Source organism: Strigops habroptila, chromosome 13 (assembly GCF_004027225.2).
Source record: "Strigops habroptila isolate Jane chromosome 13, bStrHab1.2.pri, whole genome shotgun sequence".
NCBI lineage: Eukaryota > Metazoa > Chordata > Aves > Psittaciformes > Psittacidae > Strigops > Strigops habroptila.
This window is the reverse complement of record NC_044289.2, coordinates 14,675,139-14,797,541: the sequence shown is the minus strand read 5'-3', so window position 1 is coordinate 14,797,541 and position 122,403 is coordinate 14,675,139. Positions and strand designations below refer to the sequence as shown.

Genomic DNA, 122,403 nt, shown 5'->3' with positions numbered 1-122,403 from the left:
CGGGCACTGTGTCGTCAGCCCCCCGCGTCTCTGCCCGGGGACCACCCGGAATCATCCCCCCGTACCCAGCCCGGTGGCTGCAGCATCATCCTCCTCTATCCTTTCCCGGGGCCACAGGGCATCATCCCCTCAGATCCCCGCCTGTGGATTGCAGCATCATTCCCCCGAATCCAGCCCGGTGGCTGCAGCATCATTCTTCCTTATCCCTTCCCGGAGTCACCAGGCTTCATTCTCCCACATCCCTGCCCAGAGGCCACTGGGATCCCCTCATATCCTTCCCCAGTCGGAGGACAGATCCTGGGGACACCAGGTTTGCGGTGGGCACAGAGCAGAAACCAGCTCCTGCTTGTTCCCTCCTCTGCAAATCTCCCTGTCCTGCAGCTCCCAGCTGGGTGCCAGCAGGGTGGGTGAAGGAGGGTGCTCATCCCTGCATGTGCAACACAGGCAAGAGAGCGGTCAGGGCAATGCTGCTTGTTGCAGTCATCAAATAAAGAAAGAAGCTATTATCCATCACTGAAAGTCCCAGTTGTTCCTCAGTCTCTATCTACACATGGAGCTTTCAAGCCAGAGCAGAAATCTTCCAAGAAGAATATGGTTAAAGATGGGCCTTGGCAGGAAAAGGCTGATGTCGCTTGAAAAATGTGTGTGGATTACACCAAGCTGTTATTACAAATAAGAGCTGCACCGTTTCCAGCCTTTGCTTTCCCTCATTTTTCCAGTAGTAATTGTGCTTCTCCAGGAAAGATTTCAGGTGTCTGAGGGAAGGAATTTGTTCCTTCCTCATCATCTGCAAGCAGATCCAGTGCCAACCTCGCACCCTGATGGTGCAACTCCATCCTGGGTTTTGGTCTGTCTTTGGGTCTTTTAATGTCTGATTGAGGGTTAAACAGGAGTTAAACAGGGAGGGATAGCTCTAAACCCAGAATATAGCTCGGGAAACTCAAACCACTGGTCAGGGGCCCCTTTCCCCACATGTTGGTGGGGTGGGAAGGGGATGAGATGGGGACACCGGCCCCAGCGAGCCCTGGACCTCCAGTTTTCCCCTCCCCAGTGTGTGGGCTTGGGAAAGGAGAGCACCAAAGTCATCATGGGCCCCGTCCCTCCCCTCCACAGCCTCTGGAGAGGGTGCAAGGATGGGATGATTCAGCACATTCGGGGTTTTTGAGAGGAGAAAGGAAGTAATTAAACACCAGCTCTCCTCCCGCTCAGCCCCGCGAGGAGCAGAGGCAGCAGCTCCGCAGCCTTCAGACGGAAGTTATTTGTCTAAGGAGACAAGTGCCTAATTTCTGCCTTGCTTTGCTTGTCTGCACGTTAATGAAAACCACTCGTCAGCAGGAAAAGGGAGCACCCAGCGAGGGGGAGGAACTGCTCCATCCATCCGTGGCCGGGCAGGTGGACATTGGTGGGCTCGGGATGTCCCATCCCATCGGGATGTCACCTTCGTCTCACCACTGAGATGGGGATGCAGATGGGTGTTGGGGAGCCCCATGGGTTGGGGACCACACTTGGCGGGGTTTTCCCAATGAAATTTCCCAATTCCCCATGAATTTTTGTGCAAAGGGTTTGTTAAAGCACTTGGAGGGAGGCAGAATCCAAACCAGGTTCGTGCCTGAAGCCTCCGGCCCAGCACAGGGTGATGGATGGTGCTCAGCTCCACTGGGCAGGGGAATAGTCACTGTTAGGGAAATCTCTCCCTGAAAATAATTGATTTTCACACTGATAATAAAGCACCAAAACTCATCGCTCAGGATGGGGGATGCTTTGGGTGGCACCGAAGCTCCAGCTTATATCCCTGCTGTCTCATCCCTGACCACGCAGGACATCCTGTGCTGGGTCTGCACCATCCCAAGGACAAGGATTTACTGGCAGAGGCCATCTGAGGCTTTGCTCCCTGTTCTCTGTTCCCTGGGACACAGAGGGGAGCTTGAGACTGTGGCAGCTCTTTCATTGGGAGGTTTCTATTGCTATGTTCCTAATTGGATTTTGGCACTTCACGGTTATTTCCAGGCAGGCTGTAATTATTTAAGAGCACACCCTGGCTCACCTCCTTTCTCTCTGCACAGAGATGGGGCTTTTCCATATTGTTTCCTGAAATTAAATTGTGAATTTGCAACTTAATCCAAGGAGAGGACACGCACGATGCCAAGGGCACAGCAAGGCAGTGGGATTCGCATTTCCCAGCTTCGGAATCAGTGCACAGCAAGAAGAAAAGAAGTAAAAGCAATATGTAATATAGATATTTAATATAGATATAGTAATATAGATTTGAAAAAGCTGATTTGTGCTCCTGGATGTTTTATGAGCTGGTCCTGCTGGACCCCAACACATCCATGCAGAGACGCTGAGCACCCTGGAGATGAAGCTGATGTGGGGCAGCCCAGGCACGGATGAGTCTCCTGGGTTGGTGGCAGAGGAGGCTGGTTGGATGCTGTTCTCAGGCTTTTTGTCTCCCAGCTGAAACTTTATGAAATTACCATTAGTTTGGGTGTTTTTTTAAAAGTGTAGCAATTTTTTGGGTCCAAAATCATCCATCTCCATCTGCTCTCCATTAGGTGATTGAAGCTCAAGCAGGTTGGATCTTGCTGTGCTCTCCAGGGATAGAATCAGAGTCACAGACTGGTTTGGGTTGAAGGTTTGGGTTAAAGCTCCTCCAGCTCCAACCCCTGCCACGGGCAGGGACACCTTCCACTAGAGCAGGTTGCTCCAAGCCCCTGTGTCCAACCTGGCCTTGAACACTGCCAGGGATGGGGCAGCCACAGCTTCTCTGGGCACCCTGTGCCAGCGCCTCAGCACCCTCCCAGGGAAGAGCTTCTGCCTCAGAGCTCATCTAAACCACCCCAGCACTGCAGTTACAACGGGCACAAATGAAAACCATCATCTGAGCAATGTTTTCCAGCATCTAGCAGCTAACCAGCATGAGCAAGTTAATAACCGTACCAGGGCCCGTCACATCTCAGCAGCCTCAAGTCCTTGGTTTTCTCCAAGCCCAATTTCAGGGCTCTTCAGCTGTATTCAGCTGCTTACAGAATCCCATTTATTATTTACACGGCAAGGTACGGTCAGGATTGAATCAATTTGCTGTGCTCTGATTGCCACCGTACGCTGGCACGGGATCTGCGGGCTGGTTACTCACATAGGCTGCAAAATCAGGGATTCAGAAGTTAAGGAATACCAGGCTGAAAACTGCCCATGCATCCCATGCTCCGGGTTCTGTGGCTGCCCTGGGTTCCATCTCTCGGGATGCAGGGAGAGCTGGCACTGGCAGGAGGCAGAGGGATGGATTAGCTGGTGTCCCCCCAAGTGTTGCCACCCTGATGCTATGGAGAAGATGAGGTGGTTGCAATGGGCACCCCTTGTTGAAGCAGCCCAGGTCTGGGAAATGGGATGGGGAAAAGTGACACTGGTTTTTAGGAAGGAACCAGGCATGGCAGTGCAGAGCAGACGGGGAGAGCAGAAGTGATAGGAAGTAACAGAATTGGGGAACAACTGGGAACACTGGTGTTTTGAAGGATGCTTAGCAGGCCTTCACCTTCATCATTAGCTTCCCCTTCATCATCACCTTCACCTACCTTCACCTTCATCATCATCTTCACCTTCATCATCACCTTCACATTCACCTTCAACTTTGTCATCACCTTCAGTTTCATCATTACCTTCATCTACCTTCACCTTCACCTTCATCATCATCTTCATCATCACCTTCACCTACCTTCACATTCACCATCATCACCTTCACTTTTGCCTTCACCTTCACTCCTTACCCTGCTCATGGTCGGAGCTTGCAACGCCTTGAGTGGCCAGAATGAGCCAAAATCCCGCAAATTTAAGGATGTTGCTCAGGGGCAATGGAGACCAACAGCAGCAGGGGCTTGGGCAGCTTCACTGACAGCTGATCTGCTCGACGTGGACCAGGACCAGTGTGCTGGTAGGCAGGACCATGGGCACTCTGCCTCACCCAGCTGCCCGGATCACCGGGCACTTCGGGAAACACTGGTCCATCTCCAACAGCTCTTGACTTTAGACATCCCTGGATTAAAAGGCAGCTTTAAGGAATGAGGCTTGGGCCCCCAGGGTTCCCAGTGTCCCCATCATGAGCACGCTGCTGGCCAGCACCCTGCGCCCTGGAGGTTTCTCCCATATGGGGATTATTCCCAGCAAACCTCTATCTTCAGCACCATCTAATTGTCCCCAAGACCTAAAACAGCTTCAGGGGAGACATTCACAGGCCCCTCATTCCCCTCCAGCAGTGGTGGGAGCTCGGGTTGGGGCGCAGAAAGGAGCCTATGCTGCAGACGCATCCTCGGGGCATCGTTGCATGGGACTAATGAACATTTCAGGAAGTATATTTACCTAACGCACGTTGACTTCTCTACGTAGGACATCCTGTCCTCAGAGCATTTCACGGCACGGGGTGATAATCAAGAGAGAACAGGTTCCAAAAGTGTTAATTTAACAGGTGAGCCAACAGGGATTAAACCCAAGCTCCTGGTTTAGTCTTTTCTTGCGCTTCCATGTCTGAAATCCAAGTAATCATCCCATTCTGGAGCACAAAGCAGTGGCACCTCCACCCAGCCAGCACCACTCATGCCATAGGTGCAAATGTGTCCGGGGCTGTGATGTGTCCGGGGAGAATTTGGCCTCTTTACCTCCAAGGGCTCCCATCCTGGTACCCCCGGGTTGCCCCATCCCATGCATGGTGCTGACACTGGCACACGGGAGGGTGATGCTGTTGTGGGGCTGGGTTTCTGCTGCAGGTTTCCAGGCAGGAGGCACTTCCCTGGCAGTGTTCAAGGCCAGGTTGGACACAGGGGCTTGGAGCAACCTGCTCTAGTGGAAGGTGTCCCTGCCCGTGGCAGGGGGTTGGAACTGGATGAGCTTTAAGGTGCCTTCCAGCACAAACCATTCCATTATTCTATGAGTTTTGGAGGCAGGCACCAGTAAATGGTGCTTGGGAACGAGCCCTGACATTGATGCTGCCCCATGGATACACTCTTGTTGTGCTATGTGGTATTTAAAAACATGAATTTCCAGCCTCGGGAGAGCGCTGGGGTTTGTTTTCCCGTTGTCCCGGGAGAAGCCGCCTCCGCTCTCCCTGGGGACACAGAGGAGGCTTTGTGCGATCGAGGGGGTCACAGCAGCCCCGGCCACGGCTCCTCGCTTGGCTCCGGGATGGATCCTGAGCCCAGCTTGTCCTCACGCTCCCGTCTAAGTGCTTATTTTTCACTTTCAAGCCTTTGTGAGCAATTACGCGCGTGTCCGAGCCGACGTGCCCAGCATCCCTGCTGCCTTCCTGCAGGAACCGAGCCTGGGAAGTCCCATCCAGCCTGGCCTTGAGCACTGCCAGGGATGGGGCAGCCACAGCTTCTCTGGGCACCCTGTGCCAGCGCCTCAGCACCCTCCCAGGGAAGAGCTTCTGCCTCAGAGCTCATCTCAGTCTCCCCTCTGGCAGGTTAAAGCCATTCCCCCTCATGCTGTATCACCCAGTGCTCGATAACACAGGATGTGCTGGAGCACGGACGCAGCAGAAAATCACTCTGGGCATTTAGAGGATGCCAGACCTGCAATATCTTTTATTATCCCCACTATAAACCCCACAAGATCTGGTGAGAGCTGACAGGCCCTTCTCCCAGGGTCAAATCCTTCCCTGATGTGGAAATGGTCCCAAGCTCCATGGTTGCATGGATGAGCCTTGCAATGCTGATGATGCTGGATCTCCTGCAATGGGAAGCATTTGCTTCCCTATGGGTCCGGGGTGTCCGGGTATCCCACATCCCTCCCTGGCTGGGGATGCTCCCATGGGCTTTGCCCTCGCTCCTGGCCAGCAGAGCCGGGATGCTGCTGCCTCCCTCCCCCTCCACCACCCGGCTCTTTGGCAAAACTGATTTTATTTATTGTTTCTTTCTTTTTTTTTTTTCTTTCCTCCCTGCAGCAGAACCCAAAAATAGCTGGATGGGAAGCGGCTGGGCTGCCATTCGCATGCAAAATGGGGCTATTTGTCTTCCTGCAGCTGGTTTGCGCTCAGGAACCTGGCAGGGCTGGCAGCGGGCGGCAGGGCTGGGGGCTGCACGGTGGGGACAGCCCCCAAATCATCACCGGGGGCTCTTCACACCCCTCTTGCCCTTGTGCTCTGTGATCCCCTCCTGAGGGCCCCTTTGGTGCAGGGTCACCTGGAGGGATGCTGGGGAGGGATGAGGGTGAGCGGCACCGGGGCTTCACCGAGCTCCAGGCCCTGCCGGGATGTTCCCATCCCTGTTTGTCCCTTTTCCCCCCTGGTCTGGCAGGGGGTGGGTAAATCCAGGTGTCAGCTTCGCTCCCAGCAGAGACACCCACTCCTGGGATGCTCCAGGCTCTCCTCAGCGCCTGCTGGTTCTCTAATAGCAGTGATTGCCATGAATTTGAAATGCGGTGATAGCACAACCTCAGCATTCCATCAGCATCCCCAGCACCTTTATCCCCGTCATATCCATCCCCATCATCCCCACCATCCAAGCATCAACCCCATCATCGTCCACATCCTCTTCATCCCCATCATTCCCATCATCCAGTCATCATCCTCATCACCTTTATCCCCATCATCTCCATCACCATCCTCACCATCTCCCTCATCCCCCCCTCGTCCCCATCCTCTTCATCCTCATCATTCCTATCATCCAGTCATCATCCCCATCACCTTTATCCCCATCACCATCCCCATCACCTTTATCCCCATCATCCCCATCATCATCCCCACCATCTCCATCATCCCCATCATCATCCCCATCCTCTTCATCCCCATCATTCCCATCATCCAGTCATCATCCCCGTTACTTTTATCCCCGTCATCTCATCACCATCCCCTTCATCCCTCTCATCCCTTTCATCCCCATCATCCCACCACCATCCCCATCATCCCACCACCATCCCCATCATCCCACCACCATCCCCATCATCCCACCATCATCCCCATCCCCATCATCCCCACCATCCAATCATCATCCCCATCATCATCCCCAACCTCTTCATCCCCATCATTCCCATCATCCAACCATCATCCCCATCCTCTTCATCCCCGTCATCCCATCCCCATCCCCTTCATCCCTACCATCCCCATCATCACCACCCCGCCCCGGACCTCCGCGACGCGAGGGGGCGCGCTGCTCTCTCCGCTCCTTAGCGAGAGGAAGTGACGCTCTGCTCCCCGGTTAGCCCCGCCTGCTCCCGCCGCCGCTTCCGCCGCCGTCGGTCCCCGGACTCGGACCTGCTCCCGCTCCCGGCCCCGCTCCCTCCTCGCCGCCATGAACAAGAAGAAGAAGCCGTTCCTGGGCATGCCCGCGCCCCTGGGCTACGTCCCGGGGCTGGGCCGCGGGTGAGCTCCGCCGTCCCCCCTCCGGGCCTACCCCGCCGCGGTTCCCCTCACGGCGCCTCCCCACCGGGCCCCGTCCCGTGCCCGGGCCCCGTCCCTGCGCCCTGGGGCCAGGCCGGAGGCGTTCCCGGGGTTGTTGGTGCGGGCCGGTCCGTGTCTGCGGGGCGGGCGGGCGGGCGGGTTCGTGGCCCGGCAGCGGGGGGGGCTCCGGGGCGCTGTAACTGGTGTCCTGCCTGGCTCTGTAGCTGCGTGTGTCCGCGGGGCCCTCTCAAAGCTCGGTGTATCGGGGCGGTTTGTGGGGGGACCGGGGTAGGGGGGACCTGTCCTTTGCTGGGTGCGAGCCCCGCTTGGTCTCCGCTGCTTTATTGTGTGTACATAGGGGTGGTTTGGTTCTGTCTGCCCTGCGAAAGGCACAGAAATACCCCTCTGGCAGGTTAAAGCCATTCCCCCTTGTCCTGTCCCTCCATCCCTTGTCCAAAGCCCCTCTCCAGGTTTCCTGTAGCCCCTTTAGGCACTGGAGCTGCTCTAAGGTCTCCCCTTCAGGAGCCTTCTCTTCTCTCTGCCCCAGCCCAGCTCTCTCAGCCTGGCTCCAGAGCAGAGCTGCTCCATATAGAGCAGTGAGCTGGGTGCTTGCAGTGTCTTTGCAGCCAAAGTCCTCCCTACAAAGAGACAGGGAGACAGGTACTGGCTGATGCCGTTCTTACAGAAGGCTGGGGCTATTGTGTGCTGTAAGAACGAACTTTGGCAGCCTGCCTGTGTGCCACCGGGGCTGAGTGTGCTGAGGAGCTGCTGCTGCTTTCCCAACCCAGAGCCACAGGTTTCACCACCCGCTCGGATATCGGCCCCGCGCGGGATGCCAATGATCCTGTGGATGACCGGCACGCCCCGCCCGGCAAGAGGACTGTGGGGGATCAGATGAAGAAGAACCAAACAGCTGATGATGATGATGAAGACTTGAACGACACCAATTACGATGAGGTAATGAGGTTGTCATCACCTGGAGATGCTTTGCCCTGATGGGAAGAGGATTCCTTTAGCTCTTCCTATGAAACCTGAGGTTTCAAGAGCAGAATTCCCTGTATTTTCCTGGCAGCACTTCCTTTTTTCCCTCTTTATTTTTAACTCAGACCTGGTTATAATGGCATAGTGCGGATTTGTGGTGTGCTGTTGCTCTGCATATTGTGGTTTAATTATCTGTACTAAGCCTTGAGAGTCTTGGGAAGAGATCTAGAAGTTGTAAGTTTAGTAAGGACTAACTTAAATGAGTAAAGTACTTAGTAAAGTACTAACTGAAGTAATTAGTTAAGTACTAGTTTAAGTACTTTGGGGGAGGTATTTTTTTATTCACCACAAAAGAAATCTGAGCTTTTATGCTCTGATATGTATTTGTCTTCATGTGGCCTACGTAGGCTCTTGTGTTTAAATCCCACTTTGGTCGGGTAAATGTTGTGGTGTTCCTTTGGTTTGCTGTCAGTAGTTTACAACAAAAAAGAGGTTAATGGAAGAAAACGGCCTTTCTCTATTGGGATCTGAGTTATTGATTTAATAGAGCAGTTTTGGAAGAAGCAATTCTGAAGCAGGTTTGCTTTTGAGATGATGTGGGAGAAGAACCACCGGGGGTGGGAGAAGCGAGTGCTTTGCTGTGGGGATGTGTCAGTCTGATGCAGTGGTGTTAGAAATAGCCTCCTCCTGCTTTTGCGTTGTGCTGGTGACTGTTGGCTCCAGCAGGAACATAACAGGAGCTTTAAACTGAGGATATGGCTTTTTTTCCCCCTTTTTTTTTTCCTTTCTCTCTTCCCAAATTCACAGTTCAATGGGTACGCTGGGAGCCTGTTCTCAAGTGGTCCCTATGAAAAAGATGACGAGGAAGCAGATGCTATTTATGCAGCTCTGGATAAGAGGATGGATGAACGCAGGAAAGAAAGAAGGTAGGATGAATCACAGCACTGGCACGGGGTGTTCCTGGTTAGTTTGTGGTTCAGGCTTTGCCTCTGCCTCTTCCATTTTCCAGTTCAGGTTTGCTGTTGTCTACGGGGTCTGTTTTCAGATGCACACACAGTTTTTATTTGGTTTAATGCTGAACCTTTGGCCCTGTGGCTCCAAGTTTTAGGAGCTGATGGGTATTTTGCATAACTTGCTGAGAATTGATGCGGTTGAATGGCTTCATCATACCTAAGTTTGTTAAGATGATGGGGGGAGATGCTGAGTGACTGGTTTTGGCACATTCCATACTGCACAGCACACGGGAGATGGTTAGAAAGTCAGGTAATGCAGGTGTCTTGTAAACTGGTGAGTGGTACTGACCTTGTTAAACTCACTGCCTGGTCTGTGGGTAAAAGGAGGTTAAAGACTGAAGTTCTCTTGGTTGGAGACATCTGTTTTTACACTATAATATTGTCTTACTTGATGAAACATCTCTGCCATAATGTTGATAACCTAAGCTTGGATAAAGCGCGTTTTTGAACGCCTTAGGTCTAATCAGACACGTTCATCTGTGAGATCAACACTTTGCTTAAAGACTTGCTGGTTGTGCCTTTGAGCATAACCTCAGTTTTCCTCTTCCTCAGGGAACAACGAGAGAAAGAGGAAATAGAGAAATACCGCATGGAACGACCCAAAATTCAGCAGCAGTTCTCAGACTTGAAAGTAAGGAGAAAAATGTCTCAAGTGTGACTCTTGTCTTTGTGATGTGGGAGAAGTGGATGCGGGTTCTGCATTTCCTTGCTCGGATTTGGAGTGTTAGCAAACAAGTAGTTCCTTATTCGCCACATTAGAGTTATTTCCTCTTGGAAAAGGAAAGTAAATGGATACAAAGCTGGCAGCTGGTGGTGCAGAACCTCTTCCTGGCCTGGAGCTCTCTCAAGCACTGTGATTTCCAGCCAGCTGCAGTTACAGCCACTTAAATTAGTGCTGATTTAAACCCAAGCAGCGATGCAATCTGCGATGCTAAAGCCATATTGTCTGTGCTGACAGCAGCATTCAGAGTGGCACTCAGCTGGTGCACGTGGGTGTTTAAAGCTGCTTTGGAGGGATCTGGGAGAACACTGGGATTCTGCCTGGGGAGCTCTTTATTTGTGGATGCACAAGGGAGTGAAATTCAGGCAAATCTTGATACCAGGCTTTTGGTTTATGCTTTATTGTTGCTTCACATCAGTTCTGGAGCAGGTGCCTTGCTTCTGTCTTTAAGGGACTGATCATTTGTTGGCATTGGAGTAGTAGTTGAGCAGCTCCGGACTTATTCTGTTAAATAAAAGGTATTGTTTAAGCTGTTGGCTAATGATTAGTAATAAACCACTCAGTGCTGCAGGTGCTGAGATTAACCTGAATATTTGCAGCACTGAATTTAATAACAAGATTGCTTTATAATCTCAGCCTGGACTAAACCCAAATTCTAATGAAATGCAGCTAATTCTTTCGTACATTGGGATAGGAAACAATCCGACCTTTGATATTTAAGTCAAAGTTTAAGGGAAAAAGAATCTCTTCAGGAAGCAGAGCAGTTGAAAAGAACAAATTCTGCAGTAACTGAGGATGCCAACTCCTGTTTGAACAGCGGAAGCTGGCAGAGGTCACAGAGGAAGAGTGGCTGAGTATCCCCGAAGTTGGTGATGCCAGGAACAAGCGCCAGAGGAATCCTCGCTACGAGAAGCTGACTCCTGTCCCCGACAGCTTCTTTGCAAAGCATCTGCAGTCAGGGGAGAATCACACTTCTGTGGACCCCCGCCAAACAGTGAGTACGAAAGAAAAGCCGGTGAGGATGGGATCTGTGCTTTATAATTAGAGGTGGGAGCTGAACTGTGGATTCGTGAGGGGGATTTGGAAGTAAAAGATACTTGACCAAAACACGTGGTGTGAGTCTGGCAGAAGAATTGCTGGATGTTAAACTCTCGTGCTTGCTGGAGTCTTTCAGTGCACAGAGAGAACTTGAGGATAGGCAGGGAGAGCCTGGTTCTCGTGGTGAAAGTGGAAGAAAGTGTTTCTTTTCCATTTCTGGGGCTCTAGAATGGTGATAATGAGTTTTGTTGAGCATAACCAATGTCCATATCTGTTAATTTTGCAAAAATGGAACAGAAATACAGTGTGGTTTCAGCTAATGGTTTGCCCAACACTGGAGCAATTGTGTTACAGATTATTTGCATTACAGCCAGCTGAAAATGAAGGAATTTAGCTTGTTGCTGCATGGCCACAGGGGTGATGGAGTTGCAGAAGAAGCTGACTGGCCCTGAACTGGCACCAGATGTCCCTGGGACTTCTTTGTAGATGTTCTCGTTGAAATGTGCTGCTTTTAGATGCTTATGCTCAAAGTTTTCGCTTTCTTGTGACTTATTTCACTGTAATTACTAAACATTACCTCCAGAGTTGCAAAACCTGTATTAGAGATGCTCTGTGGTGCAGGGAAGCTGCTGTTTGAGAGGGACCTGTGGGATTTTGGCACCTCTGTCCTGTAGCCACTGGATCAGCCTGAATTCCTTCCGAAACCTCAGAAGAGATTTGAGGAATGTGTTTCTCTCCCTCTTCTTTTTAGCAATTTGGTGGATTGAATACTCCATATCCAGGGGGCTTGAACACTCCCTACCCAGGAGGAATGACACCAGGCTTAATGACTCCTGGGACAGGTGAATTGGATATGAGGAAGATTGGCCAAGCCAGGAACACCTTGATGGATATGAGGCTAAGCCAGGTAAGGATGTGGGAAGGCAGGATCTGTGCTGCTCTATAAGACCTGGGCTTAAAAAGTCTTTAATTCTCTTGGGTGTAAGAAGAAACACCTCAGTTGCAAAACAATTTTATGCTCCTCTTCCCCTAATCCCATGCCCTCTACTCTAATTCCCAGGAAATTCCAATTTCCTGGGAATTAAGTTTGCCCCTGGAAGTCTTGGTCATTAAGGGAGAACCCTGTTGTGCCAGAGGTGGACTTCAGATGAACAGCACTGAGAGTTTTCCCAGGGGAAACATCTCCTCTATCCTGCATAGGGATGCAGGGCAAAATGCTGAAAAATACTGCTCTTGAATTGTTGATGACTTCTGTTCTTTTTCATTGATTTTCCCATCTAAATCTGGCTTAAACTGAAAAGCTGGGCTTTAGCTGGCAGGACTGCAAGACCCTTTGGTGACTGAAAGCCAAGCTGCTTGTTGCCTGCATTTTCAGTGGTATGAAATTTAAATCATTCAAGTTGTGTATTTTAGAAGTGGAAAAAGCTAATCAGCAAGGCTTTGTGCTTCCCTCCCTCCTTGGTTTTGGGAAGGGGTGAATATCTAGGCTGCTTGTACAGCCTCAGGGTCTTTTCCAGTCTTTAGTGCATGCTGTGAGGGGCTGTGAATGGTCATTTCAGTAGCTCTGCTTTGCCTTTCCCAGGTGTCAGACTCTGTGAGTGGCCAGACTGTAGTGGACCCGAAAGGATATTTGACAGACTTGAATTCCATGATTCCCACCCATGGAGGAGATATCAAGTAAGTTTAAGAAGGATTAACTGATTTATCCTCTTAGTGATGGCTGTGAGCCTGCATAGAAATGGAAATCTGTCTGGGCTGGTGGCTCTCAGCTGGCACTTAGTTTGTACAAGATGCCAGGTGAGTTTGTGAGGGTGATTTCTTTTAACGTGAGGTCTGGTTTAATCCTTCAACCGGGGTATTTAGCATCTCACCTGGATGCATCAACTGTGGGGCTTGTTTTTATTCTATCCCTGGACTAACATGCCAGGGTGATGGCTGTGTGTGACTGTCTGCCAGCCAGGGCAGAACCTGCTTAATTGTACCCCTGTGCTGCTAATTTAGGCTTCATTGCTGACCTCTGGAAACCTCTTTAACCTGGAGTTTGCCACCAGTTTCATAAAGAATTGTCATTAAAGTCCAAGTGATATGTGCAAATGTGGATGCTAATGCTTGACTTGTGCTTAGCAGCTTCCAGCTGCAAGTGCCCAGCTGTAATTCCTAAAAACCTTGCTTAAACACTTAACTCCTTTTCATGTTGATCTCACTGTGTTAATGTCTATTTGTAAGCTTGTTTGGTAGCATGTAATCTGTGTCACCAGTGTGGAAACATTTGAGGTCAGGGTTCCTGTGCATTTGGGTGTGAAGAACTGGCTGTAAAGCACTTACTGCTGCAGGAGAATTGTTTGCTGCAGTGCTGAAAATCTTCCTGCCTCTTTTTCCTCCTCCTTTAGTGATATCAAAAAAGCCCGTTTGCTCCTGAAATCAGTCCGAGAGACCAATCCTCATCATCCTCCAGCCTGGATAGCATCAGCCCGACTGGAGGAGGTCACTGGCAAGCTCCAAGTGGCTCGAAACCTCATCATGAAAGGAACAGAGATGTGCCCCAAGGTGAGAATTGCTTTGCTTGCCTGCTCATCCTTGCAGGAGAGTAGGAAAAGGTTGTGGTTACGAGTAGCAGCATCTCTGTTAAGCTTGTGTCAGGCTAGATCTGATACAGCTTCACTCTCTGCGGTGTTAAAAGAACATGTGTTTAACTAGAAGCTCTAAGTTTCTTAGTTTGGTGTAAAGGAAGCTTGTTCCTTTGTCCTGACAGAGTGAAGATGTTTGGTTGGAAGCTGCTCGGCTTCAGCCTGGGGATACAGCCAAGGCAGTTGTGGCTCAGGCTGTCCGTCACCTCCCGCAGTCTGTGCGGATCTACATCAGAGCAGCAGAGCTGGAGACAGACATCCGGGCAAAGAAACGTGTCCTGAGGAAGGGTGAGAGCTTCTGCAGGGCCAGGGAGCAAAGTCTGGCTCTCCCTGTTTGATTCGGGGGGGGGCGTTTTTGCATCCCTGGTGAAAATAGTGGTCAATAATGTGTGACCTAATGGTGGAACTTGCTGCTGTTGAGTCAAGTTGTTGTTGAAGTAGTAACATGCTTCAGTGAAAAGCTGCTGTTACTGAGCAATTGCAAATGACATTTGTTTGCCCAGACCAATTCCAGCTTCATCCAAGGCTATTCCAAACAATGATCTTTATAACAGTGGTTTGTTGTGTTGTCCTGAACCTGGGTCTTCCTCACAGGTTCATAGTATTAATCCTTTGATTGCTCTACGTTACTGTGGCTGTAGCAGTAGAGAACCTTCATGACTATTGGATTGTGTCAATTACATCTTCTAACTTTAATCTAGACAGGGAAAAAGGTCTGGATCTCATACATTTAGTAAATCCTTGTGGAGGAGCCTACAGTATTGAATGGTTTGGCTTCAAAGGACGCAAATTGCCTCTTACTATTGCATGTAAAACTACACATCGCTGCTGAAATGACCTCTTACTGCATGTGGATGAAAGGCACTCCCAGGTTCCTGGGTTTGAAGTTGTAGGAGTTCAGATATTAACTATTCAGTAGCTTCTCTAATGTCTATGGGCTAAGCAGTGCTGTGGTGTCACTCCTGTGACATTGTGCATCCTCCTCAAGAGCAGTAGTTCAGATACTGAACAGAAAAACACTCTGCTATGAGCAGAAATAGGTTTCTGAGTCCAGCTCAGGTAGGAGAGCATCTTCTATGAAAGCAGTAACACATTAAATGCTGAGGTTTGCTTTAAACATTGTATTTGCAAAGAGAAAAACATCTTGTTTCAGTTTTTGGAACCACCTACTTCATCTCTGATACAAAGCTGTTAGTGGAGTGGAACATGATTTATCACTTCTTTCCTATTTCTCCCTGTTAACCAGCTTCACAGTGCTCCTCTGCTGTGGGAGCAGCAGGAATATGATGCTTGGAGCTGTTTGTATATGCAGCCTTAACATCAGTGGCAGTTTAACCTGTTATTTCTCCTCAAATAACATAGACTGAGTGCCAGGTAATGTCATTGGAATGGGATCTTTCCTGATGTGTTTTGTTCACTCTGTGCATTCCCACCATCAAGCAGAACCTCTGGAGTTTGAAAGCCCCTCTCTGGCTGGAAAGCCAGCAAGCTGAGTGTTTAAAATGCAGCTCGAGGTGCAGAAATTGAGTGCTCCGTGAGAACATCTTCTGTCCTGCTGAGTGATGCTCTCAGCTCTTGCAGGCTGATATGATTCACTTAATTCCTCAGGAAATCTCCTGCTGCTGCAGACTGAGAGGAAACAGTTAATGCCCAAATCCCCAGCGCACAGTGCTGGTAAATGCTCTGTGTGTTTCTGGGGAGCTGGGATGTGCTCTGAGGCTCAGCAGTGTGCCTTGGCCTTTGCAGGAATGCTTAAAGGAGCAGCCTTGCCTGGAAGCTGGTTTCAATGTAGGTTTAGATGCCTCTTCCACCCGTTTCTGTGCTCCTGCTGTTGTGCTGAAGAGGATGTGCTCAGTCCTCTGTTACTATAGCTTGTTTGTGTGCAATCACCTTGGAAGCAGTGAAACTAATCCTGCAGCACAGCTAACACCAGCAGTCTGTGGTGTGAGTTGTAATGACAAAAGGCTAAAAAACCCCTTTAGTTTCTTAGTGTATCTCTACGATATGAGCTTATAAAGAAACAGGCTGAGAAAAGTTGTTTAGACCTGAGTGTTTCAGGTCTAAACACACGTAGAACAGTCTGCAGGGAATGCAGTTTCTACCAGCAGTAGCTACTCTTGGAGGAGATTAAGGAAGCCTCAAAGACTCTTAATTAGATAGAGCCCATATGGATTGCTGAAAGAACACGTGGGATTCAGTGGCTTAGGGTGTTAGTGCCAGTGATACCTTTAAGCTTTTAGGCATCCTCCTGGTTTATTTTTACACAGCAGGCCAATAACTTATTGGGAAGCTAATCTGGGATCCATTAAGCCATCAGGAGATGCCCACAGGATGAAGGGGCAGTTTCAACATCTAAGGAACAACGTTGTCTGATTGGTGTTGAAGATGCTCCTTTTTAATAAAGGAGACCCAGCATAATTAGGGCTACCCAGTTTTAAAGGCATGCTCATGTGCTGAGCCTGGAGGCTGTGTTCAGCGAGGTGTTTTACTGCAGAGGATGCAGTTACAGCTTGGGCAGGGGAAAAGCTTTTGGCTCTCCAAAGCCTGGTTCCAATTAAAATCAAGTCAGCTTTTTATTTTCTGATTTGAAGTTCTCATTGTTGAAGCAAGAGCTAATGGAAGTCCAGTTCCCTCCCTTCCCTCTTTCAGGAAATTTCGTCTGTAATAGGGCAAAGCCTTCAATATATCATCTTTAAAACATGCAGTTCTCTTTGGGAAACTACTTTGTCATGATTAACGGAATGGTTTTACCCTTCTAGCCCTTGAGCATGTTCCAAACTCAGTGCGTTTGTGGAAAGCAGCCGTGGAGTTAGAGGAACCTGAGGATGCCAGGATCATGCTGAGCCGGGCTGTGGAGTGCTGTCCAACCAGTGTGGAAGTAAGTCTTTAAAGACATAAAGAAAAAGCAACCCCCTCCTCATGGCTTTAGGTTGACAGCAGAGCTTTGACAACAGGAGGCAGGGGAGTGCAGGATGAGTTCTCTACCACACGCTTTATGCCACAGGGAGAAGGATGTGATGAGTAGTGGACTGTGCTTTTTTTTTTTCCCCAGAGTTAATTGTCTGGTGGTCATTACATGCCTCATTTTCCTGTGTAATTGTTAGGTTCATTATGCCAGTGCACTGCTGTGCCTGCTGTAGCCACTTAGCCACGTTCCTGTTGGTGGGTAGTGCCTCTGCAGCTGGGAAAACAAGCATAGACATAGCCTGGGGAGTCGAAAACAACGTTGCTCATTGCTGAAACCCTGAACCAGAGTGTTCCACTCAGCTGTTTGGAAGGTGATGTGAACAGAGAACATGCAGCCCAGCTAATGGAGATGATATCTCCACTATCTCCAGTGGGCTCATCACCTTCATAGCTTGAGGTGATTAGGACCAAGCTTTAAGGGCAGGAGTAGACTCTGTTTCTACTACTTCTCCATTGGCATTCTGCTTATCCTGCTGGAGGACAGTTGTCAACCCGTAGCAATAGCCTAAAGCTGCTTATCTCTTCAGGCTGACCCTGTCATACAGCAGCGTTGTCATCTCCTTGTTCTAACCTGGAACCCATCCTCTGTTGCTCCACAGCTGTGGCTTGCACTGGCGAGGCTGGAAACGTACGAGAACGCAAGGAAAGTCCTTAACAAAGCCCGAGAGAACATTCCAACGGATCGGCACATCTGGATTACTGCTGCCAAGCTGGAGGAAGCCAATGGAAACACCCAGATGGTGGAGAAGATCATTGACAGAGCCATCACATCCCTCAGGGCTAACGGTGTGGAGATCAACAGGGAGCAATGGATACAGGTATTTGCTCAAGCTTGGTTAGGGACCCACATGAACTCTCAGGTTGGAAGGCTGCTGGTGCGAGGTACTGTAGGGTGGTTTTGCAATAGGCTTATCAGTGGAGATCCCAGTGAAGATGCAAGAGGTGAGACTAAAAAGCTGAGCAGGTTCAGGGCCGTAAGTGATACACTGGGGTAGCACTGCGTGTGTTCAGCTGAGGAATGTCTGGTTTGCTTCTGTCTTGGAAGGTAGTCAGCTTCAAGTTGAAGCAGCTGCTGCCTTAAGTAGGACAGAGGCTTTAAGCCTCCAGTGAAGGATTTATGTGGCTTTTTGCATGTCTTTTGCCTTAAAAGGTATCTGTTTGCCCAATAAGTCTTTGTCAGATCCTGTTGTAAGAAATCAATACAAATCAAGGTCAGGTTGGACAGGGCTTGGAGCAGCTTGGTCCAATGGAAGGTGTCCCTGCCTGTGGCAGGGGGTTGGAACTGGGTGAGCTTTAAGGTCCCTTCAACCCAAACCAGTCTGGGATTCTATGAAATAATGCATGTGCAGCCAGCAGGAAATACTCTTAGTCCTTTATTGGCCTTCACACAGTCCTGAGGCTGTGTGAGGTGGTCACAGCTGCCCTGTGGAACCCTCCTGTCCAGTGAGGTTTACAAAGCACCACCTCTGTGCAGGTTCATCCCAGATGGTTGTGGTTTTAATGTTCTGTATGGGCAAAGTTGCAATGTGCTTGACTTCGACTCTTTGAAGACTATTGCCATCTAAATGGCTTGATATTCAGGTTAGAAGAGCCTCTTTCTTCCTATATATGTACTGTGCTTTCTTTAAGCATAAGGCTTTAAACCAGTTTACTACTAAGATCACTTAGAGTGGGTCAGGGCAGCAAAATCTTGGCATGCTGCTTAAAAGAGTATTGATAATCAACAAGCTTTAATATTAAATAGATATCCTTGTTAACATCTAAAAGAATTACAACTTCCTTTACAGCAGTAAAACAATGAAAGGTTAATTTCAACCTCTGTCTAAAAAACACCCCCCCACTACATCCTCTGCATCATTGTGTTCTCGAGTTCCTTTCCATTTCTGCTATCTGATCAGAGGTCTTGTTAACAAGTTCAAGCAAGCCAAGCTTGGCTTTCTGAAAGCTTTGTGTGCAGAAAACTGCTTTTCCCTGTATGCTCTGATGAGAGAGCCTTTGCACCTTTAACTTCACGCTGGTGGAGGGTGCATTTGTTTAAATTCAGTTATTGCTTAGCCCTTATTGAGCCGTAAGAATCAATTCGAAGCTGAAAAGAAGATCAATAGTTTTGATGTTATAATTCTTCCTTCTCAAATTCTTGTAGATTTTTATTGGCCACGTCCCTGCTCTGCAGCTCTAAGAGGAGACTGTTAAGGCTGGAAAGGTCACACACTGTCACACTTACTCCTTTCCAGTGGATGCAGCTGATGTGCTCTGTTTCTTAACCATCTTCTGACTGATTCTGTGTACAGCTTACAGCACCTTCCACATGGTTATGGGCTCCATAGTTAGTGTCCAGATGTTTGAGTGATAAGATGTATTTAATGTGTCAGAGACCCACAATGTGTCTGTGTTAGTGCTTGAAGAGCTGCTATTGCAGAATCTAACTTCTTGTGCTGAGCTCTCAGGGCTTTGCTCTTGTTTCTAGGATGCTGAGGAATGTGATAAAGCTGGAAGCGTGGCCACGTGCCAGGCAATCATGCGAGCCGTCATTGGGATTGGGATTGAGGAGGAAGATCGGAAACATACCTGGATGGAAGACGCAGACAGTGTATGTCCAGCTGTGATGCTGCTTTGTGTTGGTTTGGGGTTTGTTTGGTTTCTAATTAAGGGAAATTGAAGTGGAGCCTGGAAAATGGCATGGTTTATCCATGAAAGTGCCTGTGATTCCCACACACCTGCCTGCGTTTGGCCAGCCTGCCTCTCAGGAGGTTATTGTATTGTAGAGCTTTCTTCAGCCTTGAATTTATACTAAGCAAAAAGTTGGCATTTTGATAATTTGCTGCTTTTTGTGTGGATTGTGGGGTTGGTTTGAGCGTGTGAGACGTCAGCAGAGATTGAGGGCTGGTTAAAGGACCTGGGAGTTGAGTTTCAACACCTAAACCCTGTAGCTCAAGAGTTGGTCTCAGGCTGGCCAGGGGAGCGGGTAGAAGTTTTCTTTGCTTTTGGGGGGTAAATTGAACATGCACTAAAAAGTAAATCAGATTTCAGCATGAAGAACGTCCAGTTCCCTGGGAATAGGGGGCATATGCTGTGGCACTTGGTTCTGCCTGTAAAAAAAGAAATATGAACATGGGAGCCTTTCCTGTGCTTAAGTAATGCTTCAAGCTGTCGTGTGTGTGTCAGTGCACTGAAAGGCCTGAAAGAGGGACGGTTGAGAATATCTTCCCTGCTTCGTTTTGTAAAGCTGACAGTAACTGTTCTGTTCTATATAATGCCCCAATTGATGTATTATCCTGAGTTACTGAGTTCTGTGCTGAATTATGCATGCATAACTCTTTCTTGCACTTGATTTCAGTGCAACCCTAAACTGACTTGGTTCTGATGTGCTTCTCCTCAGTGTGTGGCTCACAACGCCCTGGAGTGTGCCCGAGCAATTTATGCCTATGCCCTGCAAGTCTTCCCCAGCAAGAAGAGCGTGTGGCTGCGAGCAGCCTACTTCGAAAAGAACCATGGCACAAGGTTTGGGTGCTGCATCATCCTTGGGGGGGGGGTTTCATCCTTTAGGATGGGGAGGAAGAAAAGCTTCAAGGTTATGGCTGGTGTGTTGCGTGTGCAGTGTCAGTTCGGCTGGTTGGAAACTCGCTGGCACTGTTTGCAGGTCTCACCTTCTTTGTTATTGTTGTGGTTGGAACATCTTTGGGTTTTATGAAGTCATAAAAAGGCTTTTTGGCAATAGGGATTACTTGGTAAAATAGCTGTGAATCACCTAGAAATACAGCATGTCTTTAATTTCATTTTCATAGACAAACTAGTTCGTTGCTGAAGCTCTCTGAGCGTCTCTGGCATTTTCGGGTTAAACACACTGTGAATGTCTATAACACTCAGGATTGGTGTTACACTGTCACAGCTCAGTCTTTCAAGTTTATTCATAAAGTTTTACACGTCTGAAACTTTCTGCCCAAAGTTTAGATTAAAGCAAAGAAAGCAGTAGACCTGCTTTATTTATAAGAGATTTATAAGACCACTTATACACGTGGAATCATCTTATTAAAGCCAACAAGGCTGTAGTGTGGAAGTGACTGCAGATCATAGAAGAGTTTGGGTTGGAAGGGACCTTCAAAAGTCATCTAGTCCAACCCCCCTTGTAATGAGCAGGGACATCTTCAACTAAATCAGATGCTGAGTTCTGCCTCATTCAAGCCTTTTCTTTGTAACTGCAACAAGTATGTTGTTACTTATGATGTTGTTGTCCCACGTTTCCCAGTTTAAGCCCCTTGTTCTAACTGAAAAGTAGTTTCCAGAGGAGAAAGCAAGTTTCAAGAAGATCAAGCCAGCTTCATCTAATAATTCTGGAAAACTTCCTGTCTCAGTTTCTGCTAAGGTTTAAGAAGAGCATCTCGTTCCAAGCCCCATGAGCTGTGTGTGTGCAGGCTCTCTCCGCAGGGGCTATCAAACAAAGGTGGCTGAACAATGAGCCGTTTGTGGAGTGCTGATTTCAGAACCCTTGTGAAAAAGACCCCACCCTTTCCTTGTTATGAAACCACTTATCAAGGTTTACAACGTTGGACTTTGCAACAACATTTATAACGCTGAGTGATAGTGGGAATGGTGTGTGAGAGCTCGCCTTTGGCAGGCGTTCCGGTGAGCCTAACTTGCTCTTTCTTGTCACAGAGAATCCTTGGAGGCTCTTTTGCAGAGGGCTGTTGCTCACTGTCCCAAAGCAGAAGTGCTCTGGCTCATGGGAGCCAAATCGAAGTGGCTGGCAGGAGATGTGCCAGCAGCCAGAAGCATTTTGGCCTTGGCTTTCCAGGTAGGTCTCTTACACTTGTGTGATGGTGTTAAGTACAACTGGTAAAGAACACAGAGCAGGCTGCTTCTGTCAACACCTGATCCCTGCTGCCTTGCAAGGTGATGGGGGCTTCCACTGGTCTTTCATTGAGTTGTGTGGCAGTGTTCAGCTGTAAAATAGCAGCAGAGTGTGTTACTGCTCCTGTAGTAGAACCACACCAGGTTCTGAGTTCACAAACTACCATGGCTCCCATCAACCCCAGCCATGGATCAGAACCCCCTTGCCTCGGGTCATCTGTCTCCTCAGTAAGAAGGGTAGTGATCTACTTTAATTCATGATGGTACTGCATTACTTATGGCTTGGCCCAAGCCCACTAATCCACAGCCAAAGGAAGGGAATTCTGTGCTGGATGCTGAAAGGAAGATGGGCAGACCAGTACAGTTCTAACGCTGGGAATGAGGCTCAAAAGCTAAGTGATAACAAAACCAAATGACAACTCCTGAGCTGGAAGGTAAAAGATATTTACTTCCTAAATTTGTTCCTAGTGCTTTTTGTTACCATCCTGAAGGCTTCTTGACTCGGCTGCCACTGAAATGCCTTTTATTGGAGGAGCTTTCAGAGACCTCAGTTGGGAATTCCAGCTTCATTCTTTTTTTGCTCAGGGATAATAAAACGAGGGTCTCATTGTGGCAGACCCTGTGATGTTGTCAGTGTTCAAACTGGAAGTTCAGAAGATCAAGCATTAATGCTTTTCAACAATTGAGGAGCATCCAGCTTCTAAACTGGCACATATCTTTGTGGTGCGCATCTGGTTTGGAGAACTTCAAAGGTCAAAGAAGATTTGGGAGGAGCTTGAACTGAAACAAGAAAAAAAATCCTACTGTGGATTGACAGAGCTCTGATTTCAATTTTAATCTGGATCAAACGAAGGATTAAATCTGCTGTTGATTCACTGCCTGCATTTGTCTGTCATTTGATGTTCCTGCAGGCCAACCCCAACAGCGAGGAGATCTGGCTTGCTGCCGTGAAGCTCGAGTCGGAGAACAATGAGTATGAAAGAGCAAGGAGGCTGCTGGCAAAAGCTCGCAGCAGTGCCCCCACTGCAAGGGTAAGGGATGTGTGAAGGGTGGAGAGGCTGAGACCTCTCTTGGCCACGGGGGAGTTGAGACGGAAGGAGGAGTTCCTTCACTTCTGTGGCCTCGGGGATTGACCGGGTGGCTCTTTGCCATTGCCTTTTGCAGGCATGTGGCCGCTTCGCTGCGGCGCTTCTCCAGTGAATTGCGACACCCAGTCGTGCCACGATGGGAAAGAAAAGCCAGGATCAAGTGAAGGCTTTCAGTTTTTTTAAGACCAGTGGCAAAAGTCAGGAAATTCCCAGTTTACAGCTGTTTGTATAACGTTCCTGTTGCATAAAAGCCTTGGAAATGGAGAGAGAAAATACTTTCACAGCGGACGCGCTTGTGCTTGCTGTGCTAGAGACAGCTGTGGTCGTGTTTGCTGTTTAAAGTTACACTCTTGTATTCATCTCTGCTTTACTCCTGGCATGATAAACTCTGTCAGTTTTTAGCTGTTCGTACAGAACCGTGTTAACTTGTCCAAGTAAAAGAAAAACTAGTTTGGTCTCTGTCCCTTCCCCAGGCTGTGCTTCATCTACATCTTTTAAACTGCCCTCTTCCTCCTTTGTTAGCCAGGGAGCTTCTCTCCAGCTGGGGCTGGAGCTCTGCTCTCAAGACTTGATGCTTCCCTTGTGAAGTCATGGTGGGGGGAGTTTGGGAATGGAGAGGATAGGGATCAAAGAGTAGTGAAACAGCCTTCGGTCTATAATGTATTTCCCACAGCTGTAACTTCCATGTGTAGCCGAAGGAAAGGCATTTGTGGGCAGAAAAAATATGTGTACCAGCTTGTAATGAGCAGGACAACGGTTGCAACTTAAAGCCCTGAGTGAGAATGGGTGCTCTGGGTAGCTTGGATCTAAGGAGATCAGTTTGTGCTGGTGAGGGAGGCTAAATTCATTAGTTAGTTGTGCTCTTTGTATGAGTATTATACAATGGTCAAGCCTGTGCTAAGAGGTGAGATACAGGTTGATCCCACTGCTCCAACTCTTTCAGCAGTTGGATATTTGGACAATACCTTTCTCGTTGTTGCCTGTTCCCACTATTCTTTAACCCTGATATTTCTTTATTAGCTAATTAATAACATTCTAATGGGTGTATGAAAGTGGGAACCCACTGCCTTGAGGGGACTGATGGTGTTTCAGTGGCTGCTAGTGATAAACAGCTCTGGTTGTTCTCAGGTCTTCATGAAGTCGGTGAAGTTAGAATGGGTGCTGGGGAACATTGCTGCAGCCCAGGAGCTTTGTGAGGAAGCCCTGAAGCACTACGAGGACTTCCCCAAACTGTGGATGATGAAAGGACAAATTGAGGAACAAAAAGAGCTGGTGGACAAAGCCCGGGAGGCTTATAATCAAGGGGTAAGCTGGGTGTTGTTGCAAGTTTGCTTTGGGCTTCTGGTGGTGTCTGGTGTGAATCAAAATGGAGAGGGCTCCGTCTCAGCCTAAGCAGAGATGCTTTCTGATCTCTCTGTCATTGCTTTAAAACAATAACAAAGCAAAAATATTGGGACCTTGAGTAAGCAGCAAGAATTTCCCTTACCCAGTATCCATGTGCAAAATGCACGTTCTTGCTCGAGGGAGTTTGCTGTGTGTTTGACTCCTCGCTGCTAGGAAGAAAAAGCATTGCACGATAATTCCCTGAGACCTGTAAAGACTAAAAGCAGAACTCTTAAAAGAAAAGCCTCCTAATGAGCTCTTAGATACACACTGTAAAAGGAGGTGGCTTACAGAGCACTCCTGTCTCTTTTAAATGGAAATCAGTGTCCTTGGGTATGAATGCTTCGGAAAGTCCTCAGCCTTGAAAGTCAGAGGGAAGCAGGTTTCTGCCGGTGTCGATATCCTAATGACTTTCCAGGCTTCAAAGCCCCTCTCTTGCTGTGGTTTGGGTATGTATGAGCCCTCCATCTCCAGACAGAGCACAAATTGTAGGTGTGTTATTAAGGGAGGTGTATTCTTGCTGCTGCCATAGCTCAGTCATAGCTGATGGACCCAACTGTTTGAGATGTGGGAGAAACTGGACTCCTGTGCTGTAAGACTAGAAGGAATTTGAGCAACATAATGAGCTTTGTCTCTCTTCTAACACTCCAGGAGGATGCAGGAAGGGAAGTTATTTCCTATAAGGGTTCTAAGATGGTTTTCAAACCTACATATTGCCCTATTCTTTTAACAGTTGAAAAAGTGCCCCCACTCCATACCCCTGTGGCTCCTGCTGTCCAGGCTGGAGGAGAAGGTCGGGCAGTTGACCAGAGCAAGAGCTATCCTGGAAAAGTCTCGCCTGAAGAACCCAAAGAATCCAGATCTCTGGTGAGTTGTGTGGAGACGAGCTAAGTTTGGGCTGCAGAGCATTCTTCAGGCCACCTATTCCACATCATCTCAGCCATTTGAGCCTGGAACTTACGACCATGCCTGTCCTAGAGTTTCTTTTGGACTAACAACTTATTCTGAATGCCAGGAATGCTTTGGTGATCCTGGCTAGTATGTAGCTACTCTAAGGAGCTGGGGACTAGTTATTTCTTTGCTGATGACTTTAGTGCACACAGCATGAACACTCAGGGTTCTTTCATTTCTCTTTTGGTCCCTTTTGCCTGTTTTTGATCTAGACCATTACAGAACAAAGGTCAGGTTTATTTTTGGATGGAGAGGAATGGGAAGATGTCAGTCACCTACATGCACTCACAATGTGGGCAGATGTTTGCAATTTCCAGTGACCTTCTTGTGACTCCCTGTTTGTTTCCACATGGTGAATGTGTTGTCAGAAATGTCATCACTGAGTCTCTCCCTTACCAGGTTGGAGTCGGTGCGACTGGAGTACAGAGCTGGGCTAAAGAACATTGCAAACACTCTGATGGCCAAGGCACTGCAAGAATGCCCCAATTCAGGTGAGCTGGATCTCATTTCTATCTTAAACACGGTTCTTTTGCCCACTTGATAAAGAAACATCTTCTTCCAAGATGTCCTTTCTGGCCAGGCCTCAAAAGACTACATTTTGGAGAGATGCCCATCATCCTTGTGCAAATATTGAGGGTCTTTGTGAATAATCCCCATTGCTTTGTGCTGTCTCACACCAGGGATGTCACAGGCTGGTGTTCGTTCCATTTTGCTGCAGTATCCAGTTTATTTTTGGGCCTGTGGGTCCACAGTGTGTCCCCAGGTTTCCTGGGAAAGCATCTTTGGGCATGGGTGGCTTTTCTCTGAAGCTGCTACAAGCCTGCCAGGGTTGAGAATTGAAGAAAGACTCTGGAGTGTTTGTAGTTAGGAAGTTCAGTGGAAAACAATGGGTTTTTCCCTGTTGTTGGAGCACAGCTGGCCTTGGATGCTTCCTGTTGCTGGTTTGCACTGGTTGCACTCCTGACTGTGTGCTGAATAACTCCTGCTGGCTGCAAACTTCAGGCACAGTCATGATTAGGGAATCACCTACCATAAATGTTTAGTCCTGAGTTTTGATGATTTTAAGTCATTTAAGAAAAGGCTAAGAGGTCACAGAATGAAAGTCACTTGGTTCTAAGCAGCAGTGGAAACATTTGCCTCTTGGGATGGGAGGAAGAAATGCATAATACTTCCCTATTTTTGGGCAGGATTGTGGGAAGACTGTAATTATTTAAACATGTTGACATCTTTTGGAGAGAAGATGTCACATAACTAGAAAATGCAGTAGTCTTGTGCAGGACAAGCTTTCCAGCTTGCCTTCGGGCTGGCTTTTGAAAGGTGTTTAATTGGTGGCTGCTCAAATCCCAGGGAAATCATTGGGAATTAAGTGGCTTTTATGACATGATAAACTCCTTGCAAGCTGCTCACCGTGCGTGTGGGTCAACAAAGCAACACCCCCCAAAGCCCCACTTCGTTTTGGGAATGACCTAATGCTTAATGAGTGTTTGCCACCACAGGCTTTCTCACAGAACCTGCCTGTTGCTATGGAAATGGGCAGCAGGATCTCAGTTTTTGTTGGAATATAATCACTTCCAACCCTATCTTAAAACTCCACAAAGCAGAATAAAAGCCTGCAGGAGTGAGCTCGTTGGACACCTACAGTTGGGTAAACCAGAGCCTCGCATCCATCAAGTGCTGAATTGATTCCTGGTTGCTTGTGGCTGCTGCAGGGCAGGCTACACAAAGGGTAAAATTGAAATCTAATGATGGCTGTGGCCTCAGCAGCCTGCAAAAATGTGGTTTGACCCTAGATCTAAAGAGCAAGAAGAGCTCTGCTCCAGTGTGGCTGCACTCATCAAAGCTTGTGTGTGTTCCCGTGTGCAGTTGATGGGAAGTGAGAGCACAGAGTGCTGGCAGAGACCCGCTCTCAGGCTTTGCTTTGAAGTGATCACCAGGTGTGCTTGGCTCACAGCAGAAACTGGAGATTTCATGCTCCTCTGAGCATATTTCCTTCCTTGCTTTTGGCACTGAAAGGATGTAGGGATTAAACCCGGCTTTCCGGGCCCTGCTCTGTCCTTCATCGGACGTGTGGAGAGCCAGCATCAATAAGACTGTTCTGCTCTTTGGCACCCTTAAAACTGCTTCCAGACATTGTGCTTTGCACCTCCTGGGATTTCTGCCACTGCAGTTTCCCATTCAGACAAATGGATCTCTTTCACTTTGGAAATGATTTACCCTTCCCTCTTCCACTGCTTGCAATGTCTCAACCGAGAGGCGTGAGCTCTGGGTTGGTGCCCACCAGCATAGGGAGCACTGAAGCTGCAGGAGGGTCGTGGTGCAGAAGAGAAGGTCCAGCACCATGCACGCAGTAGCTAAACCTTCAGAGTGTTGGATGAAGTATCCATGCAGAAAGAATCATCTGGGATGAGGTTGGGACATGGATAACCATGAAAGTGGGGGCAGTGGTGCTGCTTGTGTTAGAGAGCACTGGCCTGATGGCAGGATGGGGAGGGTTAATGTTGGAAATAACTCTAAACAATCTTCTTGCTTGACTTGATTCAGGAATCCTGTGGTCAGAGGCAATTTTCCTTGAAGCGCGACCGCAACGCAAGACCAAGAGTGTGGATGCTCTCAAGAAGTGTGAACACGACCCACACGTCCTGCTGGCTGTGGCCAAGTGAGTTCCTGGGCTTGATGTTGTAAAAAAAGTACCCCTTTCTGTGTGTGGCTGCATCCAGGATGAAACATTGCACTTGAGCACAACCATATGATTCTGGCTGCTGCAGCTCTAATAAGCCCCAAAGCAAGTAACGGCTCTCAAGCTGTCTCCTAGTAACTGTGCAAATCTCTCCCTTGATTCAAAGCAGGGGATGTCAACCTGCCCTCGAGCTCTTCTGCTGGGGCTGGGACTGCAGCACACACAACAATACATCCACACAGAGCCCTTTGCCAGTGCTGGGTAATGGCACTCTGGAAATTGCTGCTTTCCATCCCTTGAAAGGGATTTCAGTGTGCTTGCGGGTGACCTGGACTCTATTAGAAAGGGTCTTTTTAGGGTATATTTGAAGCATTTGATAAATTAGGGGCAATTTTTCCTCATTATTTTTCAATTTTTATGTGGCTGACTGTGTGTTCTTCAACTTTTCTCTCTATCTTGGAGAAATCTCTCAGGTTTGTTTTAACCCTGAGCTAGATCCTGTGCTGTTGTAGTCTTCTCCTCTCCTGAATTTCTGCCATGCCTCAGTTTTCCTCAGTTGTGGCCCTTCGTGGAATGCAAACTACCATCCTGCTGTAGTTTGCTTCTCTGAAATGGGAAGATCATTTACTAGGGATTATCTTCTTGTCTAGATTGAGTTGTGGGGCTTCCAATGATGAAAACCTGCTATTAGAATTGGCTTACTCCATATCCTTGTTGACCTGATGCATGAACAGCTCTACGGCAGCCGTGATTGGAACAAACTTACTTCTGTTCCTTTGCGAACCCCACAAGAGGTTAATGCAGGAGGAATTTTGCCCAAACAGTTGCCCAATTCTTTCATAACTCTTTTTTATAAGCCAAAGAAAACCGTAGGATACACTCAAGTGACTGCAGGGCTGGGTTCTGCCAGATCATGACAGCAGGACCCGTTCAGCTAGAGCAGCAAGGGAGAAAACTGTTAACTTTGGCTTTATGGAAACAGCTTCCAGGCCCCTCTGACACTTCAGCAACTAATCCCAACACAAACAGCTCCCACATCCCATCACGACTTGCATGGAGGTACAGTAATACCATCGTGTCTAATAACAGCTGTGTTAAGTAGGTTGCTGGAAATGGCCACTGCTTGCAGGAGTTGAGCCTCTGCTATCATTGTTCGTGCTGTGTTAAATCACAGTTTATTTAACATGGAACAATCAAGAGTATTACAGGGCTTAGAAACAATCACATAAGCTGTATAATTTTATGACTGGCTAAGCTCTTTATGAGGGATGGCTGTCTGCTTTGATAAAGACCTTCCTAGCTCAAATGAACTCTTTTAATGCAAAGAGGAATGAACCCAAGAGGTTATTGACGCAGCTGGATAATTACTGGGGAGAACTTCCAGAATTCATGAGTCCCTTTATGAAATGGCAGCACTGGGGCTGGGTGCCAGCCTGGGATGGGAGCATGGAAGTGCTCACCTTTCCCTGTAATGTGGAGCTGATGGGGTAGGTCTGCTTCATGCTTTGTGGATGGGAATGTGCGACTGGGAACATGCAGGCGGGTGTCCAGCTTTTAGGAGTTATTGTTAGGTGCTAAAATCAACTTGAAATATTAAGAAATTGGAGGAGAGGAAATAGATGTAGGCGTGTGAGCCTGCCTCCTTCTATACCAAATCTGGAACAGCAAAATTAAGCCATTGAGTTAGCAAAGATTGAGCTTGGAGAGCAATACTTCCCCTCTCAGGAGTGTCTGTCTCTTCCTGAGGCTCAGTTAACAGCCTCACTAGGGGAGAGTGACGAGAAAGCAGTGGATGTTCATTTCAGTCCTCTCATATCGCTTCCCAGGGGAAGGCCAGTCAGCAGATGCCTGCAAAATCTGCTGTTTCCTTCTTGGGAAAGCAAGGAACTGCAATATCTGTTGGAACGCTTTGGGTTCGTCTAAAATAGGCTGTTTGTCAGCTCACTTTTGCTTTTCCCCCCAGGCTCTTCTGGAGCGAGCGTAAAATAACCAAGGCCAGGGAATGGTTCCACCGAACGGTGAAGATCGACTCTGACCTGGGGGATGCCTGGGCTTTCTTTTACAAGTTTGAGCTGCAGCATGGCACGGAGGTGAGTGTGTGCTGGGAGCTGGGAGCTGGGAAGGCAGCAGGAACCCCTGCCTGATGCTGGGTGTGCAGAGCTCGCAGATGAGGCTGCGGTGTCACGCCTGGTCACGACCGAGCAGGAACAGGCCTGTGTGGTGGTTTTTAAGAGGCTCTGTCAGGAGCTGAGCTGTCTCTCAGGCTGCTTTGCTGTCCACAGTCATGCTGGGTCGTGCAGAAATGGATGAAATCAATCTTCCTGCTGTAAAATGCAAGCTCTCTCTTAGATCTTCCTGTAATGGCGATGCTGGGTTTGTGTGACTGGTGCTGTCTCCCCGCAGGTGTCAAGCAGAGGTTGCACGTGAACACAGCCGGAGGAACAGTCTGTTCTAATCTGTTAGGGCAGTTTTTACTGCCTGATAGTGCTGAAACGATGGGAGTGTTTTATCTTCTGACTTCAGAGAGCCCTCTCACTGCACAGCTCTCGTGCGGGTGGGAATGCAGAGGAAGTTTCTGCTGCAGTTTAGCCAAAACTTGCCTGACTGTAACTCAACCAGTTTGCTCAGCGAGGCAGAGTTTTGACTGAGGATTCCAAACTGCCTTTAAAAAACCAAGCAAAAACCCACCATCAGCTTGGAAAACGTGAACTGGGGAGGGAATTGTTTAGCCTCTGTGCTGGAACCAGTAAGAGAGTTGCAAACTGTCGTTTCTCTTCCTTGTAGGAGCAACAAGAAGAGGTGAGGAAGCGCTGCGAGAATGCTGAACCTCGCCACGGGGAGCTCTGGTGCGATGTCTCCAAGGACATAGAGAATTGGCAGAAGAAGATTGGAGAGATCCTCGTGCTTGTGGCAGCCAAGCTTAAAAACACCTTCTAAGAGTCCCCTGCCTCCATCTCCTCACTGATCTCTGTAGGACTTGCCTGCTTACCTGCTTTCGGTGCATTCACCCTCGCAGTGGCACAGACTCGGAAGGATGGGTGGTACAGAAGAGCTTTCTTCCAGAAAGAAGAGCTGTTTCCTTCTCTTCCCAGTGCTCTTGGTTCACACAACACAGCCATCAGGTTCTGCAGCGCATCTGAACGTTGTTGCTGGTGTCATGTAGGAGAGACGAGTGGTTTTGGGAGGCTCTCTTGGCATCTTCATTTTGATGCCTCAACCCCCCCTGTAAATACAAGCTTTACTTAGTGCTTGTATGGATTCAGCAGTTCCTCTGCTTTCTTTCCTTGCATGCACTCCCCTCCTGCCCCTCTCTTTAGCATTTAGCCCATCTGCTGCTGGTTCCTTGTCAGCAGATCGGGTTTGTTGCTGTTTGAATACGCTGAATGTGCTTGAAGGAGCTGAGTGGAGTTCTGCTGGGGGTGACCAGCAGCCGAGGGGGTGGGCTGGCCCCCCTGTTTCAGTCTGTAGCCTCAAGCCTGGCTTAGCTTGGTCTCTGTGCTGAGGAGCTGCAGCCCAGCTCAGGGGTATTGCTCAAACCTGAGCAGAGGGGAGCATTTTATGAAATTCAGAAGCATATTTTTAGAGCCCTTTTCCTCAAGTTTTAAATGTACATAGTCCAGCCTGCCCCTGTTTGTGTCTCATTTCAGTGCTATGTTAGAGTAAGGCCAAATCCAGCAACCCCTGAAGGCTCTTTTGAAGGAACAACCTTGAAGTCATTGGGAGACTGTGTGTGCTTTCACAGCAGCAACTGCTCTCAGTTGATGTTTGGGATGGCTCTTCATGTGCAGATGGAAACCAGCAAATTCAGGAGAGGAAAAGCTTTGTGTTCGGGACTCTTTCCTTTCTCAACTCTCTTCGACACTTGTGATCTGCAGTATTTTCACCCCGAAAACCTGACTTTCTTGTGATTGTTGAATGAGAAGCTGTAATGTCTTACCTGGTAGGGTAGAGCAGAAGTATCCAGGTCTGTGTCTGTGCGTTACATCATGTATTTAGTTGGAGGAGAAAACCCCTTATCACTTGGTTGGGTAACGTATGAAATACAGCTTGGGCTTTTGTTTCCTTATGTTCTCTGTGAATGTGGTTTCGCTCTGACTGGGAACAGTGGGTCTGATAGCAGAAACCTTGGAGCTTATCAGGCTCCCACCACCCTGGGAACGTATCTGCTGCTGGTGGTTACACCAAGTTGTGCTGCCAAAAAGGATGAACACTGAAGTAGAAACGGTTGGTCTCGAAGCAAAAGCCTCTTTGGGTTTATAATGGAAACTCTTGTGCTTTCTCTCAAATAGCTGTGGAAGTGTGTGAAGCTGCATTAAGGAGGGTGTAGATCACGGATATCCCATGGAATTGTAGTTTCCCAAAGGTGAGTGAGAGGCATTGGGGGTTCAGACGCTTGCTCAGTGGTTTCGTGCTGTCACTGACATCCTTCCTGTATGGGAAAGGAAAGGGAGGTTGGGGAGGAGAGCAGAGACATCTCTGTTGTGTAAAGGAGAGGGTAGATGTGGGGAGGTGATGTGCCTGGACAAGGATTCCATGACTGAGCCAGGCAGGAGAAAAACATGTTTAAAAGTAGTTTCCAGCATGTGCTGTCCTTCAGCCCCTCGTGCTTCTCACACGGCTTCTACTCTTCCTCCATTCTGTGATCCATGTCAGTGCTCAAGCCAGTGTCCTGCTTCTGTGGGCAGGGAGTGCTTCCTGGGGTAGTGATGTGCTTGGGAATGCAGATCCCTCTGCCCTGTGTTGCCCTTGCTTGGTGGCTCTGGAGTTGAGGTGGGGAAGGCCGGCTGGAAGTGCGTTGGCCTGACTTTTCCTGCTGGAAAGATTCCTGACTTGTGCTTGGAGCATCTCTGGTGAGCCAGATACCATGTGTGTGCTTGCCTTGCTCCTGGCTCCAGTGGCAGCACCACATCTCTTAAGGATTTGTTGGAAAAGGCAACTCCAGAGCTCTGGGCTTGAGAAAACCCATGGGAAGAACTTAGGGGCAGTTGCTCCTTGTGGGTGCTGAGAGCAGGAATGATTTCCCAGTGCTGCACACTGGGATGTGCTGGAGGCCCCAGGCAGAGGGACCTCACAGCACTGAGCTCCTTTTGCCCCTCTACCTGCAGCTCCCTGCCCCAGGGGGTACGTTCTGGGGTTTAGGTTTGGTTTTAACTTTAGATAAATCAACTTTTAGAGCCTTTAATGTTTGTAGCTTCTTGGTGCTTTTAGACTGAGTTATGGCACCTATGGATTTTAGCTATATAGAGCTCTAAAACAAGTTGTTGGGGTCCTGCCTCTGCAGTACATTGCTGGGGTTCCCTCTTCCCATGGAGGAACATTCTCACCAAGCAGAGAAGAGGTGGATTATTCAAGCATTGCTGCTCTCTCTTGCTCAAACTCCCCTGTCCTGCTCCTCAGCAGAGCCTTGTTCCTCTCTGTCCATCATTCCCTGTACAAAAGCAAATGAACTGGAGCCAGGGCAGGTCCCAGTGCTGATGCTGCTGATGGGGGGGACTTGGGGGGGACTGTGGCTGCACACAGGGCACACTGTGCATATGGGTCATCGAAGGGGTCTCACTCTGTACAGCAACCTCTGCCTGGGGGTGCCGGGTGGTTGTAGGTGGCTCCGGAACGCACCGATGGCCACAACCAGGTAGGAGCCGCGGCGCCCTGGTTCCCGCGCCCCCCCCGCAGCACTGAACGCAGCTTTGCTCCCTATGGCCCTGCTCCGGGGCACGGAGCCGGGTCCCTGGTGCCCGCGGTGCGTGACACGGCGGGTCCCCGCGGGGCCGGGGCCGGGCTGCGGGCGGTGTGGCCGCCGTGTCCCGTCCCCCCCGCGCCGGCCGGGCCCGTCCCCTCCCACCGTGGAGCCAAGTTCAAACCGCGGGCCCCGGCGGAGCGGGACGCGGCGGAGGGGCCGGGCCGGGCTCCGGGAGCCGCCGCAGGGTCCGCGCCCGCGGGGCTCCATGGTGAGTGCACCGGGACCCCCGGAGGCACCCCCGGGTGGTGGCGGGGTCGGTTCGGCCGCGTGGGACCCGCAGCAGCCGGGACGGGGCTTGGGAAGCGGCTGGTTCTCCTGGGATGGGGCTTGGACCGACCCGGTCCGGCCGGGAAGGGGCTGGTCCGGGCGGGAAGGGGGCTTGGACTGCGCGGGATGGGGCAGATTCGGCTGGGAAAGGGTTAGGACCAGTCGGAACAGGGCTGGGAGGGTCAGGATGGGGCTTGGAGCTGGACGGGAGGGTTGTGATAGGATAGAGGTGGGAATCGGTGGGGAAGGGGCTCTGGCCTGGCTGGGACCAGGCTGCTGTTGGCTGGGATGGGGCTTGGAGCTGGCTGGGATGGAGCTGGGATGGGGTTTGGAGCTGGCTGATCCCAAGGGGGAGAATGGAAGGTCTGTCCCTGCCTGGGGCTGTGGCATGTGCTGGGGCTCTGGGGCTGTGTCCCCTTGGCTAAAAGGGTGTTGGGGGCAGGTTCCATGTGGCTGGAAGGAGCTGGGGACCCCCATAGAACCCCAATGGGACCCCTGGGCATTGCCCCTCGTGGCCTGGGTGGCCGGGGCTTGCACGAGTGTGCCAGGAGCTGCTCTATCAGTGATGGTGATTTCCCTTATCTCCTGTATTTGCTGGAGGATTAGAGCCGAGGAAGAGATTAGCTTCTCCTGCCAGGGGCAGGCTCTGGCATTCCTGCACCTTCCCTGCCTGCTCTTCCCTGCCTGTGTCTTGCTGCTGCAGGGATAGGGGGGCAAAGGGGCAAGGAATAACCCCAAATCAGCCACTGAACTTAGTGTCCTCCATCCTGAAGGATGGGAAGGGATGGCCAGGACCAGGATTTACCAGGTTCGTCTGTCTCTCCCTGCATCCCTCTTATCACTGCTGCTTCCCGGCTCTCTGAGGGTGGTGGGAAGCACCGACTGCACCCGCTGAGCCCCCATCCCGGCTGCTCTTTGAGCCCTGTGAGCTGCGGGCTGTGCTCCCTCCTGTGCTGAGCACTGGGAGCCCAGCGCCGGGCTCGGCTGCCTGGAATTGCTGTGCTTTCTGCTGGAATTTGGTCCCAGTTGTTTAATAAGGCACTTCAGGGAAGTCATTCCCACTTTAACAGTGAAATCGCATGGCCTTGTCTTCCTGGAAGAGGAGGCTTCCTGAGAGCAACCCTTAGACTTTGGACAGGGTGGCCTCATGGAAGCAGCTCTTTCCTTTGGTATCCTTGAGGATAATACCCTTGGCTCAATGCTGAATCACCTCTGGGGTGAGATCTCTGGGGGTTTGCAGAGAGCAGAGCCAGCAGCATGGGGAGGCTCTTCCCTGCCCTTCCTGGCCTCTGGATGGGACCCAGCGTGGCTCTGCTGGAAGGCTTGTGGTGATGAAAGAAGCTGAAGAGTCCAGTGGGATTGGTACTGGTTGCACATGGAATTGCTCATCTCCTCGCACATCCAAGGTGATGCCTGTGTCCGTGGGTTCCCAGTCTTGCAGCATGTTGGATTTCACCCTGTGTTAAGCCTCCATCTCTCCTGCTGAGCTGTGGGATGATGGGGAAAGGTTTCTTCACCCTTTTGGAGCTGGGACCAGCCTGTCGTTGAGTGGGGATGCAGGTTTTACAAGCAAACCCTCCATGTTCCCACTGTGGGGCAGGATGGATGGGCTCCGACTTCAGCAAGGGAATGACTTCTTCCTTCTGGATTCCCTGAGCAAAAGGCCAAGCCCAAGGGCCAGAAGGAGCTGGGATGTTGGTGGACCCACAGGGATGTGAGCTGTGCCTTGGGGCAGGCAGAGCTGCCCGTCCCTTCCTCCTCGCTCTGCTTTGGCCACAGCACAGGGATTGCACATCTGGAAGGAGCTGAACTGCTTCTGCCTGCCCAGACCTGACCCTGGATGGGGAGGGGGGATGATACAAACACCCCAGTGCTGGGACAGGGCCCCAGAGGGATGCAGACGCATGGAGAGCTGCCGGGCTCCTTTCCTGGCAGATGCTGTGTGTGTCTTGGGCTTCCCATCCTCGCCCCACTGCCGTGGGGCTGCTCAGATATCCCAGCTCCGGTCACTTGAGGCTGCGCTGGCTCCTCTTCAAAGCGCTGGGGCTCATCCCCTGCTCCCCCCAGCTCGGATGTGCGCGTTGGGTTTCGGAGCTGCCGGGATGCGCTGGTGAGAGCAGGAACTTGCGTTGCTTCTGTCTGGGAAGCAGGTTCCTGAGCCAAGGGTGAGCGTGAGCTGTGTGGGAGCTGGAAATGCTGCGTAACCGCTTCTGTTCCGCAGGGTGTATGGAGAGCATCCTTCTGGGGGTGCCTGGAGAGCATCCTTCTGGGGGTGCCTGAAGCTGTTTGCGTTGAGGTGTGGAGGATTGCTGGTGGGAACCAGGCAGTTCCCTGCCTCCAGCTCCTCTCCAACGAGCAGGGCACATCCATTTCCATTCCCCTTGTTTGCTGCTGGTTGAGGGTCTGGAAATAGAATCATAGAATAATTAGGGTTGGAAAGGACTTTAAGATGCCACAAGCTGGGGAGCTACTGGGGATGCTGTTGGGGTAGAGAATGGAGGGACAGGTCCTATAGACGTGCAAGGCTCTGTGCCAAGATCCTGGTTGACAGCAGCAGAGAGAGCTCAGTGTGTGTTATAGGTATGGACTGGCTGAGGCTGGAGTGGTTTCTCAAGGTGGCTCAGCTGGGAGTTGAGCCCCATCCTGCACACAGCATCTTCAGGGATATGGGATGTGTCAATGGGGGATGTATTAAGGGCCTGAAGGCAGAGCCCGGCGCATCCCTTCATCCCCGGCTGACGCCGAGCCTTTCCCTGCACAGATTTTCCCCCGGGCGCTCTCCTGCACTGTTGTGCTGCTCCTGCTCCTCACGGTGCTGAGCAGAGGCAAGAGGTGCAGCATCGCCAGGATCCTCCGGCAGTACCGCGCTGTCATCTTCCACGAGATCCAGAACCTGGTGAGTGGGTGCTCCTGGGAATGCTGAGCTGGATGCGGCCCTGCGGCGGGATGCAGGGGGGAGGGATGAGGTTGGAAGCTTTGCTGGGGGGAGCGCTGTGTTTAAATGGGGGGTTCCTGCCCCACATTGGAGGCACCGATGCTTTGGGATGCTTGATCCTGCTTTATGTCTCCAGAAAACCCTGAGTGGGTCGGTGGACAGGAGCGGAAGGGCCGGGCCGGCTTGTCGCTCGGATAAGGTGAGCACCAAGGGACCTGAGGCATCAATTCTGGGGCATCCTGAGCCCCCAGGACCCATTGGTTCCCCTTCCCCACCATTCGCACCTCTCCAGGACCAGAGGATCCTGCTCTCCATCTACAACATCAGCATGTCCCTGTGGGAGGCAGCCGCCGGCTCCCTGCGCGGCCCCGAGGAGCTGGCGCTGTGGAAGGTGGCCAGGAACACGGAAGTTGTGTTCAGGGAGAACTGCAGGAACATCAGCAAGGTGGGAGCTCTGCCCCTTCCCAGCCACCCCAGTCCTCCAGGACATGGGCTGCGGGAAGAGCCACCCCTGTTGTGTGCTCTCCTGGCTGCCCATGGGGAGCCTCCAGGCTCCGGCTGCAGCATCCCATGGTCCATGCTGCGTTTGTGGCTGCGGGATGCTGATGGCACATCCCAGGGAGCTTTAAACTGGCTGGGGAGGGATGTCCATGAGCAGTGGGACAGGCTGGTGGGGTTTTACCACCAGCTTCCAAGCGGGTTTGTCCCACCATGCCATGATGCCATGGATGGTGGGAATAGAGCATTGTCCTAAAGGGATGGAGAGCATCCTTTGGGGGTGCCTGAAGCTGTTTGGTTGCCTGAAGCTCCTCAGTCCTGCTCTCACTCCTGGGTTCTCACAGGCAGGAGCTGGGATTTCTCCCTGAAGGGCTGCTCTGGGCTCCTCAGCATCCCCGGGGCTTTGCTGGGGAAACCCCATCCATGAGGATTCCCTGTGGCAGCCACCAGCAACTCATTAACTAGCGGGGAAACCCCAGGGCTCTGCTGGTGCTGGAGTTCACCCTCCCCATCATCACCGGGGCAATGAGCTGGGACAAACCCTGCCTGGGGCTGTGCTGGTGTGGGCTGGAGGTGCTGCTGCCTGCAGACCCGACCTGGCCCTCTGCCCTGTGGGGTGCACGCTGCTGGGTGCAGGGGGGCACAGCCAGCAATGGGGACCCGAGACCACATCCTCACCATGCCCCTGGGTGGTTTGGCCACCCCATCCTGCAGCTTTGCCCATACAAACCCCACGGGTGGTGGCTTTCATCCCCGTTACTAACGCCTGTGTGATGCTCCCTCTGCACGCTGTGACCGCAGAGCCCACCGCGCATCCCGGCTCAGCCCCGGCGCCGGGGACACGGCCACAGGAGGAAGATGCTGCGGGAGGTCGGGAGGAAGGCGCAGAGGCTGGTGACCTGCTGGGAGAAGCTCTATGCCCTGCACGCACCGCACCGGGCCCCCCGGGACTCGTAGGGATGCTCTTGCCTTGCTCTGGACCTCCAGAGGGTCCTGCTCCAGCACCGGGGCTGGTTTGGAAACCTGGGGGCACGTTCTATGCTGAAGGCAGCGGAGATGTTGAATTCATCCTCCTGTTTCAAGTGGTACCCAAAGATCAGCCCCATGTCACGTGGTGGGTGCTGGCAGGTTGGTTTGCCGTTGAATGGCTGCAGCAGGAAGCTGGAACAGCAGGAACATGGGAAGAAGAAAGGAAAGTGCCAAAGAAAGGAGGTGAGGCATTGGATTTCTCTGATGCTCCTGGCCCTGCATCTCCTGCTGCTTTCTTGGGGACAACGGTTGCTTTTGGGCAGAAAGAGGACACGGGGCCATTGCTTGAAGTGGGACCATTGTGTATCCATAAGGCTCTGGGGGTGGCCAGGCTGCAGAGAGGGACCTGTGTCAGTGTTGCACTGGTGGCACACGGAGAGCAGCCGGGCACTCACAGCGGATGGGGAAGCCAGGCTGCACCACCGGGCACCCGGGGAGGGCTGGGGAGCACCAGTGCCTGTGGGTAAACAGCAGAACCCCAGAGGGATGCAGAGGTTTGAGGCCAAGCCTCAGACCCTGGGATGTGCAGCTCTGTGAAGGACCCAGTTGCTCGGCGCTGCGGGTGCCCTGGTACCCGCTGGTGAGCTGAGCTGAGCCTGGAGGGACGTGGTGTTTGTTGAGCTAAGGAGCATCCTCCCTTGTCACTGTGCTCTGCCAGCACCCGGGGGGGGGTCTCTGCTCCCTTCTTGGGTGGCAAACACTCTCTGGAAAGCCAGAAATAAAACCTGGAAGCCCTCTGGATGTGTTATCTGGTGCCCCTGGGCCTTGGGCTGTGGATGGGGCTGGTGTCGTGCATGGTCTGGGTTATGGTACAGGCAAGCAGGCAGCAGCACAGTGGGCACTGTCCACTGTGCCTGCAGTGCTGGCTCATGGGGCTCCATCCTGCACGCTTATGCTGGTGCATGATGGTGGAGGCTGTTTGCCCCTGCCTCAGTTTCCCCAACCCTTCTCCACTCGGGTGGTCGCTGTCATCATAGAATCCCAGACTGGTTTGGGTTGGAGAGACCTTAAAGCTCAACCAGTTCCAACCCCTGCCCCGGGCAGGGACACCTTCCACTAGAGCAGGTTGCTCCAAGCCCCTGTGTCCAACCTGGCCTTGAACACTGCCAGGGATGGGGCAGCCACAGCTTCTCTGGGCACCCTGTGCCAGCGCCTCAGCACCCTCACAGGGAAGAGCTTCTGCCTCAGAGCTCATCTCCGTCTCCTCTCTGGCAGCCTCAAACCCTTGTCGCGGCCGCGGGGCCGTGTGTCGAGGACACGAGGTGGCAGCAGCGCGCTGTGCGCTGCGCGGAGCCGGCCGCTGCCGCATCCCCGCTCCCCACCGCGGTCTCATCCATCACCCCGCTCCGGGCAGGCCGCGCAGTGGGTGCTGCTGATCAGTGGGACCCGCACCCCTGCGCCTCGGGGCACCTTCCCCTGGGGGTTCCCAGCGTCCCCATGGGATCGGGGGATGCTCGGGGGTCCTTGCCCACTCCTTACCCCTGGGATTGGGCTGGAAGGAGCCTGAAGGGGTAGGAAAGGGCTCACCCGGGGCTTAGCAGCGTGCAGGCAGGGAGCAGGGTTTGATGGGGCAGGACAGGGACCCGGTTTGGGGGTGAGGGCAGGGGGTGCTGCTCTCATGGAGTCATTCCAAGAGGATCAGGTCCCAAGAGATGCTGTCTGCATGGCATGGGGCAGGCTGGTAGCTGGGCTTATTGGGGAGCTGCAGTTCCAATGCTGGAGGCCATGCTCCTCCCGTGCTTGGGCTCCTTCCTCCCCGCTCCATCCTCCTCCTCGGGAATGAACGCTGCTGCCTTTTACTCCTGTCTTTCTGCTGCTTCCTCAGGAGGGTTTGCACTGGTTTAGATTTGGGGTTTCTTTCTTATTCCCCATCCTCATCCCAACCACCACCCCCAAATATAATAACTCCCTCCAACCCTGCATCCCACCAGCATCCCTATTGATGCTCAATATCCCACGGTTGGGTATAGGAGTCCTACTGGGGTATTATGGTTTTCCTGGCTGTGCTGCAGGAACCAGGAATAGGGGAGGTTGTGCCTGATGCTGCTGGTTCAGCATCTGAGCGGTGGTGGGAGGTGTGTGCTGGTGTTCATGGGGCTTAGAGGCATTGCCACGCTCACCATGAGCTTGCAGCGAGCACCAGCTTTAGGGAGGGGGAAAAGGGAGCCCGGTGCATCTGCGGCAGGAATGAGTGCATGGAAAGGAAGGAAAGAGTGAAGGAAGAGGCAGAAGGGAGGGAGGGGAAAAGCGAGGTCGCAGCACTGGTGGAATCACAGCGAAAACAGCCGGAAAAAGGAAACGGGCCCTGAAAAGTCAAATAAAAATAGCAGCGAACCCAAGTGCGCAGCACATGGAGTGAGCGCATTTCCTTCGAGGGCAGCACCGAACGCTCCCGGCTGCTCCGGGGGGGCCGCTCTCATGTGGCTCCAGCAGCCGCTGCTGCCATGGCCCCCCCCCCAGGGCCGTGCCAGCCCCCGAGGACCACGCGTGCCTTGCACAAGCTGGCCCCGGCCCGTGGGGATGTGCTGGGCTTTGGGCACGGTGTGAAGGCTGCACACACGCGTGTGTGTTAGTGCAGGGGGGGATGCGATGTGTGGGGTGGGGACGTGGTCGCTGTGCCCTCACCCTGCGCTGTGCCATGTGCCGTGGTGATGGCCCGGCCAGATGCATCCGAGCACTGAGCACACGCAGCCACGGCTTCCTCCCCGCGCTGCTTGTTTTGCAATCACGGCAGGGTCCCGCTGGGAGACCGGGGTTGGTGGATGGGGACAGGGATGGGGACAGGGATAGGGACTGAGGCTCCTTACCATGACCAATGTGCTGCATCCCAACCCGGCTGCGGGCTGAGCTGGGAGGCAGCAGTAGATCTCAGTGTGCCAGGGCACAGCGCAGGGGTACCATACCCAAGGACCATGCTGGTGGCTGCCCTATTTCCACAGAGCCGATGCTGGAGCCACGTTTCCCGTCTTTGTACCATCATTGTCTCACCGAAACGCAGCTGCCCCAAAGCCATCACCCTGTCAGGGTGCCAGCAGCCCCCCTGGATGGTTTCTGAGGGGTTCCTTGCCCATATGAGCCCGCTGCTTTGGTCCTTACCCCCCTCGGCCAGTCCCCTGGCAGCCCCGGCGCTGGGGGCACTGGCACATGCGAGGCTGTGTCTGACGAAGCAGAGCAGCGTTTTGTTCTCTCCCATCTCCCTGCAGCATCGTAAAGCTGTTGAAAGGCCAGATTTATGGTGTGATAAACGCTAGGGGCTCTGCTGAATGTTTTACTGCTGCATCCTTTGGAGACCGACGGGTTTGGAGGAGCGGGGAGAGCCAGGCGGCACACCCAGCAGCATCGCTGCCCGGCTCCAGCTGGAGGACAGCGCATCCCATGGGATGGGGATGGCTGGGAGCAGGGTGGGAGCTGTGCCGTGTCCCAGGTGGGTCCTGGCACCCCCCCTGGCCATGGGGTACCAGCTGCCTGGGCCTCTGTGGGCAGCGGGGAAGCGCTGACCCCGCATCATGTCCTGGTTCTGGAGGCATCTGCAGACCAGATTGCGCGGCGTCGTGCCGGGGTGCCCGTGCCAGGATATGCCAGCCCAGAGGCGGGGTGCGCCCCGGCCCAGCTCTGGGTGCTCTCCCTCCCCACATCCCCATCGCCTGCTCTCCCGCTGGGTGCCGCAGGCCGCTCGGCAGGAGGCTGGGAAGGGCTGAGGGATGCTGGATGCTGCTCCCGAGCCAGCAAGAGGGATGCAAGCCTCGGGGATGTGTGTGCATGTGTGTGAGTGCTTGTGTGTGTGTGTACATGGGTTCATGCGTGAATATATATGTATGTGTGTATATGGGTGCGTGCATGTATGTGTGCGTTCATGTGTGTGTGCGGGGATGTTGGAACTAGATGAGCTTTAAGGCCCCTTCCAACCCGAACCATTCTGTGATTACACGTGTGTGCACACATGTGCCTGCACATGCATGGGTGCACGCACGTGGTTCCTCTCCATGGCTGCTTCCCAACGGGGTGGCTGCAGCCCTCTGGAGCCGTTGGAGCCGGCAGGCCTCGGCATAGGGGGGAAGCAGTGGGACGGGATGCCGGGCTCAGCGGGAACGCTGGCTCGCTCGGAGGCTGGATGCTCCCGATCCAAGGCCCCGATGGTATCACAGCATCCCGGGCGGGCACCGGCTCCAATGGCCCTTGACACCCAGGCAGCGGCGCGGGGCCCGGCTGGACCCTGCTCCATGTGCATGATGCTTCCCGACACAGGGACACATCCACGCCAAGGGGCCGAGAAGCCCCGGGGGGCTGTGTTGGAGGCCAGGAAGGGGTACACCATGCTGCCTCCCATCACCGTGGCCCCCGGCCCTGCTGCTGAGCCTGCGGCACCCAGCGCCGGGGCCCATTGTTCGGGCTGCGGGGCAGGATTGCTTTGTCAGAGCTCGGCAATATTTTATTCTAACAATTAACCAAACCCGCCCGGGCCCCCGAGCCTGGATGTGATTATTGGAGGGCGAATTCCCCAGCCTCGCTCCCTCTCGGTGCCGGCTCCGCCTGCGGCCGTGTCGGGCGGAGGGGATCCAGCCACCCGCTCCCATCGGCTCGGGTTTGGGGACCCCCAACCTTGCTGAGAGCCCCCTGCTCCTGTGGCCAGCACTGAGCAGCGGGGGGGGTTTGGTTGTCCCTGGCATTGTCTCTGCAGCAGCGGGATCCGTGGCAGCGCAGGGGCAGCAGTGACTCATGGAGGGGGATGTGAATCACAGCCTCGCTCTGCGGGCAGGATGCGGCCCCGCGCTCGCCGCATGCCAGCGATGGACCGCAGGCTTTGTCCTCCGCAGGGTGGAAGCGGCTCAGTGCCCGGGGAGGGATGGGATGGGTTGGGATGGGATGGAGTTGCGGCTCTTCCTCAGGGCCTCACAGCACCCCGGGATGCTGGCACAGCTTTCCCGGCCCCAGCTTCGGGGTGGGATGAGGGTGCTGCGGGGTGTGGGTGCCTCCTGCATCCTGGCTCTCTCCGAGGCTCCTCGCAGTGCTCAGGCTGGATCCTCATCGCTGCTCGCTGCAGTGGTGGTAAAAAAGCTGGCGCCTCCCTTGGCAAACCCTCCTGGAGAGCTGATTGCCCAGCAAAGGTTATCAAATCCATGTAAAATCCCTTGCTTGGGATCTCATCCCACCTCACCCTGCTGCTGCATTTCCACCCTCCAGGCAGTGGATGCTGAGTCCCCATCCTGGTGCCGTGGCTGGAGCCGGCAGTGAGCCACAGCCCTTGCTGCGTGCTGCCCATCATCGTGCTACCCAAGCAGGGGCTGGAGCTGAGTTTTGGGGCAGGCGCTGTGGTGATGCTGCTCATTGAAAGAGAAGCAGCCAGCACCAGTGCCCTGCAGTGGGGCCGTCCAGGTTAGCTGGAGGTCAGTGGCCATGCAGGGGAGACACCCTCAACATGTTGTGGCTGGGAATAGATGGATCCTGGGAGCAGCCAGGGCGAGGACGGGGTTCACAGGCACAGGGTGGGAGGATGGAGAAGGGATTGGTGCCATGGTGCTGCCCTGCCCCTGCCAGCATCATTAGAAGCTCAGCAGGGAGCGGGCACAGGCAGCATCTCCTGCCCGCTGCTCCGTGCCAGTGATGGGGACATAAAGAGCTAATCCCTGAGCCGGTTCCTCAGCTGCAAACACACATCCCAGTGCCTAAACCTGCTCCTTCATTGCCAGGGCCCCTTCCTCCGCAGTGCCACCCATCCCCTCGCTCTCAGCCTCATCCTGGACCTTAAAATACAGCGAGTCATCGAAGCAGAGCCGCTGCGGCGGCGGGGCCAGGCAGGGCGCCTGGAGCGCGGCACCGGTGAGCAGCCCGGCGAGCAGCGAGCCACCGGCAGCCACCGCCAGCCCCAGCACCTGGCACAGCGCCTGCCAACCCGCCCCGCGGCCCCCGAACCGTCCCATCGCCACCTCCTTGGTGGCATTGCCCCCAGTGGGGGACAAGTGGTACCCGGCAGTGTCATCGGGTGCCACCAGGATGGCCACGGCGCTGGCTGCGGCACCGAGGATGCCGGGCAAGCCGTGGAGGTTGTGGATGCCGCATTGGTCCTGCAGGACAAGCTTCCTCAGCAGGAATGGGGTGAGGAACTTGAAGCCGAGGAGGCACATCATGGCTGAGAGGCTCCCCAACGCAACAGCGGCCACCGGTGGCATGGCCATGTCAGCCACCGTGCCGATGGCCACCCCGCCGGCCAAGCTGCCGTTCTGCAGGTGGCCAGGGCTGAGCTTCCCATCCCTGTCCATCAGGCTGGAGGCCACCACGGTGGTCACGGCGCTGGCACTCATGGCCAGGAGGGTGTTGAGGATGGCGCGGTGCTGCGCGTCTCCCGGTTGGCAGAGAACAGCCACAAAGCTGGGCCAGAAAACCCAGAGGATGAGTGTCCCAATCAGGGACATGAGGTCAGAGCGGGGTGTTGGGGTCTCCTTGGGGTGCACTGGCTGCTGTGCTGCCCTGAACAGAGCCTTGGACACGCCGAGGCCGAAATAGCAGGAGAAGACATGGATTGTGATGGTGCCCCCCACATCCAGGACACCCAGATGGGTGATGATGGCCCACTCGCTGGCAAAGTAGATGGGGATTTCACATGCGGCCATGACGAGGAGCTGGCAGGGGCTGGTCCTCCCCAGGATGGCCCCCGTGGAGATGAGCACTGTCACAGCAGCAAACTCTGCAGTGAGGATGTTGCGGAGGCCCAAGTGGACCTGGCCATGGTGGACGTGATGGACCAAGCCCTGCAGCAGCAGCGCCCATTGCATGGAGAAATTGAGCAGGAGGAAGTTGTGGGTGAGGACACTGAGCCCATAGCGGGGCAGGAAGGTCAGTAAGAGCCCCAGCCCCACCACCAGCATCACCTGGATGTCCTGGAAGAAGGGGAAGATGCTGTAGAGCTGGTTAGCCACTGAGTTGGCATCTTCTGCCTGTGCTGAGGGCTCATCGTAGGTGACGAAGAGGGCGAAGAAGAGGAGCAGAGCAGCCTGGAAGAGCCCCAGGGAGAGGGGCAGGAGGCGGCGGGGGCTTGCGGAGGGTGTCGTGGCCATCCCGGGGTGGACCGGAGGGGACAGTGGCCGGCAGCACTCTCAGGGTGAACTCCACTCCCTCCTACATCAGGGGTTTTATGGCCACGGTTAATTTTTAACCAAAGATATAAGCGTATGTGCCAGAAGAGGAGATTTTCCCCTTCCCTTCTTCAAACACAACACTCATAAATTACCCACGTGCTCTTGTTTGGCCGCCATAAAAAGTGGATGATTTTGAGGAGAAACAAGAAAAACCTGCCACTGAGCAGAAAGGGGAGAAGGACCAGGGAAGTGGGTACCACGGCGTGCACCCCATTTAACCCATCCCTACCTGGAAACAGGGATAACACCACTGAAACCCCCAGAGCGATGCTGGAAGCTCAGATCTCCCCAACTCCCAATCTGGCTCTGCCACATCCCACCCGGAGTGGCTCTGGCACCACCACCACCCCGCTCTACTGGATGATACCCATTTTCTTTGCTCAGCAACTGCCTGGATCTTGCAAAGCTCCAATCTCAGGGCCCAAAAGCTCATTTTCTCCCAGGTTTGCATTGGCTTCAATGGCTGGAAATTCATTAACAATGAAGCGCGCAAGAAAAACAAAGGCCAGAGCAGCCAAGCAGCTACCCCGAAGTTTCTGGGTTGCTGCTTTAGTGACATTTTGCCAGTGAAATGTCTGGAAAAAAAAAAAAAAAAAAAAGGAAAGAAAGAAAAGAAATTAGAGAAAAAAAAAACCCAACCCCATCTCTGAGAACCACAAGAACAAAAGGCAGAAGGGTTGGTAAATATTTGTTCCAGAGAGAAGATATTTTTGTGCTGTCCCTGATCTCAACACCCCTGCCGCGGGCGCTGGCTCCGCGCCGCTCTTCGTCATTGTTACTGGAGGATGAGGCAGGCGAGGGCGCAAAATGGGAAACAATTGTGGAATAATGTGTGCGAGGCTCCTCTGCCAACCCCTCCCCGGCCGGTTTGCAACCCCAAGATGCTGGAAATGAGGGCGATGTATAGGAGGAGGAGGTGCTTTGAAGAGAGGGTTGAGAAAGGGTTGTGTTGCACCCAAGGCATGGCCAACGGCAGCGGAAGGGTGGTGAGAGCTGTGGGGTTCGAGGGATGGGAGCCGGGATGCTTTGTAGAGGGGTTGGAACTGGATGATCTTCAAGGTTCCTTCCAACCCAAATCGTTCTATGGTTCTATGGTGCTAGGTCTGCCTGTAACATGTTCCTGGCGCATGGATGGTGATGCTAATGGCAGTGGATGCTCCCACAGGGATCCCTCACCAAAGGAAATGTGGGGCTGGGGTCCTCATGGTGCTGTATGGCTCCCTCTGGTGCCCCCAAGGAGGTGGGATGGGATGAGCAGGCAGGATGCTCCCATTGCCACGAATGGGTTTTTGAGGGGGCAGCCTGGCACAGTAAAACCTCTTTGGTTGATGGCTGGTGAGATAAAACCCAACGGTGATGCTTGGAGCAGGTAGTGCTCCTGAAATGGAGCAGCCTAAAGGGCTGGGAGAAGTGTTTTGGTCCCAGCTGAGCAAGGGAGCTGCATGCAAAGCAATGGTAGGGCTCCCCTCAGCGTGGCAGACACTGGGGTGCTTGCTGCTGTGTGCTCGCTGCTGCACGCTTGCTCCCCTCCCGCATCCCCGCAGTGGCTCAGCCCTCCCTTTCCTGCTTCAGCTCGAGGCTTTTAAAGTGAGGTTAAACAAGATGCTAAAAGAAAAAGCTTTGAACAGATCTTTTACAAAGCAGAGCTTTGAAGATTTCAAGGCAGCGGCACAGTGGCCTCCTGTGAGGAGAAGGAAGATGCTGGAGGACATGCGTCCTCCTGGAGCATCCCAGTGCTGCCAGATCTGCTGGAGAGGACAAGCATCAAGCTGGGAGGTTTGGGATGTAAAAGCCCTCCTGGATCTGGCTGTCACGTCTGGGAAGGGGCAGAGATGTGGAGACACGGGAAGTCGGGGTTGACAGGCACAATGTTGGGGCACACAGGGAAGCAGCAGCACAGGGTTGCGGGCTTGACGCCTGGAGGCGTCACAACTCCTTATCTTGTACAGCAGGAGATGATAGGGAATTGCAGGCTCAGCGGGATGTCCTTGGACACACGCTCTTTTTCCACCTGGAAACCTTGCTCTGGCAGCACGTGGGGGTTTGGGGTGCTTATCAGGCTCCAAGAGAAGCAGAAGCCAACAGAGGGGCTCCCTGGTGACCTGCATGCCCTCGCATCCCTCCCGCATCCCTCCTGCATCCGTCACCTGGCTCTACTGCATCCACCACGAGGCTGAACCCTATCAGCACATGGAATCTGGGACTAACCACCACCACGCTCCTTTGCTGAGCTGTCGGGTACCACATCCCCTTCCCTTGGGAAAAAGGCCATCCCATTTAGCCTCCCCGCTTCTCAAACCAGATGAGGTGCAAAGAGCAGCGATGCACCAAAGACCCCACTGCAGAGAGGAGGGGAAATACCATCAGGGAGCAGCTTAAAAAACAACCTTTATGGCACCTATAAAAGAAGGTCGAAGTTTCAAGAGGTCGCTGGGAAGGTGAAAGTCCCTCCTGGACCCAGGGCACCCCCGAGGACAGCAAATGATTAACCCCACAGTGCAGGGAGGATGCCACGGTCCTCCCAGCAAGGACCCGGCACAGGGAGGAAGGTCCGGTCCCCCCAGTAACATTTTCCAGGCACAGAGAGTTCTCTTTCAGCACTGAAGGAGCCGGGATGGGGGAAGCATCTGGCGAGGGCTGGGGTGGCGGGGAGGGGAGCGTTGAATTCCACCCCCCACGTCCCCCTTTCACTGTGGGGGAAGTTGTTTTATGGCAGGAGGACTCGGGGAACCATTTTAGCCTGATCCATGCTGGGACTGCTCGAGGAGTTCCCTGCTGAGGGCTGGATACAAAGAAAAGCTGAATTAACCGAGGGTCATATAAGGCAACAGGATCTGACAGATCCGAGCCAATATATGCTGGCAACAGCCAGTCCATGGCACTGTGAGAAAACACTCCTGCAAATTTAACAAATCCCTATGGTCTAGAAAGTCATGTACAAGAAATTACTGATGAAGGGATCTAGTCATATCTGGATTTCCAGACGTTGGTCATGCTCCCACCGCGTTTTGCAGGCCATATAAGTACATGGATCTGAATCCCGGGTGCTGGAGACCGGGAGGATTGTTCCGATCGTCTTGTCTGACCTCCTGCGTCAGACGAGGGCTCCCGGCGAGGAGGATGCTCAGCACAGCCGGGTGGCGGCGGCCGGATCCTGCGGCCGCGATGGGATGGGGTTGGATGGAGGAGTCCGAAGGGGTGTGAGGGTTGGGAATGCCGGGGTGGCAGCGGCGTGGCTGGGTGCCCTCCACCCCATCGCAATGTGCTGGCACCCCAGCAGGAGACAGCAGGAGCTCCGGCTTCATCCCAGCGGTGCGATGGGGAGGGATTTGCATCGCTCTTCTCCCCATCGCCCCTTCCAGCTGCTTTCCTGAGCCCGGAGCACCCCAAATCTCCCCATTCCCTAAAGATCCTGCTGGAAAGCCGGGCTCCACGTGGAGCTACGTCTGGCTCCTGCTCCAGCCCCTCTGTAGATCCTACATAAACCCTGCCTGGCGTCTAAGCGAGCCGGGAGCGAGCACCACGAGCGCTTTAAAAGCTCCCGTCCAGCTCCGACCCCGGTGCTGGCTGTCAGGAGGTGGGCAGGGGGCCAGGCCCCCCCTTCCCCAGCTGGGTCCTACTGAGGGGAAGGGGGGGGACACACACACACGACAAAGGGGAACAGACGTCACCCCGGCATCACGCGGTCCGAGTGGCCTTCTCCATCTTGTTAGCACATTGTGTAACACAACATGTGGAGGCGCTGGGACCGCACACGCATGAACTCCCCGACAGCCCAAACCCGGGGGGAGGTGGGGGGGGGAGAGAAAAAGGGGGGAGAAAAAATAAAAAACCCCCAAGAAAAAGAAAAAAAAACCAAGGAAAAAAAAAGAGGAAAAAAAAAAAGGAAGCAATTTAAGCTTTGAATCTTTCTCTTTAAAATGTTCTCATGGCTTCGTTAGAATTTGCAGCCACAGAGGCTTTGAAGAGCATGGTATAAGGAGTGAAACATCTGGAAAAATTAGGATTAATGAAAACATAATTCCCAAGACTAAAGGAAAGATTAATCCTGCGTTACCACTTGTGTGTTCCACAGCTTTTCCCCAGCTCGTAACGCTGAACTTATTAAATCGCCCTCAGCTGAGTTTTCCTTTTTCTCTCTTCCCTCCCCTATTGAGCCCAATGGAAGCGACTGATGCCAAACATAACGATAACCAACTGTGCCGAGCAGCGTGCGCCCCCCCTGCACCCAGCAGCACCCACAGCCCATCGGTGGGGGTCCTGGGGTGGGGGATCCCATGGGGTGAGGGTCCTGTAAGTGATTGGGGGGTCTCTGTGCTGGGGTGATGGGTGCTGTGCCCCGGTGGGGCTGCACCTGCTTTCATGTGTGTTTATGGGCAGGATGGGGTCCCATCGCCTCATGAGATGGGGGATGATGGTGGGTTAAAGAATGAATTAATAAAGCACAATGCTCTGGGTTCAAATGCTTGGATGGGTTGAGAGCGAATGGCACCGAGGTGATGGCATCTCTGGGTGCATTGCTGTAAGCGTGAGGCTAACCCTGGTGCTCTTCCATGCTGGCACAACCCTCTGCTCCACAAGCGACCGTGTTTCATTGCCACGGGTCCAGGCTTAGAGCAGGACACTGGGACACACCAGCCCTGTGCCATCTCACTGCGGTGTGCCCTGGGACTGCACCATGGTGCCGGGGGCTCACGTTGGCTGTGCCAACCCCTGCGCCAGCAGCAGAGCAGAGGGACCAGCCGGGGAAGATGCTTTTGGGTGACAGACTCTTTGTCCCTGTAAGATAATGCAGCAAACTGTTCTTCCTTCGGGGCAGTGATGCCACCAGCACACAGCATGCGAGTGCCAGCGTTGGATTTGGGGGATCACATCATGTTTGTCCTCACAGCTTTGTCACCAGAGATGCTCATTCGCAACAAGGGATGGAGCTGGGGTCGGAGCGTGTCTCTCCCCGGATCGAGCGGCAGCGCAGCCCTCTGCAGCGTGGTGCTTCTGGAGGAGAGTGAAAGAAAGCAGATAATTCACTTTATTACGTCTTCATCCGCCCCACGCTGGGCGCGGGGAGGCCGGGCAGTGCCAGCTCCACCGAGCAGCCCACCGCAGCTCTGCCGGCAGCCGGAGCCGGCAAACGGCTGCCCCAGCCGGCTGCTGCAGCCCCTGCGAGGACCGGGATGCTCCGGAGGAGCCGCATGGGATGGGGATGGGGAGGGGATGGGGACAGGGATGGGGAGGGGATGGGGATGCTGAGGTTATGGGGATGGGGAGCAGCACCCACGCTGTGAGTCCCTATTGGGTTTGGGTGGGCTCCTCAAGACTTCGGGGGGAACCAGCTGTGGTCTGCACTCCCTCCTCATCCAGGGCTGCAGCCAGCTAGGGCCAAAGGCATATTTGCCCTATGCACAGGGTGAAAAGGGTTCATTTGCCCCATGCACAGAATGAAAAGGTCTCATTTGCCCCATGCACAGGGCTAAAGATGGGGGCAGCATGCCCTGACCACCCCTTACCAACAGGGAGGCTCCGATGGGACACATCAGGACCCTGCTGCCTCCTTCCCACGCTGCTCCGGCGCTGCCGCTTGTTTTCCAGAGAGGAAACCGGGATCCCTGCTATTATTATTTTTCATGTATATATATATATATGTATTTTGCCTTTATTCCCCCCGGTGCATGTGGGGCCCAGCTGGGGGGCAGCGGTGCCGGGGGACGGCGGGACGGCGCGGGAGGTGCCCGTCGGCTGCAGTGGGGACAATGCCGGCGAATGCTTGCGGCCGCATTGTGTGTATGAGGAGGAGATGGATGAAGGTCACATCCTGCCCCTCTTCCGACGCCCGGCACCAGGAAAAAGCTGCGCTTTGTAAATAGCAAAATAAACAACAAACTCTTCCCCCCATTTACCACCTTTCCCCCTGCCCCGAAGACAACAACAACAACAGCCCCCGCGGTACCGCAGCCACCTGCTCGGGGAAGTGATTTCTCATATAGGCAGGAAACGGGGGGTCTAATTAAACCTGGGGTCAAGAGCATAAAGGGAGAATGGAGTTTATTTAGGAGCCCTTGAGCGGGGATGGAGGGATGCAAGAGGGATGCTCGGTAGAGCTGTGAGTGCCTCCCACAGGAGGAGAATGCTGTGGATGCTGTTTTGGTGGGGCTGGGGGACACCCAGGGGTATTTTGGCCCTGCGGTGGGTTGCAGGGCATCATCTTCCCCCTGCCAGTGTGTCCAGTGTGCCGTGGGCCAGACACTGGACCCATCGTCATGGGCATGGGTGCTCTCTAGGGCAGGGATGTGCTGGGGGTGTCCCCGCTGTCCCCACGGGTGGAGAAAGGAGCCCGGGGAACGCCACGTTCAGACCTACAAGCGTGTCCCCAGCCTTCAGCGAGATCATATGAGGTTCCTGTTTCACAAGACGGAGGATGGCATTTCCATTGTGCTCGCCGGGGATGTGTTGCAACGGGGCAGCCGCTTCCATCCTTTGTCCTCCTCCCCGCAGAGGAGGAGTCTCAGCCTCTGCCAGGGTGACCCGTCAGACCCTGCGCCCCCCCCCCCAGCCACCAAATTCAGCTCCGTTGGCTGCAGCAGCCCTCCCAGCGGGTCCTGGCTGTCGGCATCACCCATATCACAGCGCTCTCCGGCCCCAAAGGTGCCTCCTTGCTGGGTGCCCTCAACCATGGGGTCCCTGCCATGTGTGGGGGCATTCCATGAAGGCAATGCCCATCTCAAGCCACTCCTAAGTGCTGACCCCGGGGAGCTCCGGCTGCCACCGCTGCAGGACTCCTGCTTAATTATCACAAGCAGTTAACAAACGAAGGGCTGACCCCACCAAAGCCCAGCTGTGGATCCTTGGGTGCAGGCAGCAGTCCCAGCTCCCCTGGGATGAAGCCACTATCCCGGCTCCGCTCCCCTGCCTGCAGCGGGCAGCTGCCTGCTGTTAGGAAGCACTGCAGGAACCTTCGCCCTTGGGTCGGGTGCTCCCAGCACAGACCCGCTTTCTATTCCCCAGCCAAGGCCCGATGCTCTGAATATAAAGTAACACGGCATTGTTAGGAAAAATAATTAAACCCAACAAGAAGTTGAGCAGCAGCTGGGAGGGTGAATTCGGAACACGCTGGGCTGCCCGTAACCCTTTGTGGGCAGGCGTGGAAGGCAGGGCAGGCAGGGCAGCAGCATCATGCATCCCAGCTCTGATACTGGTACCTGTGGGAGAGGAAGGGGAGGTGATGGGCTTAAGGCATCTCAATACAGACCATGGGCAGGATGGGGAGTGGCTCCCCAGGGGCAAGGGAACTAAACCATAAAACAACAGGATTTAGGGATGCTGGGGGGTGTCCCAATTCCCAAATCCGCGCTGAAGGATGGGGCATGCAACACAGGGACCACTCAGCCCATGGGCTGCCCATCCCCACCCCTAAGGCGTCAGGTTCTTTCCGCAACCACTGATGGGACACAAGCACCATCCATCACATTGGGCACATGCCGTCTCCCTGCCACCAGCATCCCACCACCGAGCAGGGTACCAGTGGCGGCGGCAGGGACGAGGCCGCGTCCCTGGCCACGGGCCTCGCTCCAGCTGGGCGCTGTTTTGTAAGGACTCCTGGGCCTCTGCGGCGCAGAGATAAGCCCAAGAATTCGCCGTCGGTTCCAAATATCCCGTCCGCTTCCTCCCGCCGTCCTCGCCGCCGCTCCAGCCCGCTTGTCTCATTTCCGCAGCAGCGCGCTGGGGACAGCTTCCTGTTTTCCCCCCCTGGCCCCGGGGCGGCGGCGGGGGGCTGCAGGGAGGAAGGGCAGGACAATGGGCGCAGGCAGGGACGGGCAGCTGCCCACCTCCCAGCCTGGGGGGTCTGCGCTGGGTAAGGGGGGGGTGTTCCTCAATGGCTTGGAATGGGGCTGGGAGGAAGGGGACAGGCGGGTATCAGTGGGGCTGGCAGGTGGCAGCAGTGGGGATGTGGGTATGGGCTGAGCTGAGATTGCGGATGGGGTTTCTTTCGTTTCCTTTTGTTGTTTCTTTCTTTTTCCTTCAGGGTTTTGCTGCAAATCAATGCAAGCTCCCTCCAGAGCATCCTCTCTGCGCCGCAGTGGGTGATACCAGCTGCAGGAGCCCCCCAACTTCCACTTTGCCATCACCCTGCCATGAGAACGGGGATGGAACCGGGTACCACTGCTCAGCAAAGCCCTGTGTGGTGGGACCCTGCTCTCATGGGGAGATGAACCTCCCCTCAGAGCCACTTCTTAGGGTCCCTCCATAAAACCACCCACCACAACCCCCCCCACCCAGGCGCAGCGTGGGAGAGCAGCATCCCCACGGGCCTGCACCTCCCAGGGGCTGTGCTGTGGGGCAGGGAGCCGGGATGCTGCTCCCCCATCCCAAACTGCAGCCACGGGAAAAGAGGGATTTGCTTTGGGGCTTTGCTCGCTCCGAGCCCAGCATCCTTCCACCTCTGGTGGGCCGGGCCGGTGGGCAGCCCCGCATTCCCCCTGGATGTGGGGAGGGGAGAAGGCTGTTGCCCCCTGGCTCCCGGGCTGAGTGTGAGTGTTTACTCTCTGCCTTTCTCACCGCTCGCAGCATGGCAGGAGTTATTCAAAGGCGGGCGGAAGCGAGCGCAGCAACTGAAACAACAATGAAAAGGAAACGGAGCTCGAAAAATTCTCCGTTCATAAATCAACTGAACTGCAGGTGATCCCTGGGCAGGAGCGAGCCAGGGAAAAGACTTGGATCAGCACGGCTGGTGGCCTGAAAGCAGGGAATGGGGTGGTTCTGGGTGATGCTGGGGTTGGGGTCCGTGTCCCTGCACATTGAGGGCTTTGGGGCAGGTGAGGTGCAGGTACCACTGCACTGATTTATGATACCTATAAGCAAATATAAGCGGGAAAGGTGAAGCTGGGCTGGGTGAAGCTCTTTCTGCAGCGGGGATGGTGTCATGCACACATGTACATGCACATGCACACACATGCAGCCATGTCACAGCCATGCCACAGCCATGCTGCAGCCCCTCGGGGCTGGCAGAGTGGTGAGATGGGGTTATTGTGGTGCTCAATGGGGTGCAGAGCAGCCCCCCAGCTCTTTTCACCTCCTCTGCAGCTTCATGACTGCTTTTTGGGATGAAACGCATTGCTTTTTAAGCAGAGGATGTGGGTGAGCATGGATCCAGTCAGCGTCTATGCCATGGGGATGTTGGAGTTAACGGGAGTTGATCCAGGGCTCTCAGCAGCATCGGGCCATGGCTCCTTGCTGGGATCTCATAAAGTCTTTTTCCTCCTTAGGAAAAGGAGCTGCTGCCTTGGGACGGTCTCCTCGGAGCTGGCAGCATCCCTGCATGGGCATGGATGGAAAAATCTTCCCCCCGAGCCAGGCCCTGCAGCATCTTGCTGCTGGCGAGACGGGGACCAGTTTGGACCAGGCATCCCCTCCTCACTGTCCCCTCTTTGCCAGCCCCTGTGAGCTGAGCCCCGACCTCAGGGACACCAAAAAGCAGCTCAGTGAATGTGGGATGGGACCCAAGGACCAGGCTGCTGGCAGCAGGCTGAGCCTTACAGCAGAGGAAAGGATCCAGTCGTGGTCCCTGCGCTGGGAAAGCCGGGTGGGATTGCATCTCCCCCTCTGCCGCTCTCCGTCCCCCCTTCCGTGCGTTCCCTGTCATCTTGTCTTTCGGCAGGGCTGGAAAACCGGGAGACCACCGTAAATAAACCCTGTGTCTTTAAGCCATTTTGTACAGTACAAGAAAATGCACTCGTTGAATTACAGCTTTTTAATCAAACACATGTAACCATGTCACTTAAAGTGCTCGCGAAAAGCAGCGAGAAAAAAAAAACCCAACACAATTGGAAGAGCACAAGATTAAAACCAGCTGCTCCCTTACCCCCACCACAGTTAATAGTTTTTGAATGTTCTGAATGAGAGAGAAACCAGAGCCAAGCTCCACTTTCATGTCCATCTTTCTGATCAAACCCTGTCAAACGGGGGGAGCTGGGCAGCCTGGCACAGAGGCGGGGGACGCGGGAGGGCTGCGCTCGCCTCTCCTCATGCTTCTCCTGGCCCTTTGGGTTTTTTCTTCTTGCTGATGGGGATGGAGGAGCCCTGTGGTTCTTCCTGCAGGCAAAGCAGCACAGCTTGGGCCGAGATGCGAACGCAGGTTGCCCAAGCCCTGCGGTGTGAAGGATGCTGCCTTGGGACATCACCACCGTGTTGCATGTGTCCCCCCCAGCTAAGCTCAACCCAACTCCATCTCCTCATGCTTCTTCCTGCAAATTGGCATCGCCGCTCATCCCCCGCGGTGCCCACAGCATCCCGTTCTCCCTGTGCCACATGCCCGTGCCCCATTCCCTTAGGAGATACACATGTTGGGACCACCTCAACGTCTACCTCCGGCCTCGCTGGCCACCGACCCCCTCCAGCACAGCCTGCCAACCACCCCGAGCTGTGCGGTTCCCCCGTAACGTGGACCAACGCTCATTAAGCGTGAGGCAGAGACCACCAAATATGTCAAAACACACTTAAAATTTATTGTTTCATACCATACGTTTGAGTCTCTTGAACGCTGGCCAGTGTTTCTCCCTCTCTGCGATGGGGCCTATCTGCTGTCACCGGCGCTCCGCATGTATGGGGAGCCCGCTTGCTTGCTGCCTGGTTTTTTCATTCTCTCTCCCTCTCCCCCTTCTTTCTTTAAATGAAAAATACAAACAATTGATGGAAAATGTACATTTGTTCCATATGGGGATGGTCGGAGCGTGGAGAGGAGCCAGGAGAGTCATTTTTAGGCAGACTCCTCTCTCCAGCGGATGGCTGGATGGCTTCCCAGAACGGCCCCGCGCGGCCTGGCCTGACTCTCCCGACGAGCCTCAGACAGTCTGTGACGCTCCCGCGCTGGTGGGGGGGGGACATGATTCAGTTCCCTGCAGGGATCAACCCCTCCGGGGCTGCTGAGTGCAGTAGGAGGGAGAGGTTTCCCACTGGGAATGTCCCAGAAGGGCTGCGCGGGAGGTGATGGGAAGACTTGCTCTGCGTGGGAGGTTGAGTTAGGATGGTTGGGTTGGGTTAGGTAGGCTCGGTTGAGTTGGTTGGGTTGTGTTGGGATAGGTTGGGATAGGTTGGTTGGGTTGTGTTGGGTAAGACTGGTTAGGATGGGTTGGGTTGGTTAGGCTGGGTTGAGTTGCCTGTGGTTGGGTTGCCTTTGGTTAGGTTGGCTTATTTTGTGTTGGGTTATACTGGGTTGTGCTGGGTTGGGTAGGGTCAGTTTGCCTTGTGTTGGTTGTGATGGTTGTATTGGGTTAGGTTGTGTTGTATGGACTGTGTTGGTTGTGTTGAACTGGGTTGTGTTTGGTGACCTCTGGAGAGCACTCCCAACCCTTCCATGATGCTTTGGCCCCACAGCATTGCTGCCTCAGCTCCGAAGAGGAGCACAAGGTGGCTCTGATGTATGTCTGTGTGGCTCAGCCCTGCTGAGACCCCCAAACTCACCCGTGACTCAAGCAATGAGAACCAAACCTGCCTCCCTTATGGCCTGAAGGGGACCCCAGCTCCGTGCTGGGTGAGCGGATGGATGATGCGGGGCTGGGGGCTGGTGGTGACCCCAAGGCAGGGAGAGGAATATGAGGGGGGTGATGCCAGGAGCTGGGGGACCACAGCCAGAGCTCCACCAGCGACGGAGGGGCTGAACTTCACAGTAAGAATAAGGGAGTTTCAGGCTGTGCAGCCTTCCCAGGGCACGTTAGGGATTCCTCACTGGCTCATTTTCTCTTTCTTTCCCCAAACCTGTATTATTAACGATACCACAACCCCAGATCCCAGCAGGGGTTTACCCTCCTCTGCCTGCAGCAGTGCTGGAGCAGTGCTCGGTATTCCTGCCCACAGCTGGAAAACTGCTCCGGAGCAGAGCTGAGGAGAGCATCCATCATCACCCCGCGCTCCTCTGCCAGCCGGCCGGCTGCTCTGGGCAAGGCCACCGAGGAAATGGTGCCTTTCCTGTCCTGTGAGGAGCGTTGGGATTTTCAAACATTTCCTTTCCCAAACTGGGCTGCAATAAAGAAAGTTGGGGAAGGTTTGGGAAGTTTTCTGCCGCTCGGGAAGGAAAGGTTGTGCTGGGAACGTTTGAAACCTCTTTTCACATTTCAACCTTTTCCCTTCGGTTAACCCCTACGCCATGCAATGCTGTTACATCTCCAAATGGTTTGCCTCCCAGCTAAAAAAACCTGGAAAGTTTTTTTTTTTTTTTCCAATGCTCTTTTTCTCGAGTCAGGAAATGTTTTGGAGCCGTTTCCCACAAACAGGTTTGGTTTTGATAAATCCTTTTGTGGTGGAAGAGGAGGGGAAAAATAATCCCATCGCCAGCTCCAGAGCAGCTGCCTGGTGGGGAACCAGCACCGGCAGCATCTCCCCGTTCCCACCACTGTCCCCACCGCAGGGACATGTGGTGGTGAGCACCCAAAATACATGGATTGAGAGGCTCAAATTCCCCCTTAACATCTCCAGATCCCAGCTGGGATGACTTCATCGGGGCTGCGTGTCCATGGGCGCATGTCGGCATTCCCATCCCTCCGGTGTGCTCCGGGACAGGACGGCTCGGGCTGCCCCGGAGCCTCGGCAGCAGCGTATCGCCGGCTGGCACATGCTGTTTTAATATGTGGGTGATGTCATCGAGCACTCCATAATGCCATAAAAACCCCCAGAACATCTATAAACCTGAGCAGTGAACCTCCAGCAGAACACACACGTGCACGGGCGATACACACACATGTGCATGCACACGGACGTGCACACATACATGCATATAGAGGGATGCACACAGACGTGTATGCACTCATGCATGCGTGGAGATGCACACACAGACAGATGCACACACATAGACGTGGATGAACGTGCATATGCATGCATGTATACACACACATGCACAGATACACACATGGATACACACAGATGCACACGTGGATGCATATGCAGACTCATGCACATGCAGATGCACAAAAAGGCACACGCAAACATATATGCACATGCAGAAGTGCACACACAAAGCTGCACACATGCACACACACACTCAGATGCATGCACATGGGTACCCAGGGATGTGCTCACACACCAATGCATGCACACGTGGATGCACACAGTGAGGCAGATACACGCACACAGATGCACACACGTGGATACACACAAAGGCATGCACTCAAACACGTTTGCACATGGATACATTGGGATGCACACACATGGATGCACACACGCACACACTCTTCATGTCACCCCAACCCTCTTCATGGTGTACCCAGGGTCACTGTCACTCACATATGTCATGGCATGTGGGGACTCTGCAGAAGCAGCCCCAGTGTGTGGGGCAGCGAGCCCCGGTGGGATGCGCAGCCCCACATCCCCAGGGGACATGAAGCTGATGGCACCTTCCCAGGAAGCCGGGCAGGACCTGTCAGCATCTCCCCCTCTCCCTGCCCCGCAGCCACCCGGGGAAGCGGCAGGATGGGCCCGTCAGGGTCTACATATACCTGTCAAATCCCTTCTCCATATTTCTGCTGTAACGACCTGCTAAAAGCCCCTCGCTCCTCCTCCCCGGTCCAAAACCATCAGGCCTGGAGCTTTGGAGAGATTAAGTCATAAAAATCGGAAGGGGCTGTGCAGTAACAGCCCCGGCCTGAGCCATAACGGCAGTGAAATCATCCCCAAACTATTCCAGCCCGTCCATTTCCAGCCCCACGTCACACCTGAGCCACCAGCACCAGCAGAACAAAATGCTGGTGGATGGTTTCCTGGCCCCAGCACGGCCACAGGGGATGGAAGCAGGGGAAGGAGGTGATGTTGGAAACACAAAAGCTCTCCTGGAGCTCAGGGCTTTCCGGCTCTGCCTGGTCCCAGTGCCTGAGCAGAGCAGGATGTATCCCAGTGGGCACAGGGTTTGCTGAGCTCCCATGGGCACGGCTGGAGCTGCTTGTCCCATCTCATCCCCAGTGGCTTTCCTGACCCGTGGTTTGGATTAACTGATCTCGAGCTGAGCAAAACCACAAAACACCCAAAGCCAGGGGAAACTGGGAGGTGAGCAATTAGCATCAAACCAAACACAGCTAATGAGTGCTGTGGTTAAAGCTCGTCAAGGAGCCAGCACCCTTCCAGGCTCTGCCCAGCTCTCTGCCCTCCTGATGGAGCTGGATCAACCACCCAGTCCAACCTTGGCTTTGGAGAGGGCTAAATCCTGCCATGGCCATGGCTAAAACATGATGGAGCATCTCTGATGCTGTGGGAAGGTGCCTGCCCAAACCTGGTACCAGCCACACGCCACCCACTCGGAGGAACAGCCCTGGTTTGGGACACTTCCTGATGAATTTTGATGTCAAAACAGCAAGTTTAGGTGAAAAAGGATGAAAAAGGCTCAGCGAAACCCTGAGCAAAGGGAGGAGGCGCATGCCTGGCACAGGTCCTTCTGCCTGCTGTTATCTGACCCAAACCCATGCTCCTGTTTTCTTCCTCTCTCCTTTCTCTTCTTTCTCATTTCCCCATGACCTGGGGTAGGGCTGGCCAGTGAGACGGGGCAGCCACACATTGTTCACAGCCTCAATTGCAATTAGGCTTTATTATTAATGAAAACACCCAGGGCCGAGTTAGGCAGGAGGGTTGGCAGGGACCTGCTTGCTTTTGTGCAGAAGCAAGCCAGGGCTTTGCTGGCAAAGCCATGAGGTGTTGGTGTGACGCAGACCCAAATCTGCTGCCGGGTCTTGGTGACCTGTGGACGGGTGGGCACGGCAGGGCCCAGCATTGTTCGGTTCTTTCACAGTGATTCAGCAGCCATGGTTTCAACATGATGCATCCCTGCTGTGTTTATGGACGGCAGCAAGCATCCATCCCCAGTCTTCAGTCTCGTGCCAGCCCCAGCCCCATGGAAGCATCATAGAATCATGGAATGGTTTGTGTTGGAAGGGATCTTAAAGCTCATCCAGTTCCAATCCCCTGCCCCGGGCAGGGACACCTTCCACTAGAGCAGGTTGCTCCAAGCCCCTGTGTCCAACCTGGCCTTGAACACTGCCAGGGATGGGGCAGCCACAGCTTCTCTGGGCACCCTGTGCCAGCGCCTCAGCACCCTCATAGTGAAGAGACCCCTGATCCCCTCCCATCCCCACAACAAAGTTAGATTCCAACGGTTTGCAGCTCAAGTGCTTTGGGAAAGCTCCTGCTCATTCCCAACCATGCCGTCAAGCACCCAAACTCAGGACATGCTGTACCAGAGCGAGAAACCACGGCCAAAAAAACCACCCCAAGGATTTCTAGCCATGCTCTGAGATCAGAGGTGAGCTGGCACAGCTGGAGCCATGGGGAAAGAAGGGAATTTCTGCAGCAGAAAAATGACCTAACGTTTCCTCTGTGATGTGATCCCCAGCACGGCAGGGCAGCTGGGCCAGGACCAGCGTGTGCATCACTCCTTTGAACCGCAGGAAGTGATCGCATTCTCGCCGGGAAGGTACCTGGAAGCTGATGGGGGGGGGAAGAAGCTGGAAAACAAGTCAGAGCTTTCTTGTCCCCAATCTCCTTCCTCCCAGGCCGCTTCGGGGATGGAGCCTATAGACGGCTGCTTCCTTTCATAGTCATCGGTGGCGGCACAGGATGCTTCTCATTTGGTGTTGTGTTTGTTTGCTGCAGCGCAGGGTTCTGGCACCCGCCGGGCGCCCGCCAGCCCTCCCGTGTAGGTAGTGAGGTCATTTTTCCATGTATTCCCCCTTTTTACATACTGTATATGGAAAGACAATGAAGCGCCTTTCTGGCGTTTAATGGGAACGCGCCGCCAGCCCCCGGAGTTGGTCCCGTTTATTGGTGCTTCACATGAAACAACACCCCCCCCCCAAAAAAAAAAGAAGTGAGTCAGGATTTAGTCGTGTTAACACTAATGTGAATTTAATTTAGGAGAAGCTTGAAAATTAATGTCATTTGTTAAATATCCATTTCCCCTAAAAGGCAATTCTTTGCCAACAACAACAACAAAAAAACCTCTTCTTCTATTCAATTTGATGGGGAGGGTGGTGTTAAATAGCCTTTTTTGGCGATATCAGCCTGGTTTAAATCACTCGGCGTTCAAGGAACGGATGCCACCAGGCTTTTATGCAACAGATTGTCATTTCTCCTCTGCAAATTGAACAGAAAAATAGCTGTAAATCATAAAATGATTCATGGCAATAGGACAAAGCACCAGTGGCTCCGAGTGGAGACTGGCTGGGCATGGCGACCTCTTCGCAAGACCCATGGAAGCAGCCAGCAAGGGAGGTGGAAGGGCTCCGGCACAATGGGTTTTATTCCAGCTCCTAGGAATAGGAGTGAAGGCGTCAGAGCGGGGCTCAATTTTTGGGGGTGTTTCATGGGATAATGGGATGAGCCACGGGGACCACGTGCAGCCGTGCTGCCAGCTTGGCAAAAGAACCACACCGAGGCCTGTCTCAGAGGAGGATATCGCATGTTTTATTGTGTTTTGGTGTGAGAACAGCAGCTTTTCCTGCAGAGCACATCTCCAAGGTGTGTGTGGGGGGGGTGACCAGCAGCAGCACCCCATCCCGCTGCCGACGCTCCGGAGCCGAGCATTGCCGCGCTCACCGAGCCCGAGGCGGCTGCCGGGGCGGGCGGGCTGCAGCCTGGAGATTAATCCATTTGCCAGGTTGTCAAAACATTAATCAACGGATACAGCAATCTGGAACCGGTTGGGACAACATGTATTTGCGGAAAATATGTGTTCACACAACAAGCACACAAGATGGGAGCAATTAGATGAAGATGTTTTAATAATTAACCAGTATAAAACAGTTCGCTCTCCATACAAGAGAAGTGTTTGCAGTCGTAGTTCCCTTTTGTACAAAATTCCAGTCGATTGTTCCACAGTATTTACATTGACATTCCCTTTTCCACAAAATATCTCCTTTATTTTTTTTCCCTTTTTTTCCTTTTTTCCCCCCCATATTTTCCTTTTTTTTTGTTTTTAAATCCAGCGTTGCTACATAAATGCTTTAGATCTCATGGATATCCCTTAATTTCTTTTTAAAAAGTCTAATAAAAAACCAACCCCAACACCCCAAAAGACATTAAATACCATTTTATATATAAAAATGCTTAGTAAAAATATAGTTTTGTTGCCCAATTAAAATATATTGCTGAGAATACAGTAAAAACTGTCCTAAAGCCCACCCCTAATGGGCGCCGACTCTTTAATGGCCCCGGCAAAGTCTTCCTAAAAGTTATGTTTTTCCCCCTCCCTCCACAAGTTTTCCTGCCCTTGGGTTAAATATTGGGAGCAGGTCGCTTCGGCTCATGCTGGTGCTGGTTGTTTCAGGCAGGATTTACTGGAATTGGCTTAAAAATGCCCCTTGGAGCTGGTGGGAGCTACAGGTACACCCTGCCGAGGGCTGGAGCGGGAAGCAGGAAGGCAGGCGAGTGCTTGGGAAAGGCGTCTATCTGTGTTATATAGTTATATGGTATATCAGTGAGTTCAGCTTGGAGTTTTGTCTTAAAAAACCATAAAAAATAGGAATAAAATTAAAAAAAAAAGGAAAAAAACAAAAAGAAAGCGATGCATTTAATGAGATACTCTAAATATGATGGAGCTCGTGGTTAAAGGAGGATGGCTTTTTGTTTCTAGAGGAGAGTTGGGGCTCTCCTGGTGCGAGCATCGGATGGTGGGGCCAACCTAACCGGTGATGCATGGGCTATAGTAGACAGCGCTGCTGGCATCGGACAAGGCGGATATCAAGCTGCTCTCCTCGCAGGAGATGCTTCTAGGAGTCACTTTGGACAGGGAGACATGGTAAGGGAGTCCCGAGGCTTCGGGACGAGTCCTGCTCATGTTCAAATACTGGTCAAACTCATTGCGGTCAACGTCTGTCCACAGCTCGGTTTGGTTCAAGTGATCCACGCTCTCCATGTGGTGGGCTTCAGGCGGGGGTGAGAGCTGGCCCAGGTGGGCAGAAAGCCCGTTCTGAGTTCCCGAGCACATCTGGTTGTAGTATATGCTGGAAGGATGGGGAGTCCTCATGGCGTCGGCCAAGTGCGAAGGGGTCTGCGCGTAGGGCACCGCCACGTCCCGCCCCATGCACTTCTCCTGGGGAAACTCCATCTGGTGATGGTGGTGGTAGCCGCGAAAGGGCATCATGTTGCAGTCATCCTGCATGTGCGGAGGGAAAAACGCCGGCTCGGTCTGTTCCAAGACATCCAAGGGAGACATCTCAGGAGTTGGCAAGCCATAGTTTTCAATATCCGACCCCATGGAGTGGAGTTCTCTGAAGTGGTTAAGTGGGGGAGGCTGGGGGTGGCCCGGCTGGCTGCCACCATGGTGACTCATGCTGAAGTTGTCACTGCAAGGCTGGGAAAGGTTATGCAGGAGGATATTGGGTTCCATCCTCTTGATTTTCTTGGCTTGCTTCTTTCTCCTTGGGCGGTACTTGTAGTTGGGGTGATCCTGGAGATGCTGGATGCGCAGCCGCTCGGCCTCTTCCACGAAGGGACGCTTGTCGCTGGCGCTCAGCGCTTTCCATGACTGGCCTGGAAGGGGAAAGCAAAGCTCTTGTCACATCAGCTCGGCCACCGGGTGCTGGCCGGAGCAGGGGCACCCATGGAGAAGGGAGCCTTAGGGCTGGGAAAGGACTCCCTTGGACAGTTCAGCACCTGAACGGGGTCCCGGTGCTGGCACGAGGAAGGGCTGGGGAATGGGAGCCCAAGCAGGGCTGTCCCCATGTCCCACCGTCAGGCTCAGCACTGCAGCACAGCAGGAGAATGGGGGTTCAAAGCCCAGGGGTGCTGCGGGAACCCCGCTGCCAGGGCTGGGGATTCGGCCTCCAGCTGCCCCTTGGCACAGCCTGGTACCCAGTGTGCCTGATTCCCTGCATCCCGCATCCACAGCCCCGCACCTCTGCAGCCCCAATCGCCCATTCCCAAACCCCGCAGTCCCATATCCTGAATCCCATGTCCCCGCAGCCCTCTGTCTCCGCATCCTGCCGCCATATCCTGCTTCCCGTAGTCCCGCATCCTGCAACTCGGTCTACCCATATCCTGCTTCCCGTGTTCCCACATCCCGCATCCTACAGTTGCGTATCCCGCATCCTGCAGCCCTGTATTCCCATATCCTGCATCCTCGCAGATGTGTACCCCACAGCCCTGTATTCTGCATCCCGCAGCCCTGTTTCCCTGTGTTTTGCATACATGCAGCTCTGTATCCTCACATCCCACAACCCACAGCTCCATATTCCCACATCCTCTAATACCATATCCCACAGCCCTGTAGTGCTTCACCCTTACATCCCATGTCCCCACAGCCCTGCATCCTTGCAGCCTGTGTCCTTGCATCCCTTCATCCCATATCCCTACAGCTCGCATCCCAAAGTTCTCTAACTTTGCAGCCCACAGCCCTGTATCCCCCAGCACCCGATCCCTGCATCCTGCAGCACCCCATCCTTGTAACCCAGCTTCTGCACCCCTATATCCTCACATTCTGCATCCTATAGCCCCATATCCTTGCAGCCCGCACCCCACAATCCTGTACCCTTGCACCCTGGCTAGCACAGCCCCGTATCCTTGTATCCCATGTCCCACTGCCTCAAATCCTCTCAGGCTGCATCCCACAGCCCCGTGTCCTTGCAGTGCACATCCCAATGTCCCATAGCCCTTCGTCCCACACTTCTAGCCCTGAATTCCTGCATCCCAACACCCCGTACCCCTGCAATCCACATCCCCAGCACAGTTTCCCTGCACTCTGCTGCCCTGTACCCCTGCAACTCACATCCCCAGCCCCGTATGCCTGAATCCCAACATCCCATGACCCTGCAGCGTATATCCCCTGCCCTGTAACTCAGCATCCCGCTGCCCCATACTCCTGCAGCCCACATCTCCAGCCCTATATCCCTGCATCCCTCTGCCCTTGACTGCTGCAGCCAACATTCCCAGTCCCACAACCACCTATCCCTTCATTCCCAGCCCTGTACTCCCACATCTCTGCCTCCCCAGCTCCATACCCCTGCATCCCACAGCCCTGTACTCTTTCAGCCCATATTCCCATTCCTGTAACCCCACATCCCTAGCTCTGTACACCCATATCCTGCAGTCTTGTACTCTTGCGCCCTTCATCCCCAGCCCCATACCCCCACATCCCATTGTCCTTAGCCCAATATCCCCATATCCTGCTGCACTGTACTTTTGTAGCTGGCATCCCCAGCCCCATATCCCCGCATCCCTAGCTCTGTACCCCCGCATCCCACATCTCTGTATTCTTGCAGCCTGCATCCCCAGTCCCGTATCCCCACATCCCCGCATCCCTACTTCCGTATCCCCGCATCCCGCAACCCTCCACTCCTGCAGCTGCATCTCCAGCCCCATAACCCCACATCCCCGCATCCCCAGCCCCGTCCCCCCGCACCCCTAACTCCTTACCCCCGCATCCCACATCCCTGCCCTCCTGCACCCCGCATCCCGCAGCCCTCCCCGCTCACCCAGCATCTTGCTGAGCACGGCGTTGTGCAGGTCGGGGTTCTGCTGCGCCAGCCGCTTGCGCTCATCCTTCGCCCAGACCATGAAGGCGTTCATGGGCCGGCGGATGCGGGAGTCCTCGCCGGCCTTGCCCTCGGCGCGGCCCGCCGGGGGGCTGTATCCATAGCCCGGCTCGGGGCTGGGCGAGCGGCTGGGGGCCGCGCCGGGGGCCGCGCCGGGGGCCGCGCCGCCGGGGCCGGGGCCGAAGGCGAAGCCGGGCTCGGGGCTGGGCGTGCGGCTGGCGGGGGACGCGGCTCCCGGGGGGCGCGGGAAGGCGAGCCCGGGCTCAGCGGCCGGCACGGCGGCGGTGACCCATGAACAGTCGCCCCGGGGTTGCGATATCTCCTCTCGGCAGTAGTTAGACTCAGATATATTCATTCCAGCTGGACAGCACTTTGTGTCCGACCCGACCGGGTGCCGGAGAGAGAACCGGGTCCCGCCGCGTCCCACCGGGTCCAGCAGCCGCCGCGCAGCAGCCCCGCCGCTCGCCGCCCTCGCCTGCGCTCCGGGGGGAACCTGCGCTCGGTCGAGTTGTTTTGGTTTCTTTTCTTGGGGCTTGAGTGGTTTTTTTTTCTCCTCTTTTATTTTTTCTTTCCTTTTTTTTTTTTTTTTTTTCCCCCTTTTTCCCCCCCAAAAAAAAAACTTTTGGGATGATGTTGGGCTGGAAGGGGCAAAATATAGCCGGGCTGGACCAATCAGCGAGGCGGAGGGGAGGAGGAGGAGGAGGAGGACGAGAGGGAGAGGAGGAGGAGAAGGAGGAGGAGGAGGAGATGAGGGGGAGGAGGAGGAGGAAGGGGGGCGTCCCCAGGCACCAGCAGGAAGAGCCACCCGGGGAGGGCCGGGCTGGGACCGGTGTGGACGCTGCTGCCCCGCTCCCTTCCTTCCAAGGAGGAGGGTTGTTCATTTTCTCTCTGCTTTCTTTCCTTTCTTTCTTTCTTTCTTCCTTTTTCTCTTTCTTTCTTTCTTTCTTTACAAACCCCTTTCCTGGCTGGCTGCGACCCGCCGAGCCGAGGCAGGGAAGTGTTTAAGTTTCGCCTGCCAGGCTGCCTGTTTGCAGGCGGGGAGGGATGCTGGGGGCTCGGCGTTTAGCTCCCTTAGGCTTTACTTCGTGTGTGTGTTTTGGCCAGCATTCCCTGCCCGGGGTCGGGAGCAGCCCGGGGGTGAACCCTCTTCCCCTGGCAATTTTCTGGTGGGAATTTCAGTGCTGGGGATGGGGAGAAACAGCTCCTTTTAAGCACTGTTCATATGGAAGGAAACGTATTTCCAGCCTGCAAGCCGAGAGGCTGTTGAGGAATGGAGGGTTCACCAGCAGCAGGGCGATAGCAGCTAAAATCTCCCTCCCAAGCTGTGCTGCTGGGGCTGGCATGGGCATGCTGTTGCCACACAAGTTGTAGGGCATGGCAGCATCCTTATGGCATTGCAGCATCGCTATGGCATGGCTGCATCCCCATGGCACAGCAGCATCCCCACGGCACGCTGCCATCAGGAAGCCACCATGGAGCAGCGTGTCCCCTGCCGCCAGGTCACGGCTCCGCTCTCTCGGCTGCCGTCCAGCAGAGGTTTCAGTGCCAAGCATGAGGCTCGGTGGTCTGAAGGTCCTTCCTGCCTGGCAGAGAGGAGTTATGAACTCTGCAGGACTTGTTTGCGAGCAGAGACGTGCTCACACAACATCCCAACCCCCTGAACCCCCCCAGGCCATTGAGTTGATGTGGGAAGGATGCCCCATCTCCAAGCATGTGCTCCAAGCCCCCCCTGACTATGGACATACCCAAGTCCCCAGCCCAAAGTGTGACCATCAGCGTTAGGAAGACTTGGGGCACCGGGTTGCGCAAGCGCCCGGCTCGCAGCCTCCTTGCAGCGGTGGGGTATTGCATGCCGTGGTTTCTGTGTGTCTGGAAGTGATTTGGAGAAGCCGATCTGCTGTTAACCCTGAGCAAAACAAAGGCCTTACAAAAAGAAATACAAATACCAAAGTCTCGTCTCGCTTGTTCCTCAAGCGCTATCCGGGAGCGACGGAGGCTTCGGGATAGATTCCCTTCACCTTCCTGCAGCCTCTTATTAATGTTTTGCAAGAGCAAATCAGCACCAGTCCATGGGAGAGCCCGTGCGGCTGCAGGAGCCTCCTCTCTGCTCTCCCCGTCTTCCAGGGAGCTGGAGCATCGCTGTGCTGGAGCTGCTGGAGGCTTTGGCTCTTTGCCCCTGCCTTAGGGAGCAGCAAGGTGGGTACTGGGGGGTCCCCAGGCCAGAGCCTGTGGCTGCTTGTGGGGTGAAGTGAGCAACATCGGGGCAGTCAGTGTGGGAAGGTGCTGGGGATGTCCCAGGATTATCCCACTGCTGCCAGTCCTGGTCCTTCTTCTCCCCGGTCACATCCACCCTGTAGCTCCAGCAGCATCCTTGGCCTCTGGGCAGGCTCAGAGCTGCCCTGGAGCCAGGATTGGAGCTGGTGTCACCGGCTGGCATTTGGGATGAGCTGCAGAGGGGTGGGATTGGGTGGGATTGGGGAAGATCAGACTTTCCCTGCCCTGGAAATGAGGAGCCGGGACAAACCCACAGAGCCCCGTGCCTGCTGCCACGCTTGCTCCATGCAACCGCTCCAAGCTTGGGCCTCCTCCACAGGGAATGGCAGCGGGCTGGGACCAGAGCAGTGCTGTTATCCCTGTGGAATCGGGTAGTTTGGGACCTCCCGGAGCAAAGCCCAGGCCTTGGACCCCAGAGCACGCATGCAGTGCAAACCCTGCCTTGCAGCGTGTCTGCAAACCCAGCATTTGCTGTTGGTGCTGCATCCCGGTGCGGGGATGGGGAGGAAGAGCCAGGGAGGGTGGTGGATGGGAAAAGGAAGCGCATGGTTGCTGGAGAATGAGGGATGAGAGCTGCAAAGCAGGGAGAGAAGAGAAGAAGAGCTGCGAGAAGGCATGGAGCAGCATCCAAAGCACCCAAAAATGCTTGTGTGCAACAATGCCAGGGCGCAAAGCACCCAAAAGTGCCTGGACCAGCACAGAGGGGCTGTGCTGCCTGAGTAATGCCACAATACTTTGCCATAGCTAGAACCCGCTCTGGCAAGCAAAAGCACCAGTGTGTGGAGTGTGTGGGATCCGTGCTCAGGTTCCTGGAGGGGACGGACACATGGAACCCCCTCCCATCACCCTGTGCCCCGGCTCCTCGCTGACCACAGCGCACAGAGAGGAAGCTCTGGCCATCCCTGGGCAGAGATAACATCGGTGAGCACCAGCGGGTGACCCGTCCTCGCCGCGGTTGGCGTCGGGCGAGCAGGACCTCGGCCGGCACACGGCACCGCAGCTTTATTCTCTTATTCTTACTTTTCCTTCCACCCCCCTTCAGTTCTATTGGGCCGGCGACTCTCTGCCCCCCCCCTCCCCGGCCCCCACTTCCCTTCCTCGCATCCCAGCACCACACCTAACAGAGGAAGCGTGGCGGGACGGCCGCGCTGCTCCCCAGCACAAAGGCGTTTTCCCTCCCTGCTCCCAGCCCGTGCCGCGGGTTATTCCTCCCAGCCCAGCTCCCACCCGCCTAAAAATAGATGTGGCACCACCGGGACCATCCCAAGGGGTCGTGGGGGATCAAAGCGGGGGTGTGGGGATGGAGGAAGGTAGGAATGAGTGTTGCTGGTTGAATGTGATGGTTATTTCTGGCTGCGGATGGGAGCAGGAGCCTCAGGGGCTGTGCAACCAAATTGATCTATGATGGGAAAATGGCTTTTTCTTCTCATTTTACATGGGGTGCAAGGAAGAAGGGGAGAAATCAATGGGACAGGAGCAGGATTAAGCTCCTCACATGGACCAGCCTCCCTTATAGATGTGTTCACACCACTGATGAATCCATCACCACGAAATCACCGGTGTGGGGCTGGTGCTGAGGTGCATCCAATTGGATGAAGGAGAGATATCCCAGGAAGAGATTTGTTGTTAATTACAGCTCATAGTTATCTTTAGGCCACACTGCACAGGTACCTGTTATGCAGCCAGGTGGGATGGATGGATGGATGGATGGATGGATGGATGGATGGATGGATGGATGGATGGATGGATGGACCGACACCCACATCCACTTCTTCATCGCAAGGGACATGCCCTTTACTGGGGTGGTCAAGGGGAGCAGGGACATTCCCTGTGGAATGTGTGGGACCCATGCAGGGCTGCCCAGCCCAGCGCCCCCCCCGGCGCCCTGAGATGTGCCCCCCGGGTCCCCCGGGGCTGCTGCAGCCTTGCTGGAACAAAGGCTTCTCAAAGAAAGGCGCTTCCTGCAGAGCAAAGGACTCGGGGCTGTGGCTGTGTGTGAGCCCTGCCGGGACTGAAGTCATCTGCTGGGAAACGCTCCCTGCTCCACCAGAGCCTCCCCTTTTCCAGGGCCCTGCTCAGCGCCTGGTTTCCTTGTGCACAAAGGGTTCAGTGGGTCAGGCAGAGCTGAGCAAGCTGGGGGCTGCTGGGCGCCGGGAGATGCCTTATAGCATCCGTGTTAGGAGCGTCCCGGCAGCAGCCACCTCTGTGCAAAGGTGATATGTCCTTCATGTCCCTAAGCCAAGGACCAGACTCCTTCCCACCCAAGCTGGGGCAGTGGGGAGAGAATGGGTGGTTGTGGTCAGCCCCATCAGACAGGGACTCTTCATCAGGGCCTGTAGGGACAGGCCAAGGGGAATGGCTTTAACCTGCCAGAGGGGAGATTGAGATGAGCTCTGAGGCAGAAGCTCTTCCCTGTGAGGGTGCTGAGGCGCTGGCACAGGGTGCCCAGAGAAGCTGTGGCTGCCCCATCCCTGGCAGTGTTCAAGGCCAGGTTGGACACAGGGGCTTGGAGCAACCTGCTCTAGTGGAAGGTGTCCCTGCCCGTGGCAGGGGTTGGAACTGGATGAGCTTTAAGGTCCCTTCCAACACAAACCATTCCATGATTCTATGCATGGCTGGTTCAGCAGTTTTCTGCTCATTTGCTCCTTTTCTTGGCTTCCAGCTCCATCAGACAAGTGAAGGGCACTGGGGACAGTGGGAAGGTGCCCTGGGGCACAGTGGCACGGTGCCAGCCAAGCCTCCAATCAGACTCCGCATCCGAGGAAGCGGAGAGAGTTGTCTTTCTCTTTCAGCCCTTTTCATTAACCAGAGGTCAGCCTTGTTTATACAGGATTATAACTGGAACGACAACAGCCATACCCATTGTGTGAGCAGTGAAACCCACAGCTAACCCGAAAAGGCTGTTTGCTCCACACGGGCAGCAGCCAGAGCCTGTGGTCCTCACTGGGGCCATCCTGCCTCCCTTCTCCTTCCTGCACACCCCAGGCTCTCTGGTGATGGTCCCATCACCTTGGGGTGCTGCATTTCCACCCACATCACCCCGTGAACCTGCTCCCTGTGAAACCCAGGAGTCCCAAGCTGCAAATCCCACCCATGGCCAGGAGAACGCCAGGGAAAGGCTTTGGCATGGCGTGGTGCAGAGCTGGAGTCGCTTCCCTACAGCTGATCGCGGCAGCAGTCGTTGCTTTAATGCTCGGTTCCCATCACGGGGAGAGCCCAGGCTTTTAGGAAGGAAAGTCTTACACTTCTACCAAGTATTCCAAGACTCCCATAAACACATTTTTGGTTCAGCATTAATGAATTACCTCAATGCGGAGCTGCTCATGCCAAATACATGAATACAGAGTGTAGAAAAGCTGCCGAGGAGCAGGTTTGGCTGCTGTTCAGCTGCTCCCATCGGCACAGTTTCTTCTCTCGGTTACAGCAAGCAAAGGAGCTCTGCCCGTGGCACCGTGTCCCTGTGGCTGGCTCTTGGGCTGTGCAGAGCCCGGGCACACCGAGGTTATTTGCTGCTTCCATCCCTCAGATTGGCAGAAAACGCTGCTCGCTGGTGGCTGTGCAGGGGATGCAGCCAAGAGCTGGGATCCTGCCCTTTCCACATGCCCAGGCTCGCTGCTTCGTGCTGCCTGACCTGCTATTGGTGCTGGGGAAAGGAAAATGCAACGTGGGGGATTTCTGAGCCTGATTTTGGGGGGAAGTGGGTTTATCTCTGTGGAGAATCAAACCCTTATATGTGTCCCCTGCCTTCTTCCAATGGCCCCATGGCAGCATCAGAGAATCCCAGACTGGTTTGTGTTGGAAGGGACCTTAAAGCTCCTCCAGCTCCAACCCCCTGCCACGGGCAGGGACACCTTCCACTAGAGCAGGTTGCTCCAAGCCCCTGTGTCCAACCTGGCCTTGAACACTGCCAGGGATGGGGCAGCCACAGCTTCTCTGGGCACCCTGTGCCAGCGCCTCAGCACCCTCACAGGGAAGAGCTTCTGCCTCAGAGCTCATCTCAATCTCCCCTCTGGCAGGTTAAAGCCATTCCCCTTGTCCTGTCCCTACAGGCCCTTGTCCAAAGCCCCTCTCCAGGTTTCCTGGAGCCCCTTTAGGCACTGGAGCTGCTCTAAGGTCTCCCTGAAGCCTTCTCTTCTTCTTGCTGGGGTTCTGCTTGGCAGGTTCCTGACCTGCGCTGTGTGTTTGCTCATCCCCTACTCTTTGAGCATCACCCAACTGAAAGCACCATGGATAAATGGGTTTGTGCTACACCCAGATGAGGACGCCTCTTTCAAGCAGGGGAGAGGAGGGGAATTCAGGCAGGCAATGCAGCGATCACACCTCCACTGCTTTGCTCATCAGCAAGGGCTGAGCCGGTTACTGCCTCTCTGCAGCAGCAGGCGAGCAGGGGAGGGGGGCTGTTGGCTGCAGGGGGGGTCACCCATCCTCTCCCTCACCATGGGGGCTGATGCAGCCGCTCGGGATATCTCCATATGGGAAAGGTTTGCTGTTCTCCAGAGCTGCTGTGGCTCCCGACATGTTCTAACTTACACAAGGCATTACCTCACCGCGCTGCCGCAGATGGCAGATGGCTGCTGGCTGCGCCGCGCTCTCCTCTCCCCTCTTCATCTGCAGCCTGACACCAGCACTTTCTGCTCGGGTTTTCCATGCACTGGCTGGTTTGCTCGCAGGACCCTGGGGAGGAGGTTGTCACATTTCTGAGCATCACCCCAGCCAGGTCTGGAGGAAGAGGAGCCCTTTGCAGCATCCCTGGAAGAAGGGGGACACTTTGAAGCATCCCTAAAGAAAGGGAACACTTTGCAGCATCCCTGGAAGAAGTGGAACATTTTGCAGTATCTCTGGAGGAAGAGGAACCCTTTGCTGCGTCCCTGGAAGTGACAACCTTCACTGAAGCTCCTTGCACATGGGGTTTTGCGGCCACCCCTCTGCTTCACCGAGGCTTTCACCACCCAGCAGAAGGGATGAGGGTGCTGCTGAGAGCAACCTCACCTGCATATAGACAGGGAAACCCACAGTACCAAACACAAGTAGAAGAGAGGAGTTTTGGCTTAGAGGGTAAACGCTGCTGTGCCTCTGTGCCTCAGTTTACCCATGTGCTGTGCAGGGCATGGAGCAACCCAGCTTCTCCTCGGGCCCTTTAGAGACAATAACCTCCCTGGCAAGGGGCAGGATGTAGCAGGGTAATTCTGACAGAGTGCTTCTTTCCTGAGAGAGAACAATAATAATAATTACAGGAATAATACTAAGAATAAAGAAAAGGGCCTGAGAGCTTTTCCTCCCTGCAAGCAGAGGAACAACTTTTGCTTTCCAGTGCTGCGTTGTGGACACGAAGGGAAGGGAAACGAGCATGAACATGCTGCATTTACAGCTCAGAACCCTGAGAACTGTGACATCCCCTCCATAAACTTGACAAAAAATGAGATTTAAAAGCTTGCCACGGGCAGCATCTTCTTTGCATTCTGGTTTCAGCGCATCCTTTGCGCTGCAGCTCAGGGAAAAGAGCAGCACAAGCCCCAGCAGCGGGGCTCGGGGATGCTGTGAGCGGAGCCGGGGGATGCACGGTGTGAGGAGGAGGATGCCGTGGACCCCCATGGATGAAGGCTGCTGCCGGGGGGCAGGCGGGAGGCAGCGGGGAAGGGCTCCAAGGCAAAGGCTTTGTTCGCGGGCCAGCCGGGAGCGTGCGAGGGCCGCCGGGTTCCAGCGTTCCTCCTGCGCTTCGCTCCTGCTGCGAGCGGGAGCCGCGCCAAGGTGGAGCCTGGCTGGTCCCTAAGGAAGGAGCGGGGCAGCCGCGCGTTGAGCCCTTAAACTGCCTGGGAAAGCGGCTCTATCATTGCAGCCCCTTCCAGGGCTCTTCCCGCACCGAGGCTGTTTCCCAGGATGCTCGCCCCAAACACCTCCATCTCCCTCCTCCTTTCGCTTGGATCTGGAAGCGCTCAGGAAGCATAAAGCAAAGGCTCACCACAGCCCGGCCCTTCGTGGTGTGCTCGAGCTGGAGAAATAAGGTTAAAGGCTCTTATCTGATGGAGCCGCAGCCTTGCCAAAGCCTGTTGCTATCAGCTCGGGACACATGTGCTATTGGCAAAGCTTCGGGGACACAATAATACAAACAGTTTTCATTGTCGAGTCAACAATGATGGGAGAAGGAGCCTGGTGCTATTACCGGTATAAAGGCTGCACTGTAGGAAAGCTCAGGACAGGAGGATGCCGTCGGGATCAACAGCAGGGTTTAGCAGATTACAGTTATATTTGTATTCGGGAAGGAGAAACCTTCCATCCCCAGTGGGCTGGAGCCAGAAGGATGGAGCCGGGGAAGGAGCGGGGGGGGTTAGGTTGGGAAAAACTCTTAGAGCAGCATTGCTGGAAGCAGCTGCAGCAAAGTGCTGATGGCAGCAGGTTTGGGCAGGGGCAGGAGGCAGGTTTGCAGCACCCTTGTCAATCTACATGGGGGATTTTGGAGAACACACAGTCCTGGGCTGGGTTGGATGTGCAGGAGGATGAGTGGGATGGGGCCACCATCCAGCCCCTCTGGAGCAGCATCCATGGGGCTGCCGCATGTCCCAGTGCTGTGCCATGCCCCTGGGGCCCAGCCCTGATCCTTGATGCTGCACACTGGTGAGGGTACACAGAGGGTGCTGAAGGGATGCAGGACCCAAAGCACAAGACAGAGGGTCTCCAGCCACCCGCCTTGCAGAGGGTGTGAAGGGATGGTCAGCACATGGGGCACCGATGCCATCCCATCACCTCATGAGGTGGTGAGGAAGAGGATGCAGGTTTGCCAGCTGCCATGCCGTGGTGGCAGGGGGTAGCAGGCACTAAAGCCCCCATACCATGGAGGTCTTTGGGAGGCTGGAAAGCCGGGCAGGAGGTCAGGAACTTAGCGGCTGCTGTCAGGGGCCGAGCAGGGCTGGGGTGAACATTCCCACCGGGAGCAATGATGTCAGCCGTGGCTGGGGGGCAGGAAGCCCGATGCAGCCAGCGAGTCTGTCCTCCTCGGCATTCCCCATCTGTTTTTGTGAGCAGCGCATCCCGTGCCGGCCCTCCTGCCCCACAGCAGCCTTGCACCCATGCTGGCATCCCAGCCATCCCACTGCTCCCACCCATGTGGGCTGCAGGATGGTGCTGGTGCGTGTGTGGGGCACAGAGGCTGGTTGCCCAGAGAAGCTGTGGCTGCCCCATCCCTGGCAGTGTTCAAGGCCAGGTTGGACACAGGGGCTTGGAGCAACCTGCTCTAGTGGAAGGTGTCCCTGCCCGTGGTAGGGGATTGGAGCTGGATGAGCTTTGTGGTCCCTTCCAGCTCTAATCATTCCATGATCCAGCCATGCCTGGTGTCCACATATTCCAGCTGGAAGCAGCAACAGTGATTACTCAAACATGCTGAGGAAAAGCTCCAGCAGACCGAGGCGCTCGGTGATGCTGCAAGATGCAGAAGAGCCTCTTAGAGCTGGGGGTCCACTGGGGCAAGGGGAGCCCCATCTCTATCCTCCCAACGCGGGCAGTTTGGGCTTGATGTTGCCCCTTGGCCCCATGAGCATCCTTTAAGAACCCAGTGGGCGCTTAGAGGAGGCAGAGTGACGGCAGCCAAGCATGAATGTGGGCAAAGCACCCAGTGGTGAACACCCAAAAGGAGAGGGTCTTCCTGAGCACAACCAGCTAAAGGATGGCCCCGAGGGCTCCAGCTCAGCCTCTCCTCCATCACACCCTTGTTTTCGCTGCAGAGCCGGGTTTGGCAGGGCTGGCAGCAGTGTCCACGCTGGTGCCGACAGGCCGGCTGGCACGCTTCCCCCGGGAGGCTCTAGCAGGAGGCTGTGTGTTTCTGGGAATTGTGTCAGGCAGGGAAGGAGGTCATTGTTCGAGCTGCAAGTGTGCGGTGTGCTGATGAGATCAGGGCTCGGTGCTGCGCTATGGGGCCGCTGAGCTGGCTGCAGTGCCGCTGCTGCGGTGATAAGCGGGAGAAGGCTCTTATCTGCGGCCCCATCGCTGTGGGGAGAGCAGAGGGGATGGTAAAACCCTGCTGGCCTGGCTCTGATCGGCCTTGCCTGTGGTTAGCGCAGGGGGTTTCAAAGGGAATAATGAACGCAATGGGGTAATGGTTGGACTTGATGACCTTAAAGGTCTTTTCCAGCCTAGTTGATTCTGTGATTCTGAGAATGAGGCAGGGAACACGCTGCCTTCACCCTCAGCATGCCATGGGGCAGCCACCCACCCTGCTGACTTCAGCCATCAGACCCTTCATCCCAGTTGAACCAGCAGCCCCCTCAGGTACATGAATCCATATCCATCCCTAGGAGCACCAATAGCTTTTAGATGACAGGCGCCTTCGCCATGGGGGGAATCAGCCCTGCACAGCTCCCTGCAGCCATGCCAAAGCAGCTTCTGCTCCAGCCACGGATGGAGGAGGCCAAACTCTGCCTGTTCACTGCCTGATTTCACCCTCTGCCTCGCTGGTGGCACTGAGGTGTGTGTCCATGCATGGCACCATCCTTGTGTCCCCGTGGTGGTGGTGATGGAGGGACCAACCGCAGCCTCCAGCCCATGGATGGAACCCCAAGGGCTTTGTGCTTTGCCAGGGCAGCTCAGGGAGGGTATTCCTAAGAAAGGCCCCTCTGTGCTGCCTCATCCTCCTCTCTGAGCCTCTCCTTCCTCCCTCTCTGCCAGTCGATCCCTGTCTCCAGCCCCTCTAAGGTCTCAATCCCAGCCCTGGCTGCTCTGCCATGTGCTTGCTCCTTTGCAGACAGGACACAGGCCCCATTGATCCCAAACCCTTTGGAGACAACATCAGAGCTCTGTTTGCATAACCAACAAGAGGAATGGGCTGGGGAGGTGAAAGCCCTTTGCAATCCTTTGCTAGGGGTGAGAGGTGCCACATTAGCCCACGACAAGCTGACCATCCTCCTCCTCCTCATTGGGAGGATGCCTCCCTCCATGCACAGAGCAGGTCACGAGAGCCCGAGGGGGACAGAGCTGGTGCCATGGAGGGGCACGGCCATCTGGAGAGCTGGAGATCGCGCTGGCGAGCAGGGACAGCATAGGAAATGCTACATGGGAAAGCCCTGTGTGAGAGCCCAGGAGCCCCTGCCTTCCCACAGCAGACTTATCAAGGCACCAGTTCAGAGTGGCGCTTTCCATGGGCCAAAAGGGAAGTGCATACACACCAGGCTCCTCGGGGTCAAGGATGCTGGGCAAGCAGCGAGCCGAGAGGCTGCAGGGGGCAAGGGAGGGAACCGGGGCGTGGGGAGGGAGACACAAATAGCAAAATGAATGGCTCCAACTTCCTATGTTTTATGGAGGAGAATAAAAGGAGACAGAGAGGGGGAGAGAAAGGAGCCCTGAGCGCTCACACACGCTCTCACGCACACAGGGACCAGCCCCAGAGCCCTTTGGGGGCCGCTGTGGCACGGCAGCATGTACCCACTTGGCTGGCATCGCTCTGGTGCTCGTCTGGTCCATCATCCCCCTGAGAGCACCTCACCGGGTGTGACGGGCTCAGCACTCATTCCTCCCCCTGTCATTATTAGTTTGAACAGCAGCCAGTGTAATTAAAAGCGAGGTTTAGGGAACATCCAAAGCGTCTCTTGAAGAGCATCTGCAAAGCTGGAGGTCCCAAACCCCACCCTGGCACTCACAGTGCGCAGAGCCCAGAGGAACAGGCATCTCCTCCACGTCCTCCCTTCCATGCTCCCTGTTTCACAGGGGCTCCCATGCAGGGTGGTCCTGGCCACGTTCCCCTTCATCCCTCCATGGCTGCAGCCCTTCCTGGTGCAGGACTAGTCCCAGGAGGACCAAATGGCAGCATCCCCAGGCACCAGCAGCTCCAGGGCAGATGCAGTAGGAGGTTGTGGGGCTCCTCAGAGTCATGCTGGTTTGTGCTGTGTCAGGAGGGCCTGTGCCACAAGAAGAGGTGTGGAGAGGTCCCTTTGCTCCTCGGAGGAGAAAACAGGACGGTCCGCAAGACAGAAATGCCAAGTCACCATTAGCACTAAATTCTCTAGGTTTCTTAAGGGTTTGGACGGAGGATTTTGGCCTCCAGGATCAACTGTCCCTGGTGCTAGGGCTGGGAGACTGAGGACAGGAGACAATTGCAGCAAGGCGGGGGGACAAAAGGCAGATCCCTGCCTCTATGCTGCAGCTGGCACAAGCTCATGCCTAGGGGATCATTCCCCTGGATTTCTCCTCCTCCTCTCCCAAATCTGAGCTGGGAAGCACAGCAGGATAACCATCCCAGCGTGGTCAGGAATGGCTTGACCAGCAGCACAGGAGGGTGACTGGCTGCGGGCACCCTCACCAGCGATGCACAGAGGTCCTGCTGTGGTGGCTGTTGTGCCAATGGAGACATCCAAAAGCCCAAAGCAAAGCACCCAGCAGAGCCAGGAGCCCTCCAGGGCTGCCAAGGCAGGCTCAGGAGGGTGAAAAGGAGGGGAGATGCATCAAAACCCCTCCCCAAAATCAGTGCTGCTCTGGTAAAGCTTATGGTGGCTGCTCCCATCTCCTGGCTGGTGTTTGTGGTGCTGGATGAAGGCTCAGGGTCTACCAGCTACTTGCTGGTAGATGTTCCCTGGATGGGGTCTCTCCACCAGCTCAGACCCCAGTGTGTCACCGAGGGACAACCAACATTCTGGTCCCTATGAGCTTTGATCCCAAGGCTGAGATCCTGGAGACCCCCTGAAGTTAGGGGGTGTCTGAGGACCCTGGTCTCAGGGTGGGTATGTGGGCAAGACTGGGCATGGGAGGGCTTCTCCTCTCTGCCTTCTCCAAGAGTGGACCACATTGAGCCTCGGGTGGTTGGGAGCAAGACAAAGAGTGGGGTTTGGTGGCTGATCTCCAAACGAATAACAGTGATTTGAATCTGCTGGGGACACTGGAAGCAAGGAAAGCTCATCTGACTTGACCCAGCTCATCAGATGGGTTCAAATCGGCTCAGAATCACTTGGGAAACACGGGAGGCGAGTGGGAAAACCAGGTGAGGTTTTGTGGGGCTTGATTTTGCAGCAAACTCTTCTGGCTCCACCAGCATTGCTGCCAGCATGGAACCACATACACGGGCTTTAATGGTGCCTCTTGGTGCGCAGGGTCAGCTAAAGCCCCTTCCCAACCTCTCCCCAGCCCGGAGCCCAGCGCCAGCCTCGCCCCTGCTCTGTTTTTAGCACATTCAAGTAGCTGCTTTCACAAAGAGGTAACGGAGAGTTCACGGCTCCGTTGACAGCTCAGCCCCGAGCGGGAATTTCTCTGGGAATTCCTGCAATAGCAGGTCGGCTCCCGCGGAGGTGGAGTTTCCTCTGCATCCACCTCCACCCAGGCTTGGGGAGCGCTCCGGCCACCGGCTCCATGCTCGAGGGGCTGGGCTGAGCGCTGCTTCCCAGCCAAGGTCAGGCAGGATCCCTCCCTGCTCCGCTCTGCCTGCCCTGTTAACCCTTGGCAAGAGCAGGGTTAGGCTGCTGGCCCTGCCTGCCTGCAGGGGCGATGGACACGTTCCCATCCCAGCAAGCAGCAATGGGGCTGCACGGGAGGATTCCACACCATGATGCTCCTCAGGGACCCACTGCCCAGCAGGCAGCCGTGGGGCCTGGGTGATGCTGGTGGTGGTGGGGTGATGGGTTTCTCCCTCGGAGGCAGGGAGCGATGGGATGACGGCACTCGGCATCGGTGACTGTGCGCTCTGGAATCCGAGACACGTCCCCGGCCATAGTTGTGGTCAGGAACCATCCTGGTGCTGCAGTGACACAAACCACAGCCCCAGTGGCAGCAGTGCCGCTCGAGCGTGCCTCTAACGCCAAGGACCGGCGTGACCCGACCCCACACGTGGGTCCCAATTCCAAGGAGATCCATAGGTCCCCTTGGTGGGACTTCTTTCCTCCTGCCCTCGCAGAGGTGGGCCCCTGCAAAATGGCACCCCCTCGCTTCACAGCCAGCCCCTGCCAAGGGATGGAGGCTTTCCAGATGCTGCAGAGGCTCCAGGCAGCGGGTCGGAGGGAACTTGCGTTTGCAAACATGGGGCCAAGCCAAGAAGTTTGGAGGTAGCTCCAAGTGTCATGCCAAGGAGAGGGTCTGGAGCTCAGGTTTGGTCTGGGGCCACCTCTGCTGGTTTGGGGATGGTTTGAAACATGTCTCGCACATCTGGGGAGCAGTTCTTGCTCAAGGGGATCACAAAGGTCTGTCCAGCTCCATGTGAGCTGCTGTAAAGGTACCTAATGGGTGGTTTTGGGGGGACAACCACCCAGAAGAGTTTAGCACTAATCTGTTCAATACTCCCCACTTTGTGTGCTGGTAAAGCTTAAACTCTGCCCTCAGTGACTCAGTTGCCGCAGGACAGAGCACAGTTGGTGCTGAGCGCAGGGAACCCTGATTCCCAAGATTTGATTGTGCAGCCTGAGGCCACACAGCAGCACATCTCCTGCTTCCCCCTGCGCCGCAGCCCCGCCGGGGCAGGATGCGGCCGCTCTTTACCAGCGCAGGCAGGGCCGGGGAGCCGGAGGAGGACATGGAAGTTCGCCCTTTGCCAGGAACCAGCTGGAGGGAACAGCAATATCCAGAGTCCCACCGCAGGTCCCGGGGGACGCGGGGCCCTCGCACAGCGTACGAGTGCCACCTACAGGGGGGCTCCGTGCCTGGGCACCCCCAAACCATTCAACCCCTTATCCATCCTACCAGCCCTTCTCTTCGATACCCCCAAGCCCACACTGGACCCATTGCAAAGCTCCGTGTCTTGGTGGATGTAACTGCACCACCGAAGGTCACCCGATGCAGGGATGCAGCCATGGGGGATGCCCCTGCGATGCTCAGGGATGGAGAAGCGACTCTAACACTGATCAAACACCTAATTCCAGCCGTCTTCCAGGCAGCGCTCCGGGCTCCATAGAGATCCGCTCACCTGCGGCTGCTGCAGGCGGCCAAATGGGGCTCAGCTGTGGCAGGGGCTGGGCAGGTTATAAAAGGCTGGGCTGCCCCTCGCTGCTCCTGCCCTGGCTGGGCTCTGTGTGTCGGTGCTGCAGCCTCCCTCTCGGCACCCACTCGGGGTCCGGCTCCGGAAGCCCCCGGGGCGATGGATCCCTGCGGGATGCGGCAGCCTCCGCCCGGCTGAGGAAGGGGAAGGCTCGGTCCAGCCGCCGGTGCCCCACAACCAGCGTGTCCCTGTCGCTTCGGGGAGCCGGGAGGCAGCCCCGCGGGGGGAACCACGGGGACCGCGCTCCGCCGCCAGGCCTGCGGGTGGGGTGGAGTGGGGGGATTCGGACTACAACCCCCATAGTGCCCCGAGGCGGGCGCGGGGCACGCTGGGAGTTGTAGTCCCCTCTCCCTTCGGGGAAGAGGCGGGCGGCGCCCTGAGGACTACAAATCCCGTCGTGCCCCGCGAGCCGCCCGCCCTGCTTGAGGGACCGGGGATTGCGGTGGGCACCGGACAGCCACCGACAGCTCCCCCCCGTCCCGGCCGGTCCCCGGGGACCCGCCGCCGCGGGCAGCGGCGCGATGGGCGGGGAGGAGGAGATCGTGCGCATCGCCCGGCGGCTGGACAAGATGGTGGCCAAGAAGAGCGCGGTGAGTGGCGGCGGCCGGGTCCCCGCTGCGGGGTTGGGGTGCGCGGCCTCCCCGTTACCCGGTGCCGGGGCTGGCGGCTGCAGCATCCACCGCCGCGAGGCTCCCGTCCTCGCTGTGCCGGGCTGTGAGACCCGCCGCGCCCATTGTGAGAGAGAGGGCCTCCCCCTTCCCCAGCCTTCATTTGGGGGGCCTCCTTCTGTGCCCCCCCCCCCCCACTGTCGCTATCGCGATAGAACAGACGCCCTGTCCCTTATCACGGTGGGGTTCCCTCCCCTAGACCTGGCGACAGTGGGGGACAGTCCCCGTGTCCGTTCCCCATCCGTTGCGGTGCTGCAGGATCCACCCTGTTCCACCCCACCGGCCGTTATGGGGGGGGCGGCTCCATCTTCCCTATGGGAACCCTTCCTCCCCCCACCGCAGTCCCCCTGCCCCACACCTCAGCCCCCAGGACCTCACCCCGCTCCTGCTGGGGTGTTCTCCTCCTTGGAGCATCCTCAGCCCTCGAGCTGGGAGCCGTTGGGAAGGGGGATCCTTGCACATCCTTCCCATCACGGGTGTTGGAGCCCTGTTGTGTGCCCTCAGGGAGAACCCCAGTGCTTCTGTACTTGCCTCCTGCATCCCCATCCCATGCGAGCACCACTTCTGCTCACTCTCATGTGGTGTTTGGAGCATGGAGGGCTGCCCTTGCTGCTGTCTGCATGCTGGGGGTCTCACAGGGTGAGAATCTGCCTGGAGGGGCATTAAGAAGCATTTCCCTGCTTAATGGGATGCATTTGTTGGTGCTTGTACAAGTACCAATTCGTGACAAGAGTCACGAGTGCTAAGGCAGCAAGCTGGGTGATGAGGGTTTGTGATGGAGATAGGCTGTGCATCTGTATTTGGGGTGTATCTTGGGGCTGTGGGGAGCGGGAGGTGATGGATGAGGAGGGGATGGGGTCAGGGAATGTGGTATTTGGGTGATGGGATGCTGGACGTGGTCATCATGTGAACTTTTGGATGCCGAACAGGCTCTGCCAGCAGCGGATGGGGTGAGCAATGGCAGTTGTGTAGCTGTTGTAACAGCCCAGGAGAAGAGTGTTTGGGCTAAACCACAGCCTGGGATGTCTGTTCCTGTTGATGGCAGGTTTTCAACACCATTGTTGAAATAGGAAAGGAGCAACTTTGCACAATTTGCTTCCCAGCTTCATTGGGAAAGAGGCAGCTTCTTAAAAGAGTGGTATGCAACGCTTCCTCTTGGCTGGCGTTTATATGGTACTGAACCATAGTGTGTGTGTGTTGTATATCAGCTAATTTGCTAACTCTTCCTGCAGGATGGTTGCCTGGAGTACCTGTTTGTTGCTCTAGTTTTTGCATGGATCCTCATTTGCTGCCAGTGTGCCAAGTGACTCCATTTCTGATAACGGAGACAGGAACCACCGGCTCATTTTGTATGTTAAGGGCTGGATTTAATGGAGTCCTTTTGGCTGCTGGAGGAACGGGAAGGTGTGAAACTGCCCGAGTGGGAAGCTGCTCATTCTGGGTATGGTAACGTGTGGTTTATGCTGGTGTGTGTTGCTTTTGTGCGCGCTGACAGCTTTGACTCTGCTTTGGCTTTCTCAGCATCTGTTTTGTAGGGCAGCATTGGCAGCTGGATTGCTTCCTGCCATGAATCGGGAATGTAGGGAGGATGGGCTACCAGGACAGGGACTGCCAGTGCAGGCTGCTCCTCTTCTCTACAATCATGGGCTCTGAAGGTCTTGTGCTGCCAATGGGCTTGGAGTGGTTGGTGTTTTAAATGAGCTCTTAAATGTGAACACTAGAAAGCCTTGTCTGATAGAAGGGGATGGCAGGGAAGAGCCAGCTGAACAGACAGGCATACCCCAGGCTGTGATCCCTGCCATTTCTCTGAGTGACTATCAATTTTAGGTGCCTATAGATTGCCTAGCCAGATTTTTTCTGGATCCAGGTTCTGGAATACAGTACTGATACAAGGAAACCTCATATAATGAGTTTCAAGTGACCAGCTCCTCAGCATCACTGCTTGATGGCTTTGCTCCTGGTATCAGCTCTTATCCTGAGCAGAGTGGGGTATTAATATGAAAACTAGGAAACAGCTACACTAAGTTTCATGCTCAAAGAGGTTACTTTGAGCTCTGACACCTGGATCCTGAGCTTTAGGTGGGTAACTGAAGCTCTTGCAACTATGCCAAATTGTTCTTGGGAGCTAGGACTTGCCAGGTAAGGACAACAAGCTAATGCTGCAGTTGTTCCATACACCAGCAAAGATGTGTAGTGCTCCAGTGCTCTCCTGTTCTGCTCATTCCAATATCTTGGATGCCTCCAGATTGTAGGATCTCCTGTCTGCCCGGAACAGCAATCCCTGCAGAGTGTTGGTGGTTTTCCCTTTGGATTCAGCTTTCTGAATTGATTCCCGTTATCTCCATACTAAGAGCTGAGGCACTCACTGAGTTTCTCTCTTTTCCTCTCCAGGATGGTGCAATGGATTTACTGAAAGAACTGAAAAGCATGCCTATGACTTTGGACTTGCTGCAGGTGAGTTGCACAGGGTCAAAAAAAGCTGAAGTCTGCATCTGGCTGAGTTCAAAGTGTTGTCTAAATCAACTTAATAGATTTATTTTTGCTTCTTGCCTCACTCAAAGCATCAAAATAAATGTTAAATCCAGAAAATAGTACTGAACTTGGGGTTTGGAGGGGCAGTTAAATAGCTCTGGGGCACCATGTGCTGCCTGGAACTTGTGTGCAGCTGAGGCAGATGTGAGTAACTGCTCAAATCTCTTCTTAGGCTTCAAGAAGAGGAAAGACCAGGTTAAAGTAGCAACCACAAAGAGCAGTCATGGGAGAAGTTCTTTAAGTCTTTGTGATGGTAATATTTAGGACACTGGGAAGTATGAACAGGATTACAATACAGAGATTGAGATATGCAACTTGGGTGTTTTCACTTTAAGCTTGGATGTCACTTCTAGATGTATAGAGAAGGTATTTGTGGGTGAGTGGATGTCTGCTTCTGGTCAGATTGAGTGAGCTGGAGCATCATCTCACTCTAACCAAAGGAGATAATCCTTCTGCAGGTCCTTGGATGCTTCATATCTTGGCCATTGCTTTGACTTCATTGTGCTTATTTCTGAGTTGGGTTAGTAACAAATAACAGATCTGGTTTTGAGTGATTCATTTGAACGTTCACTTGCAGTCCACCCGCATTGGGATGTCAGTGAATGCACTGAGGAAGCAGAGCACAGATGAAGAAGTGATATCTCTTGCCAAATCCCTCATCAAATCTTGGAAGAAACTCCTAGGTAAGGAAATCAGCATGTTCCTGTCAGATTTGACTTGGGAAGGAGCTGCCTTCAGCTGGAGGCTGGGTTTCTCGGGAGAGCTTGTCTATTGAGCTGAAAAGAATATTCTAGCAAACCAGCCTTTACAATTGCACCCTCTGGCTTTCAGGTTTTGCTTCCTGCCATGCATTCCGCTAGATGTAGCTCCTGTTCAGCTAGCTCATCCTTGAAAGAACATGGAAAGCTTCAGGATTACATGTACCTGTCCATATAATAAGTAGCAGCATTATCTGTAGGGACAATATCTGCATTCTGAACCCTCTGCCCCCTCTTCTGTGCTGTGTGGCATTAATACAGGCTGTGCTGTCAGCCTTGTGCAACCACTTGGAATGAGAACTGCTGGAATGCATTTGGGTGATGAGTTGTAGAAGGACTTCAGTTTAACACCTTGTAGACAAATTCACATGTACTGCTTCCTGCTGGGGAGGCTTTCATAGTGATGGATGCCATGAGCAAGAGCTTGTAGTTCTGCCTGAGGAATCTTTATGCTGATACAGCACAGACTAATGTTAAAATCACAGATGGAGGGATTGCAAATATGGTTTTTGTAGTAAAAGAATGAGGCATTGTCCTGCAGTGCTGAGGTTGGAGGGGCAGCTCTGCCTGTGTCCTGCTAGTGAGACCCTTGTGTCTCCCACTCTATACTTGTGGCAGAGTACCTCAATGTGAGATTAAAATGTTCCTATTTAAGCAGATCTTTCGGGCAGGTGTGTGTAGAAAGAGCAAGAACAATGTAGTGTTTGAGGCCAAGTGGAATGTGCCTGACCCTAGGCTGCACCTCATTTGATAGGCTAAAGGCATGTTAGAAGCACTTTTCCTGCCCTGGCTGGGACTGTCACTTCCACGTGAGGCTTGATGTGTATTGGCCAGGCTGAGACACTTTACCTCTGGGCCAAACTTGGTCTACAGCCTAATGAAAGTCCTTTCCAGGGTTTTGCTATTGGCTTTCAGCAGCACTTGGGAAACAGTAGAAGCTGTATTCCCAGAAGGACCAGCCTGTGCTGGCCCATCAGGTGGTGTTGGCTGGAAATGCTGCTTTAAGTGGTGCTTTAGAGAACTTGATCTAATCAGGACTCCGCAGCCAGGGTGTCTCTGTGATGAGGCATGTCTTGTGAGAAGCCTGCGTCCTAGGCAGGGGAGGTGATTGCTCTTTAGTTTGGTGAGGAAAGCTTTGGTTTGAATTAGTTTCTGCTTAGAGACAAGCAAAAGGTCTGTTGGAAAGCACTGAAAGCCATAAAGGTGTTCTTTCTCCTGATTCTTCTTGGAGAGTAATAACTTGCTTTGGGCCAACGCTGTGTAGTATTAAGACATTGATTAGTGTGTGCAGGCTTGTAGCATAAAGGCCAATTCTGAACCCTTCAGCATCCATTTTTCTTCTGAATACAGATGCTTCTGAGGACAAAAGTGAGGAGAAAAAGAAAGGCCTGTCCTTGCCAACATCCTCCTCGAAGGAGACTGGTAACTCAAGAGACCAAAGGTAATGCTTCCCTGTAACCAAAGAGGGTATTGTTACAGAATTTGAGCTTTCTTAAGGTGTCTTGCATTAATTTTTACTTTTAAGTGTCTGAGTTGTGAATTGTGTAGTCGAATTCCTGGTCAGAAACACCAGAAGAGGAGACTTGCTCAGATATGGTGTGTGGTGTCTTTAATACTGTAATGCAGAAGCATACCTCCACAAAATAGAGTGGTTTTAGTGAGTGTTGTGGTTTTATTCACATCTTATTTAATGCTTTTCTACCCTTGGTCATATGTTGAGTTTTCTATGAGTAAATCATTCCTCTGTTTTTGTGTTGCATTTTCATATATTTTTGCTTATGTCTAACTTTGACCTCCTTAGAATGAAGATGAGTTTTGGCCTTTGCAGTCTTAAGTGATGGATGGGTTTGATACATCACTAGAGTCAACCATTTCTTTGTCCTTGACAAATCCCAGCAGAAGTCCTCTTTCACCTACCTGGCAGGTCTGCTGCACGCTTGCTCCATGCCATGCCTTGAATGTTGCACCCCATTTCCACTGTCTGCACTTGCCAAGCCCGTGAGGAGGAGGCAGTGATGAAAGGGGAGGAGGAAATGAGATTTAAAACTTTGTTCCAGAGACAAGAGACTTCTCTCAGCCTCACATCCCAGGAGGGTCTGTGCTTCATAGGTTTGACTTGTAATTTAGCCAATATCCCAAGTTTGCTGTAAGATTTAGAGCACTAAGGCTCTGGTCCTGCTGGTTTGCAGGCTCTCCCATGTTTGCAGCCTGTCTTTGGTCCCTTTCTTGTCACCCTGCCCTTTGCTTTTTCTTTTTTGCTCAGATCTCTCAAGGCTCGATGTGCTTTGGTGTGAGCCCTTCCAGCTCTACACAGAGAAGGCTGCTGGTGCTGAGCTACTTTAATTGACTTGCATCTTTGGTTATCTCAATCCCATAAAGTGTGGATTTGCAATGAAAGTACTGGGGATACTTCAAGCCATAATCAAATCTCATAGTGGTGGAGTGCAACACAAGAGCTAGGGCTATCTAGATCTGTGTGTGTGGTACATTCAGTGGCAGTCAGTGTCAGTGGGACTGGGTAAAAGAAATAGGATGGATTCTCCCAGCTGCTGTTTCCTTTTGTCCCAATGGGAGAAGATGAGGGTTGGAGGCCCAAGAGGAGTCAGGTAGGAACTGAGTCAGTCATGGGTAGGAGCCTTTGTGCATGCCCTTACTGGTAAAAGGAGGCAGATTTCCCTCCAGGATAAGGGCAGAAGCCTGTTTGGAATTGCTGTTGGCTGGTCCTGATGGGGAAAGGAGAAGGCAAATACTACTGACTTGGCTGGTACTGCTCAAGCCAGGAAGCAGTTCAAAGAAATAAGCTTCTGATTCAACCTTTGGAAACTTGACCTTGTGGAATGTGGACCCTGAAGGGAAGGAAGTGTGAGGCATTCCCTGGGCACACTGCAGCAGACATTTGATGAGCAAAACAAGCTGGGCCTGCTAGGACATCTGGTTTGAAGGCTGAGGTTTGTCGTTTCACTTGGACTAGGATCCTGGCTGTAGGTAGAGAGGCAAACCCCTGCTGTGGCTCCTTGCTTTGTCAGACAATTACTGTGGGGTATGTGGAGTGGAGCTTTCTGGCTTGTCATTAATGCTCCCCTGTGCCTTGATGTGCTGCAGATACTGTAGAGCTTTTCTCCTTGATGCTTTCTACATGTATTCAGCCTCCATCTTCTGAGTAACAAAGTGTGCCCTTGGCTGGGAAGGATAAACAGAAGCAAATGGATTAGTGTAGCATAGACCAGCAGAAGTGGCCAGCTCCTGGGGTCAGCCTGAGCCAGGCTCTCTTTAGAGACAGGAATGCTCCAGTGCTGCAAAATAAACCACTAATCTGCCTTGACAAAAAGAGAATTTATTAGCAGTGAAGAGTCTTTGCTCTTGGAAGCACAGGCTGTGATGAGGAGAGGCTGACTAACTGCTCAGTGTGCGATAAGCTGGTTCAGATGAGGCTGCTCTCGAGACACCAAAGAGATCAGCTTGTAGTCAGATATTTCAGCCACTTAGTCTGATCCTTTTTGGCTTAGGCCTTGCTCTTCTGTCAGAGAAACTTGAAGAGTTCTTGGCCTGAAGCTTGTCTTGCTTTCTGGAGCACAGATGTAGAATTCCCTCTGTAGTGACTAAAGAGCTGCAAGACCTGAGGGCTCGGAGCCAGCCAGTGTGGAGCTGGCACCTGGGAACTCACATTGCTGCATTACTGTAATCCAAAGCATATTCTGTTGTGCTGGAGTATCTTAGACCATTAGTGTAGTACACTTTAATGGGCTGTGTCTAATGTTTCTCTGTCTCTGGCAGCATGAGCTTTTTCTTTTCCAGGGTTCTCTAAACTGCTTTTAATAGGAGGTCTTGGATCTGTGGCCTGAATTCAGCTCTTCTGTGGGACTTCCTTCCAGGGCAGCCCTGAGTTGTGCTGCAGTCCCTGGCTGTTGCTTTGCCACCATTTGTTCCAGCATTGCCTTTTTCATGTATAAGCTTTTGTTGCCTGCATGGATTTACAAGCTCTTTCTCCTGTTTAACAGCAGCAGCGTGAACCACAAGGAACACACAACTCTTCTAGGTGTGTTTGAGCTCTTTCACAACTACCCTAATTACGAACTAACTTCTGAAGCTTCATAGACTTTCTGTGCAGTCTTTGCAATGGCTGAGAAGTCTGTTGTCATCTCAGACTTGTGTGTGTATGTAGGTGAATGTCTTTACTTTTCGGCTAACAGCAGTGGGATAACCACGCATCTTGTCCAGCTTTTTTTCCACCTGGAGGGAGTGGAAATCTTTATCCCAATCTAAATATTGAAGTCCATAGCATTGGCAGATAGAACCTTCCTGAAAAGCAAGTATTACCTGTGTAAATACTCATTTAGAGACCTGGCTTTAAGTATTGAAGGTCAGTGTTGAGTTCACATGAAGTGTGTTGCTCTGGAAGACCTCAGTGTCACTGGTGCTTCCAAAATGAGCCAGAAGTTGTCTTCTAATTCATCTCTCACCTTTACAGTTTGAAACCTGCTCTCAATCAAAACCTGTCTTGCTAAAACCATTTCTTCATGCTTTTGTCTTCAAGTATGGAGGGTTTTTCCTGCCATCTTGTAACAAGCTTTCCAGTATTTCAGGACTTGTCCTCAGAGTCTTCCCTGCTGCAAACCACTCCAGTTCCATCAGCCTTTCCCTTTATTGTAGGTATGTTTTCGAGGCTTTTTGCCTTTGTCCTTTGGGAAGTCTCATTTTTCCAGCCTGGTTTTATGCAACATGATCAGCTGTGATTTTAAGCAGAGTTATTTGAGTCGTGGATGCTTTGCTATATACACCGCATGTGTGCTGCCTGTGATCTGTGCATAGCAGCTCCTTAGGCACAAAAGTACCTGGTGGTGCTTTGCACATCCCAGATGGGAGAAGCTCATGGTCTGATTGATTATTTGTAAGTTCAGATGTTTCTTCTTTGTAACGTGTGCAGTGTAAACCCCATTGAATGTTTTGAGCTGTTTGGACACAAAACTATTCCTTAATAGCATCCTGCAGTGCTGACCAGTAAAACAAGCTGGTAAAAAGTGATTTTATTCAGCTACTGGTCAGAGAGCCACACTAAGCTTGCAATATCATCTCCCTCAGAGTGTATCTGTTTCATCTGAGCAAGAAACGAATCTTCTGCTATGGTTTGACCTGGACAACGTGCTGAAGGTGCATTGGTGGGTACTGCTTAAAAGGGCCTGGTGAGGTTTTGAACTGTGGAAATCCAGTAGCTCTAATGATGATCTGCAGGCTTTAAGGCACTGCGGAGCCAAACTGGATCTGGACTCAGCAGCAGGGTCTCCCAGGATAAATCCCTGGAGTTGTCTGGCTCAGCTTGTGCAGTCGCAGATTCGGAAGTCTTCCAGCTTAGCACAGTTTTATTGGGGGCTGACTAATCCCTTCCAGGACAGTGAAGTGGAAGTGCCTGGTCATAACATTACGTTTTGCTGGCAGTAGTGACCCAGCTGAAGAGCAATTGTCAAACCACTTGGATCTTCAAGGACATGTTGCCAGAACGGCAAGGGTGAAATCTCAGGGTTTCTCTTTCTTTTACTGCATTAATGTTACCAGGCACTGGCCATAAATACAGTGCATTTTATGACCCAAACACCAAAGTTGGAGCAATCTCTGCTGAAAAAAATTGCTGTTCTGCTGCTTAGATTTAAGGTGGAGGGAGCTTGCTCTATAAAATCATCTGGGAATCATAATAGGCCAGATCAGTATTTGCAGGGCTAACTAACTCTACATGCAGATGTTAAGCTTTATGGGCAACGTGTCTCAACACTGTGGGTGTAGCATCAGCTGAGCAGCTCAGTGAAGCTCCTTTCCAGCATGCCCAGTGTGTGCGAGCCCAGCCTGTGCAGTGATCCCTCACACTGATGGTGCAGGCAGCAGGTCTGGGTGCTGGTTCTGTGCCTCCAGTCTCCCCAGCCAGCTCCCCTGGTAGATGACCTGAGTCAGCCACAGCAGGCTGGTGTTTGCATTCCCTTGCTGTGCCCGTGATTGCTTGCAAGTGGAAATGAAGTTATTTTAGTGAGGGAAACAGTATTTCAGTCCTGTGCGAGCTGTGTGTGGTTGTGCAGGGGTGCTTTTCTGAGGTGAGTAATCAGAGTCTTGCCCAAGTTACAGGAAAAAGGAAGATCCTCTTATGTATTATGCTTTGTTTTAATATTGGAGCCGAAGGAGCCTTTTTCTTTCTCTTCCTTGGCATGGCAGCTCCTTCTTCTGTAGGTTTCTCTGCTTTCTGCCCCAGAAGGCAGCGTGCTGCACTCCTTGTCAGCTGCAGAGAGCTGGAGCGCTGCTTCCACTTCAGTTCTCTTTCCTGCTGACATCCTGGCATGTGAGATGAGGAGCCACCTGAGATTAACCTTAATGGTGGCTTCTGCTCCCTTTCTGCTGAGAGCAGTTATGGACTTGGTGTCCTGTGAAGTAAGAAGAGGATTAATGTGCCATGGCTCTGCCCTGTGCTACCAGACCGAGATGGTCTCAGCGTGTGTTTGAGTTACCGCTGGTGTCCAATGGCTTTGGAGTAGTATTTTCACTTCATGCCCAGTGATGCAGCAGTTGTGTGGGTGAATAATAAGTTGGTTGGCATGTGGATTAATCCCTGCATTTACAGCCAGCAGAGCCACAGGAGAGCTCGTGGCTGGGTTGATGGTGCTGGTTGCTCTATCGTGCTGATCCGGGCACGTGTCTGCGCTGTTTTCCTCTGACTGGTTTTGTGTTGTGATTAACAGGATGCTTGGCCACATCCCTGCTGATCGCTGCTCTGCTCTCAGGGCCCCGAACTGAGACATTCTGACAGGTGAAGTTTCTCTTTTAGCTCCAACAAAAGGCAGGAGCCTCCAAAGACTCCGACCACCCCCAAAATCACCACCTTCCCCCCGGCGCCCGTCACCTGCGACGCTGTCCGCAACAAATGCAGAGAGATGCTGACAGCAGCTCTGCAGGCTGATGGTGAGTGCTGGGGGGAGGAATTCCTGCACTGCCTGAGGTGCTTCGCAGCTCCTGCTGCATCCTACATATAGGTCAGCACCTATAGATACGCTCTACTGAAGCAGCCTTGCCAAGGGGTTATTACCAGCAGCTCCACTGGTCACCCCTTTGGCACTCACTGCCACTGCAGCATCTTTAGATGCTTCTACATGGGCTTGGCTTGAGCCAGAGGCACAGCAATGTGTTAGGTGATGGCTAATAAGCACATGGGGTTATGCTCTGCAGCCTGGGGTGGTCTGGCCAGTTCAATCTTCAGGTGTGCAGGTATTTGCTTCCCTTTCTAGGTCTCAGACTCGTCTGTAAAGTGAAGCTGCCATCTCTGCTTACCCTTGGGCACAAAGTGGAGCTGTAACTCAATAGATGGAAACTGTTGGTAACGGTGCTTATGCCAGTCACTGTCTGCTCTCAGACTCCCTCCCCTGCCTTTGCAGGCTGGAGCCTCTTAAATACTCTGGTCCTGTGTGGATCTGGGGTGGAACAGGGTCTCTTTTGCACTCAGACTGTGCCATCTAAAATGAAAGGCAACTGCAGGTGCTCAGCGCTTCTGACAGGCAGATTTGAAACACCTCAAGCTGAACACATGCTTGTCTCCAAATTGCAGATCCCTTTGGAAAATTGGGGTCTAAGCACTGTAGAGTTTTATTCATTTGGAGCCAAGGAATGTAGAGAGCAGATGGGGAAGTTCAAGTCTTTACTTCCAGCCTTCCTGTGCATGTGTTTATATATGCTGCAGTAAATACTTTGTATACCTCTTAGAAAAACCCTTTCCAGATGGAGCCTGGGAATGAGGCCACTTGAGTCTTTCACTAAGCTCAGTCTGTGCCCTATGGCCTTTACTTTATGGCAGTGGTTACCATAGCTGGTGTCCAAAATGCAGTTACTGCACTCTGTATGATGCTGTTTAGTTGATGAGTGAAAGAAGAGGGGACAGCAGAGTCCCGAGGTGAGAAATGAAGGCTCCATTCCAATGCTGCATGCTTTTGTGCCCTGCCAGGTTGTGGGTCTGAGTAGAGCTACTTCTCATTGACACCAATATCTGATGACACTCAGTTCCTGCCTGTATATGTTTGATTTCAACTGCACCAAGAATATACTGGGAAACTATGTTCTGGGGCCAAAGTTCTTGTTAGGTTTGTCTGGTGCAGTCCATTAGAGAGGCAGAGGGCACAGGCTGGCTGGACTGGTCTATTTTCATCACTGCCTTTTGCGGAAGGATTGGAGGGTGGGTAGAGCAAAGGCCATTTGATGCAAAGAGCATCTAAATCCAAATAGAAAGCTCTCTAGGTTTGTATCTCAGAAATCCAGAGCCTGGGGACCCCTTCCCTACTTGGAAGTCATTGACCTCGTGTTTCTCTTGTCTTCCAGATGACTATATTGCCATTGGTGCTGACTGTGAGCACATAGCAGCCCAGATTGAAGAATATATCCTTACTGTACAGGGCTTCCTCAAGGGCCTGCGTGCCTCCAGGCCATGAAATGAATGTGCTTGGAGGAGAAATGGGGCAGTTTGCCTTTGTATTAATGTTCTGCTGCAGCTCTGCTTGTCAGGGTTCTGGTTCCAGCTCTGCTTGGCTGAGCCCTGGCTCACTAAGGAGCCACCAGCGTGGTGCTGGGAGCTCAGGGCAGACCCCTTGCTGGTGTGATGGACATGGATATTCCCTTCCTGTTCACACAGGTGTAATTCCCATCAACATCCTGCTTCCTGCTCACCTCTGCTTTCAAATACATGCAGCTTCCCTGTGCCTCGTGTTGAGGAGAGTGAGCTGGTAGAGACAAAGCAATGGGAAGGATGGAGCAGTGAAGGTCAGGTTCATGTTGGTTTGAGATAAGGCAGGAGGTTGCTTGGTTTTGGGGGCTGTGAGCCCTCTTAGTGGAGGGTTTTGTGGCTACAATGCTGAGAGGAAGAGCAGGTTGAAGAACCTGAGTGTAACTGCAAACAAAGGTTACTTCCAGCACAGTGACACAGCCAGAACTGAAAGCCCTGGATCTGGGATTGCGTTATGCTCCCAAATCCAGCATTAACCTCCCAGAGCAGACACTGCTGTTGGGTCCCAGCACCCTCCTCTGTGCCCTGACAGCAGGTAACACTCCCTTGCTATTCATGAGTGGTGTAGAAAGTGCTTGGAGGCCTGTGGGTTGATGGCAGAGTCCTTAACTGCCCCGTACGCATATACCAGGATGTCAAGAACACCGACATGAAGTACAAGAACCGGGTGAGGAGCCGCATCTCCAATCTGAAGGACTCCAAAAACCCTGAGCTGAAGAAGAACGTGCTGTGTGGGGCCATCACCCCTGAGCAGATCGCAGTGATGACCTCGGAGGTGAGGAAGCTGGAGGAGCAGGTTTGCTGCTTGCAGGGCATGTCCTATGGGGTAGCTTGAAGCAGAGGGCTGCTCTGCTGCCAGGTTGCAGAGTGCACAGGGAGTGAGTAGTAATGGGGTTTGTGATGTTGGGGGGCAGTCTCTAGGGCCTTCAGATCATCACAGGGGCCTAGATATGAATCAAACACCAGGAATGAAAGGCTTTCTGTCTTAACACCCATCTGTTGGACCACCCTGTCCTGTTGACTCTTCCCACTGTGGTGGGTGTGGAGGTAAAAGTGGACAGATGGGATCTTTATTGCTGGTTTCTTTTTGAAAGGAAATGGCCAGTAATGAGCTGAAAGAGATCAGGAAAGCCATGACCAAAGAAGCGATCCGGGAGCATCAGATGGCCAAGACGGGAGGGACACAGACCGACCTCTTCACCTGTGGGAAGTGCAAGAAGAAGAACTGCACCTACACCCAGGTTGGTCTTCCTGCTCCTGCAGCCTCCACACTTGACCTCAGGACATGATCCATCATGGTCACGAGCTTTTCCTAGTCCATGACAGCACAAACTTTGCCAGTGTTGGAGAGAACCTCTTTGTGTGCATAAAGCTCTCCAGAACGTACTGCTTTTGCACAGTGGTTTTTGCATGTGCTTCCTTGGAAGCTTGTGTAGCTTCTTTTTGCTCTCTCTACAAGAGCAGCACCAGGGAAGCTTTCAGAAGCTGTGCAGCTCCTTGAAAGCAGGTGCTGGGAATGTGTTGATTCAGACAAAGGAGTGGGGAGAGGCTGCAGAAACCCAGGCACATTGATGGTATTAAAAGAGCAAATGAAGAATGTGGGTAAGACAAATCCCAACTTAGTCAAAAATCGAACAAGGAGCAAACAAAGCAGCGATGTGAGCAGGTAGAGGGGGTTTTCCTTCTCAATGGACAGCTGCTGCAAGGCTCCTGCATTACCAGTGCTTTTTATTCCTATGTTCTTGCCAGGCATGTGCTTTTGCTGTGAGTCAGTGCTTTAGAATGTGCAGATACCCAAAAATGCACCAGCAACCACACGATTGCTACCGAGGGGGTGTGCACAAGCTGGACCTGATGTGCAGGAGCAGATGAGAGCCAGGCAGCTGAGCAGGGATTTCCCTTGCATCCCACAGCCTTGCTCTGCATGGAGTAAGTCAGTTGGAAGCACTGCCTGGGCTGTCTCACCTCAGCAGCACATGGGACTCTGTCTCCTCCTGTATTGGACTGGAATCTAACTGTCTGGAATTGGGCAGGGGACAACAGTGTCTTTTAAATAGAAATATCAAGATTTCTGTATTTTTATTAGTGAAGTCACTATTTGGTGGCTGAGCTGTTCAGTTCCAAGTAGATGAAGTGGCATTTATGAAAGCACTGCAAGCCAGGCAGTAACACTGGGTGAGAATTCCAGAATGGAGCCCTCCAGCCTGCTTGCAAAACTTGCTTAATGTGCATCATGCAAATAGTGCCTCTTGCAGATTGGCTAATTACACATGTAGATCATAATTACCCCTCAGCACAGTTCTGCTGCCTGGCTCGCACAGGAAGTGCCAGCGTTTCGGTGTGGATCTGCCGTGTGGTGTTCAAATGATGTGAAAACCTGAGTTTTAGCACAGTCTGTGTTTCTGGCAAGGGCTGGGCAGAGGCAGCAGCCACAGCTGGGTTAAATATCACAGTTCCTGAATGGCTCCAATACAAACCAGCCTGGAAACGTGCAGGACAGAGCATGTTCGTGCGAGGCCAGGACACAGGACTGGTCTGTCAGTGGGGAAGGGCTGAAGTGCTGCTGTTACGTGGTGGTGTTTGGTATGTGCTTGATGGGGGTTTGTAGTCTCACTGCATCCCTTCCCAGGGGCGGCACAGGGAGGGATTTGCAGTGGGATTGTCCATCTCCAGAGCCACACACAGGGAATGGGCAGCAGAGAGGGTGAGGAGGGGAATCTGCTGCCCCACCACACCTCACTCTGGGTAGTGTGAGGCTAGAAAGGGCCCATGAGGTGTGCACAGAGGTGTCAAACACAACCACACTCATCTTACAGGGAGGCTCCTCTTGCTGTCCCAAGCCTCAGGCTCTCATTGATTTGACAGTGTGACCCCAGCACGAATCCCTGGTGGCCAGAGGGACGGTGTGACCCCCATGGGGTGATGGTGACTGCTCAGCTCTCCCTTCCCTTGTGTCCTCCCCAGGTGCAGACCCGCAGCTCCGACGAGCCCATGACCACCTTCGTCGTGTGCAACGAGTGTGGGAATCGCTGGAAGGTAGCACACCAAGGCTATTGCTGGCACTGAGGGGTGTTGGGTGGCTGCAGCACGATGCTGCAGATGTGTTGCTGCCCTCAGAGGTGCTTGCCAAGCACTGCCTGCCTCTAGCAAGTGACCTTTCCTCCCAGCACAGAGCTCCTGGGTTCATCTCATCTCTGCAGACCAGCTGGGTCAAGTCTTGCTTGCATTCCTTGTCTCCATCCTCACATCCCTTCTTCCATGTGCAGCCTCCCAGTGCTCCCCATGCTCCTTTTACCCCTGAGAGATGGTGGTGATGACATTGAGGATTCAAGTGCCAAAGAGCAATGGGTGGGAGATTCAGGCAGGAGCTCTTGTTTGGTGCCTACTCCAGGCGCTGAGCCCTGCCTCTGCAGAACCCCAGCTTCAGAAACAAGACATCACCTGCATCCCTGTCTTCTATGCAGCATGTGCATGCCCCAAAGCTCCCCTGGGCAGTGAGGTTTTCTAACGAGGGTTCAAACTCCCTTCTCTTGCAGTTCTGCTGATACGTGCCATGGCCTGAGAGCAGCAGCCTCAAGCAGCTCAGAGCGTGACCTCCATATACCAGCTCCAGTTGTGTTCTGTGTCCCAAGTGAGTTTGCATTGTCACACGCTGAGAGAGCAGCAGGGGGGGAGGCTTCTTCTCCACATGGGCCTCAGTAGAGAGCTACAGCCACGGGCTGCTGGGGGGAGCTCACTGCACACACGTAGTTATTTGCTCATCTAAGCGAGACTGGTCACTTCTTTTCCTTCAAAACTAATATTAAACATTTTTGTCAGTTTCTGACTTTTATTTGAGCTGTGGATGTGCAGCACTTGGATTTTTGTGGTGTGGAATTGAGCGGGAGCTTCACAGAGGGTCGGTGTCCAGGTGGATGAGGGCTGAACAGTGCCTGGACTGCAGCATTCAGTTGATTTTTGCAGTGATGTATGTACCTTGTCGTAGAACCACAGAGTGGTTTGGGTTGAAGGGACCTTAAAGCTCATCCAGCTCCAGCCCCTGCCACGGGCAGGGACACCTTCCACTAGAGCAGGTTGCTCCAAGCCCCTGTGTCCAACCCGGCCTTGAACACTGCCAGGGATGGGGCAGCCACAGCTCCTCTGGGCACCCTGTGCCAGCGCCTCAGCACCCTCGCAGGGAAGAGCTTCTGCCTCAGAGCTCATCTCAATCTCCCCTCTGGCAGGCCTTGAAATGCCACCAGCAAAGGCTGCTGCAAAGAGAATGTGCTGCCCAGGTTGTAACAGCAACTGTTTTGGGATGTACTTAAAAATCCCTCTTTTCCTAGCCTTTAGCTGGGCTGATGCAGCTCCAGGGGACCCCAATAGAGCCTCTGAGTTAGGGGCTGCTCAGGAGCAGGGGTGCACCAGCCACATAAAGGACAGGACAGGGAGGAGGGCGTGCTAGGCCTGGGTTAGGATTTCCTGGCACTCCATCTCTCTGTGGAACTAGGTCCTTGTAGCCAGGATCTGGGAGCAGGGAAGGTCAGGGCAGTTGCAGGGGAGGCTCAGCAGCCTGTTGCTATTCCTGCTTCCCATCGTGCAGGGCTCCTGGGCACAGTTCATCTTGCTACAAGGAGAAGCCATCAGTAAAGGAGGTGGAGGGAATCCACACAGTGAGAGCGTTAAAGGGAGTCCCAGGCACTTTCCTGCTTTGTGCCAGCTCTGCTCCTGGCTTGGCAGCTGAAAGGCAGCCTCAGTGCTCAGAGGGATTTGCTGGAGAGGAAATGCTGCAAATAGAGGAAACTTTCCAGAGGCTTGGACCTGGAGGAGGTATGGATTACAGCTATCGGTGGGAGCTGTTAGCACTTGGCTTTAGAAACACAAGAGGTCTGGAGTGAGCTCTGAGCTAGTGCTTGGAAGGGGTGAGATGAGGGAGCTGGTAGCAGAGCAAGCCTCAGGTGCCACCTCTGCAGGTAGGACCCTGGGAAGGAGACCTGCAGGATCAGGCTTGTTTTGGGATGTACTTAAAAATCCCTCTTTTCCTAGCCTTTAGCTGGGGTGATGCAGCTCCAGGGGACCCCAATAGAGCCTCTGAGGTAGGGGCTGCTCAGGAGCAGGCCTGTGCACTGCAGCTCTTGTGCTGCCAAGCAGGATCATTTGCAGTCACATCTTGGGGCATTGCTCCCCTGTTCCAGAGTGAAAACCAAGTATTTCCACTGGCTTTCCACCAGAGACTTTGGAGAGGAGCAAGCAGCCACATGAAAGCGCTGGGAAACGTGCTCCGAGCCCCTTTGAGGGCTGTGCTCTTCCAGAGGCAGGGATCCCAACCGGCTCCTTCGCTCAGGGCTTTCACATCATGGGGTGCAGCCAAGTCTCCCAAGAAGGGAAAAGATTCAAAGATGCTGACAACTTGTTTAAGCCTCACAAGCCTTGTGGTGAATTGGGATTATTCAACCCAGGCTTGGGAGGGAGCAGAGTCCTCATAGGAATGCTTGAAAGCTCCAGGAGCCAAAGGCTGGGCTGGCCGAGGCTCCGGCTTGTGCCCTGTGAGCAGGAACCAGCGTGTTACTGGTTGCTGTTGCCATCGTGTGTGCCTGGCAGGAGGGGAAAGAGCAGTTTGCTGACAAGCCTGAAGCAGGAAGGGAGAAGCCTGAGGAAGTGAGGGAAAAATCCTGGTTTGGGGCATTTTACAGGGCCATGTTCTGGGATAACACTGGGGAGAGTCAGGGAGGGGAAGGCCGCTGGAGAAAGAGGTGGCTGAGGAGTAAAGGTTAAGTATAGAATAAGTAAATTAAGACTACATAAAACTAAGGAAAAATCAAGGGTCAGGTATTTGGAAGTGCCTGGATTGGGAGCAAGAGCCAAACTCAATTTGGCTTTCCCTGGGTGAGACCGCTGTGGTGTGGCTTTGACCCACTGCTGTCCTTTTGGATGGCTCTGGGGCTGCTCAACCTCCCATCCTCGAGCTGGAGCCACGTTTGGGAAGGAGATATTTCCTTTCCAGAGCAAACCCAGCACTCAAACCTCCCCAGGCCGGGGATGCTGCAGTGGTGCAGACCCAGGGAAAACCTGCCAGGAACAGCCAAGGAATAACAATACTGACATTCCTGAACAAAGGAACTCTCTCTGGTCTCTCTCAAAACTACATTTTCTTGAGCTGTGTTTCCAGCTTGGCAAACGCCCTGCTTTTACTGCCATGACTTTCCATACAGCCGTGCCACAGGGAAGGAAGGAAACAAACCAAACCCAAAAAGCTGAGTTTTGTTTGCTTAAATAGTTATCTTCAATAAGAAGAACCAGTGCTCCTTTCTTTGAAAGGGAAGGAGAGGGAAGAAGGATGGGAAGGGGGAGAGAAATAGGAAAGCAGAGGTTGTTCTGGGTTAGGAACAGTGAAGAGGAATGGATGGTGTTGGATTTGTTTCACTGTGGAAGGCAGGAGCTGCCGGTGGAGATGTGTTAATCCTGGGCTCCAGGAGCCCATTCCTTGTGCTGTACAAAACCACATGGATATTCTATGTCTTCCAAGCCAGGCTGGACACAGGGGCTTGGAGCAACCTGCTCTAGTGGAAGGTGTCCCTGCCCGTGGCAGGGGTTGGAACTGGATGAGCTTTAAGGTCCCTTCAACACAAACCATTCCATGATTCCCTGTGCTTTTTTCCCAGTGGGCTTCTGCAGGAGGGGATGTAACAGCTACATCCATGTTCTCCCCTTCCCTGAGGTCTGTGAACTGAGGGTGCAGGATGCTCTGACTTTGGGGTGACAGGAGTGTGCTGTACCCCTGGTACCCCCCAACCAGCCTCCAAGTGCATCCTCATGTCCCCATCATCCCTTCCAGCAGCTTTAGAGACAGGGGAGCTGCAGGCTCGGGGCAGGGGGCTGCCTGCCCTCTGTGCCATCCAGCCCCCCGCATCCATTGGGAATGCCACCAGGCTGGAGCATGTAAACCTGACAAGTTTTTATCTGTACAGAGACACTTGTCAACCACCACCCCCCTCCCCAAACCCCCAATAAAAGCCAACAAAAAAGCGCATTTCAAATAAAAAGTAAAAAAAACCAAAATAATCCAACACTCGACCTCCCCCCACCCCAACCCCCCCCCAACCCAGCCCCCAACTGGGTCTCAGGTGGGAAACGGGGACGGGCCGTGTCCCCACGTGTGGTGGAGATGGAATAAAGTGACCTCTTCCAAACGGGATGCGGAGGGAGCCGGGCCCCGGGCGCGCTCCCGGCTCGCTCCAGCCAGGGACGGGGCAGGGGTTCAGTAGTACAGATGCCACCAGCCCTGGGGACAGTCCTGGAGGGTGGCCCAGACGCCAGGGTGATGGTTCATAGGTAAAAAGCTAAAAACTTAGGAGGGGGCCAGCAGGGAGGAGGCACCGAGACCACCTCCCCCCTTGGCTACTGTGTCCCCACCGGCGTCCCCGCGGCCATCGGGCGCCCTTAGGACTCCGAGGAGGAGTGGGAGACGCTCTGGAGCAGCGATTTGTATATGGCAGAGTTCAGGAAGCGAGGGTAGGAGTCTCTGTGCATGAGCGTGTAGATCTGGAGCTGCGCATCATCGAAGGTGTGCGAGGACGGCTCCTGCATCTTCCGGTTGATCACCTCCCGCACCCGCGAGTCCAGGCTCACCTGGGCAGAAACAGGGGGTGAGGGACACCCAGCGATGAGCCCCCAGCACCCACCCCTGTGCAAGCTCTTAAGGGAAAGCAGGAGAGAGACCCCCCCCCCTGCATCCTGCATCCAGCTCTGGGGCAACAACACCAGAGGGATGTGGAGCTGTTGGAGTGAGTGCAAAGGAGGGCACAGGGATGCTGCGAGGGCTGGAGCAGCTCTGCTCTGGAGCCAGGCTGAGAGAGCTGGGCTGGGGCAGCCTGGAGAAGAGAAGGCTCCTTAAGGGGAGACCTTAGAGCAGCTCCAGTGCCTAAAGGGGCTCCAGGAAACCTGGAGAGGGGCTTTGGACAAGGGCCTGTAGGGACAGGCCAAGGGGAATGGCTTTAACCTGACAGAGGGGAGATTGAGATGAGCTCTGAGGCAGAAGCTGTTCCCTGTGAGGGTGCTGAGGCGCTGGCACAGGGTGCCCAGAGAAGCTGTGGCTGCCCCATCCCTGGCAGTGTTCAAGGCCAGGTTGGACACAGGGGCTTGGAGCAACCTGCTCTAGTGGAAGGTGTCCCTGCCCGTGGCAGGGGTTGGAACTGGATGAGCTTTAAGGTCCCTTCAACCCAAACCAGTCTGTGATGCTATGAATTGGGTATCAATGCAGCACCATGGCGAGACATGGAAGACCACGATGTGCTCCAGACTACATCTGCACCACAGCCAGGGTGTTTGGGGGGAGCTGCAGAGAGTTTGCTGGGTCCTCCCCGTGTCCCATTGCTGTGCAGAAAGAGGGAGCTCAGGCTGCTCCCACCCTGGATGCCCCCATTCCAGGGATGCTCTGAGCTGGGATGCAGCGTCTCCTCGGCCCGCTGGTGCCCTCGTGAGGTTTCAGCCCCGCAGCACAACCCGGCCCCTGGGTCCCGCTGCCGGCAGCATCCCATGGGATGCTCTCACTGCCATCCATACACAAGCATGAAGCAACCCACCCCATCCCCAAATTGCTGCAGGGCTGGGCCAGAGCCCTCTCCCAGTGCCATGGTTTAGTGGGGGACTGAGGTAATGGTTGGACTTGATGATCTTAAAGGTCTTTTCCAAGCCAGTTGATGCTATGACTCTAAGGACCATCCCTCCCAGGCCTATTTGAGCCCTGCGGGAGCTCTGCCCCGTACCTCCTTGGGCGAGAGGATGGAGATGTAGTCCTCGTAGATCATCCTGGCCTTCTCGTCGATGGTGTGCTTGTTGCACTCGGCCTTGAGCTCCTCGCACGCCAGCCAGAAGAGCATGTTCTCCTCGCTGTACTCAGTCCGCAAGAACTCCCGGAAGACGTTGCGACCCGCCGGGCTCTTCATCAGCTTGTCAAAGGACTGTGCCCAGCCCCGCACCTCCTCCGGCGTGGGCTTGGCGCTGCCGGGTCCCCCCGGAGAGGGCAAAGGGACAGTGTTATGGCCACAGTGTTCCCCCCGTCCGATGGCTCATCTCTGAGCATCCCCGGCCCCATCCCAGAACCCCTGCGCCCATCCTGAGGCTGCTCCTGCTCAGGTTGTTATGGAGCTAATCGTACTCTTCTACTCTGCTCTCATGAGACCCCCCTTGCAGCACTGTGTGCAGTGCTGGTGTCCTCAACATAAGGATGTGGAGCTGCTGGAGCAAGTTCAGGGGAGGCCACAAGGATGATCAGGGGCTGGAGCAGCTCCTGTATGGAGACAGGCTGAGAAGGTTGGGAGAGGAGGAAGAGGAAGAGGAGAGGAAGAGGAGAAGAGAAGAGAAGAGAAGAGAAGAGAAGAGAAGAGAAGAGAAGAGAAGAGAAGAGAAGAGAAGAGAAGAGAAGAGAAGAGAAGAGAGAAGAGAAAGAGAAGAGAAGAGAAGAGAAGAGAAGAGAGAGAAGAGAAAGAGAAGAGAAGAGAGAGAAGAGAAGAGAAGAGAAGAGAAGAGAAGAGAAGAGAAGAGAAGAGAAGAGAAGAGAAAGAGGTGAGGAGAGGAAGAGAAGAGAGAAGAGAAGAGAGGAAGAGAAGAGAACAGAAGCGAAGCGAAGCTGCATGGAGACCTCAGAGCAGCTTCCAGTGTCTGAAGGGGGCTACAAGGATGCTGGAGAGGGACTCTTCAACAGCGACTGGAGTGATAGGACAAGGGGTGATGGGTTCAAACTGAAACAGGGGAGATTGAGATGAGCTCTTAAAGGGCAGAAGCTCTTCCCTATGAGGGTGCTGAGGCGCCGGCACAGACTTTTCCCAGAGAAGCTGTGGCTGCCCCATCCCTGGCAGTGTTCAAGGCCAGGTTGGACACAGGGGCTTGGAGCAACCTGCTCTAGTGGAAAGTGTCCCTGCCCGTGGCAGGGGGTTGGAACTGGATGAGCTTTAAGGGCATCTAGTTAGGAGGCTGCTCTTGGGGTCTGCCAGCTGAATATCCCAAGCTGAGACATATTCTGGTGCTGCCTTTGCACAAACCCAAAAAGAAGGAGCAAAAGCCCTTCCCTGCAGCTCTGAGCCAGGCAGGGATAGCCTGACATCAACCCATCATCGCTCACAGCTGGGGAGGAGGGAGCAGACACTCATTACCTGCTAAAGCAGGGCAGGAGCAATCACTGTCAGCATTAATTAGCACGTCTGACCCTGCTGGGCTGGGTGTGGAGGGTGCCCCAGGGGGTGGCTGCTCGGTGCAGTGTAACCACACTGTGTCCTGTGGTACATGGACACTGCTGCTGCCTCTGCAGCGCTGAACAGCCCGTCCCCTCCTCTCCCTCTGGATATAAGGTGCTCTCGGCAGTGAGTCTAAAGGGCAGGATGAGGCTCTGCCCTTGGGATGTGGCCTGAAAGCTCCTGAGGCTCTTGTGTGCTCAGTTTCCCTGTGCAAGAGCCCCAAGGGCCACTATTGCAGAGGGCTCCAGGCTCCCATTTCCTGCTGGGACTCAGGGACACGCTGCTGGAAGCAGCATCAGGAGCCCCTGAATCCTGGTGCTCTGATTCTGCTCCCCATGTGTGTGCCAGCAGGCAGGATGCGGGGCTGGGTTCCATGGATGGAGGCAGTGGGGACCATGCGGTGCCCCCCAACCCTGCGGCACTCACCAGGCTTCACAGTTTGGGATGGTCTCCAGTTTGGTCTCCCGGGACGCCCTCCACGCTCGCTCCCGGTCCTCGTTCCTAACAGGGGACATGGAAAGGTAGTCAGGGGCGTTGGGGACGCACCCGGACCCCGTATCGACCCCCCCTGACCACCAAACCTCCTCCATGGGCACCAGCACCCCAAATCCCACCTCCTCCCCAGCATCCTGCCCACCCCGGCTCCCTTGTGCCATTTCACCACCATCGTGCAAACGTGTTTCCTGTGCTCGGGCACCGCTGCACCGTGATGTGTGCCAGGGCCGTGCCGGTGTCCCCTGTCCCCCATCCCTCAGCCCGGCACAGCCAACTTCCCTCAGGCCCTCCAATTTTGGTGCCCAGGCTGACCACAGCGCTTCCTGCTTGCGACACCATCGCTCCTGCTCGCACAGAGTAGATGTGATGAGCAGAACCTCTCTGCTCATGTCAATCCTGGGGCTTGCTGAGCCCCGAAATGATTGGCAATGGTCACTGCTTGCTCCATGAGTGGGGTACAGGAGGGATTTCTATCCCATCCCTCCTCACAGGCTCTTGCAGAGATGGAGGAGGGACACAGGGAAGGGTTACCCTGCCCAGGGCAGCATCCTGGAAGGAGATGTTCAGGGCAGGATGCCTTCACTGCCTTGTAAATGCAAGGTAACGAGATGGGATCAGGCGAGATGAGGCCCCAAGGGCTCGGTGGGGGTTTGCATGGGGCTGACACTCCGGTGCTGAGGTTTGCACAGGGCTCAGCTTCAGGGTTTGCTGCTCCTCCAAGGTCAGTGCTCTCCGTGGCTGTAAAGCCCAAAGCTGCTGCAGAACCCAGAGCCATCAATCGAAGCAGGGAGATGCTGAGGATGGAGCGAGCAGATGGGCTCCAATCTGGGCTATCCAGAGCTGGGGATCCTCAGAGAGGATGGGAGATGCAGGCGAGTGGCTGGTTACATCCTTGGCTTTAGGCAGTACTTTGGCCTGGACTCTGCTCCCACTGCTCCAAGGCAGAGCTGCCCAGGAGGGCTCCAATGGACATGGACCATCCTCTCTGGGCAGGGCACTGCAGCCGTGAGAAGGCAGCTCATGCTGGGCAGGGACACGTAGCCCTTCTCCTGCCCTTCTCCTGCCCTGCCCTGCCTGAAACAGGCAGCAAACCCTCCTGCCCACACAGTGCTCAGCTCAGCTCAACTTGAACCCACCAGGGACAGCAACACACCCTGGCACCACGGTGCCCATCTGCTCCAAAACACCTTCACACCTTCCTAACCATTCTGCTCTCAGCTCCCAACCCAACACCAGCACGCAGCATCCCAGAGGCTCGGCTCGGCTCCATCCCAGCTGCCTGTGCTGTGGGTACCACAAGCTGCACCAAGGGCTGCAGAGCACCCAGGGATGGGGAGTGATGCAGGACCCCATCTCCCTCAACCCAGGCGCCTGCTCAGGCAGCAGCCACATCCAAGCACTCGGTGCTGCACAGAGGATGGAGGACCAGCAGCACACGGACAACCCTCACATCCCCCCTGCTCATGGCACATGGGACATGGGACCCCTGGATTTCGGGCAGTGCCGAGGTGGGTGCTCAGCAGCCCCACGGGAGCCTCGGCCGGGGCGGGCGGTGGGACGTACCATGAGCAACTGCAGCAGCAGCACCAGCAGAAGCAGCAGGCGTTGGGGCGGTGGTTGCTGGCGGGTTGCACCGTTGTCGGAGAAGTCTCATGCCGGGACATCGGAAGGGGTGTCTCTGCGGACGCGGGTCCTGCGTACTGCAATGGGCACACGGGGAGTGAGCAGGATCATCCCCGACCATGTGGAAGCACATGGAGCAGAACAAGAGACACCCCCCCCCCCCGCCGTGCAGTGACTTGCTGTGATTCAGTTTCGGCTCCCGCTTTGGCTCGGTCACCTCCTCACCTGCGTCCCAGCCTCATACACGGTGGACGGGGTTGGGTCGTGCTCCAGGGGCTCTTCTGCTGCTCTCGGCTCCTCCCAGCCCGCGGGTGAGCCCCCGGCTAAAGTCCCTGCGGCCTCCTGGATGGAGCCTGTGGGGAAGGAGAGGAGCGGCACCACGTTACCATCACCACTGGACCCCCGGCTGCTCCAAGCCCTGTGCAGGCAGCAAGCAAAGGCAGGCAGCGCAAGAGAAGGAAGTGAAAAGGAAAGGAGGAGGGGAAACGTGGTGGCAGATGCTCTGCCAGCCCCACGCTTCACCCAGCACCCCGTCCCATGCTTTGGTGGTGCTGCTGAGCCCTGCAGTGGGGCTGGGCAGGGTGCGAAGCTCAGCACCGGCCTCATGCCCCCCATCCATGCCCTGTGCTATGGGGAAACACCAATGGACACCCCCCCAGTGCCTTCAGGCGCAGGATGGGGAAGTCGGAGCCGCTCCACAGCATCATGTGAGTGGAAGGAAATGGGGGGTGAAGAGTTTTCACTCTTAGCTCCCAGAACTTGCCCTGTGCCAAGTCCAGTGCCCTGCACCACTGCAGAATGGTCCCCCTGCATTCACAGGCTGCCTGTCCCTACCAGCACCATTGGTCCAGTCCGGAACAGGGATGCTCCTGGGCAGGAGTGGTGCTGGGTACCAGGGCTCAGCACACACCTAGCGATGGTGAGGATGTGGTCATGGCCAGCTCTGCTTCCCAGGCAGCAATCAGGGTCCTTCCTCTGCTAGAAGGAAGGAGCAGGAGCAGGGGGGCAGCCCCATCTGCCTCAGCCCCAGCATCCCTGTGTCGAGCTGCCCCGGGTCCATCACTTCTGAGCCCTGCAGGGGAGATGGAGCCGGGACAGGGATGTCCCCAGAGCCCCCTTGAGCCCACGGTCCCTTGTCCCTGGTTTTGCCTTCCATGAGCTCCTGGCCTGGGCCCTCCCAACCCTCCCGCTGGCTCCCATCGCTCCCGCAGGAACGAAAAAGGACCGAGTCTGTGTTTCACTCCCAATTGTCCCTATTTATAGCCCCGGGTGCTGGCAGCGCGGCCGTGACCTTGTCACCGGCTCAGCAGCGGCTCTGCTCCCTGTCCCCCCGCGCTGCCCTCGGCTCCATCTGACCCACAGCTTCATTCCCAGCACTAATTACAGACACTGGGGATGAGCCTGCGGGAATGGGGCGAGCAGGAGGGAATCCTAAAGCTGGGAAAACCCTGCTTCCCCCCAGCCCATCCCGAAGCAAAGGCAGCCCTGGCGTGTGGAGCAGGCGGATGACAGAGGGACACGGATGTGGGGACAGCACATGGCATTGCTCCAAGGGGACTCCCAGGCTCTTTGCTTCTGCTTGGCCTTGCTCAGAGCAGACCCACAACATGGAATACCCGGGAGAGGCAGCAGGATGGAGCAGCATCACCCAAGGAAGGAGCATCCCTATCCCATGCATGTGGGGTGCACTCAGCACCCAGCCAGGAGGCAGGACCAGCTCCAGATTGGCACTAAAGGGCAATGCCACCACGCTGTGGATTTGCAGGGCTGGTTTCCCAGCCCCGTGCACCCCTCAACACCCCCATAGCACCCCACGACACGGCGGGGGCTGCAGGGGTGTTGCAGGGGCAGCGGATAAGGAAGTCCCGTTGGGTGGCGGAGGGAGGGCGACGGCGCACACGTGAGGCTGTGAAATGAGGAAGGGTGACACAAAGGGGATGTTTCCTCAGCAGAGAAAAGAGACGCCCCAAAAGCCGCCCGAACCCTTGTGTGAGCCTTTGCCATCACTGCCCAGTGACTGCAGTGGGAGTCCCCATGTGCCGGGTGTCCCCAGGCCCAGCTCATGTGCTCAGTGATGTCCCCACTGAGCATGGCACCACCTCATCCTCTCCCCAGATAGAGAGGGGACCCCCACGCAACCGGGCACCCCAGAATCGCTTTCAAAGGGAAACCTGCCCTTCCATTGGGCTGCTCCATCCCACCAGCCACACACAAAGCACCGTGTGCCCTGTGCACCCAGGGCAAAGCAGTCATCAGAATCACCCTGTGCCAGCCACGATGGGAGATGTGGGCAGCGGGGTCCCCACGCAGGCAAAACCAAGGGGATGGCAAGTACTGGCTTATGGGGATGCCACCCACCTTCCCTGAGCACCCTGGTGGGGATGATGCTCTGAGCAGCGTAGCATCCCCCTTCAGCCACAAACCAGCACCCACCCGGTGCGGGACACCCCAACACAACCCTGGGTGCCCACCAGACCCTGTGCCACGGCTGGAGGGGGGATCCAAGGGGAGATGCCACCGGCGCATCCATACCTGCAGCGCGGCCATCCCGTGGTGGCCGGTGCCAGCCAGGGTGACCCCGGCTGGCTCAGGGGCAGGGAGACGGGAGAGAAGAGAGAAAGAGAAACGCACCGAGCACATCCTCTCACAGGAAAGGGAGTGGTGAGGGAAGTGGCAAACGCAACCCAAGAGTTCAGGCCTTTTTTGGGAAAGCCCCGGCTGCAATCCTCACCCCGACGGGGCACAGCCAGTCCCACCAGCGGCGGAGCCAGGGCACCCTCGTGCTTCCCATCCCTTGGAGCCAGTGGCTTCCACAGGCATGAGGACAACTGAACCAGGGCTCGTGAGCCAGGCCTGGCACTGAGCACGGTGCCAGCTCAGAGATAGTTCGGGCACATCGGTGCTGGCACAACCCCATGGCCAAGCAAGCGGTGGCTTTGCCGAGGAGGGATGGGCAGATACATCCCTATGGTGGGCACAGGCTGGTCCCCAGCACCCACTGCTGGTTTCCACCACGCTGTGCCCCAGGCATCCCCAAGGGATGAGGATGGGCAGGGATGGAAGGGGTCAGCGCCCGGGGCCGGGCTGACTCAGAGCCTCACATGGTGCCTCCCAGCAGCATCGCCCCGGTGCCAGGGATGTGCCAGCCTGTGAAGCGCGGCTCCATGGGCCAAGAGTGACTCACAAACAAACTTGTTTGGGTTCCTTTCCTCTTCAGAAAAAGAGAGAGAAATCAAATGCCCAACCTCTGCTTCCTGATTAAATTTGCCCTTGGCACCGCTGCAGGCGGAGGGGTCCGGCCCTGGTGCTACATCAGTGACCGAAACCGGTTTGTGGTCTCTGCCAGAGTCTGCCCCTCGCTTACATGGGCTCACTGCGGGTGGAAAAGGGGAGAAAAGGGGAGGAAAAGGGAGAAAAGGGGAGAAAAAGGGAGAAAAAGGGAGGAAAAGGGAGAAATAAGGAGAAAGAGGAAGGGGGAATGCTGACATCCCCCTACACACTCCCCCAGGGCGCCTGGCTGTGGCATGTGCCCATTATCAGCCTGGCCCAGCGCCCCGCTTGGCGCAGCCACTTCCCTGTAGACACGGAGCTGTTATCACCTCCCTTCCCAACGCCACATGCCCCAGCACCCAAACACCAACGGGATCCCACTGCTGCTGTCCCCAGCCCACTCCATCCGGATGGAAACAGCCCTGTCACCCAAAAGTCACCCTCTGCTTCGGCAGCTCCTTCTGCCGGCACCCACCCTGCCATCGCCGCTCTGTTTCTCGGGTCACCTCATTTATTATCCAGGTGGTTTTCCAGGATTCCCTTTGTCCTGCTGTGCGGGATCAGCACCCAGAGCTGGAGGCTGCCACAGGGGAGCCCCCAGTACCCCCAGTTTGCTGGTCTTGGGGCACCCACCAGCACCCAGAATACTTTTACTCCTCATCCCTGGTATGAGCTCTCCACGCCAGGAGGGACCTTTTTGGGCCAAAACCAGGAGAGCAGCTTTGCTGCTCATCATACACATCCATAGGGATCGCTCAGCCAGAGGCAATGCAAAAGCCCCCCCGATGCTGATGGAGACCCCAACCCCGGACAAGCTGCCAGCACAGCCAAGCCCCTGCCACACGCCACCAATGCCCTGATGTGAACAGCACCAGATCTGGATCCAGCCCCTTTCCATGCCTTGGAGGAACTGCAAAACACCCTGCGAGACCGGCCACGCTGGATCAGTGCACGCAGAGCTCAGCAGCTCTGGCTGCCTGCACATCGCTGCTGGATTCTCCAGTGTCTCATAAGGGTTCAGCAGCTTCCCCACCTCCTCCTCCCTGCCCTTCTGCCCCTCCAACCTGTGCCAGATTTGGCTGAAACCAGCCACCGAGCACAACCAGCCCCAGCCCAGCCCCGCAGCAGCCTGTGTGGGTGACAGGGACTGGTGATGCTCTGCTGGGGTTACCCCATGGCAGACCCACAGCCTGCCCCAGCCACCTGCCTGCGCACAGGAAGCTTTAGGAGCTATATTTAGACCCGTCTTCCCCCCCTCCTTTTGCAATCTATTAGAGAAAGACTAAAGACATGAGGCTCAAGACCCCCCCAGCTCTGCTGAGCTCAACCCAATACCATGGGCTCCGGCCAGGTCGGGATCCCTCGATCACTGGGATGAGGGGGTGACAGTGCTCATGTGGCTGCAGCAGCCACATCCCCGACACCCATTCGAGCACGTGTCACTGATAACACCACAGATGTGCCCATGCACGTGGTGCAGGCGAGCGGGTGCCTTTGGGGAGCTCCTCTGCCCTGCAGTGATTTGTCTGCCATCCCCTGGGACTGGGAAGATGGGTCCTGGTGATGGGAACCGGGAGATGCTGCAGCGTGTCCCAACATCATCCTGGTCCTTCACACCAGGAGGTCCAACAGCCCCATGGGCACCTCTCCTGATGATGCTCGGGTCTGGACCAGCCACCTCCTCTGTGCCATGTCCTCTCCTCACCTCTATTTCTATACTGAGCATCCTTCAAGCCAAATCCCACCAAAAGGACCACAAGGACCTCTCCATCATCTGCTGCAAAGAGGTGAGTGGACCCACAGCTCTGTCCCAGCACAGCCACAATGGGCACAGCATTGCCAGCACCCACCCTCCGGCCTCTCTTGCACTGAAAGAGAGTTAATTATTTCATAGCATAAAAATAGCACCCGGCACAATCAGCTGGGGATTTAACAAGGCAAACCCTGACAATTATGTTTCTATTAGTAGACGTACCGCGGCGTTGTTAAGGCAAACTCCTGTTAAGCATTTGGTAATGATCCATGCGAAAGGAGAAGAAAGATCACGGTAATCAATACTCAGCAGGGGCTAAACCGCATGGATGGAGCCCAGCAGATGATGGGGGGAAGAAGAAAAGGAGGGATATGGCATTGGTGTGGCCGGGCTGAGAGCTGAGCCGTGTCAGTGGTGGGGTGCTCTGTGTTCATGGGGTGCTGCCAGCCCAGGAGCTGCTTGTGCCCATCCCAGTATGGGCAGCACTGCACCCCACTGGGGACCAGGGGGCAGAGGAGGGGGCATTAGTGGTAATTAGGGGTGGGGATGACAGGAAAACCGAGGATAAGACGATGCGGAATTGCCCCTTCTGAGGAAACAAGGAACCAGACAGAGAATCAACACAGGATCGGGATGAAAAGGAAGGGAAAAGTGGATCAAAGGGGTCACTCACTGCAGCTCCAAGCGCTCCCCAATGCAGCCAAGGGGTGATTTCCTCCCCAGCCCCAGCACGAAACCAAACCCCAGTGGCTGCATCCGGAGCCACCGGGCGGGCACAGGGAGGAGGTTTGGGAGCCTGTGGGTCTGGTGGGTCCGGCCGTGCCGAGGACAGGTCTGGCCCTGCTCCCTGCCCAGAGCACAGCCCCACGCAGCATTGATGTGGTCAGGGCAGGGCTGAGCCAGCAGCCGGCTCAACCAGTGATGGGACCAGACAGGCTGGGGCTACACCAACACTATGGCTGAGGACAAGGGGGACAACCCCCAAACGAGGCACCCCAGGCACATTTGCCCACCATGGTTTATGGTGTCGGCCCCACTGCCTGCACATGAATGCCTTTTGAGGTCTGGCTTCAGGTAGATGAAGGGCTGGGCTGTCCCCCTAGACCCAGTGCCACCACAGGTCCCTGGACCAGAGCTTGCAGAGCTGAGCTTTCACTTGTACCAGTAAGAAAACTTCCACATCAGACTTTGGTCCTTATGTTACAACAGTGATGGACTGTGGAATGAGTCCCACAGGAGACTGTCCTGCAGGAAAATACCCATGGCAAGGGGGATTTGGTGACCCAACGCCCTGTCCCAGCTCTGGAGCATCCCAAGGGACATGGGTAACCCTTGTGCTGTGGCCACAGCAGCATCACCAGCACCGGTGCAGCAGCGATGCTCTGCCCTGCCCCAGCCATGACAAGCAACAGGAGCTTTGTGAACAGCTCGTGTCCTCAGAGAGCGGGTGTGCTGGTTATTTAAACCCCAGCCAAAGGGGAAGGAGGACAGTGGGTTCAGCTCAGCATCCTGGGGAGGAAGGAAGCGCTTTCACCCCGTTGGGGTGGCCCCAGCCCTGGGGCAGTGCCGGGCAGCCGCTGCATCCCGCTCCGGCCGGGCATTGCTCTCAGACCGGGATGCCATTGGAGGCATTCCAGGCTCAGATCATGGTAGTGGCCCTCGCTGGGGATCTCAGTGAGATCCCCAAGGTCACAGGCCATGGAGATGCCCTTCGCTGAGCCCCCAGGGTGCTGCAGGGCTCGGCTCTGCCATGGGAGGACACAAGAGCTGGCCGCTGCTGTCACAGTGTCCCCAAATCCCCTTTGCGAGTTCTCTCCTCATGGTGAAACCCACACCAGATCCGCAGCAGCATCTTTCCTTGGTTTCTGTTGGCTTTCAAGGCTATAGCTTGAAGCTTTCCCTTCCTTTTCCGGGGTTCCTGCTAATGCCAATATGTACCTGTTTGCTCTTCTCCTGCCCTTTGCACTGAAACGCTGCTTGGGCATTCGCCTTCTGTGGGAGGAAACTGCTTAAGCCCGGGGTGGGTTCATGCTTGCAGGAGGGGGAGCAATGGGAAAACCCAAATCCTTAACCCCAAAACCCCTCTGCTGGCTCCCTGACCCCCTCTCTACTGAACCAGCAGTAACTCCAGCTCTGGGAATGGGCTGATATTGCACCCACAGCCTGCACCCAGAGCCACGGCCATGCGTGGGGACATTGGGGCTCCGCTCCCCCGATACCCACCCCATTGCTGCCCCGGAGCCTCCGCGGTGTTTCTGCCTCTGGAATGGGCAAGTGCTGACATGCAGTGTGGCAAAGCTGGGCCCCCAAACCCAGCGGATCTTCCCAGCCCGAGCAGAGAGCCCTCAGAAGGTCAAATGAGGCTGTTCCCAAGCGGTTAGAGAACTGGAAGGGCGGCTTGCTGCAGAACTCCACCATTCATTTTCCTGGTGTCAGGAAACCCCCTTTTTTCCATGTCTAAGGTGAATGTTAGAGCTGAACTTCAAATGATTTTGGTGTTTCCCTGCCTGTTGCTGCCCAAAAATAACAGGAATAAGTAATTCTCCGTGCTCCCAGAGAGCAGGTTCGCAGGAGGGTGAAGGTGGATCAAAACTCAGCGGTTGCTGCCTTGTTTTACACCAGCAAGAGCCAGTGTTTTGATTTCACTATAGTTTGACCGCAAAGCCACTGGTTCCTGTGTCCCCACGTCCCATGCAGCAGGCTGGGGGCTGCACAGGGGACTCACCCCATGCTCATGGACCAGCACAGCTCTCGCAGAGCGTGCACAGCTGGATTTAAGATGCTCCATCCCTAAGAAAAGTTATGGGTGTCCTGAAACTCCTGATGCTCGTGGCCCTGATCCAGCTGGACCAGGACAGTGATGGCTACTGCAGAGCAGCTTCCTGGTCTGTGCCGGGGCTGCTGGAGTCCCCATGAGCCAGCGGGTTCAGTTTCTTCCCCTCTTACGCCACAGAAGATGTCGGACACTCTTCCCCCATCCTGTCCTCCCCACGGGCAAAACCCATGTTATAACACATCAGGGATGAAAGTAACCAGAGATAAGCTCCAGCATCTTTTCTTCACCCCAGATTAAGAGGTAACTATGAAATAATGTATATAAACAACTGCCTTTAGATCCACCCCTCTCTGAACTGCTTTTGTAATGGAAATGCATAGAGAGATGTGCAGAGAATAAGGAACTGAGTAATAGGAAGTCTCGGCGAAGGCCGTGGGCACCGGCTCACCCGGAAGCTGCTGTTATTCCAGGCAAGAGCCCGAAGCGCTGAACCCCGAGTGGTGGCACAAAGGCGGCGCTGCCCGAGGCCCCGCTCTGCTTTTGGGGTGCTCAGGCATGGCCCAAGGGGTGGTGCATGGAAGCGGCCTGAGGAGGAGGAGAAGCTGGAAGGGGAAGGCAGGACACACCATGGGGTGGCTCGGGAGCGGTGCTAGCACCGAGCGTGGCTCCTGCCTCCTCCTGAGCTGACTTTCCAAGATGATTTTGTCCAGAGGATAAAGATTTTGGGGGGAAACAGAAGAGGAAAAGCCACAGCAGCTTGAGCTCGTGCTCTGCAGAGGCCGAGGAGTGATGTGGTGGCTGCTTTGCAGCTCCAGACCTGTTGCTCAGAGGGAAGAGCCCTGAGTTCACCTTTGCACAAGTCCAGTTGGAACTCAAGATGCTGTAGCTCAAGTCCAGCCTAAAAGTGAGACTGCAACTATGAGACCAGCAAAGATAGGAGAGGATGTGCTTCAAGGAGGCGCAGAGATGAACTGCTCCTGCACTGGGGCAGGCTCAGCATTCACTACTCTGCCAAGGTGTTTTCCTCCCTTACCCTCTCTGGTTTGAGTTGCATTATCCCATCATCTGCCTTCGCCTCCTTCTTTTCGCTTTTAATAACGATATCAAAACGGGCACCCGCGCCCTGATTGAAATATATTCATGTCACTAAATTCCTGCTTCTCCACTATAATCTTATTGAGGTGGAGTTTTGTTTAATTGCTGAAGAACACGACTGTATTTTGATTAGCAGCTTGAGTCATTTGTGGGGAAGGGCTGACGCGGAGGAGCTAAAATCCTTGTAGGGAAATCTGATGTGGCGCTTTCCCTCGGGAGTTATTCTGAAATATGTACCCACTGGGGCGACCCGTATTCCCAGAGAAAACGATATCCACTGGGATAGAGAACACAACGGGCTCCGCTCATCCGGCGTGATGGAGCGAGTGTCTCTATGGATGGGGATGGTGGAGGCGCATCCAGAGGGGAATGAACTCCCCTCGCAGCAGGGAAATCCCTCCCACTCACTTAACACTTTTTGTTTAGTTTCTTAAATAAGGCCATGGATCTGCGCCAGAGCAGCCTCATGGAAGCTGCGGGGAGAGGGAGCTTCCCGGGGGAACCTCCCCGTGCCCAGAGCCGTGATCCGCACGCGGAGCAGCTCCGGTGGCCGCGCCTGGCCCTCTCCATCCCTCATCCACAGGGACACGGCGCCAAGTCGCGGCATCCTGCCACGCTGCCCATGCGATGGGCTCGTGTTGGGCGACGCTCGGATGTCACGTCCCTATGGGGAGAGCCGTGTCCCGGACACCACCGAGCCAGGTCCCTCCACCAACCCTATGGCCATGCTGCTGCTGGAGGACCCGGTGGGGACCGGAGCCCACGGTCACCCTGACCTGAGACGACCTCCCCGAGCCTCGGTGCTCCCCAAGCCCCCGACAACCAGGTCAGGGCTCCCGATTGCTGCTGCTCTCCCGATGAGACACAGCACCGGGGCTCGGGGAGCTGCATGGGAAGGAGGGATCCTGGCCAAGTGAGGATGCTCCATTGCCGCCCTAGCACCCACCTGTGGGTGCAGAGGGAGCCGGGGAGGCCCCAGAGGGGGGAAATCCTCGCTGCAAGCTCCCCCCATGGGCTGGGCAAGCCCCGGCCCTGCGGCTGGAGGGTGCCCCCCTTCTTCCCCCTCCCTCCATCATCATCCTCCTCCTCCTCCTCCTCGCCGGAGCCCTGCCCTCCCGCGGGGTGATGCGGCGGGGAGGGCCCCCTCCCTGCTCGGTGCTCGGGGTCCCCCCCGCCCCGACGACTGATCCCCACGGAGCATCCCACTGCTCCCCCTTTTCCCTTCATCCCGCCCCCCCCCCAAAGCCCTCGCACATGGGGCTGGTGACAGGCAGCCGCCGGACGCACAGACACACAGACACAGCCAGACCTCTCCATCAGCCCCGGCGCTCGGAGCGTGGAAAAGGGAGGATGCACCGGGCGGGGAGGGGGGGGGGACACGGGCAAAGCGGGGTCCGTCCGGGGGGAGCGGCGGCCGCAGCGGGGAGGGCGCAGGGCGAGGGAGGGGGCAGCGGGCCCGGGTCTCCCCCCCGCCTCGCCCCGTCGCATCCCCGGTGCGGACCGCGGGGTACTCACGGGCCGGGCATCCGCGCAGCGCCGTCCGCAGCCCCCGGCGGCCCCCGGCTCCGCCGCTGCGCTGCTCCGGGCTGGGCACCGGAGGGAGAGGGAGAGGCAGCGGGAGCGGAGCGGAGCGGGGCGGCTGCACTGCGCACGCGTCCCCCGGCCCCTGCGATTGACTTCCTAAAGCAATTGCAGCTTTGGCACTTCCTCACGTCAAAACACACACACACAGACAGAGACAGACACACAGACACCGGGAGACCGGCACCGGCACCGGCGGCCGCTTCCTGCACCGAGCATCCGGCATCCAGCACCAGGCACCCAATACTGACACCCAGAACCAGGCACCCAACACTTGCATCCTGCATCAGCCCTACGCATCTTGTACTGGTACCCGGTACCAGCACCGGGGACCCAGAATTGGTACCCTGCATCAGCACCCAGCATCCAGTACCAGCATTAGGCACCTGCACCAGCACACAGTTCTACTACCAGAACCGGCACCAGCACCAGCACCAGGCATCCAACACTTGCACCCTGCATCAGCCCTATGCATCTTGTACTGGTACCCAGTACCAGGCACCCAGAATTGGCACCCTGCATAAGCAGCATGCACCCGGTATGGGCACCCTACATCAGCACCCAGTACCAGCCCTATGCACCCAGTTCTGGTACCGTGCACCAGCATCATGCACCCAATACTTGCACCCTGCATCAGCACCCAGTACCCAGTTTTGGCACTCTCCACCAGCACTGGAGGTCCTCTCTGTCCCTGCAGGGTCTTTACCCACCCTGGAGCATGGGGCAGGGCTCCCTGCAGAGCAATGTGTCCCCTGGGAGCTGCTTCCCAGCCCAGCATCCCTGCCCGGGAGCAGCTTTCCGTAAATCAGTGCCTTCTCTGCTATTATTTTTTTCTCAAAATGGGGGGATTATGCGTGGCTAAAAATAAAAGGCTGATAAAACTTTGGGAGAGAAAAGAGGCATAAAAATTTCATGATCTTGCCAGCCAGGGAAATTATCCCACTTTATTATTTAAAACCTCATTAAAACCCATTTCCCTGAGTGAGACAATGATCAAACCAGCGTCTCGTTCACTCCTCGAGACGTACGCTCTGCTGCGTGGGGGACGCGCTTCCAACAGGCCCCTACACATCCCTGCTCAGCTGAAAACACTACCCCGGCCCCCGCTGTGTGAGCAGCACCATGGGGCTGAGCCCCCATCCCTGCTGTGCCCCCTACTCTATCCAATACTCCATGTTTTCCACTTTTTACCCATCCAGCTTACTCTGGTGGGAGGTGCATGGTGCCTGCCCAAGGATCTCTGCAGGAGAAGCAGGGTCCTTCCTCCACTTCCAACATTCCCAGATCCTCAGAGCAGCTCCAGTGGCTGCCAGCCTGCTCCCTCCCACCGTGCCCTCCCATTTGCTTTAACGCTTCATTTCACTGGAAGCTCACAAATGCCCATGGAGGCTCCCACATCTTCAGGAATTGCTTTGTAGTGTGTGGTTGGGATTTAGAGAAACCCCTGTGAACATTCAGGGTTGTGACTCCTGGGGGTTCTGGAGCCAGACTGTCCCTTTGATGGTGAAAAGGTGATGAGTGGTTTAAAAGAGGCCACCTTCTAAAAAGAAAGTGTGGATTGGGAGAATCCACTTCTCACCCAGGGAAGCTGTGGCTGCCCCATCCCTGGCAGTGTCCAAGGCCAGGTTGGACACAGGGTCTTGGAGCAACCTGCTCTAGTGGAAGGTTGGAAGAGGGCTGGAACTGGATGAGCTTTAAGGTCCCTTCCAACCCAAACCACTGTGGGATTCTGTGATTCTATGGAAATATTTGGAGCTCCCAAAGCCCCTGCAAAGCAGTGAATAGCCCAACTCACAGCAGTTCGTGCTCACAATGCCACAGCTTGGCCTAGACAAATACACACCTCTTCGAATACACACACTGAGGGGAGGGAAACGCATCTTTTCCAGCGATTGGAAGTGTTGCTACATAGCCGGGAACGCTGCTCCCGCTCGGCTTCCAGCTGGGCACGCTGCTTCCCACGGTGCCAGCCCTGCTGCGCAGCGGGGATGGATGCAGGACCCCTGGGAAGGTCGGGTCGCATCCTGCCCGTGCCAGGTGACACCAGGCAGGGATGCAGCAGCATCCCTATTGCGACCCGTTCCTGCGCTACACGGGGACACCCCGGCTCCGGGCCCCCTCCTGCACCCCCCGGCTCGCTCCCACCCCGGCCCGTTCCAGCCCCCGCCGCCCCCCGCCCGCCGCTGCAGTAGCGGGGCCCGCCCGCAGGTGCCGCCCGAGGCCGCCGGGAGCGGCCGGTCCCGGCCCCGCTCGGCCCCGCAGGGGGCTCGCTGCGGGCTGCGCGCCCGGTCCCGGAGCACCCGCGCCCCGGCCCGTGCGGCGCTGACCCGCTGCGGCCCGCGCGGGACCCGACGGGCATCCCCGAGGGGAGATGAGTGCCTGGGTTTGATAGAACCATAGAACCCCAGGCTGGTTTGGGTTGGAAAGGACCTTAAAGCTCCTCCAGCTCCAACCCCTGCCACAAGCAGGGACACCTTCCACTAGAGCAGGTTGCTCCAAGCCCCTGTGTCCAACCTGGCCTTGAACACTGCCAGGGATGGGGCAGCCGCAGCTTCTCTGGGCACCCTGTGCCAGCGCCTCAGCACCCTCACAGGACAAGCCCTTTTCAAGGGCCTTTTCTCTGGTTCTCTGATGGTGTTGCCATAAGACAGTGCTGGGTGAGTGAAGGTGAACCTGCAAAGCTTGTTTTACTCCTTGAGGAGAAGAACTCCCGTAACTCCAGGCAGGATGCTGGGGAGAAGAAAGCTTCTTTTGATGAATATGTGAGAGGAGTCAGCCTGTGTCAGCACGGAGGTGCAGCAAGGCTCCCAACGGGTCTGCGAAGCACCATTTGATGCAGAAACCCTGTCAGCACTTGCTCAACACCCATCTGCAAAGCACTCTGCAGTGTCCATCCACCTCACTGAAGCAGGGAGAGAGCTGATCCCTCATTTCTTGTGGGATCAGCTTGTGTGCTCCTTGAGAGGCTGGCAGGTAATGAAACTGGATGCATGAGGGTTGCTGAGATGTTCTGCTTTAGCAAAGCCTCTTTCTCTGCTGGGCCCTTTCCAAGCAGCAGAACATGGTTTGACTGGAGTGACCAGAAGAGATGCATCTGGGACTGGAGTGCTGAGGAAGCAACAGCATTGGAGCTCCCACAGCCTGAGTGGGAGCTACAGGAGAAGCAAGTCTCAGCTGTCACCCGCAGGAAGCGCTTGTCAGAGCTGAGATTGTAAAGGTCGAGTTGTTTCTGTCCCTGAACATGCATCTCCTGTCTGCTGAGGGCAGCCTGAGGCCACGGCGAGGCGATGCTCACCTCCAGATGATGCTCACCAAGAGCTGGCATGGGTGGGTGCAGGAGGCAGAGGCCAAGGCACATCCTGTGTGTCTCCAGCGCAGAGCTGTCTCTGCAGAGTACCTGGTTTGAGCTATGCAGCACCATCACAGCTCATTTATTCCCTTTTGAGAAGCCCCTGAGCACCCTTTGTAGCCTTTTTACTCCTTTAAGCCCTCAGAGCTTCCCAGGGAATGTCAGAGCCACATTTCCCATGCTGAGCTCTACCTTAGCTATAAGCTGCGCTGCACGGAGCATATCTCCTGGCTCCCCGTGACTGCTCACGTGCTGACTTAAGAGTCATTCTGGTTGGGGTCACTTTGCCCACAGGGGCCTGAAGTGTCCAGATTGTCTCTCCTGTACTCGAGCTTCAAGATAAAGCAACAACTTGAAGTTCTGGAGGGTGGCTCTCCACAGAGCAAAGTTTAAGAGGCGGTTTTGCACTACCAGGAAGAGCACAAGTATAAATTCAATCACATTTAGGGGGAAAAGGGTAGATTATTTTGATTTCCTAATGTAACAGAGCTTATGCAATCACACTGTATATCAGCATACTCATGTTCTTCCAAATTCCTTTCTTTAATAGTTATTAACCCTTTGGCCAGTTTTATCAGAGGCTGACAGAGGTATAAGAGCTCAGTTCTGCGCTTACAAACTGCTGGGTAAAGAATGACCCTTGCCAGGGCTGTGACTGTGAGAAAGACCAATGCACGCTGTCAGCCCTTATTAGACACTAGAGACTCCACACAGAGCTGACATGTGATTGATGCCCGAACCGTGGGAAAAGCTTTGCCCAGGGTTTGTGCCCTCTCGAGCACCCAGGTCGGTCCCCCAAGAGACGCCAAGAAAGCCAGACTGTACATTCTGCAGCTCAAAGAGCTGTTTGTTTGCTTTCCAGTGCCAAGCGGGTAGGGAGAAGGAGCTCAGCAGGAGCCGTAGCCAAAGGGCTAGTGCTGGTGTGTGAGGATGGGGCTAAGAGCAGCACTGAAGCCCCAAAGCCTGCCTTTGGTCCAGCTCTGGGGTCCCCAATACAAGAGGGATGTGGAGCTGTTGGAGTGAGCCCGGAGGAGGCCCCGGAGCTGCTGCGAGGGCTGGAGCAGCTCTGCTCTGGAGCCAGGCTGAGAGAGCTGGGCTGGGGCAGCCTGGAGAAGAGAAGGCTCCTGAAGGGGAGACCTTAGAGCAGCTCCAGTGCCTAAAGGGGCTCCAGGAAACCTGGAGAGGGGCTTTGGGCAAGGGCCTGTAGGGACAGGACAAGGGGAATGGCTTTAACCTGACAAAGGAGAGATGTAGATGAAACATCAGGGAGAAATTCTTTACTATGAGGGTGCTGAGGCGCTGGCACAGGGTGCCCAGAGAAGCTGTGGCTGCCCCATCCCTGACAGTGTTCAAGGCCAGGCTGGAAGGGGCTTGGAGCAACCTGCTCTAGTGAAAGACCAGGATGGGCAGTGGAAAAATTTGGACCAAATCCAGTCCGTTCCATCCCATGTGTGCTGCGACAGTTCAGAAGCATCTCTGACTTTTTAAGGAGTAGAAGGAGCTGAAAGAGAGACCTTCCAGCTGTAAAAATGAGCTCGGTTTGGTCTGGTCTCCATACAACAGCCCACAGGCGGGTGGAACAGCTCCTGCAGGTATGTTGGGGATGTAGTGGAAAGTCTCTGCTCTGTGGCTGCAGAGGAAAGGTGATGTAGATGATTACAGATGGGAAGAGTGTTATTTGAGGGGAAAGTTTGAGAAGTCACGGTCTATAATGAAGAGGAAACACTTTGCACCAGAGGGGAAGGTAAGATGTTCTTGGTTGGGTAATCGAGCCTGAGAACTGTGTTCTTGACTTCTATTCCCCTTGCATGGAAAGCATCTCTCCATCACTTCCTCCTCTCGAAACCGTTTGGTAGACGCAGTTCATTAGAAGCGTGCTCTGTTGAATAGCAAAGTGATGAATCTTTGTGCTTTCCATTTCCTCCCTCTGAACTGGAACGTTCTTCTCGCACCATCTCGGTCTTGAGCAGCAATAACAAAACCACAACTTCTGCTGCAGTTCTCTGTTTGCAGGTTTGGATTCCTCTGTGGACACCTCTAAACGCAAGGGTACACGGCCCGCTGGCTACAAGACAGCAGACAAAGAAAAGGGTGGTTATGACAGTGTGAACAACTATTGTTCTGGTAGTTCTGTTTTAACATAAGGGGAGACTCGTTGTCAGGAAAATCTGCTCCTGACCTTGAGGTTTCTCACTTAGATGCTGAGCTGAGAACAACTTCTGTGTGCAGAACAACCGTTTTTGTAGGTGATTTTTGGTTTAACACCATACAACCCCTATTTCTAACTGATCAGGTGACACTGAAATGGGTAAAGCTTTGATTTATGTGTGTGCAATTCCAGAGCAAACACAATCAAGCTGCAGGATTTACCTTTACCTCTTACATTAGTAAGATCCTGGGCTATCTCATCTGGCCAACCTGCCTGTCCCTCTGTTCCTCCATCTCTTCCACACTGCAAGATCCATCTAGTGATGCTGTTACACAAGTTGGGAAACTACTTAACTGTATCTGAAGCTTCTACCTATTCCTGGTCCCTCGTCCCAATTCTTCAGCTGTCTTGAATTATTCTAAAGCATCCCTCAAAGTTTCAGGGTCTTCTAATCAATTCTTCACCTCTTTTTATCTTCTAGTATTGCCTTCATGTGGCTCCTCTGTAACACAAAAGCAGTGAGAGATGATGGACTGATGGAGAGCTGGAGGAAATGTTGGCTCCAATGCTAGTTCCCGAATGATATTTGTTGGACGTTGATTCACCTCAGTCCTGGGAATAAAGACAAGAAGTAGGAAGTCCAGGGGAATAAAG

At 54.4% G+C, this 122,403-nt stretch overlaps 6 protein-coding genes and 2 long non-coding RNA genes across 11 annotated transcripts; 5 read left to right on the top strand and 3 right to left on the bottom strand.

Annotated features, from left to right (window-relative positions):
* The first annotated feature begins 7,181 nt into the window (after nt 1-7,181).
* Nucleotides 7,182-31,723, top strand: PRPF6 (pre-mRNA processing factor 6). The gene is made up of 21 exons (XM_030502832.1): nt 7,182-7,345; nt 8,152-8,320; nt 9,152-9,270; nt 9,910-9,988; nt 10,896-11,072; nt 11,868-12,023; nt 12,699-12,793; nt 13,507-13,663; nt 13,869-14,031; nt 16,503-16,621; nt 17,310-17,528; nt 19,178-19,300; nt 20,090-20,211; nt 21,364-21,502; nt 22,470-22,589; nt 23,775-23,951; nt 24,763-24,896; nt 25,380-25,471; nt 27,522-27,636; nt 29,621-29,747; nt 30,442-31,723. The coding sequence occupies exons 1-21, from the start codon at nt 7,275-7,277 to the stop codon at nt 30,592-30,594; spliced, it is 2,826 nt and encodes a 941-aa protein (XP_030358692.1). The 5' UTR covers nt 7,182-7,274; the 3' UTR covers nt 30,595-31,723.
* A 1,630-nt stretch (nt 31,724-33,353) lies between these two features.
* Nucleotides 33,354-38,863, top strand: C13H20orf204 (chromosome 13 C20orf204 homolog). Its single transcript, XM_030503475.1, has 5 exons — nt 33,354-33,605; nt 36,426-36,560; nt 36,736-36,798; nt 36,892-37,044; nt 37,899-38,863. The coding sequence occupies exons 1-5, from the start codon at nt 33,354-33,356 to the stop codon at nt 38,052-38,054; spliced, it is 759 nt and encodes a 252-aa protein (XP_030359335.1). The 3' UTR covers nt 38,055-38,863.
* A 4,926-nt stretch (nt 38,864-43,789) lies between these two features.
* LOC115615387 (ammonium transporter Rh type B-like) lies at nt 43,790-45,178 on the bottom strand. Its single transcript, XM_032920280.1, has one exon. It carries the CDS (start codon nt 45,176-45,178, stop codon nt 43,790-43,792), a length of 1,389 nt encoding a protein of 462 aa, XP_032776171.1.
* Nucleotides 45,179-53,029: 7,851 nt separating this feature from the next.
* LOC115615098 lies at nt 53,030-54,957 on the top strand. The gene is made up of 2 exons (XR_003993947.1): nt 53,030-53,108; nt 53,280-54,957. It is a non-coding gene; the product is annotated as an uncharacterized LOC115615098 (long non-coding RNA).
* Nucleotides 54,958-61,668: 6,711 nt separating this feature from the next.
* SOX18 (SRY-box transcription factor 18) lies at nt 61,669-66,380 on the bottom strand. The gene is made up of 2 exons (XM_030502825.1): nt 65,698-66,380; nt 61,669-63,757 (listed from the first exon to the last, which is right to left on the bottom strand). Exons 1-2 carry the CDS (start codon nt 66,110-66,112, stop codon nt 62,907-62,909), a joined length of 1,266 nt encoding a protein of 421 aa, XP_030358685.1. The 5' UTR covers nt 66,113-66,380; the 3' UTR covers nt 61,669-62,906.
* Nucleotides 66,381-81,307: 14,927 nt separating this feature from the next.
* Nucleotides 81,308-97,284, top strand: TCEA2 (transcription elongation factor A2). 3 transcript variants are annotated; one of them, XM_030502821.1, is made up of 11 exons: nt 81,371-81,558; nt 82,869-83,077; nt 84,028-84,090; nt 84,746-84,851; nt 86,277-86,367; nt 91,729-91,862; nt 93,267-93,323; nt 94,068-94,222; nt 94,542-94,688; nt 96,412-96,483; nt 96,984-97,284. In XM_030502821.1, the coding sequence occupies exons 2-11, from the start codon at nt 82,910-82,912 to the stop codon at nt 96,990-96,992; spliced, it is 1,002 nt and encodes a 333-aa protein (XP_030358681.1). In that variant the 5' UTR covers nt 81,371-81,558; nt 82,869-82,909; the 3' UTR covers nt 96,993-97,284. The 3 variants fall into 3 exon arrangements, with proteins under 3 accessions (XP_030358680.1, XP_030358679.1, XP_030358681.1); XM_030502820.1 differs by lacking the exon at nt 82,869-83,077 and having other exon boundaries at nt 81,308-81,558; XM_030502819.1 differs by lacking the exons at nt 82,869-83,077; nt 96,984-97,284 and having other exon boundaries at nt 81,308-81,558; nt 96,412-96,528.
* On the top strand, nt 86,374-90,120 carry LOC115615096. Its single transcript, XR_003993946.1, has 2 exons — nt 86,374-89,576; nt 90,006-90,120. It is a non-coding gene; the product is annotated as an uncharacterized LOC115615096 (long non-coding RNA).
* A 3,082-nt stretch (nt 97,285-100,366) lies between the features above and the next one.
* On the bottom strand, nt 100,367-116,354 carry RGS19 (regulator of G protein signaling 19). Of its 2 annotated transcripts, none has more exons than XM_030502822.1 (6): nt 116,186-116,354; nt 106,002-106,129; nt 105,717-105,853; nt 104,085-104,159; nt 102,192-102,426; nt 100,367-101,055 (listed from the first exon to the last, which is right to left on the bottom strand). In XM_030502822.1, exons 3-6 carry the CDS (start codon nt 105,815-105,817, stop codon nt 100,867-100,869), a joined length of 600 nt encoding a protein of 199 aa, XP_030358682.1. In that variant the 5' UTR covers nt 105,818-105,853; nt 106,002-106,129; nt 116,186-116,354; the 3' UTR covers nt 100,367-100,866. The 2 variants fall into 2 exon arrangements, with proteins under 2 accessions (XP_030358682.1, XP_030358683.1); XM_030502823.1 differs by lacking the exon at nt 116,186-116,354 and adding an exon at nt 108,309-108,571.
* Between the last annotated feature and the right edge of the window lie 6,049 nt (nt 116,355-122,403).

Bases quoted from the DNA above. Each gene is read 5' to 3' on its own strand.
- PRPF6 (XM_030502832.1), top strand. From the start codon at position 7,275: ATGAACAAGAAGAAGAAGCCGTTCCTGGGCATGCCCGCGCCCCTGGGC. The intron at 11,073-11,867 runs GTGAGTACGAAA...TCTTCTTTTTAG, and splicing joins CTGTGGACCCCCGCCAAACA to CAATTTGGTGGATTGAATAC. The intron at 13,664-13,868 runs GTGAGAATTGCT...TTGTCCTGACAG, and splicing joins GAACAGAGATGTGCCCCAAG to AGTGAAGATGTTTGGTTGGA.
- C13H20orf204 (XM_030503475.1), top strand. From the start codon at position 33,354: ATGGCCCTGCTCCGGGGCACGGAGCCGGGTCCCTGGTGCCCGCGGTGC. The intron at 33,606-36,425 runs GTGAGTGCACCG...TTCCCTGCACAG, and splicing joins CGCGCCCGCGGGGCTCCATG to ATTTTCCCCCGGGCGCTCTC. The intron at 37,045-37,898 runs GTGGGAGCTCTG...CTGTGACCGCAG, and splicing joins ACTGCAGGAACATCAGCAAG to AGCCCACCGCGCATCCCGGC.
- LOC115615387 (XM_032920280.1), bottom strand. From the start codon at position 45,178: ATGGCCACGACACCCTCCGCAAGCCCCCGCCGCCTCCTGCCCCTCTCC.
- SOX18 (XM_030502825.1), bottom strand. From the start codon at position 66,112: ATGAATATATCTGAGTCTAACTACTGCCGAGAGGAGATATCGCAACCC. The intron at 63,758-65,697 runs GTGAGCGGGGAG...TTCCCCTTCCAG, and splicing joins CGTGCTCAGCAAGATGCTGG to GCCAGTCATGGAAAGCGCTG.
- TCEA2 (XM_030502821.1), top strand. From the start codon at position 82,910: ATGGATCCTCATTTGCTGCCAGTGTGCCAAGTGACTCCATTTCTGATA. The intron at 83,078-84,027 runs GTATGGTAACGT...TTTCCTCTCCAG, and splicing joins TGGGAAGCTGCTCATTCTGG to GATGGTGCAATGGATTTACT. The intron at 94,223-94,541 runs GTGAGGAAGCTG...TCTTTTTGAAAG, and splicing joins TCGCAGTGATGACCTCGGAG to GAAATGGCCAGTAATGAGCT.
- RGS19 (XM_030502822.1), bottom strand. From the start codon at position 105,817: ATGTCCCGGCATGAGACTTCTCCGACAACGGTGCAACCCGCCAGCAAC. The intron at 104,160-105,716 runs GTACGTCCCACC...GTCCCCTGTTAG, and splicing joins TGCTGCTGCAGTTGCTCATG to GAACGAGGACCGGGAGCGAG. The intron at 101,056-102,191 runs GTACGGGGCAGA...GTTTCTGCCCAG, and splicing joins CCATCCTCTCGCCCAAGGAG to GTGAGCCTGGACTCGCGGGT.